The sequence below is a fragment of the Cenococcum geophilum genome, assembly GCF_001692895.1.
Source record: "Cenococcum geophilum 1.58 unplaced genomic scaffold K441scaffold_37, whole genome shotgun sequence".
Lineage (NCBI taxonomy): Eukaryota > Fungi > Ascomycota > Dothideomycetes > Gloniales > Gloniaceae > Cenococcum > Cenococcum geophilum.
Genome location: NW_027137595.1, coordinates 71,371 through 194,074, shown reverse-complemented (window position 1 = coordinate 194,074; position 122,704 = coordinate 71,371). Strand labels below are relative to the sequence as shown.

At 39.9% G+C, this 122,704-nt stretch overlaps 13 protein-coding genes across 13 annotated transcripts; 6 read left to right on the top strand and 7 right to left on the bottom strand.

Annotated features, from left to right (window-relative positions):
- Positions 1-44,011: 44,011 nt before the first annotated feature.
- Positions 44,012-46,095, top strand: K441DRAFT_707015 (tryptophan synthase beta subunit-like PLP-dependent enzyme; the record flags this gene model as incomplete). Its single annotated transcript, XM_067653699.1, has 5 exons — positions 44,012-44,353; positions 44,423-44,973; positions 45,069-45,109; positions 45,159-45,291; positions 45,350-46,095. Exons 2-5 carry the CDS (start codon positions 44,466-44,468, stop codon positions 46,093-46,095), a joined length of 1,428 nt encoding a protein of 475 aa, XP_067501152.1. The 5' UTR covers positions 44,012-44,353; positions 44,423-44,465.
- Positions 46,096-46,977: 882 nt separating this feature from the next.
- K441DRAFT_679380 (uncharacterized protein) lies at positions 46,978-47,478 on the top strand (the record flags this gene model as incomplete). Its single annotated transcript, XM_067651256.1, has 1 exon — positions 46,978-47,478. The coding sequence occupies one exon, from the start codon at positions 46,978-46,980 to the stop codon at positions 47,476-47,478; it is 501 nt and encodes a 166-aa protein (XP_067501151.1).
- Positions 47,479-48,557: 1,079 nt separating this feature from the next.
- On the bottom strand, positions 48,558-49,435 carry K441DRAFT_198009 (uncharacterized protein). Its single transcript, XM_067640466.1, has one exon. It carries the CDS (start codon positions 49,247-49,249, stop codon positions 48,746-48,748), a length of 504 nt encoding a protein of 167 aa, XP_067501150.1. The 5' UTR covers positions 49,250-49,435; the 3' UTR covers positions 48,558-48,745.
- Positions 49,436-50,034: 599 nt separating this feature from the next.
- On the bottom strand, positions 50,035-52,335 carry K441DRAFT_688688 (uncharacterized protein; the record flags this gene model as incomplete). Its single annotated transcript, XM_067652220.1, has 2 exons — positions 50,035-51,793; positions 51,848-52,335. The coding sequence occupies 2 exons, from the start codon at positions 52,333-52,335 to the stop codon at positions 50,035-50,037; spliced, it is 2,247 nt and encodes a 748-aa protein (XP_067501149.1).
- A 5,922-nt stretch (positions 52,336-58,257) lies between these two features.
- On the top strand, positions 58,258-58,425 carry K441DRAFT_450160 (uncharacterized protein; the record flags this gene model as incomplete). The annotated part of the gene is made up of 1 exon (XM_067641689.1): positions 58,258-58,425. A coding segment is annotated over one exon (168 nt), but the record flags the coding sequence as incomplete, so codon positions are not given.
- A 1,094-nt stretch (positions 58,426-59,519) lies between these two features.
- On the bottom strand, positions 59,520-62,374 carry K441DRAFT_664129 (COPII component protein). The gene is made up of 4 exons (XM_067649302.1): positions 62,164-62,374; positions 60,471-62,117; positions 59,847-60,416; positions 59,520-59,780 (listed from the first exon to the last, which is right to left on the bottom strand). The coding sequence occupies exons 1-4, from the start codon at positions 62,359-62,361 to the stop codon at positions 59,769-59,771; spliced, it is 2,427 nt and encodes an 808-aa protein (XP_067501147.1). The 5' UTR covers positions 62,362-62,374; the 3' UTR covers positions 59,520-59,768.
- Positions 62,375-63,100: 726 nt separating this feature from the next.
- Positions 63,101-64,572, top strand: K441DRAFT_664127 (phospholipase, patatin family protein). The gene is made up of 3 exons (XM_067649301.1): positions 63,101-63,294; positions 63,581-63,817; positions 63,907-64,572. Exons 1-3 carry the CDS (start codon positions 63,134-63,136, stop codon positions 64,511-64,513), a joined length of 1,005 nt encoding a protein of 334 aa, XP_067501146.1. The 5' UTR covers positions 63,101-63,133; the 3' UTR covers positions 64,514-64,572.
- A 284-nt stretch (positions 64,573-64,856) lies between these two features.
- On the top strand, positions 64,857-68,464 carry K441DRAFT_197825 (ankyrin). Its single transcript, XM_067640465.1, has 3 exons — positions 64,857-64,999; positions 65,049-65,636; positions 65,690-68,464. Coding segments are annotated over exons 1-3 (3,180 nt in total). The 5' UTR covers positions 64,857-64,997; the 3' UTR covers positions 68,280-68,464.
- Positions 68,465-68,681: 217 nt separating this feature from the next.
- K441DRAFT_460179 (uncharacterized protein) lies at positions 68,682-69,960 on the bottom strand (the record flags this gene model as incomplete). Its single annotated transcript, XM_067641766.1, has 3 exons — positions 68,682-69,176; positions 69,258-69,383; positions 69,436-69,960. Coding segments are annotated over 3 exons (1,146 nt in total), but the record flags the coding sequence as incomplete, so codon positions are not given.
- A 3,933-nt stretch (positions 69,961-73,893) lies between these two features.
- K441DRAFT_197737 (uncharacterized protein) lies at positions 73,894-74,860 on the bottom strand. Its single transcript, XM_067640464.1, has one exon. The coding sequence runs from the start codon at positions 74,673-74,675 to the stop codon at positions 74,178-74,180; it is 498 nt and encodes a 165-aa protein (XP_067501143.1). The 5' UTR covers positions 74,676-74,860; the 3' UTR covers positions 73,894-74,177.
- Positions 74,861-76,748: 1,888 nt separating this feature from the next.
- Positions 76,749-79,177, top strand: K441DRAFT_573759 (catalase-domain-containing protein; the record flags this gene model as incomplete). The annotated part of the gene is made up of 5 exons (XM_067644066.1): positions 76,749-77,289; positions 77,344-77,759; positions 77,823-77,987; positions 78,044-78,218; positions 78,270-79,177. The coding sequence occupies 5 exons, from the start codon at positions 76,749-76,751 to the stop codon at positions 79,175-79,177; spliced, it is 2,205 nt and encodes a 734-aa protein (XP_067501142.1).
- Positions 79,178-81,486: 2,309 nt separating this feature from the next.
- Positions 81,487-83,305, bottom strand: K441DRAFT_664118 (uncharacterized protein; the record flags this gene model as incomplete). The annotated part of the gene is made up of 5 exons (XM_067649300.1): positions 81,487-81,945; positions 82,002-82,193; positions 82,254-82,481; positions 82,533-82,941; positions 82,994-83,305. 5 exons carry the CDS (start codon positions 83,300-83,302, stop codon positions 81,665-81,667), a joined length of 1,419 nt encoding a protein of 472 aa, XP_067501141.1. The 3' UTR covers positions 81,487-81,664.
- Positions 83,306-94,079: 10,774 nt separating this feature from the next.
- On the bottom strand, positions 94,080-95,136 carry K441DRAFT_197659 (uncharacterized protein). The gene is made up of 5 exons (XM_067640463.1): positions 95,089-95,136; positions 94,936-95,040; positions 94,650-94,877; positions 94,546-94,591; positions 94,080-94,462 (listed from the first exon to the last, which is right to left on the bottom strand). The coding sequence occupies exons 2-5, from the start codon at positions 94,985-94,987 to the stop codon at positions 94,255-94,257; spliced, it is 534 nt and encodes a 177-aa protein (XP_067501140.1). The 5' UTR covers positions 94,988-95,040; positions 95,089-95,136; the 3' UTR covers positions 94,080-94,254.
- Between the last annotated feature and the right edge of the window lie 27,568 nt (positions 95,137-122,704).

The following is a 122,704-nucleotide window of genomic DNA, read 5'->3' as shown; positions in this document are numbered from 1 at the left end:
ACCCTAAACACATTATACGCAGGACATCGCGACCTGACGTTAGAGAACGAGATAAGGATACCGCATACCCTAAACGCATATTATACGCAGGATATCGCGACCCGACGTTAGAATAGGACTAGGATAATATATACCCTAAACGCATATTGTGCGTAGGTATATTGCGACCTAACGTTAGATGCTAAGACCAGGATACCATATACCCTAAACGCATATTATGCGCAGGATATCGCGACCTAATATTAGATTCGGATACCGCATACCCCTAAATATATACCTTATATAGGCGTATCGCGACCTAACGCTATATGGGGAGAAAAGGAACGCATTATGGTATATATTGCGATAGATACGCCCTAGGGCGAAGTCCGCCTATATACTTAATACAATAATAGGTACTAAATTAACCCTTAACGCTATATAAAAGTTATAGGTTATAAACCTTATAGGCGGTTTTAGTACTACTATATTAATAACCTAGCGCTAGTAGACTAGAGTGTCCTACTATTTTTATTAAGACTTTAACTAACCTAATAGCGCTAGACCTTTAGCCTAGGCAACGGTCCCCTATAACAACCCTATAAGTTACCTTACTAGTACTAACTTTACGTAGAGTTTTATGCTATGGTAAGAGTAGTAGTAGCTACTTTAGCTAAAACGGCTTATAGAATATCCCTAAGTTACTAGTCTATCTATAGAGTATAAGGGACGCCTTTATACGCTCTATATATAACTACCTAGGGGTGAGCTTTTGCTAGTAATACTTAAGGACTTTTAAGGTATAATAAGGTCTAGCCTTACTAAGGACCTCTATAAATACCTGGGTACTATAATACCTACTAATGTTTAAATCGCGCCGTTATATACCTTATAGTGAGCTGTAGCCCCTAAGGCCCCTATATAAGCCTAGCGGTATTATTTACTTAACTATTATAAATCTCTCTAAGGCTAAGACACCTCCTTATCCTTATAGACCGTTTTATAAAACTAGTATACTACTACTTATCCTTTATTACGGGACGGGGGTAGTGGCTATAAAGCGTATGTATTTAAGGAGTCTATAAGACGTTACGCGATCGATTGTAAGGGTTAAGGGCGTAAGGAGGTAATATACCTACGCGTAGCTGATATAAGCTATATGTAAGGTATACGCGAGAGCACGGGGCTCTCCTATAGAGGCCCCTGCGGTAGGGTTCCGTAATACTACCCCCCCTTTTATAGAGGCGGAGCTCCGGCGACGCTGTGGTTACTATATATATATAGAGGAGACACTTAAGGTATAGAAAAGAAGAAAAAGGGGGGTATTGCTAAAGGCTTGAAATAACGTTATATAATAAGGCTTAGCATCTAAGAATTTAACTAATTAGATAACTTTAACCGCCGGTTAAAGTTCCTAGACATCTTAATAATATTCTAGTTACGTAATCGTACTTTACTATAATCTAACGGTAATCTAACGGCAATTTGCCCTTATATAGTAATATATAACGGTTTAACTCTATAAGGGCTCCTATAGAGGATTAGGTATAAAGTCTCTGCTTAGGCCTAGTTTCTATAGGTTCGCGTAGTAAAAGTCGCTAATTAAATCCTTTGCATTTTTAAAGTCTTTCTATAGTTACTATTCTGGCTAATTTATGTTGAATCCTATATATATAGCTCTGTAATAGAGCCGTCGTCCTTTACCTTTACTAAAGTATTTAGAGTTAATAATTTATTTAATAGTCCACTCCTTATAGTTCTTATCTTTATTCTTATCTCGGATTAGTACTAATAGGGGTTTAGGCTATATCTGCCCTAGTAAGGGGTTGGGCTAATAAAGGTATAGTAGCTATAGGTAAAATATAGGCTATATCCCATGGGTAGCTAGGGTAAGTAGGAGTTCTAGCTTATATACGGCTCCCCTATTAATAACTTATTTAATTAAATAGGGGCTAAGGTTCTTATAATTGAGTGACTTTATAGGCCTCTATGTAGAGATATTATATATATCTAGCTATACCTAGTCGCCAACACGTATCTCCGGTGGTGGCGTTTTATAATAATTAGTAAAGTAGGCCTACTTTGCTTAAGCCTAGGCCATTTCTCCCTTATAGTAGTTAAGTAGATTTTTTATACGGTCTATATGCTAGTCAGTAAGTAGTATCTTAAGGCGTTTTCTATATAGTAGTTTCTTATTAATAGGTTCTAGTGGCTTTATGCCGGATTAGGGGTAATAACCCTTATTTATAAAGAACGGGGTAAGTCCTATAGTGGTTAAGATATAGTTATTTGCTGCGAATTTACCTAGTAGGAGGTAATCTACTTAGTTATCTTAACTATAGGCGACTACCTGTTATAGGTACGCTTTTATACTAGTATTAGCGTTTTCTAGTTACCTAGTAGTTTTATAGTAAAAGGATATAGATATCTTAATAGAGATGCTAAGGCGTTAGCAGATTTGTCTCTATACATTAGAGTTAAATTATATACCTTAGTTGGACGTAATTAAGTTAGGTAGCCTATATAGTTAGTAAACTTTACAGAGAAAGGCGTTAGTAACGTCGCTAATAGCTACGCCTTCGGTTAGGACGTAGTGGTGCTCTTTTATAAGTCGGCATATTATTATAAGGATGTTCTTATAGGTACGGCCGTGTTGTTTATAGGGTAGTAGGTTAATAACGAAATCTATAGCGATATCTGCCTATTATTATATAGGTACTAGTAAAGGGTATAGTAGTCCTTAGTACTTTATATTAAAGGCCTTAACGCGAATAACTATATCTTAACCACTATAGGACTTACCCTATTCTTTGCGAATAAGGGTTATTACCCCTAATCTAGCATAGAGCCACTAGAACCTATTAATAAGAAACTACTATATAGAAAACGCCTTAAGATGTTACTTACTGACTAGCATATAGACTATATAAAAAATCTACTTAACTACTATAAGGGAGAAATGGCCTAGGCTTAAGCAAAGTAGGCTTACTTTACTAACTATTATAGAACGCCACTACCGGAGATGCGTGTTAGTAACTAGGTATAGCTAAATATATATAATATCTCTATATAGAGGCCTATAAAGTTACTTAATTATAAAAACCTTAGCCCCTATTTAATTAAATAAGTTATTAATAGGGGAGCTGTATATAAGCTAGAACTTCTACCTACCCTAACTACCCATAGGATATAGCCTATATTTTACCTATAGCTACTATACCTCTATTAGCCCAACCCCTTACTAAGGTAGATATAGCCTAAACCCCTACTAGTACTAATCTAAGATAAGAATAAAGATAAGAACTATAAGGAGTGGACTGTTAAACGAATTATTAACTCTAAATACTTTAGCAAAGGTAGAGGACAACGGCTCTACTATAGAGCTATATATATAGGATTCGACATAAATTAGCTAGAATAGCAACTATAGGAAGACTTTAAAAATGTAAAGGATTTAATTAGTAACTTTTACTACGCGAACCTATAGAAACTGGGCCTAAGTAGAGACTTTATACCTAATCCTCTATAGGAGCCCTTATAGAGTTAAACGGTTATATATTACTACATAAGGGCAAATTGCCATTAAATTGCTATTAGATTGCGGTAAAGTGCGATTACGTAACCAGAATATCGTTAAGATATCTAGGAACTTTAACTAGCGGTTAAAGTTATCTAATTAGTTAGATTCTTAGATGCTAAGCCCTATTACATAATATTATTTTAAGCCTTTAGTAATACCCCCCTTTTCTTCTTTTTTATACCTTAAGTGTTTCTTTTATATATATATAGTAACCACAGCGTCGCCAGAGCTCCGCCTCTATAAGAGGGGGGGTAGTATTATAGAACCCTACCACAGGGGCCTCTATAGAAGAGCACTGTGCTCTTATATATACCTTACATACAGCTTATATTAGCTACGCGTAGGTATATCACCTCCTTACGCCCTCGACCCTTACAATTAATCGCGTAACGTCTTATAGACTCCTTAAATACATACGCTTTATAGCCACTGCCCCCGTCCCGTAATATAAACTGGCTATATATAAGTAACCTATAACCTACCCGCGAAGTATATACGGCGCTACGCCTATATAGCGTAAGGCTAAAGTAAGGGTTAACGGCGGGTTTAACGGGTATATAGCCTTACTATCCTAAATCTAGCTATATATGAGTAACTTATAACCTATCCGCGAGGTACTAGCAACCTGCCTATATAAGTAAGCTTTTGGAATATTTCTTATCTACTAAATTCGGGCGATAGTATTGAGCTACTAGCTCTACCTGTTAAATGGACTAATTAGGATTTTCTATACTGGGCATACAAAATCGCTATTAGCTTAATGAAATGTAGGGAAGTCTTAGTAAGCTAAATCTAACTAATTAGACAACTTTAACCAGCGGTCGAAGTTCCTCAACATCTTCGCGCCGTAAGTGTACTACCTATCTCTCTATGCGTAAAATTAGGACGCTCTTTCCCTTCTAATTTTTTTTCCCTTATTAAGGTTTTTATAGGGTTTTATTAAGGCCTAAGTATATAAAGGATCGGGGACGACCCTTTTTAAAGGGGGGGGCATTATTAGGTAAAACCTAAGTATATAGTTATATAGCTGTGAGGCATAGGTAACTCGTATGCGACTTACCTATAAGGTACGTGCTCTATATATACCTAGGGAAACCCCTTCCTTACCTCGTACGTTAGACTCCTCCTTCTACCTTAAGGATTTGTCTACTGTATAATATACCCTATTATTCTATTATTAGACTCCCTATCCACATCCCCACCTTATAAGTTAGGCTATTAAAACACGAAGGTCTCTATAGAGAGAAGTACTAGGTATTATTTACTAATAACTAAATATACTTTAGATAGATCTACTATATATTAAATAGAGGCTCTATAGCCTTTACCTTAAAGCAGTTTGTTTATATAATTAAGACTTAAATAGGGATAATAATTAGCTGCTTCTAATTAGATAGAGCTACTAAGTAGTTTAATAAGGATATAACTAATTTCTTTAAGAACGAAGGTATAGTTACTAAGGCCTCTACCCTATATACTACACACTAAAATAAAGTAGTAGAGAAGGCCAACTACCTAGTTAAAGAAAGGGTTAGGGTAATATTAATTAAGACTTAATTGCTACTAAAGCTCTAGCCTAAAGTTACTAAGGTAGCTATATACGGGCTTAATATATTACCTATATTAGTTAATAAGGACAAAGCTCTGCCTACTTAAGTAATAGCCCTTGCCCTAAAGGACACTAATTTTATAATTATATACGCTAACTAGAAGATCTATAGCTATCCTACCTACATTTATATTAATAAAAAAGACCCTTAGTAGTAGTAGGGTGATAAGTTCGTTATAAGAGCTTAAAAAGGACAATTAGTTAGCTATAAAGGTTTATATATATATCGCGTCTATCTACCTTATAAAAATAGGGTTGTTTAATTAAGTAGCGTTACCTTTAACAAATTAGGAACGTTTTTTACTACACCAATTAGTAAGGAAGAAAGTAGCGACGGTAATATCTGCTAGGTACTACTTAAGGAACTTCCTACTAATAATACTATACTAGAGGTCTCTTGGTTACTGCGGAGAAAAGATAAAGTCTTTTAGTTACTATAGGAAGGAACTAAGGCTGCTTAGTTACTATAGGAGGTAAATAAGATCTCTTAGGCCTTGTAGTTAGGGGGTAACTCTTAGTTAGGGGGCGCCTCTAGCGATTATAATATCGCACTATAGCTTAATTAACCTCCTCTTACTAATAATAAATAGGTAGGTTTTAACTAGTAAAAGCTTCCTAATCTAGGAGGATACCTTTATTAGGAAGCGACTCCCCTAAGGGATATCTACTAGGAGGATCTAGAATAAATTCTAACTAAGTACTTAAAAGAGGATAATAAACCTATAGCGAGCACTTGTATACAGTTAAAGCTACGGCTTAACTATAGCGTACTCTATAGAACTGGAAGGAAGGAGCTAGCTATAAAGGCCACCTACCTTATCCTATCCTTCGCCTACACATTTATAAGTACTCTATTACAGCCTTAGTAGATAAAAATAACTTAAGGACTACCTCCGGAGCTACAAAACTAAAAGGAAGCTATAAATTTAATATTTAAGAAGGAATAGAAGGCTGTAGTAGATAAGGAATAGGAGTCTTAAATAATAAATATCTTACAAAAGAAGAGAGCTCTTGCTACACCCGGCCTAAAAAGACTAAAACCAACTAAAAGAACCCTAAAAAACACCTAGAGAATCCCCCTAAGATGCATACATTGCAGGGGAGGCACACGTCAAATAACGGTGGTTTGTACTCGCGCGCGTCCACTAAAACCACGCCTAGCAATAGCCCTCTATAATAAAAACGGGCGAATACTACACTATAAAGCGGAAAGACCTCTATTAAGAAGGCATCTAATAAAATATAAAGCCTATTAGACGTATCTAGTATCTATAGTTATAGGGGAGCAACCGTTAACTATAATAAACTAATATAGCTAGCAGAATGGCTCCGCCAGTTTAGTAAACCTTAGGCGCCCCTTTAGTAAACCCTTAATTAAATCCTTTAACAGCTAAGTAAAATTAAAAATAAATAAAATCCCTCTTTACCGGCGAACCGTACCTAGGCCACCGTAGCTATATATCTATAGTATAGGAAACCTACCCCCCCTAAAGATAATATCTAGGTATATAATTATAATATAACTAAATATAGAAAAAGTAAAGGGGCTTAGGGGATAATTAGAAATAAAAATCCTTGCGGAGATTTATAAAGAGGTCTATAGCGCTATTATAGTCTAATACCTTAGAAGCGGAGATATTAGAGTTACCTTAAGGGACTAATAGGTAAAGGAATAAGCTATTAGGGTAGGGGATAGGCTAGGAGAACGTATTAGCATAAAAGTGCTTTATAAAGATTACTTAGTTAAAGTCCTAGCGGTTTCCTTAAGCCTTAAGGTAAAAAAGGGACGCTAGGCGGATAATACAGCAACTATATATAAGATAGTAAAACAAACGGAACGCCTTATACTAGGACTTAAAATTACCTAAATTTAATAGCTTTAATAGGAAAATGCAAACTAAGTATATAATAAGAATAATAAAAGAATATAAGGGTCGCTAAAGACTCGCTAGGGAAACGCTAGTTAAACGTATAGCTCCCTTATTATTAGTATATATACCAGAAATGTAAAAACTCCTTATTTAAAAAGGTATTATTATAAATAGCCTTATATATAACGCAAGGCTCTATAACTACAGACTCCGCCTAAAATAATATTATCGCTATATATAATAGGGGCACACCTAATCCATATACGTAGTATAGGTATACTACGGCCACTATATAGGCCCCTATAATATAAAACACTACTTAAATTAAAACTAAATAAAATATATAAACTGCCACTAAAGTATATATAAGGCGTAGGAGGGAGAAGACTATATTAAATATAGAAGACGGAAGGTAAGGGCTTAATAGCTATAGGAATAACTACACGCTAGGTTATATAAATAGAAACAATAGGCGATAAGCTAAAAGGACGTAGGTGCCTTTTTAGCGTTTCCTACCTTTAATACTAGGGGGCTAGGCTATCTATCCCAAGCCTTAACGGGCTAGAAGCGACGCTATATAATATTACTAGACTATATAGGGATATAAGGAAAAAGACGCCCTATAGGAAGACCCTTATAGACAGCTACAGCAAGCTTAAAACTAGGATAATTAAGAATTAGACTTAACGCGGCAAATATAATATTTATAGCCAACTCTTAAAGGGTATATAGCTAACTAGTAAGAATAGGGGAAGAACTAGAGATAGTAATAGATTTAGATATAAAAGCGCTAGTAAGAATATAAGATATAGAAATGGAAAGCTCTATATAAAATAAGTAGTAACTAGGGTATAGATATAAAAGATAGAAGTTTTAAATATTCTAGAGAAAGTAAAAATAGAAGAAGTAAGAAATAATAAAGAGGTAAAGAACCCTCGCTAGGGGTTTGCTACCTATCTATTATATAGTATAACTATAGCAATATAAACCACCGTCTTGTAAGGTCCTTACTAGATAGTCTAGACCTAAAGAAATACTATATCCTTACTATATAAGAGCCGTACTATAATACTTACATATAATTAATATACTGCCCCTAAGGATTCTAGCTCCTATATAAACTAAAAGCAGCTATACGCGTATACTTTATAATTAATAAGACTATTAGCCTATTCTTATAGTTATAGCAGGCAGTTAATCTAGATATTATAATTATAATAATCTAAATATATGGAGGACCGGTATAAATTATTAATATATATAACCTTAGGGTTAAAGGGGTCCTATAAATAGAGAATATTATATTAGTAATAAGCTTACTTAAAACTAAAGGCATAGAGTCTATTCTATTAGGAGATATAAACCTCTACTACCCGTAGTAGGGGGGTATCTATATCGCTGCTAAATAATAGGTAGAGTACCTACTAAAAACTATAGACACCTAGGGCCTTAAACTAGCTACCCCCCCTAAAGCAATTATATAGCAATAAGGATCCACTAAAAGTATAATTAACCTTATATTTATAGACAAAGGCCTATACTAGAGACTTAAAAGGTATAACCCTAAAGAAGAATAGGTACTTACCCTAAACTATATCACGGAACCTTACCGTAGGGGCCTCTATAGGAGAGCCCCGTGCTCTCGCGTATACCTCGCGTACAGCTTATATCAGCTACGCGTAGGTATATTACCTCCTTACGCCCTCAACCCTTACGATTAATCGCGTAACGTCTTATAGACTCCTCGAATACATACGCTTTATAGCCACTACCCCCGTCCTATAACATTACGTTACGCCTTTTTTACTACCAACGCTTAGCCTACGACTAATTCTACGTCTCTGTAATACTGTAGGCGCTGCTAAAAGTAGCGTATTTATAAATTACCTTACTTTATACTTCTAAGGAACCTATAATAGTAAGACAATATCCCTTACTAGCTACTATATTAAACCTAAAGAATAATCTAATACCTACACTTAACCTACAACGCTAATCAATTCTAGGAGAATTCGATTTATTAGCCCTAGCCTTAACCCCTAAGGAGACAGACACCGATAATATCTTATCTTTTATTAACTATATAACTACGGACAAATAAATAGAAGGGCTACTACCTATTAAAATTAAAATATAAGACGCTGAGACGTTTATAAAAATGGTAGCATAAGACCCTAATAAATATTACCGCCTTCTATAGAACTATTACCTAAAGCTTACACAAGCCAAGATGCGTGTTACTTAAGATTATAATATTATCTAAGACCTATAAGCTTATAAGGCGCTCGCCGACAATATATATTAAGAAACTAAAAATAACCTCTACGTATCTAAACGCGACGTCCAATAGTTAAAGAAGGCTAAGATTGTACTAATTGCTACGGTTACTAAAAGAGAAGGCATAATTAAATACTTATAATCTTAGCTTAACGAGCATATTTATAATAACGCTAGATACCTCTCTACTATATATAACACCACCTAAGTCTCTACACCCCTAGCAACTTTACCTACTTAATACTTAACGGAGGGCTAGCGCTAAGCAGCTTTACCTAATAGGAACCCCTACTAAAGTAGTAATAACGAAAGCTATAATAATCGGACCTAAACTACTACTATAGGGTCTAATATACGCTACCTTAATCCCTTAGTCTTCTAGGGAGACCGCAAGGAATATAGCTATTAGAAGATGCAAATCCGCGAGAAACCAACTTAAAGCGCCTGCCTTTTTCCTATAGAAGACACTAAGATTAGCTATATTATTAGGTAAATAAAGGGTACACCATTTAACAGACTCTTCGCCTAATAAAAGACTAGTAGCCCCTAAAAGTGGCAGTCCCATTAAGAAGTCCTTAATAATCTTAACCTAATATACCGTAATTATAACCTACTAGCCACTAACCGAGCTAAACTACGTGCCCTAAAGATAAGCCCTACTAAATTATTTAATAAATTTTATATTAAATTCCAGGAATATACTAGAGCCCTCACCTAAGATAATACTAAAGATTAAAAAGACCTCTTTAAAAAAGTTACTTATCACCTTAGTTACGCAGCCGCTAGCCATAACTATAATAATATTTATAATATGGTAGCAGCTCTATAGAAGATTAAATGATAACTAAATTAGATTACTACTGCTAACCCTTACCTAAAGACCTCTTTATAGAAGCCCCCTAGGCCTACTAAACCCATATATACTAAGCCACCAACACCTACTACCTTAAGTACTACCAGAACTAATATCGATTTCTCTATACTAACCTTCCTATAAAAACTCCTAAATGGAGAGCATAAGCTACTTTAGAAACTAGGATACTACTATAGATGCCGTTAAGAAGGCTATTATTGCGATAACCTAAACTGCCTAATAGCTAGGTTTAGTAGCTGCCGCCTAATACCTAACCTAATACCCTAAACACTAAATATATTACTACGCGCTACTACTATATAAGATAAAGACGCAGTAATAGTAGTAGAGTTAGATACGGAAATGGAAAACGCTAAGTTCTAGCCCTAAGTTATAGGTTAAAACGCCCTAATAATAGAGGGATCTATATATTGGCTTACTTAATAGATAACTCTATAAAGATAAATAGACGGAAATAGATAGTTTTACCTATAATAGGAACTACTACTAAAAAATAATATAAAAGCTGTTCTATAATTAATTATAGAGCTACTAATAAATTTATAGATACCTAATTTATACGTACTTATAACCTACCTACCTTACCCCTTACTAAAGCCCGCGCCCTATAACTTGCTAACAGTAATTATACTATATAAAAGATTACCTATATAGTATAACTCTACCTAGATATAAATAGGCACTAGAAAGAACTTTAGGCCTATATAATACCACTTATTAACTACCCTATTATCCTTAGAATAAACTAGCTTAAATAACACAACCCCGCTATTAACTGGAAGAAGAGAGAAGTAACCTTTAACTCTAAATACTGCAGAGAGACTTACCTAGGGCATAGCCTAGCCGCCTCTATTTACTCCCTAGGATATCAATCTAAGGAACCCCTTATTACCCCACCTACGACTAACTACTACTACGTAAGTATCCCGGCCTTCTACCGTATAGTATATAAAAAAGGCTAGACCGTTACTATAGCTTTTTAATTATAACTATATAAGCTTAATAAAGAATAGGACTATATCCTCTATAGTAATAGGATAAATATAGTTGACCTTTTAAAAGACAACGCCCCTATAGAACTCTATGGACTTTTACCTTTAAACTTTAAGAAGTTTATAAAGCTTAAAAAAGGACTTACCAACAAAGAACTCCGCAAGCTCCTCCCTAAGAGGTACTATAACTTTACTAATATATACTTATAAAAGAGCGCAGATATACTCCCCCCTATATTAACCTAATAACTATACCATTAACATTAAATAAGGAAAAATACTACCTTATAAAAGACCCTATCTAATATTAAAAGACGAGCTTCTAGTTATAAAAAAGTATATTAACGAGCACCTTAACAAAGGATTTATTTATCCCAGCATATTACTAGCAGCCGCCCTTATTCTTCTCGCTAAAAAGCTAAAAAAAGGTATCTAATTTTACGTTAACTATAGAGGACTTAACGCTATTATAATTAAAAACTAATACCTAGTACTGCTTATACATAAGACCCTTAAGCGGCTTAGTTAAGCTAAAATCTATACTAAGCTTAATATTATCGCCGCCTTTAACTATCTCTAAATACGGGAAGGTAATAAATAGAAAACTATATTTACATTACGCTTCGGCTAATTTAAATATACTATTATGCCCTTTAGCGTATATAACAGCCCAGGTACCTTCTAAAGCTATATTAATAACACCTTACGGGACTACCTTAACGACTTCTACTCTACGTACCTAGACGATATACTTATTTATAGCAATAACCCCTCTAAGTATACTAAACATGTTTAAAAGGTCCTATAGCGCCTTAGGGACGCAGGACTTTATATTAATTTAAAGAAATATAAATTCTTAGTTACAGAAGTAAAATACCTTAAACTAATTATTATTACTAAGGGTGTCCGTATAGACCCCGAGAAGGTATATATAATTACTAAATAATAAGCCCTTAACTATATTAAGGACGTATAAATGTTACGGACGCTTTAAGTACGATGTTACAACTACTAGGAGAGGAGTCGGAAGAAGCTAGTTGGTTAATTTAGGCATGGTCTAGGATGGAGCCGATAGAACTATATGATGAGGAATGGTAGCTGAGGTCACGTAGGGTGATCTATATAATCTGTAGGATCTATATAATCCGTAACAGAGCAGATAGAGCATACGTATATTACGTACAAGAAGGATTTTATAGGAGTACGGTTATATATTTAAGGACCCTTAGTCCCTACCTAGATAGTTCCTTCCTTGTAATAATTCTTAGAATACAATTAGAGTTAATCTATTAGGCAACCACTCTACCAGTTATTATTTGTTGTTGACTTTTATACTTATATTTCCTATACACCTAGCCTAATAACGAGCCTATCGTAGTTCTTACTACAAGGTTCCGTTACACAATCACTACCTAGTTACGGTATTAATATAAGAAGTCAAATAATATGCCACTATAACGCCATTAACGGCAGCAACTACTTTAAGGTTAGGTAACAACACCAGTATAGCAGACACTAACTTATAGCAACCTGTAACGGTCGGATAACTATAAGAGATAGTTAACCAGTTAACAGAAAATAATATAATGTTGGAAAATAGGATTAACGGGATAGGCGTAGCAAAGGTTAAGTTACCATCGATTAAAAGGTACTTAGGAGAGAGATTAAAGCTTAAAGGATTCCTAATATAAATGTACTTTAAGGTAGCACAGGAAGGAGTAAAGCTAGTAACACCTATAGATTAAATAGCCTATACAGGACTATTCTTAACAGGAAGAGCACTTAAATAGTTTAAGCCTTACCTTATAGAGATATAAGCAAACGGCATAACAACTACTAACTAAGAGGTACGGTTTATGTTCTTAAGCTAGAATAGATTTGTTAAGCGACTTATATAAATATTTAGAGACCTAGAGACAGTAACTATAGCGGAAAGAAAACTCTAAGACATTACGTAATAAACCTTAGCAATTAAGTATATAATGTAGTTCCAGATGTTAGCAATATAAGTAGAGTAGAATAATAGGGCGCTTATAGCACAGTATAAATAAGGACTTAAGGCTAAAGTCTAGGATATAATTATCCTAATAGAAGATGCGGACACCCTAAGGGAACTAATAGATTAGGTGATTAAGATTAATAATCGGATCTACTAAAGGGAACAAGCTAAGAGAGGCTAGGATAGAGTTTTATAGTTATATAAGGCGCAGAGTACGCAATAATAAAAGCTAAGTTAGAAACTATAGTATGGCGCAGAGCTAATAGACCTAAGTGGTACTAGAGAAGCCTATAAGAGATAGAGTAAACAACCGTAGAAACCTAAAGAATAAGGATTAAGTAATTAAAGGTCTAAGGAGCAGAGGCTAAATTAGGGATTTTAATAGCAGAAGACATTTAGGCGGACTTTATAGCAAGAAAAATGGTTTAAAAAAAGAGCTTACATAAATTACGGAAAACAGGGTTATTATATTAGAAACTGTAAAAGTGGGCAGAGTTACTATATAGTAAAAGGTATAAGACTAGTAGACAATATATACGTATAGAGGGACGATAATATGCTACAAGGAACAAAAAAATGTTTAATTAGAAGTTTTGCGTTTTATTATAATAACGCATGCCAAATTTATAAGGACGCTAAGTATGGCGCAAGCTATTAGCTATAAGAGCCATTACCTATAAAATATAAAGGAACCAACGAACCAGCTCGCAGATTGGATATTAAGGATAATAATTTCGACATAGGCGAAGCATTCCGTGACAATAAGGCAACGAAGGCGGTCTACTAGGGATACGCAGCTATCGGAGATGTTATACTAGAGGTAGAGGATAATTCCACTACAGAATAGGGAATATTAGTAGGGATTAAGACACCACTAGATACGATGTCTATTGCTTTATAAAACGTAAGAGAAGTAGAATAGCAAACCACTTTAGCACTTAATAAAGGCAAAAGGCCAAAGGCTTAAGATTCTTATAGCGAGATAAGAGACGACTAAGATTCTTAAGACAAGATAAGGCAAGCTTAAGGACCTATAACAAACAATAACTAATGGAGCAGAGTAATAGCTTAGTTTAGCGATATACGAATAAGCTTAGGACAAAGTTTCCTATAGGTATAAGAGTCTTAAGATAAAATGAGTAAGATTTAAGACTCTTAAGACGAGATAAGAACACTAAGTAAGCCTAGTTAGACTAAGGCTAGAGTAAAACTTAAGATAGAAGCAAGCTTAGGATTAAGGATCTAAAAGGGTTAAGAATTCGGGGAATAAATCAGAATACCTATAAGTAAGAGGTAAGGAGCTTCTTTATAGATTAGAGAATCTACGGTATAAATAGCAATTAGACTGGAAGACAAATATATAAACCTAGAGGACTTACTAGTAGAACATAGTATTTGGACTAAAGATTAAAAAGTTAATACTAAGATTAAAAAGTAAGAGAACTTTAAGGATCTAAGCGTAAGACGTAAACTAAAAGAAACTATAGAAGAGTTTAGGTAAAGAATTATTATATAGTAAGAATAGAAACTAGACAAGAGATCTAGTATATTAGGACGTATAAAGGATAGAGCACTAGTATAAAGAATTACTAATAGGCCTAGGGCAGGCACATTAAGAGCTAAGTAGCTTACTAAACTGGAAGATAAAGAGGATCTAGGGATCCCTACTAGGTTTAAAGAATAATATATAAAGGGCTGTTACAATACAGTAATAAGAAGATACTTTCTTATAGATAAGCCGTATATACTCTAATAGTTATATTAAAGGTGGTATAGGCAAAGGCACAATAATAAGTAGGAAGATTTCTATATATAGTTGGATAAAAAAGTTATCTAGGACCACCTAATTACAGAAAAGGCTATAACGCATATTAAAGGAGCCTTAATTATAACGTTAAAGGATCTAAAAGAGTGTTTAGAGAACTAGAGAAGTAAGTAATGTATTTTAGTACCTGCGAATAAAGTCACAACGTTTAGATTAACACGACAAAGGTTTAAACTTAAAGATAAAGATAAGTTAAGAGTTAACCTAAAGCACCTAGTACACTACACGTTATTATAGATTGTGTGCGTGGACGATATATATAAAATATATAAGAATCTAAAGGAAAAGAATTAGAAATACCCTATAAGGATATACTAGATAATAGACGAGCGATAGTATAGGAATGCTAAATATATATATAAATGGCATCCAGCAGAGGTTTAAGAGGAAGGAAGTTTAGTACTTTAACTAGAAAGATTCTTTACGGAAAAATGCTTAAACGGATAATAGTAGTGGAAATACCTAGAGAACATATATCTATGGCATATTAAAAATAAGAAGTAAACTAGGTATTAGCTAAAGAATAAGCTAAGTACACAAGGATTAAGCAGCTAATAGTTAGGAAAAGTAGAGGCCTATAGGACTAGAGGGAGCTAGTGGTAGAGCCTTAAACCCTTAAAGGAATTTAAGGATAATACCTAAATTTATGAGTTAAATAGTAAGATTAATAGTTCGAAGCGCTAATAGATAGTAAAGTAATGAGAAACTATATCTTACTAGTAGTAGTTAAGAGAATAGGATTACCTTATAGACAAAAGGAGGAACCTTATCTATTAGTAATAATTTTAGGAGATCCGATAGCCTATGGAGGAGGTATTATTAATCTTAAAATAGGACCTATTTAGATAACTATTAAAGGGAGATAAATTAAGATATCTTTTAATATCCTATTATTAGGACAGGGCGAGGCAGTATTAAGTATACCTTAGTTATAGGAATATAATCCAAAGATCGATTAGATTATAGGTTAGGTCGATATTAGGGATACTTAACGCCGCAAGATATAATAATAAGCTAAGTTAGTATAATACTAAGTAGGAGCAACCTACAAAGAAATAGAGAAAGGACTAAGTTATATACTAAAGAGATGCCATAAGTACGGCAAGAAACTATAGTCACTAGAAAGTAAAAAGCTATTAGAGTATATAGCATAGGACTATAAGATAGGATTAGAACTAGAAATAAGTCTAAAGTTTTTTCTAATCTATAAGCTTACTAAAGAAGAAGGTAGAGCATTAAAAGAGTTTATCTAGGAAAACCTATAAAAGGGATATATTAGACTATTATAGTTATTAGCGGGATATCTAGTACTATTTATACCAAAGAAAAATAGTAAACTAAGGCTGTATATCGACTATAGATAGTTAAATAGCATTACTAGAAAGGATAGGTATCCTTTACCCTTAATTAGCGAAATCTAAGATAGGATAGGCAACGCGCAAATCTTTACAAAGATAGATCTAAGATAGGTGTACTATTAGATTAGAATTAAGGAAGGCGACGAATAGAAGGTAGTCTTTAGGTTAAAGGAAGAACTATATAAGCCATTAGTTATACAATTCGGGCTTATAAACGTACTAGTAACGTTTTAGAAGCGTATTAATAATATATTAGGAAAACACTTAGATAAATTTATTATAGTATACCTTAATAATATTATTATCTATTTAATAACTAAGGAAGAACACGGGGAACATGTTAAATAGGTTTTAAAAAGACTATAAGAAGAACAGATGCTAGTAGTAATTAAAAAATGCGAGTTCTTTACCAGAAAGACAGATTTTGTTGGATTTATTATTAAACTAGGCCAACTTAGTATAGATCTAAAGAAGATTAAGGCTATAGTAAATTAGTAAGAACTAGAGAACATTATATAGTTAAGATTGTTCCTAGGGTTTTATAATTACTATAAAAGGTTTATAGCGCAATAGTTAAAGGATATTAAGCTATTTACGCGGTTAATAAAGAAAGAAGAACTATAGGCATAGGGAGAGGAATAAAGAGAACTCTTTAAAAAAGTTAAAGAGTTATTTACCTAGGAGCTAGTTCTTAAGATCTATTAACTAGGTCTAGAGATAGTTATAAAGATAGATGTATTAGACTATATACTAGGGGCATACTTTATATAGAGATATTAAGATAGATGGCACCCAGTGGTATATTATAGTTGGAAGATAATACTACTAGAATTAAACTATAACATCTATAATAAGGAGTTATTAGGTATAGTTATAGTATTAAAGNAATANAGAGNATTCTTATAAGGTATAAAGAAACTATTTATAGTTAAGACGGATTATAAAAACCTAATAGGATTCCTAACGATGAAGGAACTTAACTAAAGATAGGTTAGATAGGCAGAGATGCTTATAGAATACTATTTTAAGATTTAGCATATTAAGGGTATAGATAATACGCGGGTAGACGTACTAAGCTATAAAGCTAAACTATAGAATAATAAAAAGCCATTAGGGGCTTTACTGCGAAAAGACACAGACGGATTAATTAGGTATAATTATCTGAAGATTATAGCAACTTAAGAAGAATTAGATAAGGTTTACAAAACACTAGAAAGCTTTTAGGTATAAAGAATTCTAAAAGTATAACTAGAAGATCTATAAACGGATATATATGAAAACCAAGAAGCGAAGTATATCCTAAGAAGTATAGCAGAGCAGTTTATAAAGGACTTCTATAAGGGACTAACTTAAGGACATAATAGAGCTATAGGCTTAGTGTTGAGACTCTAGGAGGAATATATTATTAATAGAATCTAGAGGATAGCCAGAAAGGTCACTAAAGAATATCTAAATTACTAAAAAAATAAACTAATAAGGTATAAGCTATATGGAGGGCTATAACCTGTTAAAATACTAGAGAGACTATAGGAGGTTATATTATAGGACTTTATTATTAAGTTGCTAAAGTTAAAAGATCCTATTACCGGACAAAATTATAATGTAATCTTAGTAATAGTAGACAAGCTTATAAAGTGGGGATACTTTATAGTATATACGGAAGAAATCTTAGCGGAAGATATCGCTAAAATCTATATTAAAGAAGTGTTTATAAGATATAGAGTACTAAGTAAGATTATATCGGATAGAGATCTAAGATTTATAGCAGTATTCTAAGAGGTATTCTTAGTAGAGTAAGGAGTTTAAGCAGTAACTTCTACCGCATATTATCTATAGACAGACGGTTAAATGGAAAGATTAAATTAGACGCTAGAGCAGTATCTAAGGCATTATATTAATTATGCATAGAATAATTAGGTATCGCTATTACTAGTTATATAGTTTATATATAATATAACACCTTAAGAAGGAATAGGCATATTACCATTTAAGGCAAATTACGGATATAAGCTAAGAATATTGTTATTACTATAATAAGTAAAGAAAATAAGTAGTATAGTTAAAGAAAGAATAAAGACGTTAATAAATCTTTATATAGACCTTATGGAATTAGTAAAGAAAGTATAAAAGAGANTAAAAANGTACTATAANNCTANGAGATCTAAGGGACTANATCTTAAGGAGGGAGATAAAGTATNGCTACTATATAAAAATTTTAAGAGTTAATAACTAAGTAAGAAGTTAGACTATGTTAGACTAGGACCTTTTAAAATTATATAAAGGATTTTACCGGTTATATTTAAGTTAAACCTACTAGCTAAAATAAAGATCTATCCTATATAGTATATTATAATACTAAAGCTAGTACACGGGAATATTAAGCCACTAGTTTATAAAGCAGACATATATAGAGGGCAGGAAGAAGACAAATAGTAAGTTTTAAAGATCGTTAGTTATAAGGACGTTAACAATAAAACATAGTACGAGATTAAGTGGACAGGCTATACTAAAACTACCTAGGAACCACTAAAAAATTTAAAAAACGCTATAGGAAAGGTATAGAAGTATCAGAAGATATTAGGTTAGGAAGTATTAAAAAAAAAGGATCGCTAAAAAATAAGTCACCTAAGGGGGACCTAAGAAGAGTAGTTGCCGAACTACTCGGATCTGTTTCCTTCTCTATTAAAAGAGAATCCATTCTTTTATTACTAAGTTCCTATAAACCTTATTCTATAAGTTTTTACTCCTTAGAACAGACCTTCTTACGGACCTTCTTAAGACGGATTAATTAAGCGGACGCCGCCAAGCGGGAGTTAAGAGCTCTTTATTAAGCTTTAGCAGCCTCTCGTTTAGTATTATAAGAACGGCGCAGTTCCGCTAGAGTAACAGACAGTTTATTATCTAGCCGCGCAGCAGTAGATTAAATATAAAACCCTAAGACAAATCAATTAGGGGACTAGACGACTATTAAGAGTAATAGGTTGTATATATTTAGCATTAGAGACGGAGCAAACGTCATAGGACGAATAAATATTCGCTTTAGTACACTCTAAGTAAGAGAACAGTTGTTGCAAAGATAGGTTCGCCAGCGCAACACAAACTAACCCCTTTTTCAAATAGCGAGAATATAAAGACGGTATAATCTCACCAAGGGACAGTATTACCGCGACGGTGCGAACACAATAAGCAGTTAAAGAAGAAGAAATTGCTTTAGGTATAATAAGCAATAATATTAACTAAATTAATTAGACGGATATTATACCTCTAGTAAATAACTTAGAGATATTTTAAATCTTTAAGGACAAAGATAAAGAGAAGGAAGATAGTGTTATGGACGCTTTAAGTACAATATTATAACTACTAAAAGAGGAGTTAAAAGAAGCTAGTTAGTTAATTTAGGTACAGTCTAGAATAGAGCCGATAGAACTATATAATAAGGAATAGTAGCCGAGGTTATATAAGGTAATCTATATAATCTATAGGATCTGTATAATCCGTAACAGAGTAAATAGAGTATACGTATATTACGTATAAGAAGGATTTCATAGGAGTACGGTTATGTATTTAAGGACCCTTAGTCCCTACCTAGATAGTTCCTTCCTTATAGTAATTCTTAGAATACAATTAAAGTTAATCTGTTAGGCAACCACTCCACTAGTTGTTATTCGTTGTTGACTTTTATACTTGCATTTCCTATATACCTAGCCCAATAACAAGCCCATCGTAGTTCTTGCTACAAGGTTCCGTTATAATAAGCCTTCCTTAGTTTCGCTAACTTTTATTAAAAATTCATATATAACTTCTTAGGCGTAGTAGCACTACTTATAGCAATAATGCGAATAAAGGGCCTTTCTATAAAAGGAAAAAAAACGCACCTATACTTTACCTAGACGCCTAAATATAAGAAGGCGTTCTAAGACCTTAAAAATACCTTTACTAAAGCACCTATTTTAGCTTACTTTACACTAGGACAACAACTCTACTTTAAAACCGACTCCTTAGACTACGTTAACGCAGGCGTCCTTTTTTAGATAGGTAATAACGGTCTCCTTTACCTAGTCGCATTCTACTTATCTAAGCTTATACTATAAGAGTATAACTATAAGATCTATAATAAAGAACTCCTTATAATTGTATAAGTATTTAAAGAATTCTAACTAGAACTCTCCTTAGTAGAGCTTAACTAGCCAACTAAAGTCCTTACGGACTATTATAATCTTAAGTACTTTATAACTATAAAGCAGCTAAACTAACGCCAAGTATATTAGAATAAGTTCCTCTCTAGTTTTAACTTTAAAATTATATATAAACTAGGAGTATAAGGTACTAAACCTAATAGCCTAATACGCCGCTTATAAGACCTTCCTTAGTTTAAAGATAACCCTTATAATCAGTTCTAACAACAAATAATTCTAAAAGCATAAAATTTAGCCCTAGGCATACTACCTATAATAGAGCCAACTATACCCCAGCTTTATACCATAGAACTAGAGTTACCTCCCGAAATTAATAAGCTTATTACTATAGTATATAACGCCTCTGTTAACCTATTACTATATTAACTTATTACCGTAAAGACTGCTAGCGCCTATATACTACCTACTAACCTCTAAAGCTTAGGCTAGATTAATATAGCAGCCTTAAAAGTAAAAGAGAATAGGCTCTATTATAAAGGCCGCCTATTTATCCCTAACTTAGAAAATCTATAACGGCAACTAATCTAAATAGCCCACGACCTCTAATTAAGCGGCCATCTAGGTAGAAAAGGAACCTATAAGCTTCTTAGCCGATACTACTTCTAGCTAAAAATAATAGACTTAGTTAAACGCTTTATAGGCGCCTACTATAGTTATAAGCGCACTAAGGCCTTTAATATAAAGTACTAAGGACTACTATACCCTCTACTAGTACCTATATAATAATAGGCAGATATCGCTATAGATTTCATTATTAACCTACCACCCTATAAACAACACGGCCGTACCTATAAAAACATCCTTATAATAATATACCGACTTATAAAAAAGCGCCACTATGTTCTAACCGAAGGCGTAGCCGTTAGCAACATTACTAACGCCTTTTTTCGCGAAGTTTACTAACTATATAGGCTACCTAACTTAATTACGTCCGACTGAGGTATATAATTTAACTCTAATATATAGAGACAAATCTACTAACGCCTTAGCATCTCCGTTAAGATATCTATATCCTTTTACTATAAAACTGCTAGGCAACCGGAAAACGCTAATACTAGTATAAAAGTATACCTACGACAGGTAGTCGCCTATAGTTAAGATAACTAGGTAGATTACCTCTTACTAGGTAAATTTATAGCAAATAACTACGTCTTAACTACTATAGGACTTACCCCATTCTTCGCAAACAAGGGTTATTACCCCTAATCCGGTATAAAGCTACTAGAACCTATTAATAAGAAACTGCCATATAGAAAACGCCTTAAGATACTACTTACTAACTAGCATACAGACCGTATAAAAAATTTACTTAACTACTATAAGGGAGAAATGGCCTGGGCTTAAGTAAAGTAGGCTTACTTCGCCGACTATTATAGAACGCCACTACTAGAGATACGTGTTAGCGACTAGGTATAGCTAAATATATATAATATCTTTATATAGAGGCCTATAAAGTTATATAATTATAAGAACCTTAGCCCTTATTTAATTAAACGAGTTATTAATAGGGGAGCTGTATATAAGCTAGAACTCCTACCTACCCTAGCCACCCGTAAAATATAGCCCGTATTTTACCTATAGTTATTATACCTCTATTAGCCTAACCCTTTACTAGGGCAGATATAGCCTAAACCCCTATTAGTACTAATCCGAGATAAGAACGAAGATAAGAACTATAAGAAATGGACCGTTAAACGAATTATTAACTCTAAATACTTTAGCAAAGGTAAAGGACAACGGCTTTACTACAGAGCTATATATATAGGATTTAATATAAATTAGCCAGAATGGCAACTATAGGAAGACTTTAAAAATATAAAGGATCTAATTAGTGACTTTTACTACGCGAACCTATAGAAACTAGGCTTAAGCAGAGACTTTATACCTAATTCTCTATAGGAGCCCTTATAGAGTTAAACCGTTATACATTACCACATAAGGGCAAATTGCCGTTAGATTACCGTTAGATTGTAGTAAAGTGCGATTATATAACTGGAATATTATTAAGATATTTAGAAACTTTAACCAGCGGTTAAAGTTATCTAATTAGTCGGATTTTTAGATACTAAGCCCTATTATATAACGTTGTTTTAAGCCTTTAATAATACCCCCCTTTTCTTCTTTTCTATACCTTAAGTGTTTCTTCTATATATATATAGTAACTACAGCGTCACTAGAGCTCCACCTCTATAAGAGAGGGGGTAGTATTACGGAACCCTACCGCAGGGGCCTCTATAGGAGAGCCCCGTGCTCTTACATATACCTCGCGTACAGCTTATATTAGCTACGCGTAGGTATATTACCTCCTTACGCCCTCGACCCTTACGATCAATTACGCAACGTTTTGTAGACTCCTTAAATACATACGCTTTATAGCCACTACCCCCGTCCCGTAACAACTATATCCCTATCTAAATACAGCTAGATTTAAACATTAAGGCGTAACTAAATAGCAAAAGATACGCAATAAGGATGCTTAAGGTAGATAGTTTCCTTAATACAGTTAAATAACAACTCTAAGACCTAGAAGAAATCCACCCAATACTAAATAAGCGAGGCTTATTAGCCACCCCTAAGGAAATTAACTAAAGACTAGAAAGGATCTAGGCAGTAATTAAAAACGGGCTAGAAAAGCACTGCCCGGTCTTAAGGCTGGGCCCCTATACGCGATATATATAGTCCGCATAATACGCGGTTTTTATAGCTAGCCAATAATAAGCAAGAAGGAAATACTTAAGTAGCTATAACCCTAAAGGTAAGAGATAATATAAAGACATAAGAAACCAGTTAAAGAATACCCTAAAAAAAGAAGTAAGGAATAACTAGAGATAATTTATAAACGAGTATACTTTTAACCTAAGCCTCCCCTATAATAAGGGCCTATAGGCTAACGTTTTAGCCACCTAGTCGAGCCAGCCACCCGGTCGAGCCACCCCTTAAGCGGAGCTCTTGTATGCACGGACTCTCACCCAAATTCGTTAATTATATTGATAATATTATACAAAAAGATCGTCCTGCATTGGTAGTTCCTTCCACACCTTCTTCGCGAAGCCTATGACACCTCGTAGAGCCTTACGGCGTTCCTTTTAAGCAGCCTCTACCTGCTCCTTTTGCTCCCGCTCTTGGTTCTTTTGTAGAGCCTCCTCTACTAATAGAACTCGTGCCTTACCATATGACGTCTTACCCTGTCCTCAACGCTGCCTCTTCTGCTTCTTAATAAGCTCCGTGTTCATGCGCTGAAGTACAACTTTATTAGCAAGGGTTCTTAAGGCAATTTACTGTAGATTAAGCAAAGCTTTAGAACGTAGGGGTATAGCACCTTATATAACCAAATTAATAACTTTATTAATTTTGTCTCCAATAGAAGGTAATACAGGAATATTAATTCAAATACCGTCCTTATTTATAAGGCTTACAAACGGATAAGTCTTGGGTTAAATCTTTAATAGAATAGTAGAAGGGTTATAAGGAATAAGACCTGTCGCCCGCTATGCACTTACTATATTAGTTAACGATATAGCCTGACTGCGTGCAGCTTGGTAGATCTCTAAGAACTCTTACTTTATAATAGCCAAGGCACCGTATAGCGCTGTATCGTAAAGGCGCTTCTTATAAGCTCGTAAGAGAGGGCCGAATATACCAATATCTAAAGGCTGTAGTATATGCGTCGAATGAGGAGGAAGGCAGAGAGGCACGATCTTATGAGCCTCGCAATATTCAACGAATTGTATTAAGACGTGGCTCTTATGGCCATTAAGAATTAATAAGCGATAGATTCCTTGGAGTTGTGGCTTAGTATATAGGTCGAAGTAATACAACCAATTAACAGCTATTTCTGAATTAGTCCAGCCCGAATCGCTTACTTAAATTACCGTCTCAGGATTAAGACGTATGGTTATCTAAGCTCGTTATACTTACTTGCCCTTAAAGATAATATAAAGAGGCAGTTAATATCGACCTCCTAATATACATTTAATTAAGGACACCCACTCGCGATTGCCTGGCTCTGCAGCAAAGGCTTAGGCTTATAATCAAGGAATTAACACCTTAACCTTATCACCAGCTCCTAAGGCAATTCCCTTCTCATCCATATTGTATCGATCTTCTATAGAGACTCCATACTTTGCGACCGTAGTTATATACAAATCAAACCATTCTTAAACAGTTTTAGGATCCTTAGCGTCCTTTTTTTTTTAATTAAGGCCTCTAGTAAATCTAGCTTTAAGTTCCGGGTGGCAATAAAGGAAGTTCTTATACCAATGTTGGCCAAGCCCAGTAGGACCCCCTTTCAATTTAAAAATATCCTTGGCCATAGACTCAAGGTGTTATATTCTTAGTGGCCACCCCTAGCCTGCCATTGTATTAATCCATTTAATCAGGGAGTCCTCCTTAATAACTGAGAGCTTTTGCTAAGCTTGTGAGAACTGTTGAATTAATTGACGGCCGTTGAAACGGTGGTTGAGAGTTAATCGCGGTACGTCAAAAGTTCGGGCTATTTGACGAATGGATTGGTCGGGTTTGGCTCGTAGACATGAAATTGCAAGTGTCATTCGAGCTTCTTGATCAAGATCAAGCGATTCGGTGGCCGTTGAGCCCATGGTTGTGGTGTAGGAAAAGGTAGATGCATCAAAAAGGAGGTGATTTGAATCGCGATCGGCGAGTGGCTCGACCGGGTGGCTGGCTCGACTGGGTGGCTAAAACGTTATAGCAAAATAGGTAAAGAAAAAGGTAGGGTAACTAGTAGAAGACTTATACCTACTACCCCTATAAAGAGTAGGGGAATTATAGGTCACTAACAATAATAATAAGAAGGCAAAGATCCTTATAAAAAGGTTCTTCCCCTAACTAGCTCTAGTAGACCTTAGTAACATTACAGGTAAAGCACTAGTAACTCGCCTATAGGTTAACAGCGACATAACAATAAAGGAAATAGCTAGAACTATTAGCCGCCTTTTAAATAATATAGTACTAGGTCTAGATAGGATTCTAAATAAGGCCTTAAAGACCTATAGACCACTTATAGCACCCTAGCTTATAGATATAGCTAGAGCATACTTTACTATAGGCTACTACCCACAACTTAGAAGATTTATAATAACGGTTATCCTATAAAAAGAAGGTAAAGTAAACTACTTAATTCTAGGAAGCTACCGCCCTATTACCTTAAAAACACCCTTAGCAAGATCTTAGAAAAGGTAATAACGGACTATATAGCAGATATAGCTAAGGAACACGCCCTACTACCATAAAGCTAAATAGGGGTAAGAAAGAACCGCTTAACACTATTAGCACTTACGCTACTTACTACCACTATTAAATCTATATAGGCGATGTAAGGGACTTTATAGTATTAATACTTAGCCTAGATATTAGTAGCGCCTACAATAATATACCCTATAAGCGTCTCATATATATCTTTAAGGTAAAAGGCTTCCTAAAATAGATTATATAATTTATCTAAGGGTTTATAGGTTAAAAAGAAATATTACTAGTCTTTAGCGGATACTAAAGCCCCCCTATCGCAGTTATAACAGGAATACCATAAAAATTACCCCTCTTACCTATACTCTTCCTTTTCTTTATAAGCAACCTATTTAACTCCTTTAAGAAAGGGGCGACCTAGGGGATAGGCTTTATTAATAATATAAACCTAATTATATATAGGCTATTAGCCGTAGAGAATTGCAGAATGCTAAAAAAAAGCTTATAATACCTATATAGAATAGGCAAAACAATATAGAGTCCAATTCTTACTAGAGAAATACTAGCTAATCCATTTTATAAGAAAACGCAACCAATCTATAGATCTTTAGTATATAATCCATATTTAAGGCTTTAGGGGTTAACCAGTTTAGGGCCTAAGGGTATTAGGAGTATAGGTAGATAGTAAGCTCTAGTAGAGCGTATATATAGCGCAAGCAGCCTATAAGGGCTAAGTATAGTACATCGCATTATCTAGGATCGTTAATTCTATATAGGGCCCATACTTCTAAAGGTTACGCCTACTATATATAGCAGTTGTCCAGCTAACCATAACATATAGGTCCAGTATTTAGGCCATTAAAGAATCTAAAAAAGGCCCCCCTAAGTCGCTCCTTAAACTACTTTAAAAGGTCTAAACAGCCTATCTTTAGAGTATAATAGGCGGATATAAGCGAACGGCCACAGCACTACTTAAGAAGGAAGCCAATATTCCCCCCCTACAACTATATATTAAAGCCGCTACAATATAAAGGGCCTAAAATAAACGCAACTCTAATATTATAAAGTATATTAAGACACGCCTAAATAAACTATAGAGAGACCCTAAGGCGCCCTATAGGAGAATAAACCAACAACCCTAAAGTAGGGAAGATATATTAGAGAAACAGGTAAAGAAAACAGAAGAAGAATAGTGCTGCTTTAGGGCCTAGGCCTATATAGAAGAGGAAGGGAGACATATAAGAGGCCAGTAAAGATAATAGTAAAAAAGAGAAAGAAGCTAAAGCAAAGTATAAAAGAACGCTAGAAAACCATCTACTATAATATAATACTGGTTAGACTAACGCTAAAGAGGCGTATAGGAGTTAAAGGTATAGAGGCTAACTAAGGTAAGAGGAACCTAAGCTGTAGTATAGTTAATACTATAGGGGGTAAACACTCTAGGGCTCTAAGAAGGCCTAATAAAGGTAGAAAATACAATGGCGACACTTTTAAGAATAGGAATAATAGGATTAAAAAACTAGCTCTACCGGGTAGGTATCCTAGTAGGTAGCCTAAGATATAAATATAGCTAGCTAAGACAGACACTAAAATACGTAATACTAGTATACCCCTTACGCACTAACTAAAAAGTAATACTTTTAGTAGCTAGTATAGAGAACTATAATACACTACTCTTAATATAAAAAGGCCTTAAGGTGGTTACCTAGTAGCTTATTAGCTAAAATGTACTAAACCAGTTCTAAGTTATAAGGGAAATAGTAATAAAGGGTAGGGAGGCGAGCAATGGGCGCCCCCTAATAACTCTATAGTAGTAGAGTAAAGTTTATAATACTAGCGCGTCCATAGGCTTATTACGGCAGCAGTAGTTCCTAAAAAGGTTAAAAAGTAAGGTAGTAAAAGTACTATAGGTAACTTATAGGCGCCTTATAGGCGAGTCCTAAAAGGCAGAGAGATAGATTACGGGGTTTTCTTAAATAGAGTTTTCTCCCCATATATATAAGGAGTAGTCCGCGTAGGCCTAATAGGGATCTAAATCGGACGTTAAGCAATAAATTATTATTAATAAATATCTTATTTAAGATTATTAAACTTCTACTTAAAGCTAAGGCTCTACTTATTAAATAGGTCTTTATATACAAATTTAATAAGAATAATATCCTATTTAAATAGAAAGCATAACTAGTATTACGCGGTAATAAGCAGCGCTTAGGAATTAACTACGGTAATATATTTATAAGCGTTGTTTAACCTAGTATATTTAAGTTACTAATAGCCCTAGTTGCCGTATACGATCTAAAGTACAAGTACTTAGATATAATTACAGCTTTCCTTAATAGGAAGCTTAACTATAAGAATATCTATATCTAGCTGCCAGAAGGATACCGTTAATATTAAAAGGACGGCGTTGCTCTCGTGGGCCTACTACTTAAGGCTCTCTACGGTCTTAAGTAGGCGCTATATCTTTAGTATAAGGAGCTTAAGAGCTTTCTTATTACCCTTAAATATATACTAATTTTAGCTAACCTATACGTCTTTATCAGCCAGTAAAGTAGCTAAATTATTATTATCTATATTGATAATTTTATCTTAATTAGATAAGATATATAGATAATTAAACTCCTTAAAGAGGCACTTAGGAATAAGTATAAAGTAAAAGACTTAGGCCTAATTACGTACTACCTAGGTATTTAAATTATAAGAAACCGCTAGGCGCGATTAATTTAACTAGTTTAGGACGCTTATATTAGAAAGATCCTATATATATTCTATATAGAAGACTACGCACTAGCCTCTATACTAATCTACCTATTTATAGTAGACTTTAAGCTCCGCTAGAGCTAGTAAAACGGTATTAATTGCTAATAGGCTCTCTACTATATCTATATAATTAGACTCGGCCTAATATAGCTTAAGCTATAGGGAAGCTCTATTAGTTTCTATATAACCTTACTAAACTATATATAGACGCTATAATATAGATACTTACCTACTATATAGGGACGATCGACTTAGGTATAGAGTTTGGCTTACCCTAAAAGCAGCAGCCACCTCCAAAAGCCTTTACTAAGGCATTAGCTACGGACTATATTACACCTAATTATAATAAGGAGTATAGTGGAAGCGCATTAGGTAATATACCTAACCTATAACTATACGGCTATAGTAATGCAGCGTTTATAGATGCGGTCGATATGAAGTTAACTTTTAGCTATATTTATAAGCTAGCGGGTGGCCTAGTTTTATATAAATTAAGTAAGTAGTTAATTCTTATAACCTCTACTATAAAGGCTAAGTATATAGTAATAACGTATGCGGCTAAGGAAGCCTTATAGCTCCGTTAATTGCTTACTAATTTAGGTTATACTAAAAAGGATTTACTACTAATACATTTATATAACGACAATTACATTAGGAAAATGTTCATGCCTTTTAATAGTACTAATAGGCTTCTAATAGCTCCTATTAGGGCTACTAGGATCTCCAGAAGACCCTTATACTTAGTTTCCTATTAAGAGCCTATTAGGAGGCTGCCTAGACTAAACAGACCAAACGGACCTCCAGGACTATTAGGACCATTATAATAATTAGGACAATTAGGACAATTAGGATAATTAGGATAATTAAAATTCTAAATTTCAAAATAAGGTATATTAATACTCCGGTATTTATAGCAGTTAAAATATATAAATTAGGTTAATTTTAGGCCCTATTCTATATATACAATGCTTTAAGCAATTTAAATAATCTAAATCGATCCTTTCTACCTACTATCTATATCTGTGTCTGTGTCTGCTTAGGTATTAAGTAATTAATTAAGACAAGTAAGGCTCTTACAGAGGCTCTAAACTTTTAATTACATCGGCAAAATATGGTACCCTACCAATGGCCTCAATAGTTAGTGGTTAACGCAATTGGCGCGCAGTTGAGGGCATTTGGCAACTTAACCGACTAGCCTATGTCGTGTTTTTTTAACACGCAGCCTACACGCAGCCTGCGAGCAACCTGCGCGCAACCTACGCGCAACCTACCAGCAATCTGCGCATTTGGCAACTATAATTATATTTACCTCTTTTATACTAATAGCATATTTTAAATAAATAAAAACTACTTTAAAGCTATTTATAAGACTAGCAAAATAAATATTATTTTAGATAATTTAATATAATATAGCGATGGTTCTCTTCTACCTATCTACCTATTAACTTACCAACCTGCCTGCATCGCCTACCTGTCTATATTACCTACCTATCTATATTACCTACCTATTTACATTACCTACCTATCTGCATTGCCTACCTATCTACATTATCTACCTATCTACATTGCCTACCTATCTATATTACCTACCTGTCTATATTACCTACCTATCTATATCACCTACCTATTTGCATCTACCTACCTATCTATATCTACCTACCCGTTAGCATCTACCTACCTATCTGTATCTACCTACCCGTTAGCATCTCCCTACTTATGCCTACCTATTTATGGTACCTTAATTCAATTAATCGATCGAATCGTTTATAGCGTTCGCTGGCTAGTCATTATCGTCTAGCTCTTATAACAGTCGTCTAGTTCTAGTAACGGTCGTCTAGCTCTAGCGACGGTCGTCTAGCTCTAGCGACGGTAGTCTAGTTCTAGCAACGGTCCTCTCCTACCTGCCTACCTACCTACCTACCTACCTACCTACCTACCTGCCTGCCTGCCTGCCTATATTAGTGTATAATTTAATTTAGGGGAGGGGTCGGCCTAATTAAAGGCCCTAATTACATTTAAACGGGTGCCTCCCTAGGAGGCCTTAATTTAATTCGGTAACAGGCCAATATTAAAGCTCTAGTTTAATTTGATTAATTAATTAATTAAATCATTCGTGGTGTTTACTAGCTGGTTATTTAAACGGTCGTCGTCTAGTTCTGGCAACGATCGTCTAGTTCTAGCGACAGTCGTCTAGCTCTGGCGACGGTCGTCTGGCTCTAGAAACGGTCGTCTGGCTCTAGCAACGGTCGTCTAGTTCTAGTAACAATCGTCTAGTTTTGGTAACGGTTGTCTAGTTCTAGCGACGGTCGTCTGGCGACGGCGACGGTCGTCTGGTTCTGGTAACGGTCGTCTAGTTCTGGCGACGGTCGTCTGGTTCTAACGACGGTCGTCTGGTTCTAACGACGGTCGTCTGGCGACGGCGACGGTCGTCTGGTTCTAGCGACGGTCATCTGGCTCTGGCGACAGTCGTCTGGCTCTGGCGACGGTCGTCTGGTTCTGGCGACGGTCGTCTAGTTCTGGTAATGGTTCTCTGCTGGCTGCCGTTCTGGTGCCTCCCTAGGTAGGGAGGATGTAAGGAAGGAAGGATAGATAAAAAAAAATAAGGTGGCTACATAGGAGAGGCTATCGGGAATATAGCGGGGACCCGATGCAGAGCTTCGTGTAGAGCCTCCGTACGCAGAGCTTCGCGCAGAGCCTCGTGCAGAGCCTTTATACGCAGAGCTTCGTGCAGAGCTTCGTGCAGAGCTTCGTGTAGAGCTTCGTGCAGAGCCTCATGCAGAGCCTCTGTTACGCAGAGCTCGTGTGCAGAGCTTCGTGCAGAGCTTCGTGCAGAGCTTCGTGCAGAGCTTCGTGCAGAGCTTCGTGCAGAGCCTCGTGCAGAGCTTCGTGTAGAGCTTCGTGCAGAGCTTCGTTGCAGAGCTTCGTGTAGAGCTTCGTGCAGAGCTTCGTGTAGAGCTTCGTGCAGAGCTTCGTGTAGAGCTTCATGCAGAGCCTCTGACGCAGAGCTTCGTGCAGAGAGCTTCGTGCAGAGCTTCGTGTGTAGAGCTTCGTGCAGAGCCTCTGTACGCAGAGCTTCGTGCAGAGCTTTCGTGCAGAGCTTCGTGCAGAGCTTCGTGCAGAGCTTCGTGCAGAGCTTCGTGCAGAGCTTCGTGCAGAGCCTCCGTACGCAGAGCTTCGCGCAGAGCCTCGTGCAGAGCCTCTGTACGTAGAGCTTCGTGTAGAGCTTCGTGTAGAGCTTCGTGTAGAGCCTTGTGCAGAGCCTTTAAGTAATAAAACTGTGTAAAAATTCATTTGCGTAATTAGCATATAACTTTACCTTAATTACATGTCAAGGAATATATAGTTAGCTTTTAAAGTTATTAAATAGGTTAACTGCGTGTTAAGGAATATACAGTTAGCTATTAAGTAGGTCAACTGCGTGTTAAGAAATATATAGTTAGCTTTTAAAGTTGTTAAATAGGTTAACTGCGTGTTATTTAACTTTTGGATGTGTTAAATTGGTTAATTGCGTGTCAAGTTGGTTAATTGCGTGTCAAGTTAGTCAAATTGCATGTCAATTACGCGAAACGCGAAAACCAAAGTCTACTTGAATCTCATCCTGCGAATATTTTCCCGATGTGGCGGTGTTCCCGATAATTTACTGGCCGTATACTGATTTCCTAACTAGGCCTAGTACCTGCCTATCCTGCCTGTTCTGCCTGTCCTGCCAGTCTAACCGTCCTACCTATTTGTGCCTACCTGTCTATATCTGTAATTCGGGGGAGAGGTTAGCCCAATTGAAGGCTCTGCTTAATTTAATTGGTTAATTAATCGTATTAATTTGATTGCGATTAATTGTATTAATTTGAATTCTTCTCTATAGGCGTTCACTGGCTGTACGTTTAAATGGTGGTCGTCTAGGGTGCCTCCCTAAGAGGCCTTGATTTGATTTGATTTGGTAACGGGATAATATTAAGGCTCTGGTTCGATTTGATCGATCGATTGAATTGATTATAGTGTTCGCTAGCTAGTCGTTTGGACGATTATCGTCTGGTTCTGGCGACGGTCTCTAGTTCTGGCGACGGTCCTCTCCTACCTGCCTACCTACCTACCTACCTACCTACCTACCTACCTACCTGCCTGCCTGCCTGCCTGCCTGCCTGCCTGCGTTAGTGTTTGGTTTAATTTAGGGGAGGAGTCGGCCTAATTGAAGGCTCTGATTAATTCGAATCGTTCTCTATAGCCGTTCGCTAGCTGTACATTTAAACGGTAGTTATTTAGGGTGCCTCCCTAGGAGGCCTTAATTTGATTCGGTGACAGGCCGATATTAAAGCTCTGGTTTAATTCGATCGATTAATTAATTAAATCATTTGTGGTATTTGCTGGCTGGTTGTTCAAACGGTCGTCTGGCTCTAGGATGGTTATCTTATTTTAGCAACGGTCGTCTAGTTCTGGCAACGGTCGTCTGGTTCTGGCGACGGTCCTCTACTAGCTGCCGTTCTAGTGCCTCCTAAGGTAGGGAGGATATAAGGAAGGGTAAAAAATAAGGTGGCTACTAAGGGGTAACTTGGCAGAGGCACGTGTAGGCTATTGGGAATATAGCGGGGACCTGATAGTAATGTGTGTCATACAGAGCTTCGTATAGAGCCTTTGTACGCAGGGCTTCGCGCAGAGCCTCGTGCAGAGCCTTTGTACGTAGAGCTTCGTGTAGAGCTTTGTATAGAGCTTTGCGCAGAGCTTCGTATAGAGCTTCGTATAGAGCTTTGCGCAAAGCTTCGTGTAGAGCTTCGTGTAGAGCTTCGTATAGAGCTTTGTGTAGAGCTTCGTGTAGAGCTTCGTGCAGAAGCTCGTGCAGAGCCTCTGTACGCAGAGCTTCGTGTAGAGTCTCGTGTAGAGCCTTATGCAAAGCTTCGTGCAGAGCTTCGTTTAGAGCTTCGTATAGAGCTTCGTGTAGAGCTTCGTGCAGAGCTTCTGTAGAGCTTCGTGCAGAGCTTCGTGTAGAGCTTCGTGCAGAGCTTCGTGTAGAGCTTCGTGCAGGGCCTCGTGCAGAGCCTTAGTAGTGTGGCTTAAGGGGTGTGCATAGGGTGTTGCTTTGGGGGGGTATCCTGCCAGGAACCTGACAGGACAATCAGGAAATACTAGTTTCCTGTCAGGAGCCTGTCAGGACGATTAGGAAATACTAGTTTCCTATTAGGAGCCTGACAGGACGATTAGGAAAATCAAAGATCCTGGTAGGAGCCTGTTAGGACAATCAGGACGATCAAGATCCTGGTAGCTCCTGGCAGGAGCCTATCAGGAGCCTGTCAGGACGACCAGGACGACCAGGAAAATCAAAATCCTGGCAGGAGGCCTCCAGGATCTTGGCACCCCAACAAAATGCTAATGTAACTAGCTATAAGCCTTGCTAAAAGTAACGACTACCACGCGCGCACTAAGCACTTTAAGCTATACTAGCACTATATTTATAATAAGGTTTAAAGCGGCGTAATTTACCTATAGCACGTTCTTATAGGTAGTATAGTAGTAGACGGTCTTATAAAGCTACTATTAACGACTTAGTTTAGGAACTTCGTTAAGTAGCTAGACCTCGTTTAATGCGATATAGACACTAAACCTAAGTAGGAAATCGTATATAGGTCGGCAAAACCTTAAAGGGTACACTATTTAACGATTTTAACTAATGCTAACGACTTTTAAATGGGGGATGGGAACGATGTAGAGCTTATAACGAGTGATTGATTATAAATCTTATACTATTAGTACTTACTAAATTATATACTTATAGGGCCTCCTTCTATCTATAAATACTCCCTCCTCTATACCTTCCTCTCTTCTTCTTTCTTCTTCCTTATAAGAGCTAGAGGCGCTCTAATACCCCTCTCTAGTCTTTATTAAGGGATCTATTAGTTAATATAGCGATATAGATAGTATTAGACGAGAAAATAGGTAAGAGAGGAGATAGGAAGGACGGAGGAACCTCCAGTAGGTATTAGTCGAGTAATATTAATAGTGGTTTTTATTACCTAAAAATTACGTTATATAATAATATTTAGGAACGCAAATATATACCCCCGTCCTATACTTATACTACTACTAAATATTCTAGATTTTATATTTAGAGCTACTTATAATAGGTATTTCTAGAAAATCTACCGGTTTAAAGCTCTATAATTAAATGTTGTTAACGTTTTATATAGGGGTCGTTAATTAAGCTCCCGGGATATAATTTTTAAAGTTTAATACCACACTAATATTATAACCTTCTTGCAGTAGCCGAGTCACCCCCAATCTCCTCCCCCTCCTCCCCCCTCCCATTACTCGGCGCCAAGCTATTACGTCGTCGCCGAGCTATTATGTCGTCGCTAAGCTATTATGTCGTTGCCGAGCCATTACGTCGTCATACGTCCGAACTAGGTAGGCAATGACGTGGTTACTTAATTATGTTAGACGTCTCTATATACAGTTATATCTCTTCCTATACGCGTATTTAATTAAGTTAGGGTAGTAGACTTACTTTAATTCTAGCTATACGGCGATTTAGTTATTAGGTATTAAAAATATTTAATATATAAAGCTTTAAATTAGAATTATAATCTACTATATTAAATCCTACGTAGAGGGCTCTATAGTCTAAATATATACTAGATTTATAACTAATATAATCCTTAAGCTTAGTTTAAGTAGGAAGCTTGGTTTAAGTAGGGCGCTTTAGTTACTATAGTAGATCCTTACCTAGTAGTAACCAAGGCGCCTTAATCTTATTACTACTTCTAAATTAAGCAAAAGCTCTATATAGGGGGGTCCTAGGGGGTCTCCCCCTAGAAAACCTTATCTCTATATATATTAATTAAAGTCTATATNATAAAGCTCTAAAATTAATTAGCTTATTACTTATAAACTTAGGTTAAAATTTACGTTAGGGGATTAACGTTCCGTATATTTAATATTAAGCTATACCTACGCCAAAGAAAGGTCACTAAAGGACCATCACTACTCCTATAAATATTCTAAAATAACTTTAACCTTCTCTTCCTTTAATATCCGCTTAGTGGATGCTTTAGCCGGTGTTTAAATAGGCGTCCGCCGGTTAACTAATATTATATTTATAGTAGGGGTAGGCAATTTAATTATTGACATATTACTCGTTTTGTAACGGAACCTTATAGCAAGAACTACGGTAGGTCCTATTATTAGGCTAGGTGTATAGGAAATGCAAGTAATAATAGTCGACAAGTAATAATAACTGGTAGAGTAGTTGCCTAATAGATTAACTCTAATTATATTCTAAGAATTACTATAAGGAAGGAACTATCTAGGTAGGGACTAAGGGTCCTTAAATACACAACCGTACTCCTATAAAATCCTTCTTATATATAATATACGTCTTATATATAAGGTACGTAAGTTCCTCTCGTTCCTTTTATTTAATATATAGCATATTATATAACCTTAGTTACCATTCCTCGTTATATAGTTCTATCGGCTCCATCCTAGACCGTGCCTAAATTAACTAACTAGCTTCTTCCGTCTCTTCTCTAAGTAGTTGTAATATCGTACTTAAAGCGTCCATAATACTATCTCCCTCCTCTTTATCTTCGTCCTTAAAGATTTAAAATATCTCTAAGTTATTTACTAGAGGTATAATGTCCGTCTAATTAATTTAGTTAATATTGTTATTTATTATACCTAAAGCAATTTCTTCTTTACACGCCTAACGTCGTGCTCGCACTATTACTATAATATTATCTCTTAGTAAGATTATACCGTCTCTATATTCTTATTATTTAAAAGAGGGGTTAGTCTATATTATATTAGTAAGTCCATCCTTGCAATAACTGTCCTCTTACTTAAAGTGTACTAAAGCAAATATTTATTCGTCCTGTGATGTTTACTTTACCTCTAATACTAAATATATATAACCTATTACTCTTAATAGTTGTCTAGTTCCCTAATTAATTTATCTTAGGGTTTTATATTTAATCTACTACTACGCGGCTAGATAGTAAACTATCTTAAGCCCTTACTAAATTAGAACGTTCTTATAATGCAGAACAGAAGGCCCTAAATGCTTAGATTATAGCGTCTACTCGTCTACTTTATCTTAAGAAGGTTTATAAAAAGGTTTGTTTTAAGGAGTAGAAACTTATAAAATAAGATTTATAGGAACTTAGCGATAAAAGAACGGATTCTCTTTTAACAAAGAAGGAAATAGATCTAAGTAGTTCGGCAACTACTCTTCTTAGGTCCCCCTTAGGTGACTTATTCTTTAGTAATCCTTCTTTATTAATACTNCCTAACCTAATNTCTTCTAATACTNCTATACCTTTCNTATAGCNTTNTTTAAATTCTNTANTAGCTCCTAGGTAGTCTTAGTATAGCCTATCTACTTAACCTTATACTATATTTTATTGTTAACATCCTTATAACTAACGATCTTTAAAACTTACCATTTGTCTTCTTCTTGTCCTCTATACGTGTCTGCTTTATAAACTAGTAGCTTAATATTCCTATATACTAGCTCTAGTATCGCGATATACTATATAGGGTAGATCTTTATCTTAGCTAGTAGGTTTAACTTAAATATAACCGGTGAAATCCTTTACGTAATTTTAAAAGGTCCTAGTCTAATATAGTCTAACTTCTTACTTAGTTGTTAACTTTTAAAATTTTTATATAGTAGCTACACTTTATCTCCCTCCTTAAGATCTGGTCCCTTAGATCTTTTAGCATTATAGTACTTTTTTATTCTCTCTTATACTTTCTTTACTAATTCTATAAGGTTTATATAAAGATTTATTAACGTCTTTATTCTTTCTTTAGCTATACTACTTATTTTCTTTACTTGCTATAGTAATAACGATATTCTTAGCTTATATCTATAATTTGCCTTAAATAGTAATATGCCTATTCCTTCTTAAGGTATTATATTATATACAAACTATATAACTGGTAATAGTGATACCTAATTATTTTATGCATGGTTAATATAATGCCTTAAATACTGCTCTAGCGTCTAATTTAGTCTTTCCGTTTAACCGTCTGTCTGCGGATAATATATAGTAGAAGTTGCTGCTTAAACTCCTTACTCCGCTAAGAATACTTCCTAGAATGCTGCTATAAATCTTAAATCTCTGTCTGATATAATCTTATTTAGTGCTTTATATCTTATAAACACTTCTTTAATATAGATTTTAGCGATATCTTCTGCTAAGATTTCTTTTATATATGCTATAAAGTATCCCCACTTTATAAGCTTATCTACTATTACTAAAATCGCGTTATAATCTTACCTAGTAATAGAATCTCTTAATTTTAGTAACTTAATAATAAAGTCCTATAATATAACCTCCTATAGTCTCTCTAGTGTTTTAATAGGTTATAGCCCTCTATATAGCTTATACCTTATTAGTTTATTCCTTTAGTAATTTAGATACTCTTTTATAACCTTCCTAGCTATCCTTTAGATTCCGTTAATAATATACTCCTCTTAGAGTCTTAACACTAAGCCTATAGCTCTATTATGTCCCTAAGTTAATCCCTTATAGAATTCTTCTATAAATTGCTCTGCTATGCTTCTTAGGATATACTTTACTTCTCGGTTTTTATATATATCCATTTATAGATCTTCTAGCTATTTTTCTAGAATTCTTTATACCTAAAAGCTCTCTAGTATCTTATAGACTTTCTCTAGTTTATTACTCTCTTAAGTTGCTACAATTTTTGGATAATTATACCTAATTAATCCGTCTATATCTTTTCGCAGTAAAGCCCCTAATAGCTTCTCATCGTTTTATAGTTTAGCTTTACGGCTTAGAGCGTCTGCCCGCGTATTATCTGTACCCTTAGTATACTAAATCTTAAAATAGTATTTTATAAGCATCTCTACCTATCTAACCTACCTTTAGTTAAGTTCCTTCGTTATTAGGAATCCTATTAGGTTCTTATAATCCATCTTAACTATAAATAGTTTTTCTATACCTTATAAGAATGCTCTTTATTTCTTTAATACTGTAACTATACCTAATAACTCCTTATTATAGATGTTATAGTTTAACTCCGGTGGTGTTATCTTCTAACTATAGTATACTACTGGGTGCCATCTATTTTAATATCTCTGTATAAAGTATGCCCCTAGTATATAGTCTAATATATCCGTTTCTATAACCGTCTTTAGTTCTAGTTAATAGATCTTAAGAACTAGCTCCTAGGTAAATAACTCTTTAACTTTCTTAAAGAGTTCCCTTTATTCCTCTCCCTATACCTATAGTTCTTCTTTCTTCGTTAATTACGTAAATAGTTTAATATCCTTTAACCACTGCGCTATAAACCTTCTATAGTAATTGCAAAACCCTAAAAACAATCTTAACTACGTAATGTTCTCTAGTTCTTACCAATTTACTATAGCCTTAATCTTCTTTAGATCTATACTAAGTTGGCCTAGTTTAATAATAAATCCTATAAAATTGGTCTAGTAAAGAACTCGTATTTCTTAATTGCTACTAGCATCTATTCTTTTTATAGTCTCTTTAAGACCCATTTAACGTATTCCCCGTATTCTTCCTTAATTATTAAGTAGATAATAATATTGTTAAGGTATACTATAATAAATTTATCTAAGTGTTCTCCTAATATATTGTTAATATGCTTCTAGAATGTTACTAGTGCGTTTATAAGCCTAAATTATATAACTAATAGTTTATATAGTCCTTCCTTTAACCTAAAGGCTGCCTTCTATTTGTTACCTTCCTTAATTCTAATCTAATAGTACGCCTATCTCAGATCTATCTTTATAAAGATTTGCGCGTTGCCTATCCTATTTTAGATTTTGCTAATTAAGGGTAAAGGATACCTATCCTTTTTAGTAATGCTATTTAACTATTTATAGTTAATACACAGCCTTAGTTTACTATTTTTCTTTAGTATAAATAGTACTGGATAACCCGCTAATGACTATAATAGTTTAATATATCCCTTTTATAGATTTTCCTAAATAAACTCTTTTAATACTCTACCTTCTTCTTTAGTAAGCTTATAGATTAGAAAGAACCTTAAACTTATTCCTAGTTTTAATTCTATCTTATAGTCCTAAGCTATATACTCTAACAGCTTCTTACTTTTTAGTAACTATAGTTTCTTGCTATACTTATAATATCTCTTTATATATTACTCTAACTTAATACTATATTAATTTGGCTTATTGTTATATCTTACGGCGTTAAGTATCTTTAATATTAACCTAACCTGTAATCCAATTAATCCTTAGGTTGTATTCCTATAACTAAGGCATCCCTAATACTGCCTTATTATTCCCTAATAGTAATATATTAAAAGACATCTTAATTTATCTTCCTTTAATAGTTAGCTAAATAGGTCCTATTTTAAGATTAATAATCCCTCCTCTATAGGCTATTAGATCTCCTAAAATTGTAACTAATAGGTAAGGTTGCTCCTTCTATCTATAAGGTAATCCCATTCTCTTAACTGCTATTAGTAAGATATGGTTTCGCGTCACTCTACTATTTATTAGCGCTTCGAACTGCTAATCTTGCCATTTAATTTATAAATTTAGGTATTATCCTTAAATTCCTTTAAGGGTTTAAGGCTCTACTACTAGCTCCCTTTAGTCCTATAGGCCTCTACTTTTCCTAACTATTGGCTACTTAATCCTTATATACTTAGCTTACTCTTTAGCCAATACCTAGTTCGCTTTTTATTTTTAATATACTATAGATAAATATTCTCTAGGCATTCCTACCACTATTATTTATCTAAGTATTCTTCCGTAAGGAATCTTCCTAGTTAAAGTATTAAATCTCCTTTCTCTTAGACTTCTGCTGGATGCTATCTATATATATATTTAGCATTCCTATATTATTACTTATCTATTATCTAATATATCCTTATAAAATATTTCTAATTCTTTTCCTTTAGATTCTTATATATCTTATATATATCATCTACGCACGTAATCTATAATAACGTATAATATACTAGGTGCTTTAGGTTAACTCTTAGCTTATCTTCGTCCCTAAGTTTAAACCTCTATTATACTAATCTAAATATTATAACTTTATTCGCAGGTACTAAGATATGTTTTTCGCTTCTCCAGTCCTCTAAACGCTCCTCTAAATCCTTTAATATTATAATTAAGGCCCCTTTAATATAAGTTATAGCCTTCTCTATAATTAGGTGGTCCTAAATAACTTTTTTATCTAACTATATATAGAAATCTTCCTACTTATCATTGTGTCGCTATCTATACCACTTTTGGTATAGCTGCTAGAGTATATACGGTCTGTCTATAAGGAAGTATCTTCTTATTACTACATTGTAACAGCCCTTAGTATGTTGTTCCTCGAACCTAGTTAGAATTCCTAAATCCTCTTTATTTTTTAGTTTGGTAAGCCACTTAGCTCTTAGTATGCCTATTCTCAGCCTATTAGTAATTCTTTATACTAGCGCTTTGTCCTTTATACGTCCTAATATACTAGATCTCTTATCTAGTTTCTATTCTTACTATGCAATAATTCTTTACCTAAACTCTTCTATGGTTTCTTTTGGCTTTCGTCTTACTAATGGATTCTTAAAGTCTTCTTACTTCTTAATCTTGGTATTAACTTTTTAATCTTTAGTCTAAACACCATATTCTACTAATAAGTCTTCTAGGTCTATATGTCTGTCTCCTAGTCTAGTTACTATTTACGCTATAGATTCTCTAATCTATAAAGAAGCTCCTTACCTCTTATTTATGGGTATCCTAATTCATACTCTAAATTCTTAGTCCTTTAGATTCTTTAATCCTAAGCTTACTTCTAACTTAAGCCTAGCTCCAGCCTTAGTTTAACTAGGCTTACTTAGTGTTCTTATCTTATCTTAAGAGTCTTAAATCTTACTTATCTTGTCTTAAGAATCTTATACCTATAGGAAACTTCATCCTAAGCTTATTCATATGTTGCTAAACTAAGCTACTACTCTGCTCTATCGGTTTTCGTCCGTTATAGGTCCTTAAGCTTACCTTATCTTATTTTAAGAATCTTAGTCGTTTCTTATTTTATCTTAAGAGTCTTAAGCCTTTAGCCTTTTGCCTTTATTAAGTACCGAAATAGTTTACTGTCCTACTTCTCTTACGTCTCGTAAAGTAATAGATATTATATCTAGTGGGGTCCTAATCCCTACTAATATTCCCTATTCTATAGTAGAATTATCCTTTACCTCTAGTATAATATCTCTAATAGCTACGTGTTCCTAGTAAACCGCTCTTACTACCTTATTATCACGAAATATTTCGCCTATGTTAAATTTATCGTCCTTAATATCTGATCTATGAACTAGTTTATTAGTTCCTCTATATTCTATAGGTATTAGCTCTTATAGCTAGTAGCTTACGCTATACTTAGCGTCCTTATAAATTTGGCATGCGTTATTATAACAAAACACAAAACTTTTAATTAAACATTCTTTTGTCCCTTGTAGTATATTATTATCCCTCTATATATATATATCGTCTGCCGTTAGTCTAGTTCCCTTTATTACATAGTATCTCTAACTATCTTTGTAATCCTTCGCGAAATAACCTTATTTTCCGCAATTTATATAAGCTCCTTCTCTAAACTATTACTTTTGCTATAGAGTCTACCTAAACATCTTCTGCTATTAAGATCCTTAGTTTAGCCTCTGCTCCTTAGACCTTTAATTACTTAATTCTTATCCTCTAGGTTTCTATAGTTTCTTACTCCATCTCTTATAGGCTTCTTTAGTACTACTTAGGTCCATTAGCTCTACGCTATACCATAATTTTTAACTTAGCTTAGGTCGTTATATACTTTACGCCTTATATAACTATAAAACTCTATTCTAACCTTTCTTAGCCTGTTCCCTTTAGTAGATCCAATTATTAATCTTAATCGCTTAATCTATTAGTTCCCTTAGGGTATCCGTATCTTCTATTAAAATAATTACGTCCTAGACTTTAGCCTTAAGTCCCTGTTTATACTATGCCATAAGCGCCCTATTATTTTACTTAACTTATATTGCTAACGTCTAGAATTATATTATATACTTAATTACTAAGGTTTATTATATAATGTCTTAGAGTTTTCTTTCCGCTATAGTTACTGCCTCTAGGTCTCTAAATATTTATATAAGTCGCTTAATAAATCCATTCTAGCTTAAGAATATAAACCGTACCTCTTAGTTTATAGTTATTATTCCGTTTACCTAGATTTCTATAAGGTAAGGCTTAAACTATTTAAGTGCTCTTCCTATTAAGAACAATCCTGTGTATACTATTTAATCTATAGGTATTACCAGCTTAGCTCCCTCTTACGCTACCTTAAAGTATATTTGCGTAAGAAATCCTTTAAGCTTTAATCTCTCTCCTAAGTATCTTTTAATTAATAGTAACTTAACCTTTACTGCGCCTATCCCATTAATCCTATTTTCTAACGTTATATTATTTTTTATTAACTAGTTAACTATCTCTTATAGCTGTCTAACCGTTATAGGTTGCTATAAGTTAGTGTCTGCTATACTAGTATTGTTACCTAACCTTAAAGTAGTTGCCGCCGTCAATGGCGTTATAGTAGCTGCTTTTAGTGGCATGTTATCCAACTTACTATTATTAATACCATAACTAGGTAGTAATTATATAACAGAACCTTATAGCAAGAACTACGGTGGGTTCTATTATTAGGCTAGGTGTATAGGAAATATAAGTAACAATAATTAACAAGTAATAATAACTAGTAGAGTGGTTGCCTAATAGATTAACTCCAATTATATTCTAAGAATTACTACAAGGAAGGAACTATCTAGGTAGGGACTAAGGGTCCTTAAATACACAACCGTACTCCTATAAAATCCTTCTTGTATATAATATACGTCTTATATATAAGGTACATAAGTTCCTCTTATTCCTCTCGTTTAATACGTAGCACATTATATAACCTCGGTTACCATTCCTCGTCATATAGTTCTATCGGCTCCATCCTGGACCGTGCCTGAATTAACCAACTAGCTTCTTCCGTCTCTTCTCCAAGTAGTCGTAACATCGTACTTAAAGCGTCCGTAACACGTTTAGCGGCGCTTTTTACTTAACATCGCAGGGGCTAATAGAGTAAATATATTTATCGATTATAGAGCTACTTCTACAGATCAATTTAACGGTATTTCTAAGATAATAGCTATTATAGGGGTGTAGATTAATTTCATTAAAGAAGGTAACTGCTCTATATACAAAACAGGTCGGATCGCCTAAGAAACCTTGTGAAAGTCTCTCAGCCATAGAATCAACTTTTTGACAAAAAAGGTTAGCGATATCCGCTTGCGGATATACGTATGTCCGCTAATTGATTCTATGGTCTGAGCTTGCTGAGGTAACTCGGCCGCGCCCTTTGTACTGAAGTCCGACAGAGACTCCGATCTACCGAAGTTTTGCCGACAACGACAAGCCGGCGACAAAATCCCCACCGCTTTCGTCTCTTGGAGCGGTCAATTTACCCAAAGCAGCGGCGACTGTGCTACCAACTGCTTTCTGATCCTGTCAAATTTTCCCTTCTTTAATTCATCAGTCTAATGGCTTCACATACCGCGTCACAGAGATATCTGAGCACGCGTAGAGGCTCTTACAGCGTAAATTACTACCTTTTGTCGGACGGACAAGTCACTTAGAAGAACTCTGTCTATTGAATGTGGCTCTAGAGCCTCTATAAATACATAAGAAAAAGGGTAGTAGACTAATTTGGTTACCGTGTCGGAGACCAAGTCGTAGACCGAGTCGTTGACCGAGTCGTTGACCGAGTCGCTGATCGAGACAGTAGTACGACATACGAGAACAGGGTGGTGAGTCATAAGGTGATACCTGAGAGTGACCTCAACGGTCGATACCTTTCGAAGCCAACTGCAAATGCTAATGATTAGTAGCTCTCCTTCGAAGAAGTTGTCCTAAAAGGCCTCGCGCCTAAAAATGGATTATTCATCCCTAAAGAGATTCCCTCCCTCCCACTGGCAGAATAACTGGGCCGGTTTACCTTTTGAAGGGCTTGCGTTCGAAGTCTTAAGCCTATACATCTCACAAGCCGAAATCCCGCCCCCCTCCCTCAAGGACATTATACATAAATCGTATTCGACCTTCAGGGTACCAAGTGTAACACCCATGGTAACACTAGACAGCGATAGGAGGATCCAATTACTGGAGCTATCCCATGGACCGACCTTTGCGTTCAAGGATGTGGCATTACAGCTCTTGGGAAATATCTTTGAGTTCTTCCTTGTTAGGCGGAATCAGAATAAGGTTAAGACGGGGGAGGATCGCGAGCACTTGATAGTCATCAGAGCCACAAGTGGTGACACTAGATCAGCTGGGATATTCGGCTTGAGAGGCAAGAAAGATATCTCAATATTTATCATGTATCCGACTGGGAGGGTTAGCCAGATGCAGGAGGCTCAGATGACGACGGTTACCGATAAGAATAGTATGTTTCTAGTATCCTAACGCTATTGAAGGGCTCGCTATTGGACTTATCGCCTTACGGACATCGATTTTGAGTTTAGCTAATTTATCGTCTAGTACACTGTTTGAGCGTCTATGGGACGTTTGATGATTGTCAAGTAAGCCCCGTCTTCCTCCGCCATGATATTTGTTGACGATACACAATAGGACCTTCTAAAAGACCTTTTCGCCGACCCTTCCATCAACATAGCCCAGATGCTCACCTCAGTCAACTCAATAAATCTTTCGAGGATATTGGCCCGGATAACTTACTACTTCGCATCCTACCTCTCGCTCATCCGTTCCGGCACATTTAATCCATTAACTGATCATATCCGTTTCGTCGTTACCTGTGGAAGCTTTGGGGATATTCTGGCCGGATTCTTTGCGAAGCGAATGTCTCCCTATATCGAAACTCATCATCGCGACAAATGAGAACGACGTCCTCCACCGCTTCTGGCAGACTGGCGCTTATGAGAAGCAAGGCGTCCACAGTGCTTCCGCAGAGGGGTTCAACGTGCACGTTAAGGGCGTAAAGGAAACTTTATCCCCAGCGATGGATATTCTCATAAGCAGCAACTTTGAGCAGCTATTGTGGTTCATCGCGTATGACATCTACACCTCCAGCGTGGATGGAATACAGGAAAGAAGACAAATAGCGGCTTTGAAGGTCAAGGAATGGCAGACGAGCCTCAAGACAAAAGGAGGGTTCTGCGTCGAGCAGAAAGTGTTAGATGCGGCAAAGGCAGATTTTGCATTAGAGCGGGTTTCGGATGCGGAGACATTAGCCACTATTCGCGATGTCTACCGATGGCCCAACACTAGCAGTCCAGGCCCGAAAGGTTATGTTCTGGATCCACATTCTGCCATTAGCATGACTGCAGCGCTGCAATCAGCTAAGACGGCGCCAGGTATACACAACGTAGCCCTGCCAACAGCACATCCAGTCAAATTTAGTCATGCTGTAGAGATGGCATTAGCAGAAGAGAAGGAATTTCAATTCAAAGACATTCTACCCTCGCAATTTCTTGGACTAGAGCGTCTTCCAAGACGAGTCATACATGTGCAGAGAAGTAGCGGGTTGGACGGCGTCAGAAAGATCTAATGAATGAGGTAGAAAAGGAGTTGAACGGAACGCCTTCATAGGATTGAGGATTCAGATACCCGTTCCACAACGTAATAGCTCTGTCTCCCACCTGCCCCTAGTGTTGGCGTTTGATGCGGTTGTCACCTCCCTGTCAAGGAATAGATCTCTATAAGGCCTATCTGGGTTTAAGCCTAATGTAACAGGGGTCTAGCCCGAGCCGCTGCGCAAAAAACTTGGTATAATCCGAATCTACGGATTAGCCTGGAGCTAGGTACCCGAAAATTGTTGGAAGAGCCCCGCTAAACCCAAACAGGGGCGCCCCATGACAGAGTTTACCCGAGAGGCTCGGGTTGTTTGGTCGTTGCCAACTAGTTTTTTAAATCAGTTCTCTTGGATAACTTCAGACGCTCTGCTGTAGCCTCACGGTTATTTCAAATAGAGTTAGGGGGATCTAGGCTAACTTATAAAGCTTTGCAGGCCCCCTTCCTAGATTCTGTTCTAAAGATATTTTATTTATAGTCTAAAGTCTGTCACAGCACCAGCTATATAACTCAACGGCTACTTACCTTACATATTTTACTACTTCACAGCAATATGCCAATAGCCGTAGTTTTTTGTACATTCTCTGCGATTAGAGTTTCGGTTCATCCTAGACTTTAAGTTATGTCTTTCTTGTTTGACTTCGGTAGCGCATCAGAGGTTCTTCCATCGTGACTATCTGAAAATCATAAATCTGCACAGCCGCACTCACCTAGCCTACTTATAAAACCATTCAACCACTAATCTCAATATAAAACACCGCGGAGAGAATCCCAAGCATCCCAACCCAACTCTCACTTCTGAAAAAAAAAACCCTTTTTTCCAGCAATATACAACATCCAAACCAACCAACACCAAACAATGGCACTCCCTCAACCTGACCGGGGTTCCGAAACCGTAGTCCACACCCCCCAACCCCATCAGACCCACTCAACCGGCTCTCCCAACTCCCCCCAGGACCCGCCCCCCAGCTACTCCGCCGCCGTCGCCGCACCCACCTCCCCGGCTTCGCCAGCGCCCCAGCTCAACACCGCAACCCCTCCATCCCCCCCCCTCACCCCACCCCCGCGAGCCAGAACCCCCAGCAGACCGCACCACGCCGCCGTCATCGCCATCGGTGCGGGGCGCTGGGAGACGCCCAGGTGTATGATGATCAACAACCGTGTCAGTGCTCTCGGCAATCGTGGAGCGGACGCCGTGCTGCCGGCGCCGGCGACCGCGCCGGCTGGCTCGAGGAGAGTGAGAGCGGAGAAGGGCGGGTGTTGGGCTGTTATTGCGGTGGTGGTGGTGGTGGTGGTCGTCGTCGTCGTAGGTTTTATTGTGGGTGTGGGGTCCTTGCTGCATCATTTCGTTCCTGGGTGAGGGGTGGTGGGGAGTGTGGTATTTTTTTAGTGTATGTGGGGGGTGAGCGGTGAGGTTTGGGGGTTCTTGGGTTTTTAAGTTTGGGGATGGGACGGGCGTTTAAGGGTGGGGTGGCGCTGAAGGTGCTAAGGAACTATGAAAAACCTCCTGTGTGTTTCTGAAGTACTTTGGAGACTCGTCTAATGCTCAAATTGCGTGGTAAGGATTAAATTGGTCCCTCTCAGATGTCTTCGTTAGTGGCAAATGGGAAAAGCATGTCGGTTACTTACAAGCAGCATCGCTGTAAGTTTCTATTTCTTTTAACCTCCCGGCTCTCCTTTTAGTCGCGTCGCCTCCATTAAGTGAAGCAGGACTGAATAGTAAACTGGGCAATATGGCACGGCGCTCTTAAGTAACACAATGCAGCAATAGCGCTCACCGTTATGAGTATATATATGCTGAGCACACGCCTCTCACCTAAAATCCAACATTATTAGTATTTGAAAACGAAACTGATCAACTCTCGGAAATTTTGCACATCATTATTCCTCATAGGTACTTTAGCTTACCTTTTCTATAATACTAAAAGCCTGCGCCCTCTATTACAACCCCCTATCATTCTTCAATCACGCAACTGAAAGCACATATTGTGTAAAATAGGTTTTTCTGCAATCTCCCAGCTTTACAGGATATCCGTCTCATCAGTGTCTCCGTAGTTAGCTTCAGGACTATGGAATTATAGCTTCTGGGGTGAATAATCGCCTCTCATTAATTGATGTGCTTTGCTTTGAGTACCGGAGCAGCAGACAGCACGCTACCGGGTATTCTTGATCGCGGCCTCCCAAAGCCCTGAGTCCCCCAACCGTCACTTCAGAGATGCGGAAACGGTGTACGAGATCGACCTCATACATCAGGATATTTTCACGGCTAAGTCTCCACACCGAGCCTCCATTGCTAACTATCAGGGGCTCTTCATCGTTTTTTCCTTCATGGCAGCGTTAAGAAAAGAAGTGAATGTCTGTATGACAGCTTAGCACATGTTTTTGTTACCTCAATCGTGTTTGCGGAACGTTGAACATCACATTTCCCGAATCTTGTCAATGGGATCTATCCGTTTTGGGTCAACTAGGAAAGCGTTAATCTTTTCCTGGCCAGCCGAACCTCCCTCCTGCTAGCTGCAGGAAAATCGTAGCGGGCTCGGAGCGCCAGTACACCCTAGCAGCACCGTTGAGGAGCCCGGCTTGCACCCAGGATAATACGTAAGGCCATATACGAACTAAGCAGCTAATCAAGGAAGATGTAATAAAGAGAGCGTGGCGACTAGACCGCACAAGGATCTGCAGCATAGGTTGCAGTGGAAATATTGAAGGGGTCGGAAAAAAAAAGGCTCGTGATGCGATGAAGAAACGATGAGATCAAGGTAGGCTTTCGGGGTAACAGAAAGCGGAAAATCGCAAGCCAAGCCTACAAGACATAGGTGATAAACTCGCACAAATCTGGACAAAGCCGACCAAATGACTAGGCGGTAGAGACCTGTCAGTAATGAATGATTCAGACAAGGGGCAAATGACAAATAGGTCCAAGAGAATGGGTTGACTTGCATAAGAGCGACAGACCGGACTACATGGTTAATTTTCAGGCATGATGTTTCGTGTGCGAATGTAAGACAGATTCGTGGGTTGCATTCGTAAGTGACGTGGGATATACGCGGGCAAAAGCGAAACCGACTAGATAGGCAGGCCAATAAGCGGTGTGAAGACCCCAGATAGACGACGCGAATACAGTCGACCATGGCAAGTGAGAAAAGAGCAGGGGGTCGAATCGGAGTGAGGATTTCAAAGAGTTATATCAAAAAGGTTATAGCACATAGCTCGGGATCCACTACCTAATTAGTACCGCTTGTCGCCATCTCTTGCCAACTCATTGTCTCCAAACGAAGCCCACTGCCTGAAAATGAACGCAAGGAAAAGGTTGGGGGGATCAAGCAAAGAGAAAATAACGATAAACGACGGACGCGCATGTAACAGGCGCAATAAGCGGGACAGCAACGACAGGTAAGAAAATAACCCCATCTCCCAAGCCTGAAACCCGTCGTTATGCGTTCCTACCACCTTCCGTGCCCTGACCAAAAGAAAAATCCAATTCAGAGTCCAAGCGAAGAAGCTACACAATCCTCTGGCGCCCGCTAACAGTGCAAAAAGAAACCTCACTAAAAAGGGAAGTGAGACCATGCATGCACGCAGGGCGCGTACGCGCAAAAGCAAATAGATTCGGGACTCCCCAAGTGTCCGACAGAAAAATCCATCCTACTCTCATGGGTATCATGGAAACATGCGCACCGATGATGGGAGACAAAGGTTCCCTCTCGTCAGCTCTGGAAAGGAAAAATTAAATCATAAGCAGATTCGTTTCGTGCGATGTGAGTCGTAACGTCATTTCGTTTCGTATATCGGATTTCAGAAAGGTGTGAGGTTGATCGGCCTTGATCTGGCGCAAAATCGCCATCGCAGGACCCGGAGAAGAGTAGATAGTAGAGCGAGGTTGAAGTTTGGTGGTCGTATAGGTAGAGGTAAGCTTTTACTGCCTCGGGGCTACTACTTGCTGCTCTCCCGTTGCAACGGCCACAAGCGCCTCGAGCCTTCTCATATCATTAGCGCCATTAGGCGGCTGCGGCTGGCCTCCATGCATCGGGCCCCTATCGTGCCCGGCGTGCATGTGGTAACTGGAACTCTGAGGACCAGCGGTGGGATAAGGTTGGAAAGGCATTGTGCTTCTGTCTACGATGGGTTGAGGAACGCTCGACTTCTGTTGTTCGTCAACTGGAACCCCCGGAGGGTGCGTTTCGATGTACCCATTGCTGTGGACGATGGCTGGATGGTATTCAACAAGTGAGGACGTCGAGGGGGTAGGCACTCCTTCGCTACTACTTGAGTCTTCAGGCGATGTGCGCTGAACTGTTCGTCCAGATTGCGGCTGCTGCGTCAGAGGCAGTGGGCCGTTGTACCACCCATGGCGCTTGTTCTTCCGTGGGGTGACTGGCTGTTCTAAAGACTGTCGATCAGGCTCTCTTGCGGGTGCCTGTGCTTGCTGAGTGACCGTATTGGAATGCTGCTGGCTGTAGTAACTTGGATGTGGTGCAGTAGTTGGTCTCGCTGCTGGTTGCTGTCCTTGACTACCTTGGTATTGAGACCATCCATGCTGATCTCGTGGAGGTGTTGGGCTGGCGATATCTAGCCGGGTCAGTCCCTTCTGCAGTGTGCTGTCCCACGATACATTCTGGCGATCATCTAGTCTTGAAGTGGACTGCTCAAAGGGCGCAGAGTATCCCGATGCACGGTTTGGCGCATCGATTTGCATGGGACTTGGTTGGCGTCGTGGGAGTGATGGGGGGGGCGGCGCATGATCGAAACTCTCAATACCGGGGAGTCGAGTAGTTTGACTTGCAGCAGGTTGAGAGGAAAATGATGGATGAGGAGCATCTGGTGTCTCATAATAACTTAGACCACTCGTAGCTGGCCGAGGACCAAGGCTGGTGTAAGTTCCGGGGTGCCAGGTGCGACGTCTCCAATCAGCCTCAGCCGCATTTGAGTCTCTTCGTGATTCAGTGAAGATGGAACTTGTTGGACTGGCGAAGAGACTGTTATTTTGAGAAAATATGGACGACGTAGATGACGGCAAAGGACTAATATATGGCNGTGGGAATGTGCTAGATCCTTGAGGTCCTTGGAACGGGTTGGCACCTGATGGCACCGAGAGTCGCCGTCCAGGTGTCCTGCTTCCCCATGGCAAAGATCGTGGCACAGTGGAGATGGGCGACTGCAGGCCAGATGGGAATCTGGGGCTACCTGTGCCAGCGGAGAATGTGGCCGAAGTCGGTGTCGTAATGCCGCTTGGAGATTGATTCCCATAAGTCTGGTATGACGGCCCTGGACTGCCCATTAGTGGGGGGTTGTACGTATCCAGAGACACTCTGGCTCTTGCAGTGCCATCATTCGCCATTGCAAGAGGAGGTGGGCGCCGCCTTGAATCTTGTGGCTGAGTCACGCTAACGCTGACGCTGGAGGTTGTAGAGGTAATACTGGAAGCAGACAGATTCCTGCTATGTCCTCGGCTGTGACCACCTTGACTGCCTAATGTATTTGCGCGAGAACGGCTGTTTGGTGGTCTGACCCGATCGGTTCGTATCTGTCTCTGAAATCTTGTGCCAGTAGCAGCCAGTGAGTCGCCTGGGATGTCCTCGTTGACGTGGACCGTTTGCGCATGTTGCCGTAGGTTATCGAGTCGTGAAAAGCGGCGGGAGCAGTGGCATTGGAAGGGTCGTTCTCCAGTGTGTTTCCTGTAAAACAGTCAGTTACAGCTTGGAATAGTGTGCGCATCCCAAAAGACATACCGGATGTGCCTGGCTAGATGTTCGCTCCTCGTAAAACTCAGCTGACAGGGAGGGAACTCTGTGCAGAAAAACCTTTGGCCTTTCTTCTTCTTCGAAGGCCTATTTGTGTCACTTGTCACACTCTCATTATCAGATCCGTCGTGACCGTCGTCCTCCTCTCCCATCTCTACATCTTGTGAATCAACAGACTGTGTTGACCGATGAGAATTCTCTCTGCTGAGTGCACCGTTCCGGCTGGGAGTTTTGCTAATCTCCCGCGAGGGTGTAAACGGAGAAGAAGGTAGTGGTCGCTGGGCTGCAAGGCCGGCAAAACTATTTCGTGTTGGTGTTTTCGCCGTAGCATCTTCAGCCCTAGGGTCGTCTACAGACCTTTGGTCCACGAAGAACTTGTTCGGTCGAGGAGTTGTTGGAGTGGTCTCCTCCCCAAGCCGACCGGGAGGTGGCTCCGGGACGGTAAGTGTAGTATTTACGGCTTGGAAGCCAGACATTACGAAGGCGACGAAATTCCAGGCCTTTGCTATGTTGTTGTTAGAAGACTTCGCTCAGGCGTGGAGGCTGACTCTAAACCGCCAAGTGTCGTAAGGGCTGATCTGTAAGACAGCCAGCAATGTTTCCAAGGCCAAACTGGCTGAGTCTCCGTTGGGAAGCTGGTCGAGGTCTCGAGTCGAGATATCGACCAGGAGCGCTTCCGCTACAGTTCTCGAAGCCGACTACTCGTCGCGGGGGGAACAGGCGAGGCTGAAACGACGCAGCTGACAATGTCGAGAGAGGGTCGATGCAACGACATGCGAACGATGGTACGCTCGGCCAGCAATGCTACAGCGGAGGGGGATAAAAATACCAAAAGTCGTCCCTTCGTTAGTCGTAACAGGCAAAAAATGGCAGATGTTGGCGTTGTGGTGGTGAGCCGCAGAGAACGGATACTCGGAGTTTGTCTTACGGCAGTGATGCTGCGATAAGGTGGGTGCTGGAGGGGCGATCCCCGCCACTTGAAGCAGATCCTGAACGCTGCAGCTGCAGATGCACAAAGGCACGAGCGAAAGGACAGGCAGGATGCGGCTCTTTGCCGAGTCCAGAATCAAGAGCGCCGAGTGGCCGAAAAGAACAGGATCAGAGGAGATACGCCTGGAGGAGGTCGAGGTCGAATTGCGTGTTGCAAGCGTGCAAGCGTATGCGAGGGGTTGGTAGGATGCAGCACCTCGTACCTAGCGTCCTTTGGGTGCGGCCCTGGGGGCTGGGCTGGCGAAGGCTGGGGTTGAGTCCGATCCGCCTTGCGACGAGTGTGTGCGTTCCGGCTCTTGCGTGCAGATCCTGTCCTTGTTGGCTGCCTCAAACCGCACGGTGCCACTGGCGATGAAGACGCCAGCCAAGCCAGGCGCTCGTTCAAGAGAAGAGCTGAGGGCGCCTGAGGCTGCCAGGGGCCAATCACAGCGCCCGTTAACGCCTTAGAGGACGATGATATGCTCGCTCAGCAAGCATGAGAAATCCCTAAGGCCCGTTCCCAGCAATCTTCTTCTGCAAGCCGTAGTGGCAGGGGATACCAAGATGCACATGCAGGCGGGGCCGCTGAGCAAAGATGTCTGGACCCGCAACTCTCACACACGGGGGCGGCGGGTCAGATTAATAGCAATATCTGCCCTTAATCTTCAGGAATATAATAACCCAGTATAACCACTAGCCGCGCCTTCCCCTTGCGCGGGAAGAGCCTCTAGCCCAAACACTTGACGAGGCGTACCACGCATCGCTGTCGACAACGAAAACCTCGAGTTTCATCGCCTGGTTTCACATGCTAGGACTCCTGCTATGGTTGAGCCCACTTCGGCGGGGCTGGCTGCCAGACCTACCACGCCCAAGCCGGTAAGGTATAGTCGTCAGCAAAAGCCAGAGCAGTCGCCCACGCTCAAGAACCCAAAGGTGGCAGCCTTCAAAGCCGCTGATTGGCGGACACGGCTTTGCCGGCGTTTCTTGCAGGGAGCTAAAAAGCAAGACAGGCGCGGCTGCAAGGGGAGCCAGGGTGCACTCATACGTGATCCGCATACTGGAATGTACCTCTGTACCTTGCTGAAGCGAAAAGGCTAGACATCCCGCGGTTCAATGGCTGTGAGCTTGAGGAAAACGGTCAACACATCTGATTATCTCCCGAAAACTTCCAGGAGATGGCCAAGGGCGGAGTTTCTTGCTGCAGGTTGAGGGAGGCGGTGGGTATCATTTTTCCTTCCGGTTTTTCTCGATAATCCGGATTTTATGGTGCGGAGGTGTAGCTCCAGCGCATACATGAAATCGCGCCATTGCACACATGTCTCGTTACAGGAAAACCACTCGGTTTTTCGAGCTCAGAAACACGTCCACTAAATTATCTCATGCTTATTCGATAGAGTGACGTGGATAATGCATCGCTCTGCGCATGCTTATTCGATAGAGTGACGTGGAAAAAACATCGCTCTACGTATATGTTGGGTCCTTGCGGCGCTCATTGCTTGCTTACAGCTTGGTAAGGTATCCTCTTCCACACGCCAAGAGCCTCCATTCAAGCGCCAACGCAAGCAACGTCAATAGTCTCGAACTCCAAATTTAGGGGTCAGTTTGCAGGTTAAGGTGTCTTTGAAAAAGTACCTCCCGAATGAAGAAAAATTATTAACGCACTCTCAGCAACAAGACTGTTGCCAAAATTTGAAAGTGCCACCTAACGCCCAAGGTGGATTTGTTACTGATATCCTCGATTCTATTCGTTCCAGGCTTCCACCATACAGTATTATGACCGGAAAGCGCGCTTAGAAGGAACTCATCAATGTATGGTGCTTAGGTTGGGCGAATTGAATTTATTGGGCGTAAATTACAGTTTTCCATGCCAAGAATTTTTCATTACAGAAACTTCCTAACACTATTCCGTTATGATACGCTGAAATAGCCCGGCAAGACGTGAAAACTGCGCAATTGCCTGATTATCCTGTCCCAACAAGGCTATTCGTTGAGGCAACAGACGCAAACGTGAGAAACGGGCGTGATGAACTGTCATTATTAGGATGACTCTGCACTTTAGTAATGCGGGGTGTGTTCTGGAACCAAAGTCAGGTACGAACGCATAACAGCCCTGCTAGAATTTCCTAGTATTGTAGGAAGGTAGTCTGATAGGTGCGAGCGTTCACGAGTGGCCCATGAGAGACTCTCTAGTTAGGAACGTCAGACTAGCTCGCTGTAGAGCATTATCCAGTCTAAGTCACTATCACAACCTTCCCTCCATGCATTTCATTCTACCTCAATCGTTTGAGAATTTAGTGATCTTGACGCTAGAGCTTCGCCTCGCATGGAGCCCCGTAGGTATGTGATCCTTATAGACCTCTGCCCTCTTGGCCCAGATTCCTTTCGAAAAATCAGTGGAACTCGCAAGCCTGGCACAATATAAATGCTGTCTCCACTCTGCATTGACTACGAGCCAACTCTCAATAAACATGGCTAGCACAAAACATCTGGAGCAATACCGCATGTGAAAAGGAGACATCGTAGGAAGCGGCCTCTCACTTGACCTTCTCTTTCTCCAGGTTGTTTTTAATTGGAAGCTGTTCTTGATATGTTAGAACCTCAGTCGTAGGAGGGATACCGTTAGAAGAAGTATGTTGCCCAATCAGCGCGAAGAAGACAGATTTGACTTCGGACGGCCGCTCGTCGGCTTGATTGTCTGGGATGATAGCTGACGCAGCAGGTTCAAGATACCAGCTGTGGAAGGCGGACTCCATGCTCACAGGTGTTGGGTGCTCGGTAGGCGAACCAGCTGTGTCTGTGATCGGCGCTCTCCAGAAACTTCTAATTGGCCTTGTCCAGTGTCATAAGATTCGGGAAAATTCATAATTACGTTCAGCCAGCGTGGAAGAAGTCCCGCTCCCATCGATTTCATTCCTCGACTCCCAACCTACACGACTATGTCGAGCTCCGCAGCTTCAAGCTCTAACGATCCTTCGTCCCGCCGCACTTTATTTGGCGAACCAGCTAGTTGGACGCAGTAAACCGCCTGTATCCTAATTCCGAGGTCAACAACGTTTCGGACGGACTAGTCTGATACGCAAGATGGTAGGTCGGGGATAGATGGAAAATCAACTCCTTCAGCATAGGTATGATGAAAATTCGGTCAGACTCTCCAAGAATCCGATAGCTGTATTAAGATATACTCCAGCCGTCTTTCGGCTGTAGTCCGAATGCAAGGGTACGCTGGTAGCATCGGCTTTCGTGATTTCCTGGAAGATTCCTAGCAAAGAATAAATTCTTCGAGACCTTCGAGATTATATAGTAGGTTATCACTGAAATTTTTCATATTTCTCCTTGTTGCCATGAGCTTTGACTGAGCGGCAAAATGTGATGGATGAATTTCCTAGTCGTAGAATACAGAGCCGTTGAAAACCCTTGTTTATGCTGATGAAACTGGAGAGTCAGCTGCCATCGTCATTGCACTCCAAGTCAACATATGTTGGCTACAAAGCACAGTGATCTCCCTGACCAGGAGAAATTCCTCTGCCACCCAAATTCGAGCAAATCCATTTCTTCGAAGAGAGGGGATAGCGCTTTCTAGTACATCAATTGGTGGTAGGCGTCCGAGAGCGCAACAACTTCTTCGTTCTCAAGGTTGTGTGGGTCTATTGTACGTAGCTGTTCCCTGGAGATTTTACTCAAGGCGTTCGATATTTCGCATGCTGGCCCTGTACATTAGTCTTTTTGGCTCAGCCACGCCAAAACCCGGCGGGTCCTGCGGTGTGTGTCAGCCATTAAACTAACCTGATGACCTCGCTCAGCAACGTCATTCTGATTGATACAATGAAGTCTATCTGGCATCTTAGAGCGCTGGGCTGTGGCTAGAATGGGTTAGGCAGCGAAACAAATTCTACGCTACCGGTATTGGCTTTTTGTTGCAGATGATTGGCCATTTTCAGTCCACAAGTTATTTGCATTCGAGGTACATTGCGGATGTACGGGCCCTACGTACAGGATAATGCTCTATGCTCGGACTGGTCATTGAGAGTAGCAAGGCGGATCTGTATTGAATACTGCCATCGGGACCACTCTGGCTCGAACTGATCTCTCTGCAAGGGCCGAGATTGACGTCGTCCGAATAGCTGTTCTCTTCATCCCAAGCCCCTCCGGTTCATGCATGCTCGAGCTCGTGGCAGCGAAGATAGTGTGAGGTAATGGGGCTAGCGTCTGTTAAAGTTACCTCAACGACAGATATCCAATCTCGAGCGGGGGTATTCATCGTTCACGGCAGAGGTTGCCGCTCAGGGGGAGAGCCGGATCTTGTTTTCTTCTTAGCGGCTGTTTCACAAGGCTGCCTTATAGGGTTTAGCGTCTAGGGTCGGATCGCATAGCGTACTAGTGGTCCCGGGCTCAATGCAACAACCGAGCTCAATGCAACTTTTATATTTGTATGGCGTCTCATACAAAATCGACCTTTTTCCAAGTTGAATAACTTAACAATACTACATAGAAATTATATAAGAATTTAAAGGCTTATATATAATCCTTTAAAAATCAATAATATAACTTATTTAAAGCTGATATTTATTGTATTTATTGTATTTCTATACTTTTTATTATTATATTTTATTTAAGGCCAGTAAATACTAAAACTTCTATAAAATAGAAAATTAATATTAAAATTAAGTTTCTTTATACTTATTTAGGTATAAAAAAAAGAAGTATATATATTTAATAATTTATTATAGCGTTGTTGTTGAGTTATTCAACTTGGAAAAAGGTTGATTTTGTATGAGACGCCATACAAATATAAAAGTTGCATTGAGCTCGGTTGTTGCATTGAGCCCGGGACCACTAGTAAGCGCTGCTTACTAGTGGGTGCCACGAGTATTACAGCTTTCAGCTGTGTAGTTAAGCAGCATGCACCTCGCCAAGCTGGTATGTAATCGTATGTATACATTTTATGTGATCTGTGGCCAAGGCTGGTTTACATGAGCTTTAGATACACGTGCGATATCTCCATCTTAGCAGTGGATTGGATTAAAACCAACCTTTCCAGACCTAAGGAAAACATCAAAAAGTTTACTACACACAACTTCTTATTTCTTCTTTCTTCTCAAGTTATTTTTCTTAGTCCACTTGAGAACGTCTAGATCTGAGGAAAATGTTTAACAAACCATTGTAACTGTTCGTAGGTCACATACCTGCATCGACGGAATCGTTGTATTAATTTTTTCAATAGTTACGCCTTGTCCCTGTAGGAAAGGTCGAAGCCCTCATTACGAATACACAGCGACCACAGGCTATTTTCAACATGACGGAGAAACTGTGGGTTCGGGGTTTGGGATAGTAAGCTTCCCATTTGAACCTTTTGCCTTCGTTTCCACACTAAAGACGCTCTAGACTGCCTTCCCTAGTCTAGGCGACCTATTGTATGATACGACCCGTAATTCGGCCCTGAGCGTCAGAAATCTCAATGGCAGCTGTTCAACTGTTTCCTATCTCATCTACCCCAACTTGATTCAGGTAAAGTCCGCTATAAGGTAATCTATCTTGCCGACACGGGCCAAGCTATCATAGTTAATGTCATGGAGGCGGCTGTTTGTGGAGAGGATTGGGGGTATGCCGATCCTCTACCATTGTTACATATTCCTGCGCAGTTCCTTACATATTTCGTCGTCAGTCTCACTGGGCCCGCTTAGATGGTAACGACACAATGACCTATTTGATAGGCTGACGCCTGTTTAACATTTGATGGTATCCGGCAAGCGCACAAGCTGAACACCCTCTGGCACAACGCATTATCAGCTTCAAAAACACCTCCGCCAGAGGAATATTAGATCTCCCCACTAGCTCACCGCTTCGAACTAGTCTGCCTTACCTTTTCCGATCTATTCTCTTCAATGTTCATCCTAGAGTGCTATGCCCGCAGGAAAAGCACTGCTGCGCAAGCACCCCGGCGTCATACCTGTGATCGGCACAGTACGTGCTCTTAGATCTAGGCTAACTATCCCACCTGCAAGATTGAGCCCAAATTCACCGAACACGATGAACTCTAGAATCCTAACGCGCGTGGATCTTTAGAACCGCACATTGCACAAACGAAGGTGGCGCCTTATGAGATACCTAGTGACCTTTATTTTCATTCAAGGTACATTTAGGAGCCATTCTGCATTGTTGTATGAGCCAATTCACTATCGAGATGGGGTCGCAGCTGGAGCGGTTGTTCCTGTATTTGTGCGAGCCGAACTGGTGTCATATTACGATAGTTGGACCGTATGGTTACGGGGCCTTGATCCTATTGATTCTATTGGCTGGCTCTTATCGATAACCGTAGAACCAAATCTACCAGCCGAAGGGATACTGCGCCAGATGCCAGCTCAGTGCCAAGCTTTTTTAATTACATACCTCGCGTCCCCCCTTGTCATTGCAGAGTCTCGAATAAGAGTCCAGACCAGTGTTCGGAAATAAGCAAACATCAGTTGCTGGACGTTGCATTGCCTGCGAGCCATCGTGGCACCAGAAGAGCATGCTGCACAACACCGCATCCCACAAAGTGGCCTGCATCTGCCCCTGCTACTACGCCCCAAACATTACTAATCGTTTCTACATCCCGAATCCAGATCAATCTTCGAGAAACAACAAACTTCATGCACGGGCCGTTCCGTCACCCACGGCATTACTCTTTCAGTCGAGAGCAAGATCTTCAGCCTACGTGACACCAGCAGAGCGCGCTACGGATCACTGCATCTAAAAGCCACGCTGCTTGCAAGGGATTGCAATGACAACACGCACTCATTCCACATCAATGGGAACCCTTTAGGTTGTTGAATACGTTGTGCTACATAACATCGTTCACCACCCACTACCAAATGTTGGTGCGAACGAAAACCTACCAACAAAGATCCTCACCTACTCTAACCTCTTTTTATAGGCGCCATTATTCGGCTACATTAAATCTCTATTGCACGACCTGTATCTCGTTTAGCGACTAATCGGGCCAAGTAGAGAGGATCAAGGGAGGAGGGGCTGGACTCACTTTCTCTCTCAACATGCCCATCCATTGCTGCAAGCTGACTCCTTGGTCTGCTCGGTCCTCTACCAGCAATGTCTGCGCCCACAGCTTCAAGCTTGGATCGCCATCCTCTTTTATCACGTAGAGTGTTGGAACGATGATGCTGCCAACCCCTTTGGCCCGATGGTCTTTACTCTTTTCAATAACCCCCCGTACACGTTCGTTGAATTCGTTCTCAAGCACTGGCATACTTGTCTTGCCTTGCTTGATTGCGGTTCGGTCTTCCACGCCGAAGACATCCAGCAGAAGTGCGGGGACCGCATCGCGACCGACCCAAATGAACTGGTTTACCCCGTCATCAATCAAATATAATCCGTACGGTACGACGCGTTCAGAGGAAAGGTTGCAGGGGGGGGGGAGAATGATTTCGCCAGTAGCTGGGTCAGGTACACCTGAATTATCCGGCATGTCGTGCAGTGAGAAGAACTTCGGGTATATATATTGGATCATCAGAGGTAATGGCAGAGTGGAGAGGAGGCAGAGCGCCGCAGAGCGTAAATCAGAAGGTATCTGGGCTGATTTTCGGAGGCCAACCTAGGTCATATCAGTACACGCCTTGTTTAATATTGATCAAGAACCGCAACTTACGTTCTTAATCAAGCCGAGGAATAAGACTGGCAAAGCCCTCAGATTATGAGGCAACTGTAAACCGCCGCCTCCCATATTTCCCCCTGCCAATTCTTTCCGATATGTTTGGAGTATCTCAATGACCTTAGCTTGTAACGCATCCCGAGCGGCTTCTAGTCCACTACCCAGTGCTCTTTCAACAGCCTTATGGCTGAAGTACACGGTAATCGCGGCTTGATCCGCTGATGCATATATGTTTGCCAAAGTTTCCGTAGTCGGTAGTGCCAAAGTCAAGACTCTTATCCGCCTTTCTCCATTGCAAGTTGTGTGAAGAACCGCAGCCTGCATGCATACATAAGGTTTTGTGATGGTCTCATCAATGGCAACTTCTACAACGTAGCTTTGGTCGCGTGGGAACGCTGGGAAAGCGCAAAGATCCGAACTTCGGTTAAAGAAATTGCCGTAAAACGTGCTCATCCGTAGACCTGTCGTAGCTCTTACTCGCAGCACCGCCTCAAGGCCTATTTCGGCAGAAAGGTAGTCACTGAACTCCCTAGCAAATTTGATGGCATCTTCACTTCTCGCCGCATTCCATCCTGGGTAGAAATACGTTTGGCCACCAGTGTACCTCGGAAGGTTGCTGAGAGTAGCTACATCCTGGTACTGGGAGGAGAAAAGGAACATGTCAATGGATACTTGATTCTTCGAGCATTCCACGGCAAAACTCTTGTAAAAGCTATTCGCAGTCTGTAGTAGACCTCCTTCCTTGCTTGTCCCGAGCATCTTTTTGTCTTCCCTCATTTCAAGCTTGCCATATCCAACATTTGGTAATGATGCAGTGAGAACGGTAATCTTACCGCCTACGGGTGATATGAGTTTGTGGCCAGCTCGGAGAGCCGAGCCCATGGCAGAGGCAGCATTTTGAGTGTCCTGGAACATTGATTGAAGTTTTTCAAGGAAGTTTTCTACGTTTGCCCGACACTCCGAGAGGTTTACGAGAAGGTCTGTGGGTGTTGGTAGGAATGGCTCATCGAGATCGCTGACAACAAGCATGCTAGGTTCGTTACTTTCGCTTCCATCCCGCGAGATGGAAAAGTAATGCAAACTTGAGTCCACAGCCATGAATCCTACCCGTGTTCTCCGATCCGCGTTGGGTATCCTATCCAAACTTTCCAAAATGCACCGAGCACTAGTCGCTAAAAGTCCGTTCGTAACGGCGGCATAACTGACATCAAAGAGGAAGAGGTAGACTAGAGGTTGTGGCGGACGAACCATGTACTCTTGAGGAGCTACAAACTCACACACGGCATGGTTGAGTTCCGGTCTCTGCCATCTGTCTACGCTCTTTTGAGCTGCTGAATCCCAATCAAATGCCTGCGGAACATCATTTGTCAGATTGCACATGTTACACCTCCATCTATGCCCGTGATCGAGAAAGGTAACGAAAGGGTTGATGTATGCCCGACAGCGCCGACATCTTGAAATGACCTGGTCGGGCACAACTGGTACTGGATCTTCTGCATCGTGCAGAGACGTATAGGGCTGAATGACGAGGGCAAATGGGAGTCGAGATTTCTTCAATAATGAATGTGTAGTCGGGGCCGTGTTTAGTGTCGATCGGACATATTTCGGAGGGCAATTTGCATAAGGCGATGGTGTGGCGCTCGTCTGTGCGGGTCAGTGATGGTTCAGCTATAGGAATTCCTATACATACATTCGGGGGTAGATTGATTTGTGGGGGTGGAAGGTCGAGTTCCATGACATTAAAAGGCTGTGTAACGAGATCCGTTGGATAGAGTTGATTAAGATTCTGCGGAGGTGGCTGCATCTGGGGAGCTTGCTGCACTGGTTGCGGCCCCAGGTTCATCTGTCCAAACTGCGCTGCCAATGGTTCCTGCGGCGACTGAGGCATTCCTACCGCTGGTATAGCTGCTGGTTGAGCTGCCCCCGCTGCTAATCCCGCATTTGCACCAAAGTCATACGCTTGAGCAGCGTATGCACGCTTTTTCTTGTGCGCCGCTGAACCCCCATCGTGTTCCATCTTGACGGCTCCCTTATTCTTATAGAATACGTGAGATCGAGTCTATAGTGCTGTTGAATGGCCTAGTTGCTGGATGCGGCGGTGAACAGGTATGGCGAGGAGGAGAATTGTGGGTTGAAACTCGGAGGTGGATGGTGGAATGCAGGTCGATAAGTGCGGGATTCGAGATAGCGGAATCTATATCAGCAAAGCAAGCGGACACAACTGCCTGGTTAAAGTTCCACCTGTCCAAAGGGACTTGGATTCGAAGAGGCCACGGATCAACAGATGATGCGAATTCCTTGGCACTCGGAGCACGAAACATGGAGGGGATGTTTGCCTATCATCAGTTGGGTGGCTGAAGTGGAGGACCGCAGTCGCCGACCTTATGTCAGCCTTCTCTTCAGAATTTTTAGCCTTCATCCCATTGACGGCAGTCTACTCCACTTCGTGTCTACCGGAAGACATGGAGTATGATTAGTTCCTATGAAGATCTTAAGCGTCTAAATGATCACCATCGACAGCCTTGTTCTATCTTTAAGCTCCCTAGACGAGATTTTGTGCGATTACGAATGCGACCTCATCTGGGGAGGTCTCCTCGAACTCTATAAGGAATCATATCGCGTGTAGTGGCGGATTTGGCATCCTGCTGTAGACCAACGCCATGCCAGGGCGAGAACTCAACCTTCTCTGCCTTGATGGAGGAGGTGTGCGCGGATTGTCGTCGCTTTATATCCTTCAGAAACTTATGGAAACCGTCAACCCCGATGATCCGCCAAAACCATGCGATTACTTCGACATGATTGGTGGAACAAGCACTGGCGGGTAAGAACTTTCAGGTGGTTATATTCCAGCAACATCTGGGCACTAGAACCGGATCTCGCAGCTCTATTTTAGAACTCAGATGTAACTTCCATTTCTCAGCTGGCACCGTTATTAATTTGGCAGGTACACTCAGATACTATTCTTCAATAAGTTCTAACGAATTGGAACTGTTTCTATGGTCTCCACATTAGTTAGATGTAGTTCCAGGGCATTCGATATTTCATTTACATGTTAAAACATCCTTTAATACGTATCAATTACCACAAACAAGGCTAATCCTAAGCAGGCTGTTGGCCATTATGCTTGGTCGTCTCCGCATGGATGTTGACCAATGCATTGAAGCGTATATCGCGCTTTCCGATCGTGTTTTCAAGAAAAAACGACATTTTGCTGTGGGATTAACCGGTCGGACCCACGAGCGTTTTGATAGTGATGAGCTAGCTACATCTATTAAAGACGTTCTTGTTCAACAAGGCTTTGGGGAAGATTCACTTCTTAAGGAACCCAACGCTTTCTGCAAAGTGTGAGTAGCAACTAGGGCTATTCATTTTACACCTTGTATCGTTTGGTAGTATTAGACCATCCCAAGTCCCTAACTTATTTCTTTGTCAGCTTCGTGTGTTGCACAAGCGGCGGGACCAGCACGACGACACTTCTCCGGAGCTATCCTCCCCCTCGTGGCTCCTCGAGTCTATATCGAGTGACGAAGATCTGGGAAGCTGCCAGAGCAACCTCAGCGGCTTCATCATTCTTCGATCCAATTGCTATCGGCCCGGAGAATAGACTGTTTACTGATGGCGGAACAGGTGCAAATAACCCCATTCGGCAACTCTGGACCGAAGCTAAGGAAATTTGGTCAACTGAGCCCCTTGAGGAAAACATAAGATGTATAATCTCAATTGGCACCGGAATTCCCTCGCTCAAGAAATTTGGCAAAGGCATCATTGACCTTGGCAAATCACTTCTTAGCATTGCGACAGAGACGGAGACAACAGCCGAGCTGTTTCACCAAGAGCATTCGAATCTCGATGATGAGGGGAGGTACTTCCGTTTTAATATCCCCAACGGTCTCGCGGATATTGGGCTAGAAGAAACATCTGAGAAAAACACAATCGTAGATATGACTGATCACTATCTATCGACGGAAACAGCCCACAAGCGCGTTAAGATGTGTGCAAAAGCACTTGCTGAGAGAATTTGTGCGTCGAACTTTGCCTAGTTTCATCGCTCCCAAACGTTTCAGATACTCTCTGCTCCAAGTTCTTGTCTGACGGGCGCTTTTTATATAGCTTGTAAAGCAATTGATCGTTTGCCTGAGCTGCCCTCTTATGACGCATCTGTGTTTGTCGCGCTCGCAAACAAAAAAGAGTGGCAATTGTCCTGTACTGGTATCTATGCCATCTACTACTTCACTCTTCATAGAGTGTTAAGACCGCTTATGCATCCGTTTAGACCCGTACGATATTTTCAGCGAGCTCTCCACTTACGATCCGGAGAGAGCCAAAGCTTTTCGAACTTACCAAAGATGCGAAGGGACCGCAACGTGGATACTAGCGAATCCGGACTTCAATAACTGGCTAGAAGAAACAGGTAGCGCATGTTTGTGGCTTTGCGGCATTGGTCTGTGAATGTAGCTGTCCACCAACTAGCCAATTCGTACTGACCGTACTCTCCTTTCAGTTGGATGCGGCAAATCTATCGTTATGTAAGTCATGAGTTATTTTTGATAGATTTTCATCTTGACTCATGAGTAGGACAACTGTGGTCGAAGCCGCGGTGGAAATGTCGACAACCACGGGATCCCCAGCCATCCATTTCTTCTACGACTCCTCAATCCGTAGCCAGCTAAAAGCAATGGATCTCCTGGAAAGCTACGTCAAGCAACTCCTAGGATATCTTAGTTCTATCAATAGACCTTGTCCTGCTCACGTAGTTCGTAAAATAAAACTCTTCTACGGTCCAAAGGAGAGGCCACCAGATGTCGAAGAATTAAGCCGAGAAGTTCTCCTGCCGTTGAGTTCGATGATTTCAGGTGTATTCTATCTTGTAGATGGTCTGGATGAATGTGAACCAGATGAAGTGACCAGGGCCTTGAATGTCCTTGCTCGTCTTCTAGAAAAACCAGGAAACAAAATTCTCATCTCTAGTCGGGATGAGGTCGGAGTAATGGAGCGACTCCCGCAATCCACCCGAATATGGATCTCTGAGGAAGATACCAAGGGAGATATCATGGCCTTTATCAACAAGAGAATAGACGCAAAGATGCTGGAGAGGCCGCTGACAGAATCTCCCTCCCTACTACAAAGTGTGAAACATGAATTGCTCGCCAAAGCTGGAGGAATGTAAGGGCTGGCCTCTGCAACTGAAAACGTTTTCCTCGCTAATTTAATTATAGGTTCCTGTGGGTTAGGCTTCAGCTGGATACTCTCTGGGAGGAATGTTTCAACGATCATGACATTACGATGGCCCTTGCCCATCTCCCTCGAGACCTAGATGAGACATATCGGCGATGTGTTGATAGAATTGCCAGCAGCAGACGGGTATACGCACATAAGATCCTTACGTGGACATGTGCGGCACTACGCCCCATGCATATTGAGCAGATGAAAGAGGCGCTTGCCGTTAACCCCGTCTCTGGGAAATTAGACCTAACTAAGATTCCGACAAGTTCCTTTGTTATTCGCAGCTGCTCAAATCTTGTCGTTCTAGATGAGTTAACCAGCTGTATTCTACCAGCTCATCATTCGGTGCGCCAATTCCTTTTCAATGAGACACGCCAATCGGAGGGCCAACTGTTATCCAGCTTCAAGTACAAAGAAGCCGAGCTAGAACTAGGCGAGCTCTGCATTGCTCACATAGCCTCACACAACCTTGACTTACATGTACAAAACTCATCAAACGCTCCAAATTACCAGGGAAGTGCCGCTCCCAGATTAGAAGTCCCCAATGTCCTGGTTGCAATGGTCCCAGGTCTTCTTCGTAGGCTCATCCCTAAAGCTAAAACGCAGCCCACACCGCTAGCCCTTCCCCGGCGCCAGCCTCCGCCAGATCCACTTATTCACAAACGATTTTTTTTTCAATACTCCAAACATAACTGGGCGTTACTTACTCAAGGGATTTCCGAGAAATCTCCCTTCTGGAATCACCTTCGGGATCTGGCTCTAAAACCTAATGAGGCATGGCAGCTCCACCCATGGAGACCAATTGGTAATGGGCGGTCTCGAGAAGCTCATCTCTTCGGCCTTTTCGGATGGGCAGTAGTGAATCAGCATATCCCTCTCCTTCAGCTCGTCATAGAAAGGTGCAAATCAAAGCACCCCAGCCTGGACTTCTTCAACATTCCGCTTTTCAATCACGGTGGTCTGTATCCATTGCATGTCTGTGTTCAGAGCGGAAACATGCAAGTAATGGAGCTACTGCTACAAGTATGTGACCCAGGCAAAAGGGATGACGAAGGATGCGATGCGTTCCATCATGCAGCAGAAGGTGGTAATGAAGACATTTGGTCAGTGCTGCTCCGGAGGCATTTAGCGTGTGATTTCTACGCGGATAACGCCAGTCGCACGATTCTCCATCATGCAGCAAGCGGCGGCAATACCAACGCCATGTTATTCCTCATCCAAAAAGCTAGTTATAGCTATACCATAGCTGCTCATCCATATTCCGTATTAGACTCTAGCGGTCAGAATCTTTTGCACATCGCGGCTTTAAAAGGACATTATGACGTCGTGTTGGGTTGCCTGAATTCCGTTGAGTCGGAAACGCTATCAATCTTCAAGGCCATGTGTGCAGCTGACAGATCAGAACTCACGCCTATTCATTACGCAGTGCAACGAGGAGACTATCAAATGGCAAGGACGTTCTTTGAATTCAGCAATATAGAAGAGAATCTAGTCAGCAAGTGGCTAAGCGAACCTGGCAAGATGAAACTGATCTGGCTGGCCTCGGTAGCTGGGGCGTCAGACATTCTCCGATTGCTGAATTCCGAAAATATCAGCATTGATATGTCTTTAACTTCCATCCCTTCCGACCTAGACATGGACAGGTTACTTCCGGGAATGTCAGCACTCGAGCACGCAATTCGCACAAAAAATGCAACCGCCTCAAAAGCCCTGCTTGAGGCAGGTGTCTCGGTTGGCAAGTTAACGCGAAACCCCGAAAACCGGAGCGAAGGTTGGACACTTTTGATGCTAGCTGCTGCTAGTGGGTCTACTAATATCGTGCCTCAATTAATGGAATACGAAACATTTTCCATCGGTGACGAACCCAGTGAGAACCCGGTAGTTTCAGTGCGGTGGATCATTAAAGCATTAAATCTGGCTGTTCAACAAGATTTTCATGATATTAGCGAGCTTTTGGTATCTGGGGTGACGTCAAGAATCTTAGCTAGTTATCCCCCGAGGACCCTTTCCCGCGCTGGTGGATACGCATCTATGCATATACGTTTAGACGTTACATGGGTCGCTATGATTCTTCACGAGCCTTCGGCGTGGATTACAGGCGCTCGATACCATGATAGGCAATACTATCTGACGTTGAACCGCGCCGAGAGCATTCGGAAGTATCAACCTGGCTTTTCGTGGCTTCACGGGAATGATCGGCTAGATAGCCATAGTGGATATGCATTGTGGCATGACAAACTGTTCTATCTCCCACCTAGCTCTAAACCAACCCCGCCGTTTCGTAATCCAAACTTCGTCAGCGTTGACATCGATTTCACCGTGGAGCATTTCGGATTCACATTGCTTTTCGGGGAATCCCTATGGCCGGGGACGACTAAGAGCCATCATTATTTCATGACGCAAGAGCGCCCAGGATTGCTGACGGATATTGAAATTCTGGACCGTTTTCGGGAGATGGAAGGAGTAAGCAGCGGATTTGAATCCGCAGCGATCTGTGCTTGTAAGACTTCAGACACTTTTGGGGATATCCATTGGGAAAGTAGAGACATGCGTTTCACGCGTATTGGTAGGAGGGAGTACTAGAAACGGCCAAAGATGAAATAGGAAGAGGGGACGTGGGCGAAAGCTACAGTTCAGCTTAAGAACCACGAACAATCAGCCGAACTGTCATGCCTAGTGGAGCAGCTCCACAATACGAATCAATTCAAAAAGCCTAATGAAATAAGTGAATTCCATCATAACCCCATTAGCCCGCTCATAGATCCGTAGGAGAAGGGATACAAAGACAGCAATGAACATCTCCACCCCGGTAATAATACAACATGTTACTTCCCATCGTCCCGAATCCAATAATGCAAAAAACGTCGGAGTCTCAGACCCAATAACGAAACGAGAATTTCACACGGAGAATCATTCAGAATCGTTAGAACTACGCCGCAAGACTCGCTCAGATTAAAACGCAGCTACTTGCGCCGCCTCCCTTCTCTCAACCTCACTAACCGGGTACGGAGGCCCCTGTGTCTCTGTTGCGACAGGCGAAGCAACCGTGTTCACCGTGCTTCCGCTCGTTATTCTCCTCGATCCACTGGTGCTTCGGCTCCTGGCGGCTTTCTCTCTGTAAGCAGGATGCGTATCCTGCAAGGCATGCTCGGTCCCAACTTCACTTCCGTATGCTGTACCAGTTCCCACGCCAGGTATGACGCCGCCAGGCATTGCTCCTGCGCCAAGGTTTCCGGCAGAGGTGTGAATGGGCTCAACGGCCGGATGCCAGGCGCGGAGTTCGTCTTCGGCATCATTAAGGACTTGGCGAGCGGCCTCGACGTTCTCAAAGGGTGGGTGAGTGTCGCCGGGCACGATTGGAGTGTCGTCGAGAAGGTTGAGGAGACGACGGGCTTGTTTTGCGAGGATGATTTGCTTTTCGGCACGCTCAATTGTCGCGGCAAAGTGGATGTCGTAGGCTTCTTTGAATTTTTGGCGGGTCTAAAAGAGTGAGTGTTAGTTGAAGAGGATCGAGAGTGGAAGAGAAATAAGGGGAATGGAGATTTGGGTGAGGAAACTTACGATGTTGGTGAGTTGTGCCTCCGCGACTAAGCTCTGTGCTTCTGCGCGGACAAGTTCCTGCTCCAGTTGCACAATCTTAGCGCTCTGTGGTTCCTTGTACTTAAGTTTTTGGATCTCATCCGACACCTTTTAAACTATCAGCACTCATCCTTCCATCCAACTACTCGGCTACGCATACCTTCGCCTTATGGTCCCTGCTCGGCTGCACCGAGCTCTCAGTATTCCTGATTTGCTTCAAAACACCCCGAGAGTCTTCTAAGTTCTGTGCGAACAAGTCTTCCTGCTCTGCAATTTCCGCTAGCAACACTCCAAGTTTATCTGATATCTCTGAGACAGCATCATCGCTGGTGGCCTCGCCCCACTCTGACAATTGCGAAGCAATAGCTGCACGTTCGCGACCAGCGGTTTCGTACGCACTAATGGCATGATTCTCGGTCTTGATGAGTTTGTACAGCTTTTTAGAGATATCGGGCTGCTGCATCCCACGTAGCGAGGCCATGGTAAAGCGGTGCTTAGGCACTGATTTCTCGGATATGCCACCATTGCTAGGCTCCTTCTTGGAGCGGACCGAGAGGGAGCGGTTCCTAGTTCGAGTAGGCATGATGGTAAGCGAGCGTGATCGAGATGGTGTACGAGAAGGAGGAGAGCCTGAGTATGGAGGTGGAGGTGGTGGTGGGGGAGGTGGATAGGCAAAGATGGCCATTAGAGGCGATATCCAAAACAACGAAATGCAAGAAGTGACCCCGAAGGATGCAATGGATTTGACAACAACAGGTAAATGCAGGACAGTAAAAGGAAAATACTGAAGACAGTGGAATTGAGAATGAAGGCCAGCTTACATTGTGAAAATATTCCACAGAGGTATCGAGGTTATATGTGTTCTGGTAATGCTATTGTTAGCACCACTATCCGAGCGCTCGGAGCCTCGCGTTTGAGGTCGTGTAAGGTCATGGCCAGCGGTTGCGCAAATTTGGTTATTGCTAGAGCCGAAGGATTTACAGATGCGAGAACATACCTAGAATGTTTGAAACAGTTGGCGCTCTGTAGCTGCAGTTCGGAAGAAGGGGAATGGTTGTTTGAGGTTTGCAGCGACCAGCGTGTTGACTGGATGCGATGTCCCTTACTGAAGCGCCGGACTCCATCGGTGATGTCATTGTCAAACGAGAACAAATAGTTATGCCAAGATAATCGGCTTCAACTCTTCCGACTTCCACGTCGGAATCCTAACACCATATGCTGTATCGCAACATAGTACCTCGGCCACCGCGAAATCTCAATTGCGTTGCAGGTTGGCGTCATATAAAGGTTATGAAACTTAATTCTGCCTTGGTACACGGGTTTTCCTTATTGAAGATATAGGCTACTTTGTGTCTCTATCCTAGTCTTTCATTTCTGAGCCTCTCAACTAACGAATCTTATAGTTCCTCTCCGTCACCTCCTTGGCGCTTGCACCCTCACAGCCGCAAGGAAATCAACCAAGCACGCGCATACAAAGTGGATCCGATGACACAACTTGACCTCTCTTCTCCCTATCACCTCGCAATGCGCATGCGCTGTGCGCAAGGATCAAACGCGGCACATACATGGCATCTTCAGCATTGCATCAAGCATCAGCATCAAACCCCAACAACAGGCTGATCAGATTGATAGAGCTTTCCCCTCCCGTGAATGGTGTCCGTCAATGCAAATTCCACATTTGCCCCTTAGAAGGAGATACTCTGTTCATTGCACTTTTATACGAATGGGGAACTGAAGTCTCGAACCACGCAATCTCTATTGATAGACACGAAATATTTATACGTAATAACCTGGCTGGCTTTGCGTACGATTATAAAAATTCGAGATAGTGGTCGCAGTGAGCTTCAAGACGTATGCATGTTTTCGCATATCCCTCTGCTGTCCCATCTGCTAAAGCCTGCCTTGCAGACTCTCACAGAGGTCATGTACACAGACTCCCCGTTGATCTGGGTCGACGCGATTTGCATCGACCAAGAAAACACAGGAAAAAGCATTTTCTTGGTCTGACTAGGTCCGGAGGCGCATGATAGCAAACTTGCTGTCCGTCATATCTATCGACGCGGTCGTTCCCTCGAAAGCAAGCCTTAGGGCCCCTACCTGCTCTATCACTTACTATCAAAGAGCTACTGTGAGGGCATGTAGATCGTTCAGGAATTCCTTCTAGCTGCTAAGATCCTGCTTTACTGGCGCGACGAGTCGTTTTGGTGGCAGGGTCTCCACGAGTCTGTCCTAACATGTGATACCCTTGCGACCATTTCAGATGATCACCAAGCCTTTTAGAATGCTCTTTCAATCTCTCAGGGCTCTAGGGTGGTATGGGCAAAACAAAATCACATCGAGATCATGTCGGACGAGCGACGCATGGCTGCCTACAGCCTTGGCGGCCTGATCCTACAGTGGTCGGCCAAAAATGTAATCATGTCCGTGACAAAGTCTTCGCTTTGCTAGATCTAGCATTTCACACTTTCCAGTGGAGAAAAGAAAGCGTGCCTGTAGACTACAACAAAACTATTGAGGAAGTTTATCGTGATGTCCTGAGCACGCCGAGGTTTATGAGATTTGGCCGTGATGCGACGGAACACTTTTGCGTGATATTGACGGGAATATTGGGTGTGAAAGAATCTGATGGGATAGCAAGAAATGCATATGAGAAGGCGATGCTCTGGGTTGAGGATGAGAAGATGTGAGATTCAAACATGGCCGCGGTAATGACGGGAGTACAATTTGAAGGACAGCCGGTCCGAGACTGGCACGATAATCTCGTCTGAGGAAGAGGGCGAAGGCGCCCGAGAAGAGGGCGAACAGCATAAGCCGTGTCTCTACCCGTGTCTCCTTGCGTCCCCTTACGCGTTTCTTTGCACGTCCTATGGGGTTAGGTAGAGAGGCGTAGAGACAGACGCAGGCATAAAGACGTAAAGACGCGGAGATATGAAGGCGTAGAGGCGCGGAGACGTAGAGGCGTAGGGAGAGGCGTAGGGAGAGGCGTAGGGAGAGGCGTAGGGAGAGGCGTAGGGAGGAGAGGCGTAGAGGCGTAGAGGCGTAGGGGCGCAGAGGTGCCTCTGGGGGTAGACCAAAATTTGGAAGACCAGTCGGCTAATCAGAGGCATTTATTTCTGTAGCTTTTTTTTTGGTTCTACATGCAACATGCTCTTTTTCGTTCATCTCGTCGTTATAATTAAAGTCTCGGTGAGAAGAGTTAAATCCAACTAGATCTTTGTAATGTGTGCAATGGGAAGTGGTAGACTCCCTCAATCTTAATCTGCTAAATCTATCCCTACAGCCGATTTGCGGTCAGGATCCGGACAGTAACGCTTGGCAGTAGCTTTACTCTCCGAATCTTCTGCTAAGTTTCATTCTGCCGGTGCAAAATTAGTGGCTTAGAGCTTATTTTTTTTAGAGTTCCAGCTTAATTTAGCATGTCCATTGACATTAACGAGCTATGCGTTTTGAGGAAGGATCTACGTTTCCTACTTACATAAGCAGACTCACTTTCTTCGTGGTTTGGTTATTGATTGCTACACATATAGGCCTATATTAGAGGCTTATATTCGTCGTAGTTGGAACTTTAATCACCATTCAGTTCATCACCTTCGAAGCGTTCCTCTGTATTTTAGACCAGCTTCAGCTTTGCGACCCATGAAGATAGAGCTCCCATGCTTCTCTACCCCGCAGATAAGACGTCCAAATGTGTACCTCAAAACGCCAGTATTTCTTCTTCCAAGATATAGAAATTCTCTGGCTTACCTTTAAGCTAGGACGTTCTTTCAGGCCCATATTCAGTACATTTAAGTGTCCGCAACGGACCCAAGCTTCAGGTTTAAACCACCATGAACGGCGACGATCCGCCGGGATATGTAGCTAACCGGGTCTCCCTCCGCTGTAATAACTATGGGCGCATCCAAATCCCCGTCCGCAGCCGTGGCGTGGGCACCTACATACTCGCCACCGACCGACCCATCGCTGCGCCACGTATCCAAGGCGTTCTAGCCAACGGGCAGCCATCGCGGAACCCGCCTTACGATTTCAGCACTACAGGACGGTAGGGTGCTTCCTTTCTCTTCTCTCTCCTCCCCGCTTTCTCCCACTTCTCTGACTCCTGGGCTTGAAAGGCGATTGGCTAATTTATGTGGGCTGGGTTAGACCTCGAGCCAACTGGCTTGTTTGGCATCAAGACCAGCCTACAGGTGGCTCTAGTGGCTTCAACGTCTCGTTTGCCGGCGGGCAACCGGGACAAGCTGTGACGTGTGTGCTGTGGTTGGCGCCGCCCGGGACGCCGAGACCCCCGGGGAGACAGTGGCAGCCGAGTGATTGGGCAAGGCATGCGCATCGTTGAGATTGGAGTTGGGCAGTGAAAATTTAATTAGGATGGATAGGGGGAGACGAGAGGATGAGGCAAATGCCCGCCGAATGAGGAGAGCTTTAGACCAAAAAATGCACGATCTATTCTTTTGGTAGCACATAAGCTTTATGAATTAATGACTTGAATGAAATGTGCCTAAACTTCGCATTGCCGGAGTACCGGAATGCGATGTTCCTTCGAAGCTCTCCAAAAACACTGGATAGAAACAAGATCAATGATCGGAATAAGGGTTTTGATACAATATCCACAATCGGCGGAGCTTACATCGGCGGAGCTTACATGGTCTCACTCTTATAGTAGTACACCATAAATACTACTACCAGTCCCACCTTGAGCCCCGAATAGGCTTCAAATCCTTCCGGGATTGCGTTGAAAATTTTGGCTTTGATGGGAAGCATGAGCGAACCTGCGAGCTGCGGTTCAATATACTCAATAGAAAATCTCCTGGAACTGCTTCGACCAATTTGAGAATCCAGCCCTTGAGGGTCAAGGAATTGCGCCGGGAATGAGAGCTTGATTCTCTGTTGAAGGCTCTCGCACTTTTATGAGGCGAAATCAATGAAATCTGAAGTGTCTTTAGACTCGACATTCGTGCCGTTGGGAGTCTTCCTGATAAGCCGACCGAATCCAGACCTATCCAAGTCTATCAAACCATAGATATTCAGGCGCAAGTCCGCCAGAAATCTAAATTTCTCAATGCGGCCAACGGCAGAACAACTGAAGCCATTAAATTCAAAGTGCCTGATAACAGCCGAGAGGCTCTCATGATGGTAGCCACGTAGCGTTCCAAAGTTTTTATGGCGGCAAAGCTCCATAGATGCCTCATAGTAAATTTGGCGGCATGTTCGCAAGATGCCGAGGCTAAGTTTTGGTTTGATGTTGGACCGCTTTAGAGCAGAGTTGATCTCAGGTAGAATAAGTAGGACGCGATACACCATCATTCGAAGCTCAGCCGGAAGTGTCAGGAAATCTCGGGGTCTAGCATATGGATGGTGGAATGACTGAGCAGGGTGTACGAGCAACGAGTCGCTGTCATCCATGGGTTCGTAGGGGGTATAAGACTGAGATAGTAACTTTGCCGAGTTCGGTTGCGCAAAGATTGTGACGGGGTTGGTGAAGGCAAATGGCAAATGGAAGAAATGGCCTCCGATAAGATGCTATAGCTGCTAGTGAAGGATAATCCGTCTTGATACTGTCTGGGAGAGATATATTTGGACTTGAGAGATTGAGGAGCAATCCTGGATGTTGAAGCGTATCAAATATCGATTGCTCGTGCGCCGGAATGTTGTATTTTGTGTTGACGGGCAGGAAACACCATGATAGACGTTAGTATAAGCGTACCTAAGGGTGCCGCTGCCTGTTTAGGTAGTAAGTAATGCTGGCATTATGCGATCCTATAGGCTCAAGTGAATGCCTGCCAGTCTGTTAGTTTCTCAAGAACAATGGATCTACAATTATAGAAAGTGCTTTGATGTTGCAGCAGGATTTGCTGTAAAATTCGAACTTAACTCCAACGACATGGTTGCTGCCCGCGTCGCTGTGATTTGGCTTCGTGATTCACGGCATTCTTTCGACTTATTATATAAATTTCTAGGCATCTCTCTTATCAGAATCATATTCCTTCATCACCATCCTGCAATCCTGGTGTTGAACCACGGTGATAAGAGCATGTTCGAAGATTTTGTGAAATTTTCAAACCGCTGGTTCCGTGCTGTAGAGATCTTGAAAGTCTCCACTCTGTACGATGAATTGCAAGTTTATCATCGGGGAGAGACTTCTGTTTGTGAAGGCAGTTTGCGTGGGCATGTGTAAGTGTTTGTATACCGAGGGTCAGAGATGCGGTCGAGGAGGGGAGAAAATCCAAAACCGAAGCCGAAAAAACTTGTTCCGGGGTCATTTCCCCGCGTCCTCCTTGAGCGTGCCTGGCGACTCCTTTCAGGACAGCAAGAGACTTCAATCAGGACGATTATGATTGGTCCAGTTTTTTCCCCGCTCTCATTGCTGTCACTCTCCTATATAGCAGCTGTTGGAATATGAGCGGTATGGAAGCTTCGTGTTATATCAGTTGATTGTATATTGTATGGAGGATACAGGTGTGTCCTCCATTACATAATTATCACGTGACTGCGGTAATGATCCTTGATCGCCAACAGTAGCCCTACCCGTCGTATAAGGAATCCGAGTTTGATGCCTAAGGCATCTTGTCATCTCGAAGATCTAACCACCACTCAAATACCCTTCGCACCTAGTTCAGATCTAGAAGTTGATAGTCGTGGGTTATGACCCTTTCATATATCCGAAGAACGCTTGGGTCCTCCCTGGTAATATAAACATGGCGCCAAGCGCCGCGCTTCTTGGCAACTCCACAGAGCTTCATTTGTCACAGCGAGAATCTGGACCACTGAATACCACAATCACTCTTCACTAGCCTAAGTGGCATCACTGATTCAGTTTACCATTTTGCCGCCAAGCCGGATTGCCGCATAAGTTACCTAGGTACGTTTCATCACATAATATTACCGGGTTGTGGAGTGTTTCTAGCCTGTAATGCTTTCGAGCAGTTCCCATTTGTACTTCCGCAGTCGCCAACGGGTATCTTTGGGCTTTTTTAATTGTAACCATTTCGTTCACATGTTCACATTATCTAGATGCTGTATCTCGCCGTGGTCGTACGATGACCCAAGTAGAGCCACCGACGGTAGCAGGGGGATGACGATATGCAGCAACTTTCCGATGTCCCTCATCTCACAGCCTCAACCCACCACAATGGAATCGATAATGCCATGCTGAACAGGGACCCATGTAGAGCGGATGCCCGCCTGAAGGCGTGCTTGGCTGGCATGCATACCAATAAACCCCATTCGATTTCTAACCCCGTGTCGTTCCCAACGCTTTTGCGTTACTATGACTGAGGGCCCAGGTGATCTGGCTATCTGACGTGTATGTCTCATCCGAATGGATTGGGTGAATTGGATTCCATAGAACTAGGAGTGATTAGACTGGGCAATTGCCCAATGCTGCTCCACCCAGAAACTAATTTAAAGGGAGCCTTCGCTCACTGAAAGGCCCAACCCCAACCTTCGTTATTGCGAGCTCCCTTTGAACTCATCGACATGCCGACTTTACGAGGAATTGGGTTTCTCGCCACACTGTTTGGCTCTGCCTTTTCGGCATCGTGCCCTTACATGACTGGTGAAATTGGCGCACACGGTCTCCGAGAAAACTATCCTCACGTGCGACGGGATGGATATAGCCCAACTGACGATTTTCTGAAAAAGTTCGAAATTGACGACACCAACGCCTTTTTAACAACAGACGTAGGAGGACCAATCTCAGACCAGAATAGTCTTAGCGTTGGTGATCGCGGACCTACATTATTAGAAGATTTCATATTTCGCCAAAAGATACAGCATTTCGATCACGAACGCGTTCCAGAAAGAGCTGTCCATGCAAGAGGAGCTGGTGCGCATGGAGTTTTTGTGTCCTATGGAGACTGGTCTAACATTACCGCTGCCTCGTTCCTTGGTTCTGAAGGCAAAGAAACTCCTGTTTTCATTCGGTTTTCCACCGTTGCAGGCAGTCGAGGTTCTGCAGACACTGCCAGGGATGTACATGGATTTGCGACTAGATTTTACACGGATGAAGGAAATTACGGTGAGGTACCCTGCTCGGTTTTAGTGCACCCCGCAATCTACTGACTGATTCAAGACATTGTTGGCAACAATATCCCTGTATTCTTTATACAAGATGCCATTTTGTTTCCGGATTTAATCCATTCAGTTAAACCAATGCCTGACAGGGAAATCCCTCAAGCTGCGACTGCCCATGACACAGCATGGGATTTCTTTAGCCAGCAACCGAGTACTCTCCATACTTTGTTGTGGGCAATGTCTCCAAACGGCATTGTACGATCCTATCGTCACATGGATGGTTTCGGAGTTCACACCTTTCGTTTCGTTACAGACGATGGCACTTCAAAGCTGGTAAAGTTTAAATTCAGGACCCTGCAAGGAAAGGCGGGCCTGGTTTGGGAAGAAGCCCAGGCCACCGCCGGAAAGAATGCCGATTTTCACAGGCAGGATTTGTTCGACTCGATCGACAAGGGATTGTATCCTGAGTGGGAGGTACGTTTTATTGCTCTCTAAGCCCGGTAATTGGAAGTGCATGTCTGCTCACAAGTGAAATAGTTTGGCGTCCAGATTATGGATGAGGAAGATCAACTCCGATTTGGCTTCGACCTCTTGGATCCAACTAAAATTGTGCCTGAAGAACTAGTGCCTTTTACGCCACTCGGGAAGCTCACCTTGAACCGGAATCCGAAAAACTATTTTGCCGAGACCGAACAGATCATGGTAAAATTTCTTCGTGCTAATTGGTCAGAATGTGCCACTGACTTAGACATTTTAAGTTTCAACCCGGTCACGTCGTGAGGGGAATAGACTTCACAGAGGATCCTTTGCTGCAAGGTCGGCTTTTCTCATATCTCGACACGCAACTCAATCGCAATGGCGGGCCTAATTTTGAGCAGCTGCCCATCAACCAGCCGCGGGTTCCATGGCACAACAACAACCGGGACGGCGCGGGTAGGTAGATCCTTCTAAGCACAAGCCTTGCCGAAAATAACTCGTGTATAGGGCAAATGTTCATCCCGTTGAACACTGCTGCGTACACCCCGAATACGCTCAATTCAGGCTTCCCAGCCCAGGCGAATCAGACCACCGGCCGAGGTTTCTTCACTGCCCCCAATCGTTCCGCTTCCGGCAAATTGATTCGCGCAGTCTCCTCTACATTCTCGGATGTTTGGTCACAGCCTCGCCTTTTCTTCAACTCTCTCCTTCCCGCTGAACAGCAGTTCGTAGTCAATGCCATCCGATTCGAAACTTCGAATATCCAGAGCAAGATTGTGAAGAACAATGTCCTTATCCAACTCAACCGCATCAGCCATGACATTGCTGTCCGCGTCGCTGAAGCGCTTGGCATGACCGCGCCACCTTCGGATCCAACCTTCTATAACAATAATGTGACCACTGGCGTATCCGTCTTCAAAAACAAGCTCCTAAGATTGGATGGCCTGAAGGTCGGTTTTCTGACGTCGGTCACTGCGGCTGGAACCACCAACCCGTCTTACAACTCGTCCCTCAGCACGCTACAGGCCGGCTTCGCTTCCGTGGGCGTCGACCTGGTAGTGGTTGCAGAATCCCTCGTATCAGGCGTGAACCAGACGTATTCGGCAACGGACGCGTCAAACTTTGATGGCATCATCGTGTCAGATGGCACTGCAGGCCTATTCACTGCAAATGCTAATAGTTCCACCTCGACGCTATATCCCGCCGGCCATCCCCTGCAGATCTTAGTGAGTGGATATAGATGGGGTAAGCCAGTCGGAGCCATCGGCAGCGGCAGCCAAGCTTTCACTGCTGCAGGGATTCCAACAGGCACTCCGGGCGTGTTTACTGTGCCAGCTGGGGGTAACATTACTAGCGTGTTCGCCGACGCACTAAGAACCTTCAAGTTCCTGGACCGATTCGAGCTAGACCATTAGGAGTAGTCCATAGAGCCCTTCAGGAAAGAGGTGTTGTGTTTCTCAAATGCAATTGTGGGTGGGCATAAGTCTTACGTCAGCCCCCATGTCCCGCTTCTTTGCTTTACGAGACTGGAGTGGACCATGTTTGAGCTAGCTTTAATTGTCCGTAAAGATTGGACAGCAACACATTAGCAATAGCTTGCGGTTTCCGTTGATTTTTCCCCTGAAGGAATTGCTTCATACATGTAATAATAGTCTCATTTTTATAGCGCATGAGCAGAACGACAAACACCTTTTTGGACCATAACAATACAATCCTTTTCTTCCAGAAAGCATAACACACTTTTTAAGCACATTTCTGTACATGTCGTACTGCACTATCACCCGATATTTCCGTTTCAGTGGTCGAGCTAGTGGGTTGCAATTCTAAACGCCAGAAGCTGAGCGTTGATTCAGTGCTCTTGTTGGATTGGAGTGGAGTGGATTTGACCCCCAAATCCACTCCATACGCCAAAAAGCTGGTGGAGCTCCAGGACTCCAATGCAGCTCCAGATCAAATATATACTATAAATAGTAAGTCTTGGCATCGGGTGGATATTTAGGTAAGAAAGGAAGATTCGATTAAGCCTATTAAATAGAGCCTAAATCGCTCAGTCTAATACAAAATCTCCCTCATATTCTACCCCAATTGCCTTAATATCATCAATATCCTTAAAGGCAGCGTAGGCGTCGTCGCTATTATTCTTATTATCCGGATCTAGCTTAATTGGCTTACTTAGCTCCACCGGAGTGTCCTCCGCTGCTGCTACCAGCCGAACCGATAGATATTGTTCTATTTTAGAGGGAGCCAAATACAGGACCACAATAGTAAGTGTAGATGTGGATAAGTAATAGCAAAAGCGACGGTAGCAGCAGGAGAGTAAGCGGGCGTCCTACTACGCCCCACCTAATACGGATTATTAATAAGGATAAGACAGGCCACCCAACTAACAATGCGCGATAATCTTTTAAAGTAACTAATAAGAAAAAAGGAATTCTTTTACCAAGGTCCGTGCATACTAACGAAACTTATGCCTAATACCGTAGTAGATTCTATGGCTAATATACTACTTACTAGACAACGAGTCAACCTTACTCCGAATTGGGTATAGATCTGGAGCTCCAAGAGCCAAATCAACCTCAGATCCACTCTAATCCACCAATCAGAAGCCCGACTCCAAATCCACATCAAGCCTCAATCCACCTGGAGCTCCAAATAGATCCCGCTCCAACAAAGATCACTGCGTTGATTACATCGCTTATGCATCGATGGAAGCAAATTCCTCCATCTCACCCAACCTCTGACCTGTCTCTTCATCCCACTCCCCTCCTGACCTTCGAGGGAGGCAGTCATCAAAGAGGTCATCCCATTATCCAACACGATCATCAAATTCGCAGCTGTGACCCTCAAATCTCCATCTCCTTCCCAATCCATCGACTCGGCTCTTACCGTCGTGCTAGAAGGAACCCTTCGCCCCATATATGTAGCTCCAGGAGGCGCTTCCTTCCATTACATCACCTCCACCTACCCGCAGACCAATGAGCCCCTCCTCAGGCGATTAGGCGGCTGGTAGACTATCGAGCAGATGCGGCCTTCCTCGTCTTGGGTGAGGCGGAGGGGCTGTTATAGTAGCTCATACCATAAATTCTCTTGCATAGGGTGCTGCATCTGGAGGGGAGAATTGAGGATGTGGAGGCAGTGTAGAAGCGTTCTGGGAGTGTTGAAAGCAATAAATGAAACGTGGAACGAGGGGAAAGCGTATGGGAGGTCGCTGGTGGCTAATTCCCAGAGTTGATGCCTCAGTTTTCAGAACCTGATTGCGCGGTTTGGTATAGAAAATCCCAATCGGTCCATTAACGATTATATCCGGCAGAACTCTATATCGTCACCCAAATTCGATAGACTATTAGGACGATCCTACCTAACCTTAATCTGCCCTATATACGGCACGGCACCTATTAACCTAGCGACTAAGTTAACGATATATATCCCTCCCTCCTATTTCTTACTTTCTTTCCTTACGCAACGTCTTAACTTTATTACCACAGTAACTCTACATCCAGGGACATTGGCCACCGTTTTTGGGTGGGTTGGCCCGCTGTTTTAAGCAGTGCTTGCACCTAAAAACGGGCCCCCTCCTATCCTATTAACTTAGGGTTAGCGCTTCGCCTATTATACCTTATTATTTACTTCCTCTTCCTGGAGACTAAGGGAAGGACTTTGGAAGAGATTGCTGCTGTTTGATGGCGAGGAGGTCGTAATGGAGGCCGTGAGGAGACTTTCAGCTGTGCAGGCAGAAGAGCAATTGGTGGCTGAGAAGGGTACACTATAAAGGAGTTTGTATAGATTACTACTTTAAACAATTAGACGGCAAATTCGCCTCCAGTTTTAGAGGGCCTAGTGCCGTTTTCTCGAGTTCAATTCCCCACGATACTCCTCGCCGACGCCACCAATAGAACAGGGACCTATGACCAGAGAGCCGAATTTTCCTCGCAAAACCGCTTCATCACTGTCGACTGAAAGGTAATCCCTCTAGAGTTAACGTGCATTGCGAACACGTTTGTTTTCAATAACTTAGCCCCCGCACCGACGCCTATGAGGCCATAATAAGTGTCATCTGAGATGGATTCCTTCTTTAAAAGTTCACGTATAATCACCGCTCCTTCCTTATGGTAACAATGTCCAGGAAGAATTTCAGCAGACTCGAGTTGACTTTTGGCGTCGGAGAACATCATCTGGCGAACAGCTGTAACGGTGGTGAGAAACTAGCCCTGTTTCCTACATAGCATACTATATACGTACCTTCAAGTGTGCCTATTATCTTAATATGATCTGCAATAAACTTAAGGTGTATTATGCGACCACTAGTAAGCTCATAAATTTGCACTGCCTGTTCCTCATTGATTGTTCGGAGTTTAAGGTACTGAAGAGCCTCCTCTTTGCTCACATCGCCAATTTCGATGATTTGCCCGTGTCTTGACCACGAGCTTCTCACTATAGCACTTAATTAGCATATAATAATTAATAAGATAACTATAAACATAATTAACTTACCCATCATACGACGTGGTATATAGCCTTCACTTGACACAAATACAACAGTGACCATCTCTTTGTCAACAGCAAGCTTCGCATAGTCTTGAAACAGGTCAAGAAGCCTCTGCTGCTTCACGGCGAGTCTGTTCGCATTGTCGATTATTAAAACCGGCACTCTGTTATACTCCTGCTTGTACTTGATGGCGAGATGGGATAAAACTTGCAAAACCCCTCCTAAGGACACCGCTGCGAATCTATTAGCCTCAAGTAATACTAGAAGGGAACTGCTATAGTTACGTTCGCTAGGATCGATAAGCGGATCTGGGCTCCAACCTAAAGCCTCTTGCATCGCCTTGGTAACATCGACTTCTAAGTCGCACTCAATAGGTATATCGACATATACTACACCCTTAGGCTTGTTCTCATTCATGCTATTCACAGCGAGCTTGATTAGACTTGTCTTTCCAGTTCCATGCTCTCCGACAATTAGGGGGTAAAGACGACTTTCTTCCGTTGGCGTGATGATCTCCTTTATTTCCTCGATAAGGGGGTTGCGTGGTATAATATAGCGCATTTTCTCTTCAAATACCGGTCCCTTTTTGAGCTTATCGTAGATTGCAGATTCGCGTGCAGATTCGCGTACGCGTCTCCGAAATTGTTGGTACCAATCTTGCCAGATTGACTGGGTGGCATATGTAGTGAGCCCCTTTAGTAATTAGCATGTATAAAATGGCACATATAAGGGAGTCTGCAAGTACAAGACCAGTTATAGCCAAGCCTCCGGTCTTGGTCCCAGCCCAGACCTTGTCCCAGACCTTGCCCCAGCCCTTACGGAAGAACGAGTTCTTATCCTCAGGTCCAGAAGATTCCGAGCCCTCAGTAGATCCGGAGGTTTTTGGAAAGGGAGGAGTGGGAGTAGACTCTGAGTATGATCTGGAGCTGAGAATGAGCGGCAACATGGGTCGGCCAGGGATGGGGCATCCAAGCTTGTTGACGGTCGCAATTAGAACAGTGCGCTGGTGAGATGGTTGAAGAAGAAGACGAGCCTCAAAGGCTGAATTAACCATGAACTTGCACGCCATCGTTGCAATGATGAGTGAGGACGCGAGTGAGGAAAAGTTCTCTAGAGGACGCGTTGAGGGGTTTCTGCCAAGCAAGTGTAACACTAAACCCGAATGGGATAGCGCCGTTTCCTGATACTTAGTCTGCGGGCAAGTGGACCATGTGGGCAAGTGGACCACTTCAAAAACTCACCAAAAAATTAGGAAATTCACACCTTAATATCTTAACAGCCACTTAATAATAAATTCTAATAATTTAGATTTAGACTTTTATATATACTCTGCAGCTTCTATTAAAGTTATATAATAAATAGTTTAGTAGTTTTAAAGATATTAAAATTTAGGGGCCAAAATAAGGCAAAACCACTTTATCTTAAAAACTACTAAACTATTTACTATATAACTTTAATAAAAGCTATAGAGTATATATAAAAGCTTAGATCTAAATTATTAGAATTTATTATTAAGTGGTTGTTAGGATATTAAGGTGTGAATTTCCTAATTTTTTGGTGAGTTTTTGAAGTGGTCCACTTGCCCGCATGGTCCACTTGCCCGCAGACTACGTTAAGTCTTTACTCAGGTAAAACAGTTCCCTAGGTCACATTATCCGAGAAGCCGTATTTCCTAAGTAAGAGTACTCAAGTACAGAGATGACTCAAGAAGTCACTGTTCCCGTGTAATAATGCTCCGGTAAAAGGGTTACCTAGGTCGTATTATCTAAGTTTCTGTAACTCAACCTCTTGGAAACTCGGATTCCTAGTAATTATTACAGCATGTCAATCAGGGTCAGAGCTTTCCGCAACCCCCGCAGTGTGGATATTACTATTGATATACTATTGAAGGTATTCGAAGCGCCCAGCCTCTCCCGCACTGGAAAAATTCTTGTACAGGAAATTTTCTGGTACGGGATTTTTGCTTGGCACTCGAAGCGCCTAGGGCCTCTCCCGCACCTAACCTTCCTACACCACAATTTTTCCCGTACCAGAACTTTTCCCGTGCAGGAACCGCGTGGCTAAGATTACGGCCAATCTAACGTTCTTGCGCCACAGCTCTTCCCGTACCAGAACTTTTCCCATACAGGAACCGCGGAGCTGAGATTGCGGCCAACCTAACGTTCCTGCACCACAACTTTTCCCGTACTAGAAGTCGCAAACGGCGTACTTATAGTTCAAATTCTCTAAAGCTTATGTGGGGAGGATCCCAGCTACCCTAGGTTCCTGGGGCCGGCGAAATCGGACTTCCCGTTAAAATAAAAGGATTCTGAGAATCAATAGAGTAGATAGGATGGCTAAAATATTACCTGACAGTTAAAGCCTTTTACTAATCTCATATACTCCTAAGTTTGTACCTAGCCTTGTAGCTGGTTAAAAATGTTCCTTCGGACTACTTGGGGCCCTAAGAAGACGCGAGCTTGGCCAACCTCACCTGCTTGCGGTCTGTAACGGAATCCCCCAGAAGGTACATGTCGGATGAGACAGTAGGAGGTTTCATCAATGTCCCATCTATGTCCCATCTATGTCCCATCTACGTCTTAGAGATAACACCGTTAGACAGATAAGGGGCGAAGGGTTTTACTAGTGTTTTAGAAGGATTATATAGGGAGCTGGTTCTCCTTTAGAGAAGAGCTAGCGATTAGTCTCTAAATAGAAGTGGTTAGAAGCATTTGTCCTTTAATATATAAAACCTATTCTACCTTTAACTTACCTTTAACTTACCTTTAACTTACCTTCTACTTATTAGTAACACTATTAATTAGATAATTATATATTCTAGAGAGGCTGGCCTCTTATAATTCTAATTGCTTATAATCCGTTACGGAAGAAACGTACGGCTATTAATTGATAATAATGGGCTATACTCCTTTACCCCCTAAAGTAACGCCCTTACTATAAGAGGCTTAGAGAGTCTCTCTAGAGGAGCGTATTCCCTCTACTTATAAAGGGGTAGACTAAGAAGCCACAGCTAGTCTATCTAACTTTGCGGGACCCTTAGGAATAATTACTGCTAGGGAGTTATTAGAGCAGTTACTACGCAATACCCTATAAAAAATAAAAGAGTTAGAGATATAATTAAGATAAGTATATTAAGATTATTAAAAATAATTATAAGGATAAATAGGAGAAGTATAGACACCTTAGACGCAAAGCAGACTTAAAGGGGCAATACTATACTATACTGTAGTGTTAGAAAAGACTAAATTCCGTATAAAAGACCCTAATAAGTATAAGGGTAATAGTCTCTAAAACTATAACTGTTTTATCCGTTAATATAAAACTATATTTTGGCTAAAACTAAAATATTACTCTAATAAGTATAATTAGACACTAATTACTTCTACCTTCCTATATAGCACTATTAAGAGTTTATAGATATAGGTTAAGAAGAAACTTACTACACCCCTTAAATTTAGCAAATTTAAGTCCTAGTTAGTTAATTAGGTCTAAGACCCTACTAATTAAGGGATAGATTATAACCAGTAATACTATAACACTAAATAGTAAAAAGGCTAGAGTGTGGTCCAGTTTATAAACTACTTAGAAGAACTAGAAGATAATATACCCTACTTAGATCTATAGGATGACGCTATATAACTTTACTAGCTACTCGCTAAACTACGGCCTAAGATTCGGCAGGCCATATAGAAGAAGGGCAAAATTCCTATCTCTTAAGAAAAGCTTATCTCTAAGGCTACCCAGATTAAGAACGCTAAAAGAGATAACCTAGGGAAGTAAAAGGAACGAGATGCTAATAATAAAGAGTATAGGACTAGACCTAGCTTTAATAATAGGGGCAGATTCTAACCTAACCACTTTATAGAAGGATAACACAAGTAGGCTTCGCAGCCCTAGAGTAACGCTAGTTAACCCTAAAATAATAATAGGTAGAAACCTAATCCGAATAAGGGGAATTAGGAGATATATACCTATTATAACTGCAGCAAGAAGGGCCATATAAGCCGCTTCTACTAATAAAAGAAGTAAGAATTAGCCTAATTGGGAAAAGAGAGAGCCTAGTAAATCTTTACTCCCTTATATTAGGCCAGTAAGAGAAGGAGGAAGTAAGCTGTTATATGGTTATTCCTATCTCTATTTAAGTTAATAATAAATAGGTAATATAAGACTGCCTTATAGACAGCGGCGTAAGTATAGGGTTTATTTCTTAATTACTAGTAAAAGAGTTAGATTTAGACCTTAGTAGCTTATAGGTACGCACCATTTAAAGTATTAGAGGCCACTAGATTCCATGGCCAGCCAGGACCGTGAGGGTCTATAGGATACGCAGGAGATACGCTTCTGCGCCACAGAAATTAAGGGGTATAACCTTATTTTGGGATACCTATAGCTTTACTAAGTTAATCCAGATATTAATTGGCCTTTAGCCTTATATTAACATTGGAAGTCTTAACTATATATTTTAGTTAAAGATTAAGAGACTTTCCTAAGCTATGTATAAGAAGAAGGGTGGGCATATGCTATATATACTACTCTTAACCCTAAAAATAAAGATATAGGGTATTTATTTTTGGATATCTAGCTATACGCAGTTAAGGAACTAGAGATCCTATAGGAATATATGGACCTAGAAGAGGTTGCTAGTAAAGAGGCTGCACAAACCTTACTTAACCCTATATTAGTTGAGCATAAGATAGATATAGGGGATAAGGAACCTCCTTTTAGACTACTATATAACCTATTAGAAAATAAGCTAGTAGTATTGCGTTAGTATATAGTAGACAATCTTTAGAGAGGATAGATTTGGCCTTCCATAAGCTGGGTAGAGGTACTAATTATGTTTATACCTAAAAAGGATAAGACCCTTTACCTCTATATTAACTATTAGGCGCTTAATAGGATTACTATAAAGAATTACTACCTACTACCCTTAATAGGGGAGCTTATTAACAGGCTATTAGGCGTAAAGATATTTACAAAATTAGATCTAAAAGATGTATACTATTAAATCCGGATTAAAGCCGGCGATAAGTAGAAAACGGCGTTCCAAACACAGTACGGCCACTTTAAGTACCTAGTGATACTATTTAGGCTTACTAACGCACCGGTAATATTTTAGGCCTATATTAATAAGGCATTATTAGGCCTATTAGATATAATATATATAGTCTACCTTAATAACATTATAGTCTACTCTAATAACTATAAAGTGTATACGTATTATATGCAAATAGTACTAGAAAGACTATAGGAATATAAGCTCTATATAAACCTAAAAAAATGCTTATTTTATGTTACTAGCATTGATTTTCTAGGCTTTATTATTAGTATTAATAGAGTGTTAATAGAGAAAAGCCGGGTAGACGCTATTAGGGAATGGCTATACCCTATAACATTTAGAGAAGTATAGGTTTTCTTAGGCACGGCGAACTTCTACTAAAGGTTTATTATTTACTATTTATAAGTAATACTCCCAATTACTAATCTACTAAAAGGATCTAAGAATGGCAAGAAGTTAGGACCCTTTATATTTAGGGAAGCTGCTAAGTAGGCTATAGACTAGTTAAAGGATTTGTTTATATCGGCGCCTATCCTAATACACTTCTACTAGGAGCTATATATACACCTTAAAATAAATGCATCCAGCTTTACCTTAGGGGAAATTATATCTTAATTAAAAGACGGAAAATGGCATCCTATAGCGTTTTAGTTAAGGAAAATAACCCCTATAGAATAGTGTTATATAACGTATAACCAGGAGCTGCTTATAATAGTCGCAGTAATAAAGTAATTGTATAGGAAGCAACTATCCTATTAAAGTCCTTATAGACTATAATAACCTAAAATACTTTATAACTATAAAGGTGTTAAGCGGTTAGTAAGCTAGATAGGTAGAGGCACTATTATAGTATAACTTTAAGATTATATACCGCCTAGGAAAGATAAATCCCACTAATAGGTTATTAAGGCGTCTAGATTATAAGATAGGGAGGATCTAGGACAGTATAGGGGAAATAATTCCTATATTATAAAATTTACTTAAGAAGAAAGAAGACTCTTTCCCTAGAACTACCAAATTTTATAGTAGGGTAGAGGTCCTAGCAATATAGCTATAAAGCGCTATAATTATAGAGCCGTAGGATATAGTTATAGACTAGGTTATAGACTAAGCAGATATTATAAAGTTAGCGTACCCTAGAATTAGCAAGAATTCTACAGGATGTGCTAGGGGTATCGCGGCACCTTTAACTTAATAGTGCATTAGCTATAAGTTTCCGGATCTAGAGGGGATAGGCGAGATACCTATCTATAGCGTGGTATACTATATAACGGTAGAAGAATCTGCTAGCACTAATGGTTTAAAACGTCTTGTGCTACGCCTTAAGTCTATAATAGCGGCAGGCAAAACGGAAGTAAGTAATCTACACAAAACCTTTTTAGATCTTCTTCTCTAAGCTTAATAGAGGGATGCCTTTACTTCTAGGGAGAGGTAGAAGGATATAGTAGAGACTAACTTGGCCGGAGTTACTAAGAAGCTATGGTAGCAAGACTAAAAGGGTCTATTACGCTTTAAGGGTGCTATATATATCCTAAAGGACTAAGCAGTCCAAGATAAAATTCTAAAAGTCTTCTATAATAACCCTCTTAGGGGTTACTATAGTGCTAATAGAACCCTTAAGGCCATTTAAAGGAAATACTTTTAGGATAGAATATCTAAAGAGGTTAAGTACTATATATTAAGGTGTAATATATACTAAAGGGTACAGATATCTAGGCATTACCTATATGGCGAGTTATTAGTGCTTCCTATTCTATAGGGACCTATATTAGAATTAATAATAGATTTTATTATAGGCTTACCCCCTACTAAAATAAGAACTAGAGAGGTTACTAATACTATCCTAGTAATCATTAATAGATATATAAAGTTTTTAGGGTACTTTACTGTTATAATAATAATTACGGTAGTAGAACTGGCAGACCTGTTTCTAGAATGGTGGCTCTTATTTAGCATACTAAGGGGAATTATATCTAATAGAGGTACTGTATTTAACAGTGCATTTTAGTCTTCATTCTGCCTCTTATTAAAAATACAGCAAAGGATAAGTACTACCTTTTACCCGTAAATAGATGGGCTAATAGAGCGTCTAAATGCGTTATTAGAATACTACCTCCGCTACTATATCAATTATTAATAGAATAATTAGACATTATAGTTAGCTCTAGCGCAGCACGTATATAATATAACTATCTATAGCAGTATAAAAATAACCCCTTATAAAGCACTGTTTGGGGTAAAAGTAAATAACCCCTAGAATATTAAGGACATTATTCCTAAAAGGGAGGCACTAGTGGCGTTTAAGAGAATTAAGCAAATAAAAATTCGTAGAGAAGAACTTAAAAAGCACTTACTAGACGCCTAGGCCATATAAAAAAGGTACTATAACGAAAAATATATGCTAAAAGAGTTTAAGATAGGAGATAAAGTCTTACTATCTATAAAAAATATCCAAATAAAATATATTAAGAAGAAGCTGGACCACCGGTGGCTTAGACCCTTTAAGATAGTTAGGAAAACCAAAGGAAATTAAGCCTATAAACTGGAATTGCTAAAATTATATCTAATACATCCTATATTTTATGTTTCCCTACTAGAGCTATATTAGAGAAGAGATAGTATAGAACTGCCCCTACTTAGCAAAATTAATAGGGAACTGGAATGGAATATAGAAGACATTTTAGACTAAAGATGGCGTTAGAAGAAGCGCGAATTTTTAGTTTATTAGGAAGGATACTCCTAGGCGTATAACAGCTAGGAACCTAAGGAGTACCTTTAACTAGGATATAATATAGTAATTAAAATTTTCCTAAAAACCGTAAACTAAGATTTAGTAATAGTTCTAGATATACCGTAGGTAAGATAATAGGGAAGACCCTATAAATTAAAACCATAGGGTTAAACGCAGGCATTAAGAATGGGAACGTTTCGCTATTATAATAGAGATCCTAGAACCCTATAAGAGGAAGCCTATAGGGATCTATAGGAGAACTACTAGGGATACTATCTAAAGAAGACGCTATTTAAGAATAAGTAGTAGCACTATAAGAAGAGGCCTTAGGGACTTAAAAAGGTCCTCTAGGGATAAAAGGAGAGTATCTAGTCTGGCACTAGAGATATATAGTAGAGTTAATGGTATAAAGAGGAGCAAAAAGACAGCCTATAAAGAATTAGAAATTTTAAGAAATTATAAAGCACCTATAGGAATACTACCCGTTTATTATATATAGGGATTATAGTAATATACTACTTTTTATATAGATTATTACTAAAGCTTAGGGTAAAGGTATCCCTAAAGTATAAAGTTAATTCCTAGTACTAGGGCATCCTAGAGATACCTAAGAGGCACTATATAAAGCTATACTATAAGAAGAAAGAAAGAATAAGATAATAACTTAACCACCAGTAGTAGCAACGGGAGCCTCCTCCTCTATCTTAACGTTATTATTGGCAGTATTATTAGCACTCCCATCCCTAGAAGCATTAGTACTTCCACTAATATTCTTCTTTAAGTAATAGGAAGATAGGCTAGTATAGGCGGGGGACTAGCAAGGAGAACGTTCTTCTTAACTTTTATTGCTATCCTTAGTATTATCCCTAGGTTCTAAGTTAGTATCTAAGTAGGAATTAGAAAGCCGTTGGCTAAAAGAATTAGTATAGTTCCTAATGTATTACTAAAGAAACTCACCTAGCTAGAAAGGCCCGCGTAAGAGTGTAAATATTATTATTTATAAGGGTAAGCTGCTTATAGATGCGTTCCTAGACACTATATATCCGAGATCGCTGCGTTTCTATAGTAGTAGAAACCCTTATTAAATTAAAGAGCCTGCAAGCAATAGAAGATACCTTCTATCCCCGTCTATCGCTATTTAGATATAGGCGGAAATCCCTAATAGCGCGCTAGAGCTTGTAAGTCTTATGCGCGTAGATAGCGGGGATCTAATATAATAAGCAAAATCTAGAATAGAATAGAATGGGAACTACTAGAATATAGGTCTTTCTCCTACTACGGCAATAGGAGTACTTAGATTTATTTTCGCCGGAATAAGGTATATTATAGGTATGGGAGGGATCTAGTGTAAGAGCATAGACGCAACAACGGCAGCATTTTAGGGAAACCACTATAGGAGTAACCAAAGTGGTCTAAGGCGCCATTAAGAGAGGAACGATACCGCCGCTAGTCTAGGGACGCGTAGTACGTCTATAAGCTATTATAAGGAAATACTATAGGAAGTTAGTATTATCACTAGAGATAAGGTAGGGATCCTATTACTTATAGATGCATTATAAGAAGATATTAAAGCAGTAATAAAGGAATAGCTAGAGATGTAAGAGCTAAAAGTTAAGATATAATAAAAAATAGTCTATTTAAGAATAAGATAAATAGTATTATTAATAGAAGGATAAGTAAGAGACAACGGCTTATAAATAGGAAGAAATTAAAATAAGACGTTATTATTAAAACCTATTTTAGGTAAATGGGGATAATAGTTAGTTAACACGTTATACTAGATAACCTCTAGATCTATTTATAACAGACTTCTATAACTAGAAAGGTAAATTCTACTAAATTATTATTATTATTATTAAAATTCTATTATAAAAGTATTATAAAGAGCTAGGGTAGAAGAAGAGTAGAGGAATAAAAGATAAGGTAAAGTTCTATACTAATAAAGAGCTAGTAATAAGCTATATTATAGAGTACCTTTTTACTAAGAACTTCCCTAGTAGTTTTAGTTAGAACTCTATAAAGGTTTATTAAGAGGTAAAGTCTTAGAGGACTAAAACCCTTAAAGGGGAGGCAATTATAACGGAATCCCCTAGAAGGTACATATCGGATAAGATAGTAGGAGGTTTTATTAATGTCCTATCTATATCCCATCTATATCCCATCTATATCTTAGAGATAACACCATTAAATAGATAAGGGGTAAAGGGTTTTACTAATATTTTAGAAGGATTATATAGGGAGCTAGTTCTCCTCTAGAGAAGAGCTAGCGATTAGTCTCTAAATAGAAGTGGTTAGAAGCATTTGTCCTTTAATACGTAAAACCTATTCTACCTTTAACTTACCTTTAACTTACCTTTGACTTACCTTTAACTCACCTTCTACTTACCAGTAACACTATTAATTAGATAATTATACGTTCTAGAGAGGCTAGCCTCTTACACAGTCCTTAGGCAATTTATTTAACTTTACCTATATAATCTATATAATCTCTAAACTTAAGCCAAAAGAGGTATATATTTCCTCTTTTAATAGCTAGAGGTAGTCCGCCCACTACTGCTTGTAATCCTTAGTTCTTATCTTTACCGCTTTTAATTAATTTAAAATAGAAAGAGCGAATAAAGGTAAAGATTTTCTACTGGTAGGATTTCCTATAAGTAGGATTTCTTATTTGGTGCCTATTAATGCTAGTATCTATTTTTAACTATATTTTTATAACTATTGTAGATGCCCTATAATAATAACTTGCTAACGCCTACTTTGCCCTAGCTTCCTCCTTACCTATAGGGGGTGCCACGAACGGGGCAGACGCCTCCCTACTGGTATGTTTTCAAAATAAGCGAGTCCTTGCAAAATGGTTGGGTTGTATTATTCTGCTAACATACTAGCAGGGAGGGCGTCTGCCTCGTTCGTGGTACCCCTTGTATTTAGGTTTCCTCTTAACGCCATTATCTGTTATAGGGCTGGATCTATCCTTAGCAGAGTTATAAACAAGCAAGTTGATTATCTTGGTCCCCCAGACCCTTAGCTAGCGAGGATCTGGGCCCAGGATGCACGTGTTAGTGGTGCACACTAGCCAAATTTATTAGGTGACTGGTGGCCTTAGGAAACTCGAAACACCTCCGTCACCAGACATCGTATCGTCTTGCGGGAGGACTTAAATTATTTAGGAGAACCTACTCTACAAACATATGTAATAGAATTAAGAACCATTGAATGGCGGCCGCTCAAGCGGGTACGACAATCTATAAGTCGGTTTGCGCCCGCCCGCAAGCTAGGGCTCAACCGCCCATAAGTTGGGTACATGACCGCCCATAAGTTGGGTGCATGGCCACCCACATGTTGGGGCGCCACTGAAAAGTTCGGCTAATGCGCTCGGCGTTAAATCTATCAAGTAAGAAAGGAGCTATTTGGTATTAGCAATGCATTCCAAATACATTCCACTGCATCAGTGGGCCAAGCTCGATTTCCCTATCGCTATCTCGTCGCTGGATCACACCCCCCATTTTGATGGTTAGGCGAAATCTCAAAATAAAACTGGACTGCGGACTTAGATGATAACATAAATGACAAAAATAGATTCAGCAAACGCTATTCTATAATCGTATGTAAGCATTTGTTAATTAGTAGAGGTGTTAATAAAATACAAATTAAGCTTGAAATAGACATTTAGGGGCTCAGGCCATCGCGCGCGCTAACAAACCCTGCAAGTTGGGCCCAGCCAAGCAAGTCGAGAGCTCCAAAATAAGCAAGTAAGCAAGCTGGAGGGCGTGACTTGAACTAGTTTGGCTTGGGTACTTGCTTGTACATATAAGGAATTTGATATAAGAGGCAGTCAGGAGACGAATGTATTTAGTAAACATTGCCATCGCCGTAGATATAGTCTATTCAAAGAATAAGGAAATTTCATGCTAGAGAGCTTCTTATCGTAATCAGTGACGCTTGAGGAGTCGTAGCTATATAAGACAAGCAGAGAAATTTATGCTATCGAGTGTCTTTCTGGTACTCATATGGAGAAGGCTTATTCATTTTCCTTCCCAGAGAGCCGAATTTTCCTCGCAAAACTGTTTTATCACTGTCGACTAAAAGGTGATCTCTCGGGAATTGAAGTGGAATGCGAATATGTTTGTTTCTAATAACTTATCCCCAGTGTCGGCGTCTACTAGGTTATAGTAGGTACTCCGTGAGATAGATCCCTTCTTTAAGAGTTCACGTAAAATCACCGCTCCCTCCTTGTAATAACGACGTCCAGGAAGAATTTTAGCGGACTAGAGTTGTCCTTCGGCGTAGAACATCGTCTGGCGCAGAGCTGTAAAGGCGGTGAAAAACTAACCCTGTTTTCTGCATAGCATGCTGTACACATACCTTTAAGTGTGCCGTTTCTCTCGATTTCATCTGCAATAGACTTAAGGTGTATTATGCGGCCACTAACAAGCTTATAAATTTGCGCTGCCTGCTCCTTATAGATCTTCCGGAGTTTAAGGTACTAAAGAGCTTCCTCTTTGCTTACATCGCCAATTTTAATAACTGGCCCACTCTTGACCACGAGCTTCTCTCTGTAGCACTTAATTAGCACATAACAATTAAATAAGACTACAAATATGATTGACTTACCTATCATATAACATAGTACGCGGCCTTTACTTGAGACAAACACAACGGTAACTGTCCCTTCGTTGGCAGCAAATTTTGCGTAGTCCTGAAATAGGTTAAGAGCCCCTTGTTGCGTCTGGGCGAGTCTGTTCGCATTATTAATTATCAAGACCAATACTTTCCCATACTCCTGCTTGTACTTAATTGCGAGACGTGAAAAACGTTGCAAAAATTTCCATACAGATGCTGCTGCGAATCTATTATTAGCCTCAAGCAATACTCACTAGAAGGGAACTGCTATAGTTACGTTCGCTAGAATCGATAACCTGATCTAGACTCCACCCCAAAGCCATTCGCATCGCCTCGGCAACATCGACTTGTGAGTCGCACTTAATAGGTATATCGACATATACTACACCCTTAGGCTCGTCCATGCCATTCACGGCGAGCTTGAACAGACTTGTCTTTCCAGTTCCGTGCTCTCCAATAATAACGTGGTAAAGACGACCTTCTTCCACTGGTGTGATGAGCTCCCTTACTTCCTCGACGAGGGGTTCGCGTTGGATAATATGCTTAATGGCTTTCTTGAACACCGGTCCCTTTTTGAGCTTATTGTAGATTGCAGATTCGTGTGCAGATTCGTGTACACATCTCCGAAATGCTTAGTACCGATCTTTCCACATTTCCTGGGTGACATATCCTGTAAAAGTCTTTGGTAATCAACATGTTTCAATTGGCATATAGAAAGGAGCCTGCACGTACAATACCAATTGCGCCCAAGCCCAAAGCCTTGCCCCAGCCCCAGACCTTACCCCAGGCCTTAGGGGAGAACCAGTTCTTATCCTCAGGTCCAGAAGATTGTGAGCCCTCAGTAGACCCGGAGCGTTTTGGAAAGGGAGGAGTAGAAGCAGAGTCTGAGTATGATCTGGAGCTGAGAATCGGTAGTAACGTGGGTCGGCCAAGGATGGTTCCAGTGCGCTGGTGAGATGGTCGAAGGAGAAGACGAGCCTCAAAGGCTGCATTAACCATAAACTTGGATGCCATGGTTGCAATAATAAGTGAGGCCTTCGACGCGAGTTGATGGCAAGGAATAGTTTCTAGCTGACACGGTGAGGATTTGGGGGTTTCTGCCAAGCGAGTGTGACGCTAAACCCGAATGGGACGGCGCGCCTGTCTGATTGTAATTTGGGCCGTTTGTAATCTCAAACCTGGATAACACATGAGGTGCGTAGGATATTATGTTGGGAGCACTCACGGCAGCAGAAGCTAGGAAGACAGAAAGCCTCAACTCTCTCTAGCTGCCTGGGCAGAGGCGGAATATATAGAGCCCCTGCCAAGCCTAGCTACATTTCACCGGCGGCAGAATCTCGGGGAAGGCAGCGCCCTGACTGCGGTAGCTGCAGCTGCTAATATATTATATTTTAGCCATTACGCTTGAGAGACGTGGCACAGAAGCCTTCCTTGACAACAACGACAACGACAAGGATGAATATGAGAGATGGAAAAATATGAGATCCGATGAAGTGGTGGTATCTACAATCCCCGCCTTAAGCGCTGGTTGGTAATCTGCTGGACCCTCGCTGATCGCGACTTTATACAGATACTATCGCGGCGCTGCAGCGCCTGTTGAACATGGGCACGGTTCTGCGAGCACTATCTATAAGCTGAGGAATTGAATGATTCGACTAAAGAACAGAAAGGAGAGGAAGTGGACGAGGGCTAAACGAGGGACGTCTATATATGCATAATTTATCAGTCTTGTCACTGCTAGGCTTCTATATAAATACGCAGTCTGATATATAGAATCCTGACAAATCAATTTGCCAACAATTCTAGAATGTGCGAGAGGGCTAGAGTCGCTGCCTACGTCCAGTCAACAAAAGGAGACTACGTGTCGATGCCTACCTTCTGTCAATTCGTTCGTTGTTTGTTAGCTCGAGACTCTGGGGTGTGTTTGTCGAAGATTTGCCTAAGACGATCTCTTCAATCGGTGGAAATTCGCTGTCACGGCCGTGATTGTCTCTGGCCGCAGCTGGTCTTTCTGTACCCAGTTAAGATAAAATTCAAGAGGATATCGGCAGCATGCAAAGGCACCCCTCGGCATCGCTTGGTCGCGTCTAGCGGGGCGCCGCTTCGCAAGAGTGTCTCCTTCGTCCGTAAGATCAATAATCTCTATTGCACCATAACGGTCCAACGCCTTATCCAATGCATCGCGCGGTGCATTTCGACGAACTGGCTCTTCGGGGAGAGTGGAAGGGCGGTAGGAAGACAAAACTGTCGGCGGATTACAAAAAGTGGGTGGGTGGACCGGGTTGGTACATAACAAACTCTATGGTGTTTGAACGTGGAGAAGGACAAGATAGGGAACTAAGCTGAGGATTTTGTTTCGCTCCGTGGAGAAGGCAGGAGGCTTATATATGCACGCTCCCTCACCATAGCCCGATCCTTCAGCTGCCTGATCCACGTCGCCACCTGCAAGTATCGAGCCATCCGCACTTACCCCCGACTGTAATAGTCCGTGAGGTAGCGCGAGGCACACAGATGCAGCGGAGAGGCTGCAGTGCATGAGTATTACGCCCCTTCCTTGCAGGCTCCAACGATAATCTTGGTGTCTGCATAATTGGGGTCGGCGCCGGCGCGACAGACTATCCAACCCGGTCTGGACCTCCGAAAGAGGACTGGAGCTGATAGTCCGACAGTCTGAACGTCAGGAGTATCTTAGAAGATACCAGACCGTTAGTGGAGAAAGACAGCGTAATTAAGCCATGTATCAAGTCAAAACTGCGTGGCTAGCTGATTCCACCAGTCTACCGTGCCCTAAACATAGCTCGCATCCTCAACGGAGAAATGCCAACGTCAGCTCCGTCCCATAGCCTCATCAATTCCATGCAATTAGGCATTTCTTCATCAACCAGAACGCCAATCTAGTAATCCTTCGTCGCACTCATCGCCTCGTCCTCCTTCTGCTACGCCGCCTTTGCCCCGCCGCTGTCTCAAATCTGGAGCGATACAGAGGACGCTCTCTCAGCAATTGGCCGTAGCGCAAACTCCGCCGCAGACCCAATATATCCCCTCAACTTTTTGAGGTCCGACCGCTGCTGCACTAAGTGGGAGCATCGGGCCGGTAAATGATGAGGTATTTTCTTAATTGGACATGGTGCATACCTGAGCGCGGCATACGCAGCCGCCGTCGGGTCTGCAGCACTGCCCCCACTGGAGCCAGGTAGAGCAATTTCCAATGTGATGAGGAAGGGGGAAATCCGGATCCGTTGCGGCACAGATCATTCACATGAGGGTGGTAGGCATAGAGAGAGGTAGAGGTCTAGAGTAACTAGTACATCTCGATGTTAGAGGAAAAATATTCGAGAGGACGGAGACCGAAGAGTACGATAATGCGAAAAGAGGAGAAAGGGGGAAAATTAGTCCAGCACAACAGCAGAGATGACAGGTCTGGAATTGAAAATCCCGGCGGAGCGTGTCAAGTAGCGAGGTTGTGATTGGAAGTGAGGGGACCGCATGATCAAGGCGCAGGGGCCACGGAGGATTCGGCGGAGCCAGGGGCAAGGGTGAAACGAGAAAAAAGTCGCAATGGAAGGGAAAATGGGTGAGCAGGTCGCAGGTTGAGAGGGACGGGCAGCTTTATAGACGTCAGCAGCGGCGGATGGTCTGAGCGAAGGGTGATACCTGAGAAGGCTTAGCGCAGGTGCCCCGCTAAACCCAAACGGGGCGCACCGGGACGGAGATTACGTAGTTTATATATATAGCTTAATAGTACCTACTTCGCTTTATATTGTCGTCGTTTATATTTACTGTGGGCGTTAAATAATAAACTTTATTTACGGGTATTATATTCTAAGGAAGAATAAGATTTATTTCTTAATAAAATAAGCTTTAACTGAAAGAGGAGCTCTTGCTGCACCCGGCCCAAAAAGACCAAAACCAACCAAAAGAACCCTGAAAAAACACCCAGAGAATCCCCCTGAGATGCATGCATCGCAGGGGAGGCACACGTCGAACGACGGTGGTTCGCACTCGCGCGCGTCCACCAGAACCACGCCCAGCAATGGCCCTCCACAACAAGAATGGGCGAATACCACACCATAAAGCGGAAAGACCTCTATTAAGAAGGCATCTAATAAAATATAAAGCCTATTAGACGCGTCTAGTATTTATAGCTATAGGGGAGTAACCGTTAGCTATAATAAACTAATATAGCTAGTAGAATAGCTCCGCTAGTCTAGTAAACCTTAGGCGCCCCTTTAGCAAACCCTTAATTAAATCCTCTAATAGCTAAGTAAAATTAAAAATAAATAAAATCCCTTTTTACCGGCGAACCGTACCTAGGCCGCTATAGCTGCGCTTTTATAGTATAGGGAACCTACCCCCTTAAAGATAATATCTGGGTATATAATTATAATATAACTAAATATAAAAAAAGTAAAGGGGTTTAGGGGATAATTAAAAATAGAAGTCCTTATAAAGATTTATAAAGAGGTTTATAACGCTATTATAGTCTAATACCTTAGGAGTAAAGATATTAAAGTTACCTTAAGGGACTAATAGGTAAAGGAATAAGCTATAAGGGTAGGGGATAGGCTAGGAGAATATATTAGCATAAAAGTGCTCTATAAAGATTACTTAGTTAAAGTCTTAGCGGTTTCCCTAAGCCTTAAGGTAGAAAAGGGACGCTAGGTGGATAATATAGTAACTATATATAAGATAGTAAAATAAACGAAATACCTTATACTAGGACTTAAGATTACCTAAATCTAATAGCTATAATAGTAAAATATAAACTAAGTATATAATAAGAATAATAAAAGAATATAAGGGTCGCTAGAGACTCGCTAAAGAAACGCTAGTTAAATATATAGCTCCTTTATCGTTAGTATATATATACTAAAAATACAAAAACTCCTTATCTAAAAAGGTATTATTATAAATAGCCTTATATATAATATAAGGCTTTATAACTATAGACTCTACCTAAAATAATACTACCGCTATATATAATAGGGATACACCTAATCCATATACGTAGTATAGGTGTGCTGCGGCCACTATATAGGCCCCTATAATATAAAACATTACTTAAATTAAGACTAAATAAAATATATAAATTACTACTAAAGTATATATAAGGCGTAGGAGAGAGAAGACTGTATTAAATATAGGAGACGGAAGGTAAGGGCTTAATAGCTATAGGAATAACTATACGCTAGGTTATATAAATGGAAACAATAAGTAATAAGCTAGGGGGGCGTAGGTGCCTTTTTAGCGTTTCTTACCTTTAATACTAGGGGGCTAGGCTAGCTATCCTAAGCCTTAATAGGCTAGAAGCGACGCTATATAATATTACTAGACTATATAGGGATATAAGGGTTATAGGGGATATAAGGGAGAGAACGCCCTATAGGAAGACCCTTATAGATAGCTATAGTAAGCTTAAAACTAAGATAATTAAGAATTAGACTTAACGCGGCATATATAATATTTATAGCCGACTTTTAAAGGGTATATAGCTAACTAGTAAAAATAGGGGAAGAACTAAAGATAATAATAGATTTAGATATAAAAGCGCTAGTAAGAATATAAGATATAGAAATAGAAAGCTCTATATAAAATAAGTAGTAACTAAGGTATAAATATAAGAGATAGAAGTTCTAAATATCCTAAAAAAAGTAGAAATAGAAGAAGTAAGGAATAAAGGAAAGGCGAAGGACCTTCGCTAGGGGTCCGCCACCTATCTATTATATAGTATAACTACGGCAATATAAACCACTGTTTTATAAGGCCCTTACTAGACAGCCTAGACCTAGAGAAATACTATATCCTTACTATATAAGAGCTATATTATAATACCTATATATAATTAATATACTGCCCCTANGGATTCTAGCTTCTATATAAACCAAAAGCAGCTATATATATATGCTTTATAATTAGTAAGGCTATTAGCCTATCCTTATAGTTATAGTAGGTAGTTAACTTAGATATTATAATAATGATAATCCAGATATATAGGGGACTGGTATAGATTATTAATATATATAACCCTAGGGTTAAAGGGGTCCTATAAATAGAGAATATTATATTAGTAATAAGCTTACTAAAAACTAAAGGCATAGAGTCTATCCTATTAGGAGATATAAACCTCTACTACCTATGGTAGGGGGGTATTTATATTACTGCTAAATAATAGGTAGAGTGCCTACTAAGAGCTATAAATACCTAGGGCCTTAAGCTAGCTACCCCCCTAGGAGTAATTATATGGTAATAAGGCACTGCTAAAAGTATAATTAACCTTATATTTATAAACAAAGGCCTATACTAAAGACTTAAAAGGTATAACCCTAAAGAAGAATAGACACTTACCTTAGACTATATCCCTATTTAGATATAGCTAGATCTAAATATTAAGGCGTAACTAAATAGTAAAAGATACGTAATAAGAAAGCTTAAGATAAATAGCTTCTTTAATATAGTTAAACAATAACTTTAAGACCTAGATGAAATCCAACCGATATTAAATAAGTAAGGCTTATTAGCTACCCCTAAGGAAATTAACTAAAGACTAAAAAGGATCTAGGTAGCAATTAAAAATAGGCTAAAAGAGTACTACCTAGTCTTAAAACCAGGCCCCTATACGCGATATATATAGTCTATATAATACGTAATTCTTATTACTAGTTAATAATAAGCAAGAAAAAAAATATATAAGTAGCTATAATCCTAAAGATAAGAGATAATATAAAGACATAAGAAACCAGCTAAAGAATACCCTAAAAAAAAAGTAAGGAATAGCTAAAGACGGTTTATAAATAAGTATACTACTGACCTAAGCCTCCCCTATAATAAAGGTCTTTAAAGAATAGCGAAATAGGTAAAGAAAAAGGTGGGATATTTAGTAGAAGACTTATACCTTCCGCCCCTATAAAGACCAGGTAAATTACTAGCTATAAGCAATAATAATAAGAAGGTAAAGATCTTTATAGAATTTTTTCCCCTTAACTAGCTTTAGTAGACCTTAGCAATATTATAGGTAAAGTACTGGTAACTTACCTAAGGGTTAATAGCAACATAACAACTAAAGAAATGGCTAGAACTATTAGCCGCCTTTTAAATAATATAATACTAGGACTAGATAGGATCCTAAATAAAGCCCTAAAGACCTATAGACTATTAATAGCACCTTAGCTTACGGATATAGCTAAAGTATACTTTATAATAGGCTACTACCCAAGACTTAAAAAAGCTATAACAACATTTATTTTACGTAAAGAAGGTAAAGTAGACTACTTACTCCTAGGGAGCTACCGCCCTATTATCTTAGAGAATACCCTTAGTAAGATCTTAGAAAGGGTAATAGTGGACTATATAGCAGATATAACTAAGAAATACGCCCTACTACTATAAAGCTAAATAGGGGCAAGAAAGAACCGCTTAACACTATTAGCACTTACGCTACTTGCTACTACTATTAAATCCGCATAGGCAATGCGAAGGAACTTTATAGTATTAATACTTAGCCTAGATATTAGCGGCGCCTATAATAACGTACCCTATAAGCGTCTCCTATATATCCTTAGGGTAAAAGGCTTCCTAAAATAGATTATATAATTTATTTAAGGGTTTATAGGTTAGAAAGAAATATTACTAATCTTTAGCAGATACTAGAGCCCCCCTATTACAGTTATAACAGGAATACTATAAGGATTACCCCTCTCGCCTATACTCTTCCTTTTCTTTATAAGTAACCTACTTAACTCCTTTAAGGAAGGGGCGACCTAGGGAATAGGCTTTGTTAATAATATAAACCTAATTATATACGGGCTATTAGCCGTAAAGAATTGCAGAATACTAGAGAAAGCTTATAATACCTATATAGAATAGGCAAGACAATATAGAGTCTAATTCTTACTAGAGAAATACTAGCTAATCCACTTTATAAGAAAACGCAACTAATTTATAGATCTTTAGCATATAATTTACATCTAAGGCTTTAGGGGTTAACTAGTTTAGGGCCTAAGGGTATTAGGAGTATAGGTAGATAGCAAGCTCTAGTAGAGCGTATATACGGCATAAGCGGCCTATAAGGGCTAAATATAGTATATTATATTATCTAGGATTATTAAATTTATATAGGGTCTATACTTCTAAAGGTTACGCCTACTATATAGAGCAGTTGTCCGGCCAACCATAACATATAAGTCCAGTATTTAGGCCATTAGAGAATCTAAGAAAGGCCCCCCTAAATCGCTCCTTAAACTACTTTAAAAGGTCTAAACAGCCTACCTTTAAAGTATAATAGGTAGATATAAGCGAACGGCTACAGTACTGCTTAAAAAGGAAGCTAATATTCCCCCCCTATAACTATATATTAAAGCCACTATAATATAAAAGGCGTAAAATAAACGTAACTCTAATATTATAAAGTATATTAGCCCGCGAAGCCCTACTATACGCGTCCACGTCGCCGCGGGTGGAAACATTATCTGGAATCCTATTCCTCTTAATGGCCAAGTGCAGAGGCAATGGTAGAGAGCCGTCGCAGCGCGTATAGCGCTGTCGTTCGACTCTATGGTGACGAACCCGCGACGCGTGCAAAGTATTACCCTTAATAACACTAGGAGCCTTACTGCCTCTACTTAGAGCTCTTATTCTACCATCTAGGGAGGCCCATTAAGGGAAACTAGGATACAAAAACCGCTTAATATATAACTACCTAGCTTGCAGCTAGGCCCAAAACTAGCCTTATCTAGCTAGTTAATATAGACGCGTCCTAGGCATATAATAGGACACCCTTAGGCTTGCACTAGCTCTAAGATTACAAAGTAAGCGCGATAAAGGCGTAGGGATCCCCCTTTTATAAGAACTTGTTAAGGTTAACGCGTCGCAAATACTTTATACGAAACTTATTAAGGCCCTAAGGCCACCATAAAGAACTTATTAAGGCCCTACCTAAAGAACTTATTAAGGCCCCTCTATAAGGGCCCATCTGGTATCTAGTATAATTAGGTAACTTAGAAGAGGGTCTTAATAGGCGTGGTGCGCGCGACCTAGGGGACGGCGACGCGATAGCGCTACGACGGTGACGCGACGGCGACTAGACGGCCTAATGAGGTAGAAACACGGGTAAAGCTCTAGGTAGGGAAACACAGGCCAGCTTTAACGGCCCTATGGCGTTTAACTTATAGTTGACTTACAGGCGACTTATAGGAGGGTCTTAATAGGCGTAGTATACGTAACCTAATGCGTATATGTATAAGGCGACTTATAGAAGGGTCTTAATAGGCATAGTGTACGCAACCTAATGTATATATATGGGGGAGGCTATAAGGGAAACACAGGCTAGTTAGATAAGGACTTAACAGTTAGAGATATAGGCTAGCTTATAAAAGGGGGGGATATAAGCTTAGTTAGTAGGAGAGAGGAGAGTAGGTTGTCCGGTATAGGACCTAGTGTCTTTATAGCCCCTCTCCTATAAGACACGGTTGGCCTATTATAAGGAGATCTTTATGGGTAACGTAAAACGGAAGCTGGTAGTATATAGGGTATTACGCCCCTATATTACTACTAGCCTCCTATAAGGCGTAGTGCGTAGTAGCTATTGCTAGCTTTAGGGACCTTACCCCTTAGCTAGGCTTTAACCCCTAATGCACCTAGTATATAGGTAGAATTACGTCCTAGCCGAAGAAGACTGCTATATAGCTTAAGAGAATAAATGCGCGTATTAGTATATTAATAGACAAAACCGTTTACCTCTAGGGCGGCTTACTAGTAAGATATGCTTAAGGAGTAAATAGGAGTTACTTAGGTAGGGGAGGCTTTTTTAGTCTAGGCCTTAACTGCAGAAGGTACTTAAGGCTTCTATATTACAGGATGCAGCTATAACACCCTTATAGGATTACGCCAGTAGGCACGTAAGAAGGGAGTTACGACCCCTAAAAATGGTAGCTTATGCCTATACTGGCGGAAATAATAAAGAAAGGCGTAAAACTAGAGGCTATAGAAGGCTCCTAAGCTATATAAAAGCGTACTAACTCTAAAAGGAGACTCTTATATAGACCGCTAGGGGGCAGTCTAGTACTTAGGCTAATCCCATTATAAAATACCTAAAAGAATAGTAAAATTCCCCATTAATTGGTAATGGCAGCTAATTGCTTATGGAAAGCCCTAGGCCCTTAGGCTTAGTAAGGGAAAGCTACTTAAAAACTAAGGTAGAGGCCTAGATAAGTAGGTATATTAAACTTTACTATATAACTACCTGCCTAAGCCTTAACGGGCCAGAAGTGACGCTGTATAATATTACTAGACTATATAGGGATATAAGGGTCATAGGGGATATAAGGAAGAGGACGCCCTATAGGAAGACCCTTATGGACAGCTATAGCAAGCTTAAAACTAGGATAATTAAGAATTAGACTTAACGCGGCAAATATAATATTTATAGCTAACTCTTAAAGGGTATATAGCCAACTAGTAAAAATAGGGGAAAAACTAAAGATAATATTAGATTTAGATATAAAAGCGCTAGTAGGAATATAAGATACGGGAATAGAAAGCTCTATATAAAATAAGTAGTAACTAGGGTGCAGATATAAGAGATAGAAGTTTTAAATATTCTAAAAAAAGTAGAAATGGAAGAAGTAAGGAATAATAGAAAGGCGAAGGACCCTTACTAGGGGTCCGCTACCTATCCATTATATAGTATAACTATAGTAACACAAACCACCGTCTTGTAAGGCCCTTACTAGATAGTCTAGACCTAGAGAAATACTATATCCTTACTATATAAGAGCCGTACTATAATACCTATACACAATCAACATACTGCCCCTGAGAATTTTAGCTCCTATATAAACCAAAAGCAGCCACACGCGTATCTTTATAATTAGTAAAACTATTAGCCTATCCTTATAGTTATAGTAGGCAGTTAATCTAGATATTATAGTTATAATAATCTAGACATATAGAGGACTGGTATAAATTATTAATATATATAACCTTAATCTTAAAAAAATCGACGTGGAGCTCTTACTGCACCCGGCCCAAAAAGACTAAAACCAACTAAAAGAACCCTAAAAAATACCTAGAGAATCCCCCTAAGATATATATATCGCAGGGGAGGTATATATTAAACGACGGTAGTTTATACTCGCGCGCGTCTACTAAAACTACGCCTAGCAATAGCCCTCTATAATAAGAACGGGCGAATACCACACTATAAAGCAGAAAGACCTCTATTAAGAAGGCATTTAATAAAATATAAAGCCTATTAGACGTGTTTAGTATCCGTAGTTACGGGGGAGTAACTGTTAGCTATAACGAACTAATATAGCTAGTAGAATGGCTCCGCTAATCTAGTAAACCTTAGGCGCCCCTCTAGCAAACCCTTAATTAAATCCTCTAACGGTTAAGCAAAATTAAAAATAAATAAAACCCCTCTTTACCGGCGAACCGCACCTGGGCCGCTATAGCTGCGCGTCTATAGTATAGGGAACCCACCCCCCTAAAGATAATATCCGGGTATATAATTATAATATAACTAAATATAAAAAAAGTAGAGGGGCTTAGGGGATAATTAGAAACAGAAGTCCTTATAGAGATTTATAAAGAGGTTTATAACGCTGTTATAGTCTAGCACCTTAGGAGCGAAGATATTAGAGTTACCCTAAGGGACTAATAGGTAAAGGAACGAGCCGTTAGGGTAGGGGATAGGCTAGGAGAATATATTGGCATAAAAGTACTCCGCGAAGATTACCTAGTTAAAGTCCTAGCGGTTCCCCTAAGCCTTAGGGTAGAAAAGGGACGCTAGGCGGACAATACAGCAACTATATATAAGATAGTAAAATAAACGGAACGCCTTATATTAGGACTTAAGATTACCCAAATCTAATAGCTTTAATAGGAAAATATAAACTAAGTATATAATAAGAATAATAAAAGAATATAAGGGTCGCTAGAGACTCGCTAGGGAAACGCTAGTTAAACGTATAGCTCCCTTATTGTTAGCATATATATACTAGGAATGCAAAAACTCCTTATTTAAAAAGGTATTATTATAAATAGCCTTATATACGACGTAAGGCTCTATAACTACAGACTCCGCCTAAAATAATATTATTGCTACGTATAATAAGGATACACTTAATCCACATATATAGTATAGGTATGCTGCGGCCACTATATAGGCCCCTATAATATAAGACACTGCTTAAATTAAGACTAAATAAAATGCGTAAACTGCTACTAAAGTACATATAAGGCGTAGGAGAGAGAAAACTACATTAAATACAGGAGATAGAAGGTAAGGGCTTAACAGCTGCGGGAATAACTACACGCTAGGTTATATAAATGGAAATAATAGGCGATAAGCTAGGGGGGCGTAGGTACCTTTTTAGCGTTTTCTACCTTTAATACTGGGGGGCTAGGCTAGCTATCCTAAGCCTTAACGGGCTAGAAGCGACGCCGCGCGATATTACTAGACTATATAGGGATATAAGGGTTACAGGGGATATAAGGGAGAGGACGCTTTGTAGGAAGACCCTTATAGACAGCTATAGTAAGCTTAAGACCGGGATAATTAAGAATTAGACTTAACGCGGCAAATATAATATTCGTAGCCGACTTTTAAAGGATATATAGCTAACTAGTAAGAATAGGGGAAGAACTAGAGATAATATTAGATTTAGATATAGAAGCGCTAGTAGGAACATAAGATACGGGAATGGAAAGCTCTATATAAAATAAGTAGTAACTAAGGTATAAACATAAGAGATAAAAGTCTTAAATATCCTAAAGAAAGTAGAAATAGAAGAAGCGAGGAATAATAAAAAGGCGAAGGACCCTCGCTAGGGGTCCGCCACCTATCTATTATATAGTATAACTATAGCAATATAAACCACTGTCTTATAAGGCCCTTACTAGACAGTTTAGACCTAGAGAAATACTATATCCTTGCTATATAAGAGCCGTACTACAATACCTATATATAATCGATATACTGCCCCTAAGGATTCTAGCTCCTATACGAACCAAAAGTAGCCATATATATATGCTTTATAATTAGTAAGACTATTAGCCTATCCTTATAGTTATAGTAGGCAGTTAATCTAGATATTATAGTTATAATAATCTAGACATATAGAGGACCGGTATAAATTATTAATGTATATAACCCTAGGGTTAAAGGGGTCCTATAAATAGAGAATATTATATTAGTAATAAGCTTACTTAAAACCAAAGGTATAGAGTTTATCCTATTAGGAGATATAAACCTCTACTACCTACGGTGGGGGGGTATCTACGTCACTATTAAATAATAGGTAGAGTGCCTACTAAAAGCTATAGACACCTGGGGCCTTAAGCTGGCCACTCCCCCTAGAGTAATTATATAGTAATAAGGACCCGCTAGAAGTATAATTAACCTTATATTTATAGACGAAGGCCTATACTAGAGACTTAAAAGGTATAACCCTAAAGAAGAATAGGCACTTACCTTAGACTATATCCCCATCTAGATATAGCTAGATTTAGATATTAAGGCGTAACTAAATAGTAAAAGATATGTAATAAGGATACTTAAGGCAAATAGTTTCCTTAATACAGTTAAATAACAACTTTAAGACTTAGAAGAAATCTACCTAATACTAAACAAGCGAGGCTTAGTAGCCACCCCTAAGGAAATTAACCGAAGACTAGAAAGGATCTAGGCAGCGATTAAAAATGGGCTAGAAAAGTACTACCCGGTCTTAAAACTGGGCCCCTACGCGCAATATATATAGTCCGTATAATGCGCGGTTTTTATAGCTAGCCAATAACGAGTAAGAAGGAAATACTTAAGTAGCTATAACTTTAAAGATAAGAGATAATATAAAGACATAAGAAACTAGTTAAAGAACACTCTAAAAAAAGAAGTAAGGAATAACTAAAGATAATTTATAAATAAGCATACTTTTAACCTAAGCCTTCCCTATAATAAAGGCCTATAGGCTATAGCAAAATAGGTAAAGAAAAAGGCAGGGTAATTAGCAGAAGACTTATACCTACTACCCCTATAAAGAGCAGGGGAATTACAGGCCACTAATAATAATAATAAGAAGGCAAAGATCCTTATAGAAAGGTTCTTCCCCTAACTAGCTTTAGTAGACCTTAGTAATATTACGGGTAAAGTACCGGTAACTTACCTATAGGTTAACAGCGATATAATAATAGAGGAAATAGCCAGAACTATTAGCCGCCTTTTAAATAATATAGTACTAGGTCTAGATGGGATTCTAAATAAGGCCTTAAAGACCTATAGACTACTTATAGCACCCTAGCTTATAGATATAGCTAGAGCATACTTTACTATAGGCTACTACTTATAACTCGGAAGATCTATAATAACGGTTGTCCTACGAAAAGAAGGTAAAGTAGATTACTTAATCCCAGAAAGCTACCGCCCTATTACCTTAAAAAACACCCTTAGTAAGATCTTAAAAAAGGTAATAGCGGACTATATAGTAGATACGGTTAAAGAATACGCCCTATTACTATAGAGCTAAATAGGGGTAAGAAAGAACCGCTTAACACTATTAGCACTTACGCTACTCGCTGCCACTATTAAATCTGTATGGGCGATGCGAAGGGACTTTATAGTATTAATACTTAGCTTAGATATTAGTGGCGCCTATAACAACGTACCCTACAAGCGTCTCCTATATATCCTTAGGGTAAAAGGCTTTCTAGAATAGATTGTACAATTTATTTAAGGGTTTATAGGTTAGAAAGAAATATTATTAATCTTTAGCAGATACTAGAGCCCCCCTATTACAGTTATAATAGGAATACTATAAGGATTACCCCTCTCGCCTATACTCTTCCTTTTCTTTATAAGTAACCTACTTAACTCCTTTAAGGAAGGGGCGACCTAGGGAATAGGCTTTGTTAATAATATAAACCTAATTATATACGGGCTATTAGCTATAGAGAATTACAGAATACTAAAGAAAGCTTATAATACCTATATAGAATAGGCAAGACGATATAGAGTCTAATTCTTATTAGAGAAATACTAGCTAATCTATTTTATAAGAAAACGCAACTAATTTACAGATCTCTAGCATATAATCCGTATTTAAGGCTTTAGGGGTTAACTAGTTTAGGGCCTAAGGGTATTAGGAGTATAGGTAGATAGTAAGCTCTAGTGGAGCGTATATATGGCGTAAGCGGCCTATAAGGGCTAAGTATAGTATATCGCATTATCTAGGATCGTTAATTTTATATAGGGCCTATACTTCTAGAGGTTACGCCTACTATATATAGCAGTTGTCCGGCCAACCATAACATATAGGTCTAGTATTTGGGCTATTAGAGAATCTAAGAAAGGCCCCCCTAAGTCGCTCCTTAAATTACTCTAAAAGGTCTAAATAGCCTGCCTCTAGAGTATAATAGGCGGATATAAGCAAACGGCTATAGCACTTCTTAAAAAGGAAGCTAATATTCCCCCCCTATAACTATATATTAAAGCCACTGTAATATAAAGGGCCTAAAATAAACGCAACTCTAATGTTATAAAGTATATTAAAACATACCTAAATAAACTATAGAGGGACCCTAGGGCGCCCTATAGGAGAATAAACCAATAACCCTAAAATAGGGAAGATATATTAGAGAAACAGGTAAAGAAAGTAGAAGAAAAATAGTGCTACTTTAAGGCCTAGGCCTATATAAAGAAGGAAGGGAAACGCGTAAGAGGCTAGTAAAGATAATAGTAAAAGAGAGAAAGGAGCTAAAGCAGAGTACGAAAGAACGCTAGGAAACTATCTACTATAATATAATACTGGTTAGACTAACGCTAGAGAGATATATAGGAGTTAAAGGTATAGAGGCTAACTAAGGCAAGAGGAACCTAAGCTATAGCATAGTTAACGCTATAGGGGGTAAATACTCTAGGGCTCTAAGAAGGCCTAACGAAGGCCAGAAATATAATAGTTAATACTCTTAAGAATAGGAATAATAGGACTAAAAGACTGGCTCTACCGGGTAGGTGTCCTAGTAAGGTAGCCTAAGATATCAATATAGCTGGCTAAGACAGACATCTAAAAATATGTAATACTGTTATTACCCTTACGCACTAACTAAGAAGTAATACTTTTAGTAAGCTGTATAGAGGAACTATTAATATACTACTCTTAATATAAAAAGGGCCTTAAGGCGGTTACCTTAGTGGCTTATATTAGCTAAAATATACTAAAACCAGTTCTAGGTTATAAGGGAAATAGTAATAAAGGGTAAAGGGGGCGGAGCAACGGGCGCCCCCTAATGACTTTATAGTTAGTAGAGTAAAAGTTTACAATACTAGCGCGTCCGTAGGCTTATTACGGCCGGCAAGTAGTTCCTAAAAAAGGTTTAAAAAAGTAAGGTAGTAAAAGCACCTATTAGGTGAACTCACCAGGCGCCTTATAAGCGCCTTATAGGCGAGTCCTAAAAGGCAGGGAGATAGTATTATAGGGGTTTTTTTAAATAGAGTTTTCTCCCTATATTATTATATAAGGAGTAGTCCGTATAGGCCTAATAGGATCCAAAATCGGACGTTAAGTAATAAATTATTATTTATTATATAACCTTAGGGTTAAAGGGGTCCTATAAATAGAGAATATTATATTAGTAATAAGCTTACTTAAAACCAAAGGTATAGAGTCTATTCTTATTAGGGAGATATAAACCTTCTACTACCTATAGTTAGGGGGTATCTACGTTTACTGCTAAACCAATAGGTAAAGTACCTTACTAAAAGCTATAGATACTAGGGCCTTAAGCTAGCTTACCCCCCCCTAGAGTAAATATATGGCAATAAGGACCCGCTAGAAGTAATTAATAACCTTATATTTATAGACGAAGGCCTATACCAGAGACTTAAAAGGTATAACCCTAAAGAAGAATGGGCACTTACCTTTAGACTATATCCCCCATCTAGATATAGCTAGATTTAGATATTAAGGCGTAAACAAATAGTAAAAAGATTATATAATAAGATACTTAAGATAAACAGTTTTCCTAATATAAGTTAAATAACAACTCTAAGACCTTAGAAAGAAATCTACCCGATACTAAATAAGCGAGGCTTATTAGCTACCCCTAAGGAAATTAACTAAAGACTAGAAAGGATCTAGGCAGTAATTAAAAATAGGCTAAAAGAGCACTACCCGGTTTTAAGACTAGGCCCCTATACATAATACGCATAGTCCGTATAATACGCGGTTCTTATAGCTAGCCAATAACAAGTAAGAAGGAAATACTTAAGTAGCTATAACCCTAAAGATAAGAGATAATATAAAGATATAAAAAACTAGTTAAAGAATACCCTAAAAAAAGAAGTAAGGAATAACTAGAGATAATTTATAAATAAGTATACTTTTAACCCAAGCCTCCCCTATAATAAGGGCCTATAGGCTATAGCAAAATAGGTAAAGAAAAAGGCAGGGCGACTAGTAGAAGACTTATACTTACTACTTCTATAAAGAGCAGGGAAATTATAAGCTACTAATAATAACGATAAGAAGATAAAGATCCTTATAGAAAGGTTCTTCCCCTAACTAGCTCTAGTAGACCTTAGTAATATTACAGGTAAAGCACCGGTAACTCGCCTGCGGGTTAACAGCAATATAATAATAGAGGAAATGGCTAGAACTATTAGCCGCCTTTTAAATAATATAGTATTAGGTCTAGATAGGATTCTAAATAAGGCCTTAAAGACCTATAGACCACTTATAGCACCCTAGCTTATAGATATAGCTAAAGCATACTTTGCTATAGGCTACTACCTATAACTTAGAAGATTTATAACGACGGTTATTCTATAAAAAGAAGGTAAAGCAGATTACTTAATTCTAGGAAGCTACCGCCCTATTGCCTTAGAAAACACCCTTAACAAGATCTTAGAAAAGGTAATAGTGGACTATATAGTAGACACGGCTAAGGAATACGCCCTACTACTATAGAGCTAAATAGGGGCAAGAAAGAACCGCTTAACACTATTAGCACTTACGCTACTCGCTACCACTATTAAATCTATATAGGCGATGCGAAGGGACTTTATAGTATTAATGCTTAGCCTAGATATTAGTGGCGCCTATAATAACGTACCCCATAAGCGTCTCCTATATATCCTTAGGGTAAAAGGCTTCTTAGAATGGATTATATAATTTATCTAAGGGTTTATAGGTTAGAAAGAAATATTATTAGTCTTTAGCGGATACCAAAGCCCCCCTATTACAGTTACAATAGGAATACTATAAGGATTACCCCTCTCGCCTATACTCTTCCCTTTCTTTATAAGCAACCTACTTAACTCCTTTAAAGAAGGGGCGACCTAGGGAATAGGCTTTATTAATAATACAAACCTAATTATATACGGGCCATCAGCTATAAAGAATTGCAGAATGCTAGAGAAAGCTTATAATACCTATATAGAATAGGTAAGACAATATAGAGTCTAATTCTTACTAGAGAAATACTAGCTAATCTATTTTATAAGAAAACGCAACTAATCTATAGATCTCTAGTATATAATCCACATTTAAGGCTTTAGGGGTTAACTAGTTAAGGGCCTAAGGGTATTAGGAGTATAGGTAAACAGTAAGCTCCAGTAAAGTATATATACGGCGTAAGCAGCCTATAAGGGCTAAGTATAGTATATTACATTATCTAGGATCGTTAATTCTATATAGGGCCTATGCTTTTAGAGGTCACGCCTACTATATACAGCAGTTGTCCGGCCAACTATAATATATAGGTCCAGTATTTAGGCCATTAGAGAATCTAAAAAAGGCCCCCCTAAGTCGCTCCTTAAACTACTCTAAAAGGTCTAAATAGCCTACCTCTAGAGTATAATAGGCGGATATAAGCAAACGGCTATAGCACTTCTTAAGAAGGAAGCCAATATTCCCCCCCTATAACTATATATTAAAGCCGCTATAATATAAAGGGCCTAAAATAAACGCAACTCTAATATTATAAAGTATATTAAGATACGCCTAAATAAACTATAGAGAGACCTTAGGGCGCCCTATAGGAGAATAAACTAATAACCCTAAAGTAGGGAAGATATATTAGAGAAACAGGTAAAGAAAGTAGAAGAAAAATAGTGCTGCTTTAGGGCCTAGGCCTATATAGAGGAGAAAGGGAGATATATAAGAGGCCAGTAAAGATAATAATAAGAGAGAAAAAGGAGCTAAAGTAGAGCATAAAAGAACGCTAGGAAACCATCTATCGTAATATAATACTGATTAGACTAACGCTAAAGAAGCGTATAGAAGTTAAAGGTATAGAGGCTAACTAAGGTAAGAGGAACCTAAGCTATAGCATAGTTAACGCTATAGGGGGTAAACACTCTAGGACTCTAAGAAGGCCTAACAAAGGTAGAAAATATAATGGCGACACTCTTAAGAATAGGAATAATAAGACTAAAAAAAACTGGCTCTATTAGGTAGGTATCTTAGTAGGTAGCCTAAGATATAAATATAGCTGGCTAAAACAGACACTAAAACACGTAATATTGTTATACCCCTTACGCACTAACTAAGAAGTAATGCTTTTAGTAGCTAGCATAGAGAACTATAATATACTACTCTTAATATAAAAAGGCCTTAAGGCGGTTACCTAGTGGCTTATTAGCTAAAATATACTAAACCAGTTCTAGGTTATAAGGGAAATAGTAATAGAGGGTAGGAGGGCGAGTAACGGGCGCCCCTTAATAACTCTATAGTAGTAGAGTAAAGTTTACAATACTAGCGCGTCCGTAGGCTTATTACGGCAGCAGTAGTTCCTAAGGAGGTTAAAAAGTAAGGTAGTAGGAGCACCATAGGTGACTCGTAGGCGCCTTATAGGCGCTTTATAGGCGAGTCCTAAAAGGCAGGGAGATAGATTACGGGGTTTTCTTAAATAGAGTTTTCTCCCTATATGTATATAAGGAGTAGTCCGCGTAGGCCTAATAGGGATCTAAATCGGACGTTAAGTAATAAATTATTATTATTATAAAGTATATTAAGATACGCCTAAATAAACTATAGAGGGACCTTAGGGCGCCCTATAGGAGAATAAACTAATAACCCTAAAGTAGGGAAAATATATTAGAGAAATAGGTAAAGAAAGCAAATAAAAAATGGTGCTACTTTAGGGCCTAGGCCCATATAGAGGAGAAAGGAAGACGCGTAAGAGGCTAGTAAAGATAATAATAAAAGAGAGAAAGGAGCTAAAGTAGAGCATAAAATAATGCTAGAAAACTATCTACTATAATATAATACTAGCTAGACCAACGCTAAAGAGGTATATAGGAGTTAAAGGTATAGAGGCTAACTAAGGTAAGAGGAACCTAAGCCGTAGCATAGTTAACGCTATAGGGGGTAAATACTTTAGGACTCTAAGAAGGCCTAATAAAGGCAGAAAATATAATAGTAATACTCTTAAGAATAGGAATAATAGGACTAAAAGACTAGCTCTACTAGGTAGGTGTCCTAGTAGGTAGCCTAAGATATAAATATAGCTAGCTAAGATAGACACTAAAATACGTAATACTATTATACCCCTTATATACTAACTAAGAAGTAATACTCTTAGTAGTTAGTATAGAGAACTATAATATACTACTCTTAATATAAAAAGGCCTTAAGGCGGTTACCTAGTGGCTTATTAGCTAAAATATACTAAACTAGTTTTAGGTTGTAAAGGAAATAGTAATAAAAGGTAGGGGGGGCGAGTAACGGGCGCCCCCTAATAACTTTATAGTGGTAGAGTAAAGTTTACAATACTAGCGCGTCCGTAGGCTTATTACAGCAGCAATAGTTCCTAAAAAGGTTAAAAAGTAAGGTAGTAGAGCACTATAGGTAACTTATAGGCGCCTTATAGGCAAGTCCTAAAAGGCGGGGAAATAGATTACGGGGTTTTCTTAAATAGAGTTTTCTCCCTATATGTATATAAGGAGTAGTCCGCGTAGGCCCAATAGGGATCCAAATTAGACGTTAAGCAATAAATAATAATAAATATACTTTAAAACCCTACTAATAAGTATAAGGACCAAATTATATATTTATCTTTACCTATTTTTTAAAGGTAGGAGATCTATAATAAAGTCTATAGTGTAATATTATATTATAAGACGTAGGCAATAGCTATAAAGCGTATATATTTAAGGAGTTTATAAAACATTACGCGATCGATCGTAAGGGTCGAGGGCGTAAGGAGGTGATATACCTACGCGTAGCTGATATAAGCTATACATAAGGTGTATATAAAAGCATAGGGCTCTCCTATAGAGGCCCCTACAGTAGGGTTCCGTAATATTACCCCCCCTCTTATAGAGGCGGAGCTTTAGTGACGCTGTGGTTACTATATATATATAAAAGGGACACTTAATATATAGAAAAAAAGAAAAGGGGGGTATTACTAAAGGCTTAAAATAACGTTATATAATAGGGCTTAGCATCTAAAAATCTAACCAATTAGATAACTTTAACCGCCGGTTAAAGTTCCTAGACATCTTAACGATATTTTGGTTATATAATCGCACTTTACTGCAATCTAACGGCAATTTACCCTTACGTGGTAATATATAACGGTTTAACTCTATAAGGGCTCCTATAGAGGATTAGGTATAAANTCTCTNCTTAGGCCNAGTTTCTATANGTTNNCNTAGTAAAAGTNGCTAATTAGATCCTTTGCATTTTTAAAGTCTTCCTATAGTTGCCATTCTAGCTAATCTATGTTAAATCCTATATATATAGCTCTATAGTAGAGCCGTCGTCCTCTATCTTTACTAAAGTATTTAGAGTTAATAATTTGTTTAATAGTCCACTCCTTATAGTTCTTATCTTTATTCTTATCTCAGATTAGTACTAATAGGGGTTTAGGCTATATCTGCCCTAATAAGGGGTTAGGCTAATAGAGGTATAGTAGCTATAGGTAAAATATGGGCTATATCCCACGGGTAGCTAGGGTAGGTAGAAGTTCTAGCTTATATACAGCTCCCCTATTAATAACTCGTTTAATTAAATAGGGGCTAAGGTTCTTATAATTAAGTAACTTTATAGGCCTCTACGTAAAGATATTATATATATTTAGCTATACCTAGTTGCCAATACGCATCTCTAGTAGTGGCGTTCTATAACAGTCAGTAAAGTAGGCCTACTTTACTTAAGCCCAGGCCATTTCTCCCTTATAGTAGTTAAGTAGATTTTTTATACGGTCTGTATACTAGTTAGCAAGTAGTATCTTAAGGCGTTTTTATATAGCAGTTTCTTATTAATAGGTTCTGGTAGCTCTATACTAGATTAGGGGTAATAACCCTTATTTATAAAGAACGGGGTAAGTCCTATAGTAGTTAAGACATAGTTATTTACTATAAATTCACCTAGTAGGAGGTAATTTACCCAGTTATCTTAACTATAGGCAACTACCTATTATAGGTATACTTCTATACTAGCATTAGCATTTTCTAGTTACCTAGCAGTTTTATAATAGAAGGATATAAATATCTTAACAGAGATACTAAGGCGTTAGTAGATTTATCTTTATACATTAGAGTTAAGTTATATGCCTTAGTCGGACGTAATTGAGTTAGGTAACCTATATAGTCAGTAAACTTTGTAAAGAAAGGTATTAGTAACGTCGCTAACGGCTACACCTTCGGTTAGGACGTAGTGGCGCTCTTTTATAAGTCGGTATATTATTATAAGGATGTTCTTATAGGTACGGCCGTATCATTTATAGGGTAGTAGGTTAATAACGAAATCTATAGCAATATTTACCCATTATTATATAGGTACTAGTAGAGGGTATAGTAGTCCTTAGTACTTTATATTAAAGGCCTTAGCGCGCTTATAACCGTAGCAGGCGCCTATAAAGCATTTAACTAAGTTTATTATTTTTGGCCAAAAGTAGTATTGGCTAAAAAGCTTGTAGGTTCCTTCTCTACCTAGATAGCCGCTTAATTAGAGGTCGTAAGCCATTTAGATTAGTTACCGTTATAGATTTTCTAAGTTAGGGATAAATAGGCGGCCTCTATAATAGAGCCTATTCTCTTTTACTTTTAAGGCTACTATATTAATCTAGCCTAAGCTTTAGAGGTTAATAGGCAGCGTATAGGCGCTAGCGGTCTTTACGGTAATAAGTTAATATAGTAATGAGTTAATAAAGGCGTTATATACCCTAGTAATAAGCTTATTAATAAGCTTACACTACACATGCAACCTTACTAAAAGGTAGCGCCACACTTCAAAACTTATGCATACCCATCTTACCATTAAAAACAATCGATTTTCCAACTTTTAAGACCTAATTCCTACTACCTAGCGAGCTAGAGGTGGATTTATTGGTCGTTTTACCCCCTTTTCCCAACAGAAAATTTTCTCTAAGGGTGGCCCTAGCTTATAAGCGAGGCACGGACGGGAACACTAAAACTACTACCACTAATACCAAAACTGCAAAATAGGAGCTAGTTTTTCTACTACCTTTTAGCCTAATCTCCCCAGAAATCTTCTAGTAGGATTAGTAAGGAAAAAGGGTATAAGGATAGTAAAAACTAGGGAGCCTTCCTATAAGATGCCGAAGCCTAGTAGGCATAAAAAAAAACAACAACCTCCTATAGAAATAAGTGACAATAAGTCTACATTCACTTTCTCTGCCCCTTCTCCTTCTCTTGGCCTATTTAGGACAGGAGAAAAAAGAGGACATCCTTAGTCTTCTACCGAAAAAGAAAACCAAAAACCTGCAAAAAAGACAACAAAATTTATAACTTTTACGGCTGGTATACCTAGTATATCCTTCCCTCCCCTTTCTCCAAAACAACACCTACAAAAGGCCTTAGAAAGCCTAACCCAGGCCTATAAAGGGCTAGAAGAAAAAGAAGAAGAAGGAAAAAAAGAATAAGTTAAACAGCTAGAGGACTATACACGCAGTATCCTAGTAGGAGAAAATCCCTTTATAAAAGGGAAAGAAAAGACAAAAGAAGTCCTAAAAGGACTAGTCGAAGAAGTAAGAGCTCTCCGTAAGGAGGTGGCCCCTACTAAAGAAACCTACGCAGAGAGGCTAAAGAAGGACCTCCCTTCTTTATCCTTACTACCTTCCTCATCACTACCTTCTCTTACCCCTTCTACTTCTACTAGAAGTAAGAAAAAGCAGCTATAAGAAAGAAAGCTAGTCCTGATTATAGACAAAAAGGACCAACCCCTAATACCTTCTCTATACGAAATAAAGTCAATTAACTATTTACATCAAAATTACAAGTAAAAAAGCCAGTTTTAGCATCGATAGCTAGAACAAAAGGAAAACAAAATATTTTCCTTATAACTACAGAAGAGTATAATACAGATTTCTTAGTCAAATATAAGAATATCTGGTATAACTGCTTTACCTTTTAAAGAGAACAAAAACTAGAACTATGGGTTTAAATTATAGCCCACAGGGTTCCTACCCTACCTTTCCTAAAAGAAGGAGGCTTTAAGCTCCTAAAGGAAGAAATCGAGACCTTTAATCCTATAAGGATATAAGGACTACCTAGATAGATCTTATTTAGTGAAAAAAGACACAATCCATAGACCAGATTTGGCTCTATAGTTTTTACTATAGAGAACGAAGAAAAAAGACAAGAAATCCTTAAGCAAAAAGAGATATCAATTGCAGGTACAGCTACTAAGGTAGTAAAATACCTCGAGGTCTCTCCTACTACGCAGTGTACGAGCTGCCAAAAATTTGGCCATATAGGAGACAGGTGCTCTACTAGGGCCTGCAGATACTATGCCGCTGCATATTTATCTAAAGACCATTCCTGTTCTACCTATATAATAATAGGCAAGCCTTACTAGTATACCACCCCTCTTTGCATTAATTGTAAAGAAAAACACTTTACTAATAGTAAAGACTGCGAGACTCTTAAAGCAGCTAAACTAGTACGTAAAGAAGATTCTATGGAAGAATAAAACAGATAGGATTCTAGAAGGAGGCAACTCCTACTAGGCTCTTAAAAAGATATTAGAGAGCAAAAGGATAGAAATAAATTGCAAAAGGACAGGGACAGGTGTTAGGATTTTCTATAGTTTTTCCTACCGTTTTCTTATTTCCTAGTAGTTGCAGTACCTTAGTATTTCATTAAGGAGCTATATACCCTTAGGGGTTTATAAACTACTAGGATATAGCTACTAGTATATATTAAGCTGCCTAGAAAGGATTTATGTATATAGAACTATAGCGCCATAGCCTAGAGGCTGCATGCGTAGTATTATACGTAGTATAATACAACGGACCTAAAAATAAAAAAAAAGCTTATTAATTTTAGGAGGTAACTTTAGTTCTATAATATAAAGCTAGGGTATAGTTAGCTCTATTATAGGTAGTATACTTAAGGCCAAATTTCGTGCTTTTAAGATTATCTATTATTAGAACTAATTATAGGGGTTATCTTTAGACTAAGGAAGGTTTTATAAGCGGCGTATTAGGCTATTAGGCTTAATACCTTATACTCCTAGTTTATATATAATTTTAAAGTTAAAACTAAAGAGGAACTTATTTTAATATACTTAGCGTTAGTTTAGCTGCTTTATAGTTATAAAGTACTTAAGGTTACAATAGTCCGTAAGGACTTTAGTTAGCTAGTTAAGCTCTACTAAAGAAAGTTCTAGTTAAAATTCTTTAAACGCTTATATAATTATAAGGAGTTCTTTATTATAAATCTTATAGTTATACTCTTATAGTATAAGCTTAGACAAGTAGAATGTAACTAGGTAAAGGAGACCGTTATTACCTATCTAAAAGAGNACGCCTANGTTAACGTGGTCTAAGGAGTTGGTTTTAAGGTAGAGTTATTATCCTAGTATAAAGTAAGCTAGGATAGGTGCTTTAGTAAAGGCATTTTTAAGGTCTTAGAACGCCTTCTCGTATTTAGGCGTCTAGGTAAAGCGTAAGTACATTTTTCTTCCTTTTACAAAAAGGCCCTTTATTTGCATTATTGCTATAAGTAGTGCTACTACGCTTAAGAAGTTATATATAAATTTTTAATAGAAGTTAGCAAAACTAAGGAAGGCTTATACGTCCTTAATATAGTTAGGGGCTTACTATTCGGTAATTATACGTACCTTCTTAGGGTCCATACGGACATCCTTAGTAGTAATAATTAGTTTAAGGTATTTTACTTCTATAACTAAGAATTTATATTTCTTTAAATTAATATAAAGTCCTACATCCCTAAAGCGCTGTAGGACCTTTTAAACGTGTTTAGTATACTTAGAGGGGTTATTACTATAAATAAGTATATCGTCTAGGTATGTAGAACAGAAGTTATTAAGGTAGTCCTATAAGGCGTTATTAATAATAATAATAATAATAATTCATTGCTTAACGTCCGATTTAGATCCCTATTAGGCCCACGTGGACTACTCCTTATTTATATATGGGGAGAAAACTCAACTTAAGAAAGACTTAACTTGAGAAAACCCCGTAATCCATCTCCCCGCCTTTTAGGACTCGCCTATAAGGTGCCTATAAGGCGCCTACAAGTTACCTATAGTGCTCCTATTACCTTACTTTTTAACCTCTTTAGAAACTACTGCTGCCGTAATAAGCCTACGGACGCGCTAGTATTATATACTTTACTCTACTACTATAGAGTTATTAGGGGGCGCCCGTTACTCGCCCCCCCGCCCTCTATTATTATTTCCTTTATAACCCAGAACTGGTTTAGTATATTTTAGCTAATAAGCTACTAGGTAACCGCCTTAAGGCCTTTTTATATTAAGAGCGGTATCTTATAGTTCTCTATACCAGCTACTAAGAGTATTACTTCTTAATTAGTGTATAAGGGGTATAATAGTATTACATGTTTTAGTGTCTATCTTAGCCAGCTATATTCGCATCTTAGGCTACCTATTAGAACACCTACCTAGTAGAGCCAGTCTTTTAGTCCTATTATTTTTGTTCTTAAGAGTATTACTATTATATTTTCTACCTTTATTAGGCCTTCTTGGAGCCTTAAGGTGTTTACCCCCTATAGCATTAACCATACTACAGCTTAGATTCCTCTTACCTTAGTTAGCCTCTATACCTTTAACTTCTATATACCTCTCCAGCGTTAGTCTAGCCAGTATTATATTACGGTAGATAGTTTCCTAGTATTCTTTTATGCTCTACTTTAGCTCCTTTCTCTTTCTTACTATTATCCTTACTGGCCTCTTACGCGTTTCCCTTCCTCCTCTATATAGGCCTAGGCCTTAAAGCAGCACCATTTTTCTTCTACTTTCTTTACCTGTTTCTCTAATATATCTTCCCTACTTTAGGGTTATTAGTTTATTCTCCTATAAGGCGCCCTAGGGTCCCTCTATAGTTTATNTAGNCNTNTCTTAATATACTTTATAANATTANAGTTNNNTTCCTTTTANGCCCTTTATATTACAGCGGCTTTAATATATAGTTATAGGGGGGGAATATTAGCTTCCTTCTTAAGCAGAGCTGTAGCCGTTTACTTATATCCACCTATTATACTCTAGAGGCAGGCTATTTAAACCCTTTAGAGTGGTTTAAGGAGCGATTTAAGAGGGCCTTTTTTAGATTCTCTAATGGCCCAGATACTAGACCTATACGTTATAGTTAGCCGGACAACTGCTGTATATAGTAGGCGTAACCTTTAGAAGCATGGGCCCTATATAGAATTAACGATCCTAGATAATATGATATACTATACTTAGCCCTTATAGGCCGCTTACGCTGCATATACACTCTACCAGAGCTTACTATTTACCTATACTCCTATAGGTAGTTATATATTAGCTATAATATAGTAGAGTTTAATATACCTACTTATCTAGGCCTCTACCCCAGTTTTCCAGTAGCTTATTCCTACCCTTAGGCGTTACTACCTTCTACGGTTAAGGCCGGGCCAAAACCTCTCCCGCCTAAGTAACTCCTATTTACTCCTTAAGTATATCTTACTGGCGTACCGCCCTAGAGGCGAACGGTCCTGTCTATTAATATACCAACACATATATCTATTCTTTTAAGCCACATAGTAATCTCTCTAGCTAGGACGTAATCCTACCTATCTACTA

Bases quoted from the DNA above. Each gene is read 5' to 3' on its own strand.
- K441DRAFT_198009 (XM_067640466.1), bottom strand. From the start codon at position 49,249: ATGGTCGACTGTATTCGCGTCGTCTATCTGGGGTCTTCACACCGCTTA.
- K441DRAFT_664127 (XM_067649301.1), top strand. From the start codon at position 63,134: ATGCCAGGGCGAGAACTCAACCTTCTCTGCCTTGATGGAGGAGGTGTG. The intron at 63,295-63,580 runs GTAAGAACTTTC...AATCCTAAGCAG, and splicing joins GGTGGAACAAGCACTGGCGG to GCTGTTGGCCATTATGCTTG. The intron at 63,818-63,906 runs GTGAGTAGCAAC...TTTCTTTGTCAG, and splicing joins CCCAACGCTTTCTGCAAAGT to CTTCGTGTGTTGCACAAGCG.
- K441DRAFT_197825 (XM_067640465.1), top strand. The intron at 65,637-65,689 runs GTAAGGGCTGGC...ATTTAATTATAG, and splicing joins CTCGCCAAAGCTGGAGGAAT to GTTCCTGTGGGTTAGGCTTC.
- K441DRAFT_197737 (XM_067640464.1), bottom strand. From the start codon at position 74,675: ATGGATGACAGCGACTCGTTGCTCGTACACCCTGCTCAGTCATTCCAC.
- K441DRAFT_197659 (XM_067640463.1), bottom strand. From the start codon at position 94,987: ATGCGAATGGCTTTGGGGTGGAGTCTAGATCAGGTTATCGATTCTAGC. The intron at 94,592-94,649 runs GTAAGTCAATCA...TAAGTGCTACAG, and splicing joins CGTACTATGTTATATGATAG to AGAGAAGCTCGTGGTCAAGA. The intron at 94,463-94,545 runs GTAAGCAAAGAG...TAAGCTTGTTAG, and splicing joins CAGTTATTAAAATTGGCGAT to TGGCCGCATAATACACCTTA.
- K441DRAFT_664129 (XM_067649302.1), bottom strand. From the start codon at position 62,361: ATGCCTCAGTCGCCGCAGGAACCATTGGCAGCGCAGTTTGGACAGATG. The intron at 62,118-62,163 runs GTATGTATAGGA...TGACCCGCACAG, and splicing joins AAATCAATCTACCCCCGAAT to ACGAGCGCCACACCATCGCC. The intron at 60,417-60,470 runs GTAAGTTGCGGT...GATATGACCTAG, and splicing joins TCCTCGGCTTGATTAAGAAC to GTTGGCCTCCGAAAATCAGC.